Here is a 115,381-nt window from a genome sequence, read left to right as displayed (position 1 = left end):
GCCAAGAACAGTACGGAAGTTACCACCAGTAACTGACAAGGCCGTGAGCCAGGCCTTAAGGAAGACTGTAAAAGTGTATTTGTGACTATAAGACATAAATGTGAGGGTTACAGTCCCCAACAGCAGTAGGCAGAAAAAACGAGTGGGAACCACACACCATTGCATACACCGGTCATTGTCTCGAAAGGGCCAATTCAAAGCCAGCTGAAGCTTGAGGAACTGCTTTAGGACTTAATGGTTTTAGGAATTGCTTCAACCCCAACGAACTTGGAGTTTTTCACGAAGCAGCAGCAAAATTCCACACTGGAGCGTTAAACTCATAGACACCGGGGGCAAATACACTTTTAATGATAACAAGTGTTATCTGGACTAAATGAACCTCTGCCTCTCCAGCTCACTTTCTGACACTCTCCAGATGCGACTCCATGACACCAGGACACCCAGTGAGTCCTTCCTTCGCTGTCCTCAACCTTCCAGGGCAAACACACTCACCGATGCCCACAGCGGCTGAGTGTTTGCCCCAGCAAGGCCGGCTGCTCCTATCAGCTCCACGGCAGACTTCCCCAAAGTTACCTTTGTTCCTTAAAGATCAGTCGGTTGTACGTGCTCCTGGGAATATGCACTTTAATTAAATATTCCAAGATGTTAATGAGATGCGAGTGCAAAAAGAAAACTGTTCTTGGGAAAACGAAGTGAACGCTTTGGAGGGAGACTCGACAAAGGAGAGTCAACGATCGCATGAGGCGGGGACAAAATGCCTGGGAAGAGGTTGTAGGGGAAATCGTGAACATGTGGGGATCGTCTGCCATCACACTGCTCCCGCAGGGATCTTTAAAGTCTCTATCTAATAATAATAAAAAAAATAATAATAAAAACCCGCATGGAAATTCTAGAGGCGGCTGTCTGGGTGCGGTCCATGCAAGAAAGATGGGGAACGCCGGTCGGTGAACGAGGACTCCGAGGGAAGGGCTTGGACCTACATCAAAAGACTGGCTGCTCGGAAAGTTTTCTTTCCAGCGACAAAGGCTGGAAAAAGCGCCGTGGTCGCCACCTACCGAGGAGGAGGGGGTGGGGTGGGGATGGGGGTGGGGGGACGGCCGGCGTGGCCCCCCCCCCCGGTCCCCGCTGGGGACAGGAATCGCGACACCGTTCGGTCTTGTGCTTTTGCAGAACCCCCTAACGACCTCCGGGCTCGAGTTTCGTAAACTTCTGAGTTTCACTTCGGGGAAGAGCCAGGTCTCATCCTTCTCCACATTCTCGAACGCTCATCAAGTTGGAAGAATAACTGGGGGAGTGGAGGGGGGGGGCGGGATGTTCGGTCACATCTCGGCGCGGTTGACCCAACAAAACGAGCAGGCTGCAGGGCAGGTTCTCCGCGCTCGCTCCGTGGCTTCCCCTCAACTTTGCTTCTCCATGACCAGCGAGGGAGCGGGAGGAGAGCCTGGGGGCGGGGGGGGGGTGCGGGTCCATAAAAGCAGGAGCGTCCCCTCCCGTCGCCCGGTCCCAAGTTGGGGCAACCGTCTCCTCCGGCCGCTTTGGGGGCAAGCTTTCAAAACTAACAGAGGAGTTCTTTGTGTCCCGGAGGGTGGTGCAGGGCGGAGGAGGTCCCTTGGCGGAGCACCGAGAGGGGCAGGCCGGCCTGGGGCGCCCCGGCCCTCGCCGCGTCCCGGCCTCGCCATCGGCAGGGAATCTCGGGTGCAAGAGTGAGTGCGAGCCCTGGACGGTGGCTGAGGCCGGCGGCAGCGCCGCACTGAGCAAGCGGGGGCCGCCCCCGGCCTAGAGAGGCGCCCCGCGCCCCGGCTCCCCTCCCCCACCCGGGCGGCCGCGCAGGCCCCAGGTGCAGCCATGTTCTTGCTCCCACCACCCGCGCCTCCATTGACAGTCCTTGCCGGAGAGGGCCGGGCGCTGCGCTCGCCGCGTCCTCGGGTTCGGGGCTCGCCCGCGCGAGGCTTCCTGGGAGTCGTAGTCCGCCGCCCCCGCCGTCGCGTTGGTGGGGACGAACCCGAAACTACAACTCCCGCTGGGCGGCGCTGCGGGTGCGCACGCGCAGCGCGCCTTCGAGGAACAAAAAAAAAAAAAAAAAAAAGAGGAGGAGGAGGAGGGTGAGAGAGAAGCTCGGAGAGCAGAGAAAAGGGGCCACCGATCGCCCCCCCGCTTCCCCGCACGCGCTCTCTAGCTGAGGCCGCCCGCCCGCCGCGGTTACCCCGGCCTCTCCCTCGGTCCCCTGTGATCGGATCTCGGCGCTGAGCGAGGCCCTGCCGGGGCGGCCATGCGGCGGTGACAGGAGCTCGGCCGAGACGCCCGGGCCCCTCGCCCTCTCACCTCCTGCCCGCTCGCCCGCTCGCCTCAGCCCGAAGCTGCTCCGCCGCGGCCGCAGCTCGCGCGCGGCCCACCCTCGCTTCCCTTCGGCTCCCCCAGCCCCGGCGCTGCCTGGAGGCGGCTGCACTCGGGTGAGTCCCTGTCGCCTCAGCCCCCGTCCCCCGCCCCGGTTGCCATCACGAGCAGGGCCTTTATTCGAGACGCGCCCCCTCCGGGGCCTGCCCCGACGGGTGTGGGGGTCGTCGGCGGCCGCTTAGGGGTGGCCGGCACCCCCCCCCCCGCACACACCCCGGACCGCCGGCGTTGGGGGTGGGGCAGGAGCAGCCGCGGTCGCGGGGGACGGCAGTTGCACGCGCGCGCCTGGGTGCGCGTGGGGGAGGGGCGCGCGCGCCGGCGCTGCGTGGGGGGGGCTCACGCGTGAGGCCCGCGCGCGAGCGAGCCTGCGGGCTGCGCATGCCCGGCCGCTGATTGGCCGGCTCGGGCGGTGCGGGTGCGCGCGCGGTGCCAGGCCCGAGCCGTGGGGTCGCGCTCGGCCTGGTGTCTCCGGGGCTCGTGCGCCCGGGCAGCAGACGCGCGCGATTGGCCGGCGGGCGGCCGGGGCGGCGCTGCGGCGCTGCCTGGTAACTGCGGCCGGCGGGCAGGCAGGCGGGCCGGGCCGCGCCGCCCCTCCCAGCCCCCGCTCCTCCCCGCGCCCGCTCCTCCCCGCCCCTGCCCGCGCCCAGGTGGAGCCCGGAGTGGGCTTTGTCCCGGGCCCGGCCGGCGCGCCGTCCCCGCGGGGCCTGTTCTTCGGGGGAAATGGACACAATGACCGGAAGGAAAACCTCGGGCTTCGGGCCCTGGACAGAAGCCGCGCGGATTGCGCCGGCACCCCGACGGGGCTCGGGGAGGGACGAACCTGTCCCCTCCTTCGTGCAAGTTGCGCCCTTCAGTAGAGCGAGTTCTGTGTTCTTTGTCGTGCGGCTCGGCGCTGAGCGGCCGAGGACGTTCCGGTGTCCCGCGCGGCCGGAGCAGTCGCCCGCCGCTGCGGATGCGGGGCTCCGAGCGGACGTCTCCCTTCCTCGCCTTCGGCCGCGCCGCAGACAATGGCTGGACGGGCCCGAGAGCGGAAAAGCCGTGCTCGGGCGCTCGGGAATCCGAAGGGGAAGTTGGTTTGCAAATGAGGGTGCCTCGGGGTACCCTGCGGAGGCCGAGCCTTTCCCCGGGGCTGGGGCCTAGGACGGGGAATAACATTTTATGCGCTACTACGTCTGCATATTTGTTTTGTCAATTTTTTAAGATTTTATTTATTTATTTGACAGAGAGATCATAGGCAGGCAGAGAGAAAAAGGGGGGAAGCAGGCTCTGCGCTGAGCAGAGATCCCGAAGCAGGGCTCGGTCCCAGGACCCTGAGACCATGACCTGAGCGGAAGGCAGAGGCTCAACCCATTGAGTCACCGAGGCGCCCCCTAATCTTTTTTTTTTTTAAGATTTTTGTTTATTTACTTGACAGAGATCACAAGTAGGCAGAGAGGCAGGCAGGGTGGTGGTGGGGGGGAAGCAGGCTCCCTGCCCATCGGTGGAGAGGCTGATGTCAGACTTGATCCCAGGACCCTGAGATCACGACCTAAGCCACCCAGGCGCCCCCGTTTTGTCCATTCTTCAGCCCCAGAGTGGTACCGCCTGGCGCGGAATTTCCCTTTTGCCTCCTTTGGACCTTGGCTCACACCTTTCATCTGGAAGGACTTTTTCTGCAGGCTTTGGGACTCTGTTCTTGCTCGCAGGCAGTCACTGAAAGCCGTCCCTTGCATTGTTGGGTCAGAATTGGTTTCTTCGTGAGGTGTCCCGGTCAGCTTGTGTGCCCCTTCTAGGAGGGTATCTTCAGTTCCCCTGTGTGTTTGGTTCTGCCCCGTGCACTCGCGTCCGCCTAGGTAGTCAGTGGGTAGGAGGGGTAGGGATTAAGCCTTTTCTACCTTTGTCTCCCCTCCCCGTGTACAGATGGTCACAGGGCTTTGCATAGGGGAGTAACAACAGCTAACAGGTGCCCGGCATCCCTCCTGAGCGCTTAACGCGTATTTTCTTATTTAATCCTCAAAACAGCCCCGTGATTCCCCTGTGTCGATGAGGAACAAGTCTAGAGAAGCTGAGTAATTTACTCCTGATTACTCAGCAAGTCAGCCTTACCCCCGGATTTGATCCTAGCGGGTCTGACTCTCAACCCCTAAGCCAGTGAGCACCAGCAACCCCTGGAGGGCTTGTTAAAACACAAGTGCCGGGCCCCACCCGAGTCGTTGGGATTCTGCAGGTCTGGGGTGGCGCCCAGTCATTTGCATGTCTAACTAGTTCACAGGCGGTGCTGCCTGGTTCACTGCAACAAGAGTACTTTGAGAGCCGTTCACCACGGTGCAAAATTCAGTTACGAGTGTAGGAAATTTACTCTAGATTTTCTTTTTTTTTTTTTTAAGATTTTTATTTATTTATTTGACAGAGATCACAAGTAGGCAGGGGTGGGGGGTTGGGTGTGGGAGCAGGCTCCCCACCAGCAGAGAGCTCGATCCCAGGACCCTGGGATCATGACCTGAGCTGAAGGCAGAGGCTTAACCCACTGAGCCACCCGGGTGCCCCTACTCTAGATTTTCATCTCAGGTTTTTGAAGGAGGCATGGATTTAAAAGTACAGGATAAAATTAGAAACCTAAATAATCTTGGCTTTTTTTTCTTTTTTTCTTTTTTTTTTTTAAAGATTTTATTTATTTATTTGACAGATCACAAGTAGGCAGAGAGGCAGGCAGAGAGAGAAGGGAGGAAGCAGGCTCCCTGCTGAGCAGAGAGCCTGATGCGGGCTCGATCCCAGGACCCTGGGTTCATGACCTGAGCTGAAGGCAGAGGCTTTAACCCACTGAGCCACCCAGGCGCCCCTTGGCTTTTTTTTCTACTCTCAATCATTTTGTAATATATTTACAGCACTGGCATTTATTATCTCCTCCCAGAGATGGCTGAAGCATCCTATCGCACCACCGAGTCTAGTCTGGAAATCTGAAAGGCCTGATAGGGCCCGAGCTTGACCCTGAGATGGGGGAGGTGCTGATCTCCTGCAGCCCTGAGTCTCCCTACCCACCTCCTCCTCCCAAGCCCCAGGCACTTCCAGTGGTTTGGTTTATTTAGTTATTTTAATGTAGGTTGTATGCCGAACGGGGGTGGGGGGAGGGGGGGCCCTGAGATCATGAGCGGCGTTCTGCACACTGACTGAGCAGTCAGGCGCCCCCATTTGGTTTACTTTTAAGAATGACTACAAAGGGGTGCCTGGGTGGCTCAGTGGGTTAAGCCTCTGCCTTCGGCTCAGGTCATGATCTCAGGGTCCTGGGATCGAGCCCCACATCAGGCTCTCTGCTCAGTGGGGAGCCTGCTTCCCTCTGTCTCTCTGCCTGCCTCTCTGCCTACCTGAGATCTCTGTCTGTCAAATAAAAGTAAAAAATCTTAAATACTTAAAAAAAAAAAAAGAATGACTACAAAGATGGTCATTAAATTTGTAGGTTCTGAGGTTCTTTTTCTTGGAGCACAAGTCTTGAGAGTTTTGAGTTTATTGTAATGGATTTCTTTCTGGAGAAAGTAACTCAAGTTAGGTAGGAGGAGTGGTCTGTCATTTTTGACGATCCGTGGATGGCTTGTGTGTTCCAAACCAAAGCCTAAAGGACAAGAGCCCTTTCTCCAGGTTGTTATTAAAGGAACCGTAAATACGACACTGAGAAATTACTAAACACTTAACCTTTCCCTTTATTAGTGTTGGCTGGCTTATGCATTGCATTCTACCTGACTCGCTTCTACCATGGTTTCTGCATTGAAAACATGCATTTTTAAATATTGCAGTTCTCTTGGTAACTGTTGTGGTATAATTCACATGAAATTGTTTTGACCGCTGGCTTAAACAGATGCTGATCAAGTGATTTTTATGTATGTCTAAGCGAAAAAAATTTTCTGAAGAGTTGAGAATGCTCTGAGGACGGTATTTCTGCTAGAAATACTGTTTTAGAAATACATTAGAGGCAATTTACCTCAAGAGTAATTGCCAGAAGCTTTATCAGTAGCAATCTACTAATGATCATTGGTAGCATTTTTCTTCAAAAGTTGTATACATTCATTGGGTAAAGCTTATTCATTGTTACTAAGTGCAAGAAAGTTGGAAATGCAGTCAGTCGGTTGGTTATAATTATGAAGTTGAGATTTCTTGTAATCAAGGTGGGTTTTTTTTTTTAAGATTTTATTTATTTATGACAGCGAGAGGGGAAACACAAGCAGGGGGAGCTGGAGAGGGAGAAGCAGGGACCCCGATATGGTGGTCGATCCCAGGACCCTGGGATCCTGACCTGAGCTGAAGGCAGTCGCTTAATGACTGAGCCACCCAGGCGCCCCTCAAGGCAGTTTATTATTATTATTATTTTGAGATTTTACTTATGTATTTGACAGAGAGATCACAGGTAGGCAGAGAGGCAGGCAGAGAGCCTGATGCGGGACTCGATCCCAGAACCCTGGGATCATGACCTGAGCCGAAGGCAGAGGCTTTACCCGCTGAGCCACCCAGGCGCCCCTCAAGGCAGTCTAAGTGGCAACATCCCAGCATGCACAATACTCAGTTGACCAGCGTGTAGCCTGAGGTGACTTGTCTAGGGAATAAAATTGAGAATTAGTATTTAAAGGCTGTAAATACAGTGGAAAAATGATGTGGATAAAACCATCGCAAGTACTGATGGTAGCGTCTTGAAACTCATTTTCCATTTTTTTTTGTCCTTTACCATTCTCCTCTCTCTCGTCTGTGCTTTGCTGGAACTCTCTCACCACGGCAGTTTTCCTGTTTTTGTTTTCTTTTTTTCTCTTTGTTTCTGCAGTCCTTGTCTTTCTACCCTGGCTTGTTCGTGTTTTCTTTCTGGCACTTATTCTTCTGCTTTTTCCACTTTGGCCGAGTGGGAACACAAGAGAAAGTTCGAAAGAGCCAGGGATTTTTCGAGTTGATGGAGAATTGACTCATTGTTCCTTGGTTGTAGCTTGATTGAAAACTGTAGAGGGCTTTTGGGGCACCTGGGGGCTCAATTCATTGAGGGTCTGACTCTTGGTTTCTGCTCAGGTAGTGATCTCAGGGCTCAGGGTTGTGAGATCGAGCCCCACATGGGGCTCAGGATGGAGTCAGCGGAAGGTTTCTCTCTGCTTCTCCCTCCCCCTCTCTCTAAGGAGAGAGAGGTCCTGCTCTCTCTCTAATAAATCTTAAAAAAACAAAAAACCCAAAACTATTGAGGATTTTTAAAGAATTAGTTTATTTAAAATGTAACTTAAGAGGCAAAATGTGTTTATGATTTTGGGAGAAGACTGTGACCTAGACACTGGTTCTGATCCTGCCTCGTGCTCCTTCTGGTCGTTACCTTGAGCAATTCACCTCACCGTTTTGTGCCTCATTTTCCCTGTTAAAAAAAATAGGGATGGTGATGAGAGAACCTTGTTTCTCTTACAGGTTGTTGTGAGGATTGAGTGAAAGACAGTGCTTGGGATGGTATCTGGCCAACAGAAAGCATTCAGTAAAATTGGCCATAAAAGCACTGTGTTGAATACTTTTGAGAAATTGAATTTTCTAAGGAAATAAACATTGTCCCAGTAATACTGACTACAGGGTTCATCTCCCCACACTGAAGAACGTAAGTTCTGGAAAGGCAGGGATTTCTTGGGATTTTTTTCCTTGTAACTGTTGAATTGTTTTGTTTTTGTAGAAGGGCTAAAGGAAATAATGTGGTTCCCTCCCCTCCAAAAAGTTCATGTATGTGATTATATTATAGTACAATTCTACAAACAGAGTAGTGAAGAGTTTGGTTTTATTTAGGGTATCTCCTTCAGATGAGCTGGGAACTTACAAATTTGTGTAATGGAGATGAAACACGTCTACCTTGTGAATAGTGACTTTATCATTGAAAACTAGGCTTCTGGAACTGTTTACTCAACGCGTAAATTCACTGAGTCTACTTTCTGTCTTCAGCCCTCACAGGTTTTAGAGGTAGCAGCCCCTTTCCCTACTGGTGATGTTGGTGATGTATTTGAGATAGAAAGTAGTAAAGGAGTTGAAAGTCGCCATTTCTTGGCTTTTCCAGGGTCATTAAAGAAGGTAAGGAAAGCTTAGCTGTCTTACTTGTGGCCCGGCAGCAAACACATCAGTTACATTATGTCATCGGTAATTTGACAAAGAAGGATGACAGCATGTATTATACCCACGTTATAAGTGAGGAAATAGAAATTGACCCTCGTTCTGGAATGAGTTTGAAAACCGGCTGAACAGTATCAGGAAACCTGTTAGCCTCACTTCTTCCTCCTGTTCCTTCTCGTCCTTTGGGCCACTTGAAGCGTATTTAAGCTTTTTTTTTTTTTTTTTGCTTTTTTTTTTTTAAGCATTTTTTTACTCGGTGACATTAATTACATTCAGAATGTTGTACGATCATCACCACTGTTTCTAAACTCTTTTTGTTTTTCCCCACCCCAAATAGACACTCTGTACCCATTAAGCAATAACTCACCATTTCTCCTCTCCCCCAGCCTCTGGTAACCTCTAATACACTTCCCGTATCCATGAATTTGCCAATTTTATTCTTTATTACTTACTTACTTGTAGATTTATTCATTCGTTTGTTTATTTTTAAGATTTTATTTATTTATTTGACAGAGATCACAAGTAGGCAGAGAGGCAGACAGAGAGAGGAGGAAGCAGGCTCCCCGCTGAGCAGAGAGCCCGATGTGGGACTCGATCCCAGGACCCTGGGATCATGACTTGAGCTGAAGGCAGAGGCCCAACCCACTGAGCCACCCAGGCGCCCCTATTCATTTATTTTTAAGTAGGCTGTGTGTCTAACATGGGCTTGAACTCACAACCCTGAGTTAAGAGTAACAAGTTCCTTCCCCCCCCCCCCAAGATTTTATTTATTTATTTGACACAGAGAGAGAGATCACAAGCAGGCAGAGAGGCAGGCAGAGAGAGAGGGGGAGAAGCAGGCTCCCTGCCAAGCAGAGAGCCCGATGCGGGTCTCGATCCCAGGACCCTGAGACCATGACCTGAGCCGAAGGCAGAGGCTCAACCAACTGAGCCAGCCACGGGCCCCTTGCCTGTCTTTTTTAAAGTGGAATCATGCCATGTTTGTCATTTTGTGTCTGGTTTATTTCACGTAGCACATCGTTTCCAGGCTCATCTGTGTTGTGGCCTGTGTCTGAACTCCACTCCTCTCTACGGCTGAAGAGTGTTGCACCACGAAGTGTCCAGCGTTTTATTGGTGCTTTCATCTGTTGGTGGACACTTACATTGCTTCTGCCTTTGGGCTGCTGTGGACGTTGGTTCACCAGTGTGTTCCGGAGCCTGTTCTCGGATCTTCTGTGTGTATACTCAGGAGTGGGATTGCTGGATCACTGCTTTTCTGTGTAATGCTTTTTTCTGGAGCAGAAGAATTTGGATAGATCTGAACAAAAGTCCCCAAAGTGTAGAAAACCCATGGAAATAGCACTTGTCCCCTTTGTAAAGAATAAATTTGTGTCTGCTATCTCCACCATGAACACTTCTTTCTTTCAAGTGGTTCCTCATTGTGATTAAAAAAAAAGTTTCAAAATATGCATACCACAGAACTGGACCATTTTTCATTTATAGTTTACTTATATTTAGCGTATTGTTAATTATTATGATAGCTACATAATACTTGCAATGAAGATACTACAGAGAAATCATATCAGTAATCATTTTAACCATTTTTATATTTTTAAAACTTTTTTTTTTTTAAGTAGGTTCCATGCCCAATATGGGGCTCAAACTCATGACCGTGAGATCAGGAGTTACTTGCGCTACTGACTGAGGGGACCAGGTGCCCATTTTAATCATTTCTAAGTGCATGGTTCAGGAGGATTAGGTACAATCCCATATGTTGTTGGGACCATCACATCTCACAGGACCTTTTCTTTTCTTTCTTTCTTTCTTTCTTTTTTTTTCCTTTAAGCTTTATTTGAGAGAGAGAGAGCCGGGGGAGGAGTGGAGGGAGGACAAGCAAACGCCCTGCTGAGCGTAAAGCCGGCTCGGTCCCACAACCCTGAGATCATGACCTGAGCCAAAACCAAGAGTCTGCGCCACCCAGGCATCCCTGGGACTTTTTCATCTTCCTAACCTGAAACTGCCTCTTAAAAACAGTCTAGGTTTCCCCTTACCCCAGCCCCTTGCACCCACTGTTCTACTTTCTGCCTGTGATTTGATGATTTCAGGGACTGCATAAGTATAGTATTTGTCCTTCCCTGACTGGTTTGCTTCGCTTAGCATGTCTTCAAGGTTCATCCATGTTACAGGATGTGTCAGAATGTTCTTCCTTTTTAATTTAATTTTTTAAGATTTTATTTATTTATTTGGTAGAGCGTGAACGAGAGCGCATGAGTGGGGGAGAGGGGCAGAGGGAGAGGGAGCTGAGCAGGGAGCCCGATGCGGGGCTTGATCCCAGAACCCTGGGATTATGACCTGAGCCAAAGGCAGATGCTTAACTGACGGAGCCACCCAGGCGCCTCTGTCCTTCCTTTTTAAATTCTTATAGTGGTTTTTGGATTCTTGAAGTTTTTTTATAGTGTGACCAAAGAAATAATTTTTTGAAACTACTGTATCGATTATATTATAGTGTAATTGTAGAAGCAGAGAGGAGTGAAGAGTTCTATCCAGTTTAGGTGTTTGGTTAAAGGGAGCCCTGTTAGGCAGAGCGTGTGAAGGTTGCTGATCCTGTGGGTCTTACCGCTTTGAGGATAGCTGTTGGATTTGAATTCCATTTGCATATGTAGTCTGTAGCTTAGTATTTTTTACAGTAAGTTAATTATTTTCTGGGGCCTGGTTGGCTCAGTCGGTCAGGTGTCCGTCTCTAGATCTCAGCTCAAGTCTTGAACCTCAGGCTCATGAGTTCATGCTCTGCTTTGGGCTCCACACTGGGTATGGAGCCTACTTTAAAAAGTTATTTTTATCATGTCGATTGCTTCTGCAAAGCTTTTAGAATACTTTTTCTAGGGTATGTTGTGAAATAGTGGGGTAGTCACTTGACTAGATACTCACTTTTTGAGTCTCCTTATTTCATAGTTTTCCCTTTATTTATAGCCTTATCTGTAGGAAGAACTTTTTTTTTTAACAATGGTATTTAAGAACCCACTTTTTTTTTTTTAAGATTTTATTTATTTATTTGACAGACAGAGATCACAATTAGGCAGAAAGGCAGGCAGAGAGAGAGGAAGGGAAGCAGGCTCCCCGCTGAGCAGAGAGCCTGATGCGGGGTTCTATCCCAGGACCCTGGATCATGACCTGAGCCGAAGGCAGAGGCTTTAACCCACTGAGCCACCCAGGCGCCCCAAGAACCCACTTTTTAAAATAGTTTTTTAAAGAATTTTTTTTAAAGATGTATTTATTTGAGAGAGAGAGAGCATGAGCATGAGCAAGCAGGGGGAAGGGGCAGAGGGAGAGGGAGAAGCAGGCTCCCCATCTGAGCAGGGAGCCTGACTTTAGGGTTCGATCCCAGCCCTGAGATCATGACCTGAGTCGAAGGCAGATGCTCAACCGACTAAGCCCCCCAAGTGCCCCAGAACAGTTTTCTTACACCAGCAGAATGAGTGGCTGAGCTGTTCACTGTTCGTCTGTATTTATGCTTTGGGGGAGAAGGAGTCCCTTATGCTTCTGGAGCAGTACCTACTCACCCCGCATGTTGAGGGCCGGCTGGGTGTTAGTTCTGCGAAGCCTCGGGACCCAACCTATTTCTTGAAGGATACTGGTCTGGGCAGATTATGTTGTTGAGAGCTTCAGGATAAAGACTCTTCAGTTGAGTGTGTAAGTTTACTCTAGGTTCTTTGTTTTAGATATTTGGGGTAAGGTGACTTTAAAATTAAATCTAAAGCAATTTTTGAGGACCACATTTGATCTAAATACATGCATGGTGTATTTATGTGTTTAAGATTTATTTATTTATTTGAGAGGGACAGTGTTCCCCAATAAAGTTGGGGAAAATAAATGGGGAAAAAAGCAGTGGTTTATTTTGACACTTTTCTCATTAGTTTTCCTGCCCCATCAGATAATAGGTTATTTTATTTAGTGGTAATTAAAGCAACTAGTTGGGAAATCTTCATTTTATCACTGTTAGATTTGGAGAGTTTATATGCAAATAAATAGGTACATATGTGTTTGGAAAGTAACTATTTGAGTGAAATTTAAATTAAAAAAAATTTTTTTTTTTAAGATTTTATTTATTTATTTGACAGACAGAGATCACAAGTAGGCAGAGGCAGGCAGAGAGAGAGGAGAAAGCAGGCTCTCCACGGAGCAGAGAGCCCGATGCGGGGCTCGATCCCAGGACCCTGGGATTGTGACCTGAGCTGAAGGCAGAGGCTTAACTCACTGAGCCACCCAGGCGCCCCTAAAAATTTTTTTTAATAAGTTATTTGACAGAGGTCACAAGTAGGTAGAGAGGCAAGTGGGGGCGGGGAAAGCAGGCTCCCCACTGAGCAGAGTCAGATGCTGGGGCTGGATCCCAGGACCCTGAGATCATGACCCGAGGCTTTAATCCACTGAGCCACTCAGGCGCCCTGAAATTTAAATTTTTAAATGGTTAATTTACTGAATGCTTGTGTGAAACACCGGCAGGTACTTTAACTTACAGTCTGATAACTTTGTGAGGTAAATACACATACTGTTGTCATTTTCCAGAGTAGTAAGTTTGGGGTTCAAGAATCCCAAGGTCAGTCATATCTAGTACTGGAGCTAGAACTTGAATTCAGAACTTTGGTCTGATTCCAAACTTGGTGTTCACGATAGCTTTGCCCTGTGGCCTGCCGTCTGTGAACAGTGCATTGAGCAAAAATAAAGATGGGACTTCGTAGGTCATAGTTACTGATTTTCATTTTCCTCTTCCCATTCATGCAGAGTTAGAAAAAGAACACTGAACCACCTTTCCCAGTCCTAAGTAATTTTTTTTCCTAAATAATTTTTAAATTTGTAATAAGGTCAAAGGGATACATTCTTAGTGTATTGGTAGAGCCAGATCTGGACTGTCAATTTAAAAGGATAATCTGTGCATTTGCAAACATTTTCTCTTAAACTCTAGTGCCAAGAAAAGTTGCCGATCTTCCTGAACAGCTGATAAGGTGCTTTTTTGGTTGTTTTTCAAGGACATTGCTTTGGCCACTTGGGTTCAGGACTGAACGTGGGATCATCAGCGGGGCAGATCCTCTTTCCCTGGCTTCATTTTATTTTGTAATTCTTCCTTTCACCTGTCTTTTTTTAAAAAAGAAAATGTAGCTATTTTTGTTAGGTATCTCAACATGTTTTTTAAAATGTGGTGGAGAAGGGTGTAAAGTTTTAGGCATAAATATAGCCATTACAGGTCATTTCAAATCTTAACCTTCCAAATGTATTTTGTTTCTTCTTGAGAGCGCTTGGGTTTTACTGACATGATTACCAGCTTTATTGCAGCAGGTAGAAATGAAGAATTAAACATCTTAAAATGTAAGCAGAGTCAGCCATCAAAACTTAAAAACCTTGACTTAAAAATCCATCTTGAGGGAACGCCTGGGTGGCTCAGTTGGTTAAGCGGCTGCCTTCGGCTCAGGTCATGATCCCAGGGTCCTGGGATCGAGTCCCACATCGGGCTCCTTGCTCAGCGGGAGCCTGCTTCTCCCTCTGCCTCTGCCTGCCACTGTCTGCCTGTGCTCACTCTGACAAATAAATAAATAAAATCTTTAAAAAAAAAATCCATCTTGAGCAGTGGTTCATCTTAGGGATTTCTGATTTTATTTCTAAAATAAAAGAGAGAGGGAGCACAAGCAGGGGGAGTGGAAGAGGGAGAAGCAGGTTTCCCGGTGAGCAGGGAGCCCAATATGGGGCTCGATCCCATGACCCTCATGACTTGAGCCAAAGGCAGATGCTTATCGACTGAGTGACCCAGACAGTTCCCTGGGATCAAATTATTGATTACACTTTCTGACTTAGGCATTTTAGCCAGCGAGCTACTATCTGAGAGCCTTCATTGTGGCTAGGTTCTAGTATTGAGGGGAAAACATCCGCCAGAAGTTTAGGATTCATTGTTGAGTTCAGCACATGTGTCAAGAGTACTTACTATGTGCCAGGCACTGTGTTAGTGCTGGAGTGGCAGGACTCCTCCTCCCACCCCAGTCTAGTGCAGAGACACATGGTCAGTAACAAATACTGGCCAAATAAAAAGCCCCAGGTTTGGGGCACCTGGGTGGCTCGGTGGGTTAAGCCTCTGCCTTCAGCTCAGGTCATGATCCCAGGGTCCTGGGATCGAGTCCCGCATCGGGCTCTCTGCTCAGTGGGGAGCCTGCTTACTCCTCTCTCTGCCTGCCTCTCTGCCTACTTGTGATCTCTGTCTGTCAAATAAATAAATAAAATCTTAAAAAAAAAAAAAGCCCCCCATTTACCAGTTGTGTGCAGTCTTATAGAGAAGTTTGATAACCCTTCAAGTGTAGTATGTGTGCTTTCACGTCTAGGCTTATTTACCTTCATGAATTTCTAGTCACTCCCTCCTTCAAATGCAGAAAGAAAAATAGCCCATTTCCAGTTTTATTTAGCTAATAGAGACATATTGTAATCAGTAATTTACTGTTTAACCTCCTTTGCCTTTCTCCCCGTTCTGACGTTCTTCCTACCTTCGACAGCAAAAGCAGCAAGACTTCGGGACGCCTGGGTGGCTCAGTGGGTTACACCTCTGCCTTCGGCTCGGGTCATGATCTCGGGGTCCTGGGATCGAGCCCTGCATCGGGCTCCCTGCTTCCCCCTCTCTCTGCCTGCCTCTCTGCCCACTTGTGATCTCTCTCTCTGTGTCGAATGAATAAATAAAATCTTAAAAAAAAAAAAAAAGGCAGCAAGACTTCAACACCCATGAGATAAGGCAAAAGTAGAAAAATTTTGATTAGCTTATATGTACTTAGTGCTTTAAACATTTTGTGGGACGCTCTGCAACTGACAGCAAACAAAAATTTCCCATATATCCTTCACAAAAAAACCTCATTCAGGTTTTGCCAGATGTCACTTTTTTTTTTTTTAAGATTTTATTTATTTATTTGAGAGCGAGAGAGCCTGAGAAGGGGAGGCAGAAGGAGAGGGAGGAGCAGACGCCCCACTGAGCAGGAAGCCCGATGTGGGGCTTGATCCCAGGACCCAGGCTCACAACCTGAACCAGGGCAGCCCTGCCAGATGTCTCTTCAGAGCAAAAGGCTCTGTCTAATCCAGGGATCACGTTTTCACTCAGTTGTCTTGTCCCTCTAATACACCTCACTTTAGAACAGTTCCTTGGCCTTTGATATCGGTGCCCTTGACCTTTTTGAAGATGTAGTCATTTTACAGAATGTCCCTCAGCTTGGGTTTGTCCATGTTTTTAGGCAGGAATATCACAGTGTTCTCGGTACAGTCTGTTGGGTGGGACGTGAGGTCTGTCTGTCCCTGACTAGGTTAACTTTGATCACTTGGTGTGTGCCACACTTTACTTTGTTAATAAGTATTTTGTGTGGTAATACTTTGGAGATAATGAAACTCTCTTTTTTAATTTTTAGTTAATTACTTTTATTAACATATAATGTGTTAACTTGTTTTGGGGGTACGGGTCTGTGAATCATCAGTCTTACACAATTCATAGCACTCACCATAGCACATACCCTCCCCAATGTCCATCACCTGGCCACCCCATCCCTCCCATCCCCAAAACTCTCTTTTTTAGAATTAAGGATTTTTTTTTCTCTTGAGGCTGGTGATTTTTATTTTTTAGAATGAAGGTTAGCGCATGGACCTAAAAATCCCATTATAGTTTTTGTCTAAATCTCAGAAAATGAAATGTTTTTCTGGAATTTAAATATTTTGAATAGTGGAATTTGGGAAACATTAACAACCTGATTAAATTTGGGTGCCTGGGTGGCTCAGGTCACGATCAGAGTCCTGGGATTGATTCCCACATCAGGCTCCTTGCTTGGGGGTGGGGAGGGCCTGCTTCTCTCTCTACCTATGCTCCCCCACTTGTGCTCCCTTTCTCAAATAAATACAGTCTTTTTAAAAAAATAAATTTTACAGTAGATGGTACGGTTTAAAAGAACATGTTATATTCTACTTAATAATTCTGTAATTGTTTTTCCGAGGTAGAAGCTTCTTATGTTAAAAAAAAAGGTTCTGCTCTGTAAAATGTGTCAGGCATATGCCCCACTTTGGTAATAAACAAATCAAGGTAATGTCTTTGGTGTCCTTCAGAAGCCAAATTAATAGGGTCAGTGAATTACCTGAAACAGGTCTTCTGTAGCAGCTACTAAGCAGACATAATTAGAACAGATGGTAGCATGTTGAAGGAGATGTAAGACACAAGCTTTGTGTTTGCGGTCCGAACTGACCGTAGTATATGTACCTGAAATTTAGGGATGGAATGTTTCCTGAGAAACCTATTCTTTAGGTTTTACCACTTAGTGATTATAGGTACAACATGGAGGTGTTAAGTGCCATCAGTTTCAGAGGTAGAAGGATTTCGGCAGCCTAGAAGATTGTGGGAATATGGTATTATATGATGACCCAAATTGATTTTAATGCAACCGAAACTTGTTTAGGATAAAATCAGCCGATTGAACCATTAGATCCTTTCCAGTTATTTTAGGCACCCTGTTAGGACAAAATGTGTGACATCTTAGATGAGGAATTTTAACTTTTCTGTTTGTGCTCATCATGTTGAGGAAACTTCTTTTACAAGATACAATTTATATTTAGAAGTCTGAGGTGCCATTTTACATTTTCCTTAGAATTGAGTGATACTTGAAATTATTTTTACATCTCACTGAAGATGTTTCTGTTGGTTTACGTACTTTAGACTATGATGCTGCCTTTCATTACCAATTTAATCAAAACTTGACTAGGATTTCTTAATAAAATGAGTTGGTAAATTTGAGTTCTACCTCACATAAATAATAACCTGAGACTAGGTCTCATAGAATGCAAAACGACTGGAATTGACTGCAAAAAAACCGAGGACGGGATCTTATATAATGGCCTAGATAAAGACATCCATAATACAGGAAAACCACACTGTGTTTTTAAGTGTATTTTATTTATTTAATTTATTTATTTTTAAAGATTTTATTTATTTGACAGACCCAGCGAGAGAGGAGCACAAGCAGGGGGAGTGGGAGAGGGAGAAGCAGGCTTCTGGCTGAGCAGGGCGCCCCATGCGGGGCTGGATCCCGGTGTCCTGGGATCGTCACCTGAGTAGAAGGCAGATGCTTGAGGACTGAGCCACCTGGGCTCCCCTTTTTAAAAAATTTTAAGTAGAGGGGCGCCTGGGTGGCTCAGTGGGTTGGGCCTCTGCCTTCAGCTCAAGTCATGATCCCAGGGTTCTGGAATCGAGTCCCGCATTGGGCTCTCTGCTCGGCAGGGAGCCTGCTTCCCCCTCTCTCTCTGCCTGCCTCTCTGCCTGCTTGTGATCTCTGTCTGTCAAATAAATAAAATCTTTAAAAAAATAAAAATAAAAATTTTAAGTAGATTGTACCTGCAACATGGGGCTCACACTCATGACCCTAAGATTAAGAGTTACATGTTCTACCTAGTGAGCCAGCCAGATGCCTCCCGCTGCATTTTTGGGGTAGAGGTCAGAAGCCGAAGAAGTTTGGATGAAAGATTGTCTTGGTAGAAATATTACTTTGTTTTTACCTCTGAAACCTGTTGAATAATTACAGAATTGAATAACATTACCTGTCCTAAGTGCTGTCTGTAGTTTTCCATGGGCCGGTACCATCGTGGTCGGTATTTTAGGTGCTGTTGAGTATTTTCTCAGTGTTTATCCATCCAGGTGTCTGGCTGGGATTTAGGGGTTATGGCTCTTGTACAAAACATTGAATCAGGAAAGGTAATGATTTTTGCAGTCTCGAAGTTTATTTCACCATATTTAAGTAGCTATGTGGGTAGATCTTTTTTTTTTTTCCCCAAAGATTTTATTTATTTACTTGACAGAGAGATCACAAGAAGGCAGAGAGTCAGGCAGAGAGAGAGGGGGAAGCGGGCTCTCCGCTCAGCAGGGATGCTGAGGCAGATGCGGGGCTCGATTCCAGGACCCCGAGATCATGACCTGAGCCGAAGGCAGAGGCTTAACCCACTGAGCCACCCAGGCGCCCCTATGTGGGTAGATCTTAATTGTTTACTATAAGTAACAATAACAGAGAGAACCTTAGCAGTTTATAGAAAATTGTGAAAATAAAATTTTTAAAAAATTTTTTAAAAAACTTTATTTTCACAATTTTTTGTGAAATAGAATAAAATAAAACCACAAGATTTTATTTATTTATTTGACAGAGAGCTCACAAGTAGGCAGAGAGGCAGACAGTGGTGGGGGGGAGCAGGCATCCCTCTGAGCAGAGAGCCCGATGTGGAGCTTGATCCCAGGACCCTGAGATCATGACCTGAGCTGAAGGCAGAGGCTTTAACCCACTGAGCCACCCAGGCACCCCAAAAATAAAGTTTTTGAGAATAGAATAGAATAATGGGCCTGTTGCCTCTATCAGTTTAAATCCATTTCCTCCTGGTTGAGGAGTGGGTCCTAGGTCTTGGATTTTGCTAAAATTTTACTAAGTTACACTGTTGTTTAAACTCAACTCTGAGGGCTGTTATTTGCTGTGAAGAGGAGAGGTGACTCCTGATGGTGCCCGTCAGCAGCGTTCTGTGACACAAATTACGTGTTCACAGAGACACTTGGCCTGTAATTCATATTTTTTCTTTGAACCAAATCCTTTGTTTTTTTCATAGACTGTGACTGATGCTGATACGTGAAGTATTCCTCAGTGTCCCTGCAGTCTGTGCTGCACAGAAAGGATACTGTCCTTTGGCTTCAGTTTGTTTCCGGTGGGTGGCCGTGGGTGGCCGTTACTCTAGTGCCTCGTGAAGATTGCCTAGTATTACAGTTTTAATCCCTGTGTAATTATTTATCTTGGGTTCCTCTATTTAACCTTCTTTTCTTTGATTATTATTGTGCATGAAAAAGGTAATTTGGAATTTGGAGATACGGATTCCAGCTGCTTGTTATAAAAGTTAACCATCCGTATGGCCACAGCGAGACAGCTAATCTTTCCAGGTTGGGCTTCTCATTTATAACATAAGGGAGCAAGGAGGTTGCACTAGATTTTTTTTTCCCCCTTGATCTAAGATCACAGGTTGTAGGATTGAAATGGAAGGATGCTTGTTGAAATTAACAAAATATAAATACAAAAAAGAAATAGGGTAAAAATGTAATTAAAAAAAAAACCCACAGGATCAGCGTAATATATAGTACCTTCCCCTTAAAAAAAAAAATTAAAAAAAAAAACCCCAGAATCAGCGTAATATAGTACCTTCCCCACTTACCACTCTGATCCAAAGCTTAAATTTGAAACACAAGTACTGAAAATTTAGTAGTATTTTATGTATTTTATTTTTTTAAAGATTTTATTTATTTATTTGACAGAGATCAAAGGTAGGCAGAGAGAGAGGAGGAAGCAGGCCCCCGGAGGAGCAGAGAGCCCGATGCGGGGGCGGGGGCTCAATCCCAGGACCCTGAGATCATGACCTGAGCTGAAGGCAGAGGCTTAACCGACTGAACCACCCAGGCACCCAGTATTAGTAATATTTTAGAGATCACCATAATAAAAAACACTAAAGACCTCAGTGGGTTTTTTGTTTTGTGTTTTGCTGTTGTTGTTTGACTGATAATGGCATATGTGAAAATCTTCGTGAAGTCTCCGACTCACTATAAAATATTCTTTTTGTTATTTTGCTGTTCAGCATGAACAGCAAGGATCAGTAAATTTTTTTAAAAGATTTTATTCATTTGATAGAGATCACAAGTAGGCAGAGAGGGAGGCAGAGAGAGAGGAAGGGGAGGCAGGCTCCCTGCTGAGCAGAGAGCCCGATGCGGGGCTCGATCCCAGGACCCTGAGATCATGACCTGAGCCGAAGGTAGAGGCTTTAACCCACTGAGCCACCCAGGCGCCCCAAGGATCAGTAAATTAAAAGCAGTATGGTCAAATGAAAATTTATATGGAATCGGGTGTTGGCTTATTTTGAGGTAGAACAGATGAAAACAGTAAGGACCCAGGGACGCCTGGGTGGCTCAGTGGGTTAAAGCCTCTGCCTTCCGCTCAGGTCATGATCCCAGGGTCCTGGGATGGAACCCCACATCGGGCTCTCTGCTCAATGGGGAGCCTGCTTCCCCCTCCCTCTCTGCCTGCTTCTCTGCCTACTTGTGATCTCTGTCAGATAAATAAAATCTTAAAAAAAAACAAAACAAAACCAGTAAGGACCCAGATAAACCTAATCCTTGAAATGGATCTCCAACAAGAAATCCAAGAAGATTGGCAAGACTGGCTGGAGTCTGGTTTCAGACACATCAGAAAGGCATCCTATCCATTAACCAGTAGCTGCCCAGGATGGGAGATGCGGGAAACAGTAGCAGTCCAGTGACGGTCATCTCCGGAAGTTCTAAGGGAGACTTGAAATCCAATCAGGGAAACACAAGATGAGGTCAGAAAATGTTCAGAATGGACGAATTGAGTAAACTGAAAAAACAGGAAAGAAGGTCCAGCAGACTAAGGGTGCTGTGATTTTCTGCGTGCGAGGCACGCTTAGGCTCCCTCTTCCTTCTCCCCTGGTACCAGTGTCCTGCTCTGCTTTCTTTTCAGTAGGCTCCACGCCCAACGTGGGGCTTGAACTCATAGCCCTGGGATCAAGAGTCGCGCGCTGCACGGACTGGCCAGGCGTCCCGCCTGCCTTCCTGTTCCCGTGTGGTCCTCACTAGGATGCCAGGTGCAGGGAACCCCGGATAATTGTGTTCTGCATAGCCCCTGCAGTTACACCAGGCTCGCGACACAAGCCCCCAGAACTCTTGTGCACGTCGTAGTGGGAAGATAATGGTAGTCTGTTGCCTCTAGGGTCACAGTATGGGTGTGCGGTGAGGCTAAAGATGCATGTGACTGTCACCTCTGTCTTAGGAGAGAAACCCATTCGCTCCAGAAGTGAAGACTCTCTGTGGGATAGAGAGAACTTAAATGACGTCTTGTGTTTTTGGATCTAGTTGTGGATCCTTTCAGCTGAATAATTAGACATTAAAAATTCCCTTCTTGGGGTGGTTGGAAATAGGAATTTGTAACCTTACAGTCTAAGATAGTTCTGGCAAATTCATAAATTAGTCTTCAGAATAAAGATAAGATGTGGTTCCCAGGGCGGGTGGAACTAATAAGAAGGTTCTAAAATGACAAAATAAAGCTGGTATAAATAACAAAAAGTTGATGAGATGGGAACTTGGAAGGGCTAATACAGAAAGGCTAATAGGAGAAAGAAAGTGGGAGCTCAGATAATAGAAGTGAAAATCACTTTTGTCCTGAAGGTACCTACCAATTACACCGCCTTATGGGATGAGAGGCTCAGAAATGGAAGCCCTGAGCCTGCACAAAACTAGGGGTCAAATAGACATCCCCCCCCCCCAGTAAGATGAGACCCCAAATTGGATGAGGGATGAGTAAGATAGTCTCCATCCCTGTTTGTGGTCTGGGTTCACATCTGGGTGGCCCAGGCAGCCTGACGCCCTGAACTTGGATTATGGTGATCCCAGGGAGATGGTGTTCCCAGACACCAGAAAGAACCTGCTTTCATCATAGGTCTCACTTGAAAATAAATTTTCTTTTCTCTTTTCTTTCATTCTTGTGTGTGTCTCTCTCTGTGTGTGTGTGTGTTTACTGTCTTACGGAGTACATAATCATTTTGTTCATTTTCCTTTTTGTTCCAAAGAATATCCTTAATGACGTTTAGAGACAGAAATCTGCCCATTAGCCTTCCTTGAGTACAGAGCTAACTGTCCCATTTTAGTTGCTTTCAGTGATGATTTTTTTGTCGTTCATTTCTAGACACACACACACCCTGTTTAAAATAAACCAGAAAAAGAATACAGGGGTTCTGGGCAAGTGTTTTATGAGAACACTGGCTCCTGTGAAGTTCTTTTTTCTAGCCTCTGCGAATACACTTCTGTTTCGCTTCTGTGCTCTTACTCTTTTCTCCCTTACAGGGTTGTTGTGAGTATGAAGTGGATAATAAACCATGATGGGTGTAATGAATAGATCTTTCTTCTTCTTCTTTTTCTTCTTTTTTTTTTGTTTTTTTTGGTCTAACTGCTATTTAAAACGAGGGGGCTTATAAAAGGTCAGAGGTGAAGGGGGACTTGGAAGCAAGTGGTTGATTTAGTGCTGCAGGGTCTGGGGACCCACAGCCTAGTCTGCCAGTGCCTGTCATGCCTCATGCTCCATAAGCTTGTGTCAGCAGCTCGGCCCGGTGTGTGGCCTTGGTGTGCATCATCAGTGCCACTGCGTGATGGCTGTTCCTTTTTGGGAAAGAGAAGAGGAGGGCAGTGGTTACCGGGTGAGGGGTGCAGGGAGAGTGTTCCTTGAAGAGCCTTGGGACGGGCAAAGAACAGTTCAGAGGGTTTCTGTTGTAATGCAAATGCACACGTTCCTGAGAGCAGAAAGCCCCAGACAAAATGCACCCCCCCTTCCCCATCAAGCCCTGCTGGACTCATCACCTCCACGGTTCTTCCCGTTGATAAGTGCTACGGTGCCTACTGAGAAGTTCTGGTAATGAAACAGAACCTCTCATCGCCTGCGGTACCCCTGCAGGGCTGTCAGTGTGGGGTCTGTCTCCCCGTTTCCTAATACTCATTGAGCGTGAATGACCTCGTGGCGGATTTCCGGCAATTTAAGGTGAGAAGCAGAAATCGCAGTAGGCAGAAAATTGTCCCAGTGTTGTGTTCTGACACTAAGAATGGCTATAACCTTTGACACGAAATTGAATTTGTAACATGAGAACATGTGCCCTTTTCACGACTCCTTTTTCCCTTTCTGGAGAACAGAGAAAAGTGAGATGAGTAAGAAATCCTATGAACTTTCAGAAATAATGACCGTATATTCTAAGCGAATGTTGTGATTATGGCAGAATAATATGCTTTTGTAGTTCATTTTGACTGAGCCACATTTTAATATAAATTTACTTAAACTCTTTTCCAGGAGAAAAGAATGGGACCTAGGCTGTTAGGGAAAGTAATTTATATGTTTTAAGCGTTCTCTTGCTCAATACTATTGTTCCTGAGTCTGTCTCTATTCAGGATAGAGATCTTGTTTTGGAAAACAAAATTGCTTCTGTTTGTTCACAGATTCAGGGATAAGTATCAGTTTTTGTTACTGATTTTCTTTCTTTCTTTCTTTCTTTTTTTTTTTTTAAAAGATTTTATTTATTTGACAGAGAGATAGAGCCAGAGAGGGAACACAGGCAGGAGGAGTGGGAGAGGGGGAAGCTGGCTCCCTGCTGAGCAGGGAGCCTGATGCGGGGCTCCATCCCAAGACCTGGGGATCGGGACCCCAGCCGAAGGTAGACACTTAATGACTGAGCCACCCAGGTGCCCCTTGTTACTGTGTTTCATTATAAAGTGTTATTTCCCAAGTATGCACAATTTGTTACTTGTTGATGCCCAAATTTAGCTTAGTAGTTAACCGGCATGGAAACAAAGCTAGGTCACTTTTTTTTTTTTTTTTTGAAAGTAAGGTCAGTGCTCAACGTGGGGGTTGAACTCGCTACCCCAAGATCCAGAATCGCGTGTCCTACCGATTGAATCAGCCAGGTGCCCCTAGAAAAAAGTTTTTTTTAGTATTAGCAGTGTTTTGTTTTGTTTTGTTTTTGAGAGAGAGCCCAGGAGCTGGGGTGAGAGGTGGAGGGGGGGAAGCACAGAGGGAGAGGAGAGAGAGAATCTTAAGTAGGAATGAAGCCCTCCACAGGGCTTGATCTCACTACCCTTAGATCATGATCTGAGCTGAAAAAAAGAGTCAGCTGAACCAGTCGGGTACCCTGGTATTAGTAACTTTGAAATAATGCTTTTGATTTTGGCTTCTTAGAGTCTTTATGTGGTATATTTTTGCTTTTTTTCAATTTTCAATTTCTATAAGATACGCATAACAAAATTACCATTTTAACCATTTTTAAATGTACAGCTCCCTGGCATTAAGTGCATTCATATTGTTCTGTAGCTCTCAGCATCATTTAGTTCCAGAACCTCATCATCCAAATAAAATTCTGTGCACATTAACAGTAAATCTCCACTACCCACTCCTCCTTGTCCCTGGTGGCCACCATTCTACTCTCTGGCTCTGTGAGTTTGCCTGTTATGTAGGTATCTCATGGGAGTGGGGTCATAATATTGGTCTTGTTGTGTCTGGCACATTTCACTTAGAATACTCTTTTTGAGGTTCGTTTATATCATAGCATGTTTCAGAACTTTTTTCTTCTTTTTTTAAGATTTTATTTTTTTTGACAGAGAGAGATCACAGGTAGGCAGAGAGGCAGGCAGAGAGAGAGGGGGAAGCAGGCTCCCCACTGAGCAGAGAGCCCAATGCGGGGCTCGATCCCAGGACCCTGAGATCATGACCCGAGCTGAAGGCAGAGGCTTAACCCACTGAGCCACCCAGGCGCCCCAGAACTTTTTTCTTCTTTAAGGCGGAATTCTATGCCATCGGATGTACGTGTCCCGTTTAGTGCATCATTCAGCTAATGGTGGACACCTGGGTTGTTTCCACCTCTTAGCTGTTGTGAATAATGCTTTTGTGAACATGGTGTAGACGTATCTGAGTGCCTGCTTTCGGTTTGGGGTATACACCCAAAAGTGGGATCTCTGTGTCATGGTAATTCTGTTTAATTTTTTTAGGAACTGCCAAGTTGATTTCACCCTGGATGCACGATTTTACATGCTCGAGTACGGTGCATGAGGACTCCAGTTTGTCCACATCCTTGCCAGCACTTACTGTGTAGCGTTATGTGTTGCATTTTTATGGTGTTGGAGGGTTAGCTGAGGCTCCTTTCTAACACCCAGGTAGCGGAAAATGTTTTCTTTTCTTTTTTTTTTAAGATTTTATTTATTTGACAGACAGAGATCACAGGTAGGCAGAGAGAGAGAGAGAGGAGGAAGCAGGCTCCCTGCTGAGCAGAGAGCCCAATGTGGGGCTCGATCCCCAGACCCTGGGATCATGACCTGAGCCGAAGGCAGAGGCTTAACCCACTGAGCCACCCAGGCACCCCGCGGAAAATGTTTTCTAAAGAGGATAATAATGCTGTATTGTAAAGCATTCTTAGATGTTATTTGTCCTTCTTGGTAAGAACAAAGAAATTCTCTTCACCCAGTCTCTGCCTTACCCACTGCAGGTGTGCCTGGGAGGAAGGGAACTTCGCATCTGTGTCCTGTGATGGACTGTGATGAGTGATCACTGGATGGTGCAGTGCTTCACCTCTAATGCTCACATGGGAGATTTTTTTTTTTTTTTTCCCTGAGAGCACAGGAGCTGGGGGAGAGGGAGAAGCAGGCTCCCCGCTGAGCAGAGAGCCCCACATGGGGCTAGATCCCAGGACCCTGGAGTTTTGACCTGAGCCAAAGGCCGAGGCTTTAACCAACTGAGCCACCCAGTCGTCCCTCACTTGAGACATTTTAACTGGTCGTGGGTGACATCTGAATTTATTTCGGGGATTATGCTGACCTAATTTTATGGAAATTAGTTGGAAATTTAGGGGGTAGATTTTATATCTTAGAGGATGGGAGTTTTTGACAAATTGAATACTCAGCTTCTGAGCTTTTTTTCCTCTTATGCAAGAAAACTGTAAATTAGGCATCTGTGGAGGACTGTCGCAGCTCTGAACATCTGTGTAGAAGGACTTTGTAAATTTCTGCCACTCACTGTCTTATTTCTTTCCTAGGGATCATGGCCCAAGTAGCAATGTCTACCCTGCCCGTTGAAGACGAGGAGTCCTCAGAGAGCAGGATGGTGGTGACGTTCCTTATGTCTGCTCTTGAGTCCATGGTGAGATGGCTTTATAGTTAGAAAATGTTTGTAGTTGGATAGAGGTTGGGCTTGTGGGTGAGATTGAATTTTTTTGGAAACATACGTGTTTTCTGGTTTTATAAGAAGAGTTTTTTGCTTGAATAGTAATTTGGATTTAAGGCTTTCAAATCATTTTATTACCATGTTTCCAAACACTCTGAACTTACCTGAATGTTTAATTTTTTACATTTAATTTCAGTTGTTTACCTATCAATATCTTAGGCAGTTTCTTGTTTCGCAAGCAGTGGCTTTGAATTTATGTGGAACGCTGAAGACACCCCGGACGAGTTGGTATATTCTGGTGTGTGCCGGTGTTCAGTTGTGTCTGTGAAGAGCACTTGTAGAATTCTGAGCCCTAAGAGCACACTTACTGTTTACATTCTGTATTGTGCCTGCGCTCCCCGCTACCTCTTACTAAATATGTAGTGTTAGCTCTTCATTTTTTTTCTTTCTTTTTTTTTTTTTAAGATTTTATTTCTTTATTTGACAGACAGAGATCACAACTAGGCAGAGAGGCAGGCAGAGAGAGAGAGGAGGGAAGCAGGCTCCCCGCCGAGCAGAGAGCCCGAAGCAGGGCTTGATCCCAGGACCCTGAGATATGACCCAAGCCGAAGGCAGAGGCCTTAACCCACTGAGCCACCCAGGTGCCCCTAGCTCTTCATTTTTAAGAAACCTGTATTGTATACATAATTATAGTAAGCTGTTAAGTATCCTTTTGCTGTATTTTTGTATTACTGTGGTGGTAGTAATACTAGTTTGCTTAATCATGTTTTTATAGATCTATAGCTGGAAACCTGGTATTTCAGCTCAGAGACTTATAAGTGTCAGACTTAGGTATTTTCTGACACATTGAAATTAAACATGTCCTAGCTAGGAGAGGGCTATGTATTTCCGGTCCTAAGCGTGACTTGTATTAGATGGTGTTGAACCTCACAGGTGTCCGTATGACAGAGTTTGCAGGTTGGTTACCTTTCCCCCGTCAGGCATTTTTTCCTTCTTTGTACTACTTGAGAAGTTTGAAATATTCTTTCCTTAAAGAAAGTTAGTGGCTATATATTGTTAACTTTTTTTTTTTTAAGATTTTATTTATTTATTTGAGAGAGAGCACATGCAGGGGGAGGGTCAGAAGGAGAAAGAGAGACTCTTTTTTTTTTTTTTGAAAGAGAGACTTAAGCAGACTCCCTGCTGAACAGGGGGCTAGATCCCAGGACCCCAGGACCCCAGGATCATGACCTGAGCTGAAGGTAGACATTTAACTGACTGAGCCATCCAGGCTCCTCTGAATTATAGTTTAAAGGTTAAATCCTACTGTTTTGTTTTGTTTTTTAAGATTTTTATTTTATTTGTCAGAGAGAGAGAGAGAGAGTGTGCCCATGCGCACAAACATGGGGAGTGGCAGGCAGAGGGAGAAGCTGGCTACCACTGAGCAGGGAGCTGGATCTGGGACACCGTCCCACCACCCTCGGATCAGGACCTGAGCCGGAGGCAGATGCCGAACCACCTGAGCCACCCAGGAGTCCCTGCTCTGGGTTTTTTGTTTGTTTTTGTTGTTGTTTTTAAGATTTTACTCATTAATTTCAGACAGAGAGAGAGCAGGAGCAGGGGGTGGGGACACAGGGATTGGGAGAAGGAGACTCCCCGCTGAGCAGGGAGCTGGACACAGGGCTCGATCCCAGGACCCTGGGATCATAACCAAAGCCGAATGTTTAACTGAGCCCCCCGGGTGGCCCCCTACTGTTTATTAAAATGGTTTTCCTTAATACTATTCTATACATAGAATAATTCGGTCAGATGGAACCCATTCTCTTCCTTAGACTGTCTTTTTAATTTTCTTATCTTTGGCAAAGTCACTTCTTTATTCTTAACGTTTTATGTCTTCCTCACCAGCAGAAAGAGTATCTCTCCTCATGTTCCTTGTTGTAAATTATGAAGTATAATAATAAGTGTGTAGGTCAGTTTCATCATTTTCCTTGGTGCATAGATTTCTTTGATCGAATCTTTGGGCAGTACATGAGTCTGGCTCTGCTGTTTCATTAATGCTGCCTTTGGTGACAGAGGTGTCCAACTAAGTGTGGATAGTGATGCGTAGGCATGTACCCTCACACCCTGGCCTGCAACGGAGAGGAAATAACAGTTCCTTCCAGGTGAGCAGCCACAGTGTATCTCATGTAAATGTCAGGTTACGGAATGGTAGGGCAGCATTAGTCCCACTGGCACAATTGTTGGCTCCACCTGTAGGTCAGAAGTTTTGTATTAGGGTTTTGCTATATTTAAAAAGATTCCCAATCATCTCAGTAGGCGTAAACTTACTTATTCACGATAACATTTTAGAGCAATATTATGCAAATAATTTCTATTTAAGGTGGTTTATTGTGTAAATAAAAACCGATTAGAGGAAAGCTGTAGTTTGCAACAGATGATAGTGAGCATGTGGGGTATTTGCCCCACCCCAAAGTCAACAACAAAAAGCAAAAGAAAACTGCCCAAACTTCCAAGCCTTTATAATGTGTTAAGTTAAAATTCTAGATGAGTAGAAAAAGTAATAGCACAAACTTAGAAAAAAGAAGGAAAAATACAAAATTATATATTTAATTCCATAAATAGCTTTTCAATGCCTAAAGTAAGTGAGGTACTTTTATGTATCAATAGGGAAACATATCACTAAGATAGTAGAAGAATAAGTAAACGGTATGTTACTTTACAGAAACGATATTGTACTAAGGTACAATACTCTTTATTTTTAATACCAACCAGTCAGTGGATTATTATCACTACTATTTTTAAGGATTTTATTATTATTATTATTAAACATTTATTTATTTGAGAGAGAGACAGAGAGAGAGAGCGTGAGCGAGGAGAAGGTCAGAGGGAGAAGCAGCCTCCCCGTGGAGCTGGGAGCCCGATGCGGGACTCGATCCGGGGACTCCAGGATCATGAGCTGCAGGCAGTCGCTTAACCAACTGAGCCACCCAGGCACCGCCCAAGGATTTTATTATTTTAAGTAATCTCTACACCCAAAGTGGGCTCAAACTCAGCAACCCCAAGATCAAGAGTTGCCATGCTCTACCAGCTGAGCCAGCCAGGTGTCCCGGAGTGGATTATTGATTAAACTAAGATGCCCTTTTAGAATGTTCCTGGAAAAGTTACAAGGTATCATTTGTTAAGAATATTTTGATTTAGGGGCGCCTGGGTGGCTCAGTGGGTTAAAGCCTCTGCCTTCGGCTCAGGTCATGATCCCAGGGTCCTGGGATGGAGCCCCACGTCAGGCTCTCTGCTCAGCAGGGAGCCTGCTTCGCCTCCTTCTCTCTCTGCCTGCCTCTCTGCCTGCTTGTGATCTCTGTCTGTCAAATAAATAAATAAAAATCTTAAAAAAAATAAAAAAAAGTTTAAAAAAAATATTTTGATTTAGCTCCACTAGAAGGTCAGATGGGAGTGTGAGCTGATAGACTCTTCTTAGAAAGCAGTTTGCAGTAGGTTCTGAGAACCTTGGAAGTATTTGCTTTCAGAGTCAAAAGTTTTTTGACTCGTTTCCTATCTTTGACACTCTGCACACAAATATTTTGTCACCAGATTATTTCGGTGTTATTTTGAGGAGTGATCATTAGAATCACCAACACTGCCAGTAACGTTAGTACCAAATAAAAGAAAATGGAATGTTATATAAGAGTTAAGATTTTTAAGAACTTTTCATTTCATAAGAATATACTTAGTAGAAGCCATACTTACTTAAAAAAAAAAAAAATCACCCCAGCGTGATTCCCATGGTGCGTTCAGACAGAGGTACTCTGGAGGTGGGATGATGTAGTGGATGTTGTGAGTCGGCTTCAGACTTCCCTTTAGCCATGATGGCCCTGATCCTTCCTACTGCTGTGAGTGTTCGAGGCTCCCTGGCCCAAGGTCTCCCCTTTCTTTGGGAGGGCCCTACCCGCTCCACAGCTCCCCAGACGCAGCCACACCAGCGATCAACTCTCTGTCTGCGTATCCAGCGCCCCTCGCGTCTCTTGGGTGTTGCTGTGGAACGTGCTCTCCAGTAAGCCTTGGGTGGAAGTCTTGAGTCTGTTTCATGGGGATTTGACCTGTAACGGATTAGAAGGGATTTCTGCCTTTTTTTCTTACAAATTCTGTTTTTTCCTGTTTAACATTGGGATTGAAAACTGTATAAAAGAGCGGTACCTTTAAAAAATGGTGACTCTTTTTCTATGATAATCTAAGGCCAGAAACTAGGAACTTCATCTGATTCCAGATACTGTAAGACCATTGAAATGATAAGGTTTTTTTTTATTGTTGTTGTTTTTTTTGGACAGAGAGAGATCACAAGTAGGCAGAGAGGCAGGCAGAAAGAGAGGGTGAAGCAGGCTCCCCGCTAAGCAGAGAGCCCGATGTGGGGCTCGATCCCAGGACCCTGGGATCACGACCTGAGCCAAAGGCAGCAGCTTTAACCCACTGAGCCACCCAGGTGCCCCTGAAGTGATAAGATTTTTTATTCATTCATCATACATAGTACTTTAAGACATCTGTATGTGATGCCACATTTGCTCTTTGTATTTTAGTGTAAAGAACTGGCCAAATCCAAGGCAGAAGTGGCCTGCATTGCGGTGTATGAAACAGACGTGTTTGTCGTTGGAACTGAGAGAGGACGTGCTTTTGTTAACACCAGAAAGGATTTTCAGAAAGATTTTGTAAAATACTGTAAGTATTGTATCTATGCCTTTTGTATTTTGTAAATACTGGACCTAAATAGTTATGGATAACAAATGTCTTATTTTCTAAAGCAGAATGGGATTTATACTAAAAGGATTTTCTAAAATGTCTAGAGACACATTTCAGAACCTCAAGATGTCCCTGACATTGTAATATATAATGGTAAAAGCTGAAGAGTTTAAGAAAAATGGTAAATGTTTATCCTGTTCCTTGTTTGGTGTTACTTTGGATTAGTGGCACACCTGGGAGAGGAGGTAGAGAAATCTTGAATTGATTAAAGGTTCTTTTTTTTTTTTAAAGATTTTATTTATTTATTTGACAGAGACAGCGAGAGAGGGAACACAAGCAGGGGGAGTGGGAGAGGAAGAAGTGGGCTTCCTGCTGAGCAGGGAGCCCCAAGTGGGGCCTGATCCAGGACCCTGGGATCATGCCCTGAGCGGAAGGCAGAGGCTTAACGACTGAGCCACCCAGGTGCCCCTAAAGGTTCTTACTTAAATGAACCGTTAATTTCTTGACAGGTATTTGGCATGTTCAGAGCAAGTCTTTCTCTGCACGAAATTTGTGTAAGCACGCTGCAGAGTTAAACCAGTCTCTGATTCCTTCCATAGAACCAAGTTGTCAGAGTTCTTAGTTCATTTTGTGGTCCTCCGATTGGGAGGTCATCCAACTGATGAAAAATTTTCTTAAAAGATTTATTTATTTATTTATTTGACAGAGATCACAAGAGAGGCAGGCAGAGAGAGAGAGGGGGAAGCAGGCTCCCCACTAGGCAGAGAGCCCAATGTGGGGCTCGATCCCAGGACCCCGCCACCATGACCTGAGCCAAAGGCAGAGGCTTTAACCCGCTGAACCACCCAGGCGCCCCTAACTGATGAAAATTTAACTCGATACGGAACTGATGAAGTAGAGACATTTGCTGTAGGCTGTTACTGCCTATGGTCGTACACAGTCGGACTGGTTATCTGTGTTTAAGCTTACACTCCCTGCTGGTTTCATACTGTCTCAGTGATACAGCCCTTTCTTGAACATGGAAAGAGAACAAAATGGTGGGGATGACTGTAGGCATGTTTTTTTTTTTTTTTTTTAAAGATTTTATTTATTTGACAGAGATCACAAGTAGGCAGAGAGGCAGGCAGAGAGAGAGGAAGGGAAGCAGGCTCCCTGCTGAGCAGGGAACCCGACGTGGGTCTCCATCCCAGGACCCTGAGATCATGACCTGAGTGGAAGGCAGAGGCTTTAACCCACTGAGCTACCCAGGCACCCCTGTAGGGATGTGTGTGTGTGTGTGTGTGTGTCTTTAAGTGCCAAATTTAAATTTCCATTATCAACTTAGATCTATTTAAATTTCCATTATCGAGTTAGATCCAATTCATGATAAATTGAGCAGATCGTGGGTAAATAAAATATTTTTCTTAATTCGTTAATTTAAATTCTCAATCATATTTTTAGCCCTTTTTATAAAAGCGTATCTTCTCTGCACTGCAGGCCCCCCTCCACGCCCCACTATAATCTTTTAAGCTTTATGATAGTATAATCTATTTAAATATTTTCATTATTTCTGATCGTTTTGAGAATTTTTAAGTCTTTGATCATGTTTGTGTATTTAAGTTTATAGTAATAATGTTGTTTTGATTATGTGTATATCAGCTGCCATCTGTCCCATGAATACTATAATCCCACTGGCAGCTGTGTTTATATTCCCGTTCCCTATACTGTCTTGCTTGTGTGGTTCTCCAGTGGTTAGAACTAAGCATTAGGGGAATTGTCCTCAGTTGCAAATTGTAGTCCCTGCCTATTAGTATTCGTACTTTCTTTTTGTTACCAATAATTTAAGGCCCTAGGGAATAATCTTTGGATGTAATTCTCAAGTATGTAATATTTGTTTATATAAAGTATTTTGCAGATGAGGATCAATAGTGGTCTTCTGAAACCTGATCAGTAGGTATATGAATCAGTTTTATGATTTTTTTTTCTTTTAAAATTTTGTTTATTTGAGAGGGAGAGAGAAAGAGAATGAGAAAAGAGAGGTCAGCGGGAGAAGCGGATTCCCCACTGACCAGGGAGCCCGATGCGGGACTTGATCCCAGGATTCCAGGATCATGACCCCAGCCAAAGGCAGTCACTTAACCAACTGAGCCACCCAGGAGCCCCAGTTTTACAGTTTCTTGGAGAGAATTTTCTTTCCCATGGTTTGGAGCAATGAGATGATAATCATTCATAATTTAAAATGTTTGTGTTAAGACAATAAGAGAAACAAGTGAAATTTATTTCAGTGGTTATAGTTTAACCCAGTATTTTTTTTTAATTTTTTACTTTTTAAAGATTTTATTTGTTCATTTGACAGAGAGAGATCACATGTAGGCAAAGAGGCAGGCAGAGACAGAGGGGAGGGAGGTTCCCTGCTAGGCAGAGAGCCTGATGCGGGGCTCAATCCCAGGACCCTGAGATTATGACCTGAGCTGAAGGCAGAGGCTTTAACCCGCTGAGCCACCCAGGCGCCCCTAACCCAGTATATTTAAAACAGCATGTGGTCAACATAAAAATGATCAGTGGGGGGTGCCTGGTTGGCTCAGTGGGTTAAAGCCTCTGCCTTTGGCTCAGATCCTGGGATCGAGCCCCGCTTCAGGCTCTCTGCTCCTCGGGGAGCCTGCTTTCTCCTCTCTGTCTCTGCCTGCCTCTCTGCCTACTTGTGATCTCTGCCTGTCAAATAAATAAATAAATAAATAATCTTAAAAAAAAAAAAAGATCAGTGGGGTATTTTGCATGCTCTTTTGTGCTAAGTTTTCAAAATCCGGTATATGTGGCAGATGTACCGCACATCATCATTTGGACTGGGACATCAGGTGCTCAGCAGCCACAGGTGTCTCGTGGCTGTGTGTTGGACGTTTTGAACCTGGAATGTGTTCTGTGACATTGCTAATCTCATATTTAAGTTTGTAGGTGACAAATTACTGTAAAGATACCTTTTCTTTAATTTTTTTTTTAAGATATCTTTTCTTAAAAAAAAAAAAAAACCAGTACAAGTAGCTGATTTTTACTTTATAGAATTTTTTGTTAAAGCTGCAGTTATTTCAGAGGTGATCGTTTATGGTTTTTATTGAAGTCACTTATTGTAGGTTTTTATTTTTAAATGCCCCCCTGTTCCCCCCGCCTTTTTTTAAGATTTTATTTATTAGAGAGAAAGGGCTCAGGTGTGGGTGTGGTGAGGTGGGGGAGGGGCAGAGGTCAAGGTTGAAGCCAAGGAGCCTGACGCCGAGCTCATTCCCGGGACCCTACCTGAGATCGTGACCTGAGCTGAAAGCTGCCGCTTACCCAACTGAGCCACTCATTTATAACAAATGATAAATATTATAGTATTATAAGAAAATTATTCTTATGGAAAGGCAAATATTAAGATAATGGATATGAGCGTCTTATATCATTACTTATTTTGCAGGTGTTGAGGAAGAGGAAAAGGCTGCAGAGATGCACAAGATGAAATCTACGGCCCCGGCGAATCGCATGAGTGTGGACGCTGTGGAGATTGAGACGCTCAGAAAAACGGTTGAGGACTATTTTTGCTTTTGCTATGGTAAGGTTATACGCTTGCGTTTTTTTGTTTGTTTTTTTAAAGATTTTATTTATTTATTTGACTCAGAGAGATCACAAGTAGGCAGAGAGGCAGGCAGAGAGAGAGGGGGAAGCAGGCTCCCTGCTGAGCAGAGAGCCCGATGCGGGGCTCAATCCCAGGACCCCAAGACCATGACCTGCGCTGAAGGCAGAGGCTTTAACCCACTGAGCCACCCAGGCGCCCCTACACTTGCATTTTCTAAAAGAGACATTATATAATTGAGTTTGCTAAAGGGTGAATTGTGTAACTGGTTTCAAGGTCAAACCGCATTTTTGACAAACTGAATGATCGATTTCCAAACATGGGGTTAACATCAGGAGTGACCATACTTTCCATTTCTTGTTTGAAGAGACCCAGAAACAAACAAATGTACCTATTAGAGCTGTGGGGTAGGTTTTTTTTTCCCTTTTCTATTTACAAGCTGTTTTAGGTTTGTAAGAGAAGTAGATTTCCCAAGTATTCCCTGGCTCAGTACCTACATAGATCCCTCCCACTATCAACTGCCTCTTTCCCTGGAGAACCTGCATTAATACATAATATTCACCCAAAGAGAACTGTTTATTTTTGCCCTGTGTGCTGATCCCACTAGTTTCCTGTAAACACCATCTTTTGTTAGTCTAAACACATGGCAAACAAAGCGGTTAAAAAAACCCCCAAAACTGTGGGAGGGAGAAGTTACTGGTTACACTGTGAGATTGTAGGTAAAATTCATCTCACGGGGGCGGGGCACGGGGAATAGGGTTTCTAGCCGGTGTGGGCTCCTGCCTGATACACACAGATGGGGTGGTAGAACACAGTTATGCATGCCCGTTGTATTTATGTAGTAAGTTTTCAGTGAGAATATTGGCCAAAAATTGCTGGATACTTTATGGTAACAGTAGGACCTGTTAGGTTTCCATGTTCTAAGGCTGAACGGTATATGAGAAGATTGTATTATACCAGGGTGAGGCCATCGTAAAGAAAAATGATGGTGGAAGACAGCAGGCATTGTTTCTTTTGTGTAGATTTTATATAGTATTTTATATACTTTTCATTTTGGCCTTTTGGATCTGTTTCAGGCTTAGAACTTCTAACATGGGAATAGGGCCCTCTGGTATTTTGAATTTGTTTGGAAATAGGATATTACAAAACAGCATGAATGCCGTTTGTTAAGCCATGATAAACTAATGATGATTTTTTTAAATCTTCACATTTAATGATGTTTATCCTCTTCCTACCTCAATTCTGTCCCTCACCCCCAGGGAAAGCTTTAGGCAAATCAACAGTGGTACCTGTTCCGTATGAGAAGATGCTACGTGATCAGTCTGCTGTGGTCGTGCAGGGGCTTCCGGAAGGAGTTGCCTTTAAACACCCCGAGAACTATGATCTTGCCACCCTGAAATGGATTTTAGAGAACAAAGCAGGGATTTCATTTATCATTAAGAGGTGAAGTACTTTATCCCTTTTCTGTCAACAGTTTAGTATATAAAATTGAATATTCAGTTTATTATATTTTAAAAATTCTTATTTACTTTAGAAGTCAATTAAATTTTTGCTTTACTGTAGTTTTGTTTTGTATATTCATGTGTAGTTTTTCATTTTGTTTTAATGCAGACCTTTCCTAGAGCCAAAGAAGCACCTAGGTAAGTGATTACTTTGTTTCCAGATAGTTCCTAAACCTGTTTGGCCAAATTAAACATATTTTACTGATTTCTCTTATTTTGAGAATATGATGTAAGACATCTTAGGAGTAGGGTGTTACATACAACCAGTGAAAAGTCGCTGAACTGAAAAAGTAGAGACTTCTTTTTTTGTCTTTAGTTCTGTTACTTTCCTTATGATGTAGTCAAGGTTTTACCCTGGCAACGTGTTCGATCATACACTGGCTCTGCCCTCATTTCCCAGAATTAAGAGGATGACTTCATTACCTAGTGGTCATTGAGCAGGTGCAGAATTTTTGGGCACAAGATTGGGTGGGGAGGGTGGATGCACAGCTGTGCCTCAAGCATTCAGGCTTTGGCGTGCTGGTAGTTTAATGGAAGAGACAAAAAACTCAGAAAATCCCCACAGCGAGAGCATAGCCTACATACTGTACAAATGGTTAGAGAAAATGCTGTGGGAGTTTATTGGAGGAAGCATTCGTTTATAACCCAGGAAGGCTTTGAAGTTGAAGAGGGCAAGTTCGACTCTTGAAGACTGAGGAGGATTTCAACAGGACTTCCTTTTGGGAAGTTTGAGCCATTGCATTTGAAGGGAAAAGTGATTTTTAGAAGACTAGTGCCCTTTGGAGGCAGGTTTATTTGAGACTTTGAAAATAAATGACCATTATCATTAGCAGTCTCTTAACCAGTGTAAGGAAGAAAGGAAAAATAATATATACACACCCATATTTTATTTTTTGTTCAATAACCTTTGTTTTCTTCTCATCACGTTGTATACTTGGCATGACATAAAATTCGCCTGTATTAAGTATAGAATTCCTTGGGCTTTAGTAACTTCACAGTGACAGAGTTCACAAAGTTTTACTGTCCTTGCCATCTAATTTCAGAATATTTTCATCATCTCTATTGTTTTCATGAATGTTCTATAAATTAGATATATAGTGTGGATGCTTTTGAGATCGTCTTCTTTCACTCTGCATAATTCAGTTGAGGCTCATCTAGGTTTTTTTTTTAAGATTTTATTTATTAATTTGACAGAGAGATCACAAGTAGGCAGAGCAGCAGGCAGAGAGAGGGGGAAGCAGGCTCCCCGCCAAGTAGGGAGCCCGATACGGGGCTCGATTCCAGGACCCTGGAATCATGACCTCAGCCGAAGGCAGAGGCTTTAAGCCACTGAGCCACCCAGGTGCCCCAAGGCTCATCTAGATTGTTAGGTGTATGAGTTATTTCCTGGGGCGCCTGGGTGGCTCAGTTCTTAAGCATCTACCTTCAGCTCAGGTCCTGATCCAAGGGTCTTAGGATCGAGCAGGGAGCATCGGGCTCCCTGTGCGGCGGGGAGCCACCTTCTCCGTCTCCCACTCCCTCTGCTTGCATTCCCTCTCTCTCATTGTGTTTCTCTCTGTCAAATAAAATTTAAAAATCTTAAAAAATATATTAGTTATTGCCTTTTTCTTGCTGAATGGTAAGTATTCCTACATTTGTATATACCTCTCACGTCCATTCATGGGTTGATAGGCCTTTAGATGGTTTCAGTGGGCTGTTAGGAATAACACTGCCATAGACCTACTTGAGTCAAGTTTTTGTCTGGACATACGCTTTAATTTCGCTTCAGTATACATGCCTAGGGTAGACTTGCTAAGTCATAGACTCATTTTACATTTAGCTTTAGAAACACTGCCAAGCTGCCCTCTAGGTGCCTGTACCGTGTTATGTCCCTGCCGGCATCGTCTGAGGCTTCTGGTTTCTCCACAGCCCCGTCAGCACTTGCTGCTGTCATTTTGGTTTTAACCATCCTAATGGGTGTGAAGTGGTGTGTCACTGTGGTTTGGAAAGTTGAGTATCTTTTCATGTGCTTAGCGACCACATGTGTATCCTTTGGAGTAAGGTCTGTTCAGGTCTTTTCCACGTGTTTTTATTGGGTTATTTGTAGTTTTGTTACTGAGTTGTAAGAGTTCTTTTTATATTTTTGATACAGATTTAATACATTTTCTCCAGTTTTACAAGTTGTCTTTTAACCATGTTCTGTAAGGAACAGAAGTTTTTAATTTCTATAGAGTTTGGTCTATTTTATCACTTGTGCTTTTGATCTTGTATCCAAGGTTGTTGCCTAACACAAGGTCATGAGGATGTATCATGTTTTCTTCCATAAGTTTTATAGCCTGAGTTGTTACATTTGGATCTATGGTCAGTTTTGAGTTAATTTTTGTACATGGCACATAGTAAGGCTGTAAATTGCGTTTTTTGCATGTGGCTTTTCAGTTGTTCCAGCACAATCTGTTTAAAAGACCATCTTTTCTCCCTGGAAGTGCTTCGGCATTTTTGTTGAAAGTCAGTGGACCCTGCCTGTTTGTTTCTGGACTTTCTACACAGTGGATCACGTTGTATGTGAATCGGGACGGTTTACCTCTTTGCAGGCCGGATGCTTTTTATTTCTTAATCTTGTTTTTCTAGCCAGAATGTCCAATACAATACCGAATGGAAGTGGTGATAGCAGACCTCACCTTCTCAGTATTAGGAGGAAGACATTTGAGCTCTTGTCACTATGTTCGCTATTATTTTTTTGTAGATGTTCTCTATAAGATTGAGAAAGTAAAGATTTATTGTTTTGTTTTATTAAAATTCCAAATTTTCTATTTATTTATTTTAAAGATTTTATTTATTTATTTGACAGAGAGAGATCACAAGTAGAGAGGCAGGCGGGGGCGGGGAGGGTGTAAGCAGACTTCCTGCTGAGCAGAGAGCCCCATGCGGGGCTCAGTCCCAGGACCCTGGGATCATGACCTGAGCCAAAGGCAGAGGCTCAACCCACGGAGCCACCCAGCGTGCCCCAATTTCAGAACATTTTCATCACGCCCAAATAGAAGTCCCGTTGCTGTCAGGCAGTCACTGTTCGCCAACTCCAAGCCAGACGTACCTCTGCCGGCAATCTTTGTTCCTGTGCCCCTGGAGGCGTTCCTGGATTGCTGGAGTCATAGTACATTGCTGTGTTCGTTTCACCGATCAAAATGTGAGCTTTTTCCTTAAGGGGAGAGCGTGCTGGTGGCTGAGGGGGTGAAAGCTGCTTGTTGGCCGGTCCGCTCCTTCACTTCCTTCCCTCCGGGGAGAGAGTGAAGGCCGCTGTTGTGCGCGGATTCACACGGCACTCAGTCCAGCGCGACCCAGAGCTGCAGGCGCTCCTGCCCTCGCCCATTCTCTGTTTAAGAACGTTGGAAATAGGAGTCCTGTTGAAAGTGTTGGCGAAACCTAAATCTTACGTTTTTTTTGTACATAGGTGGTCGCGTGATGGTGACAGACGCTGAAAGGTCCATGCTGTCTCCCGGTGGAAGGTAATGTGCAGTTGATCGGTCCGAGTAAACCTCCACACCCCAGCGCCTTTAGTTTTTAGAATCTTGAGGTATTAGAATATTAAAAAGGCCAGTATCACACGTCTTGAAGGTTAATATTCAGCTGATTCATTTGGGCTCCTGTGAGAATGCAGTTTTTGACTAAGTAGTTATTGGGGGAAGCGAAAGGGAGGGGTTGATGGCCACACTGGGAGGAGGAGTAAAGTGGAATTTGCAGGTCACTGTGCTGCTCCACGTTGTTAACACTTTCTTCCCAAAAGACTGATGGGAATTAAAGTACTAAATTCAGTGGACAAGTTACATTTACGCAAGAAATAAATACTTAAATTTAACGTTGAGTCAGGTTTGCGTTAAGCTCGGTCAGGTGAGTGATTTTGTGTATTGGCGAGTGGATGGCGCGTGGACGGCCGGTACCAGCGCACACCTTCATCCCGCCTTCTCTTCCTTTCAGCTGTGGCCCTGTCAAAGTGAAAACTGAGCCCACAGAAGATTCTGGTATGTACTAGCACCTTTAGAATCTACTATGAAGTAAGAGAGCCTTTTCCTTAATTTAGAAGGTTGGATTTTGACTCATTATTTACTGTGATTTTTTCTTCTTCTATAACGTTTTGACGAGAAGCAGACCGAACCAAGGTATTCCAACGGTGACTTTTTAAATTAAAAAAAAAATTTCCCAAGAGATTTTATTTATTTATTTATTTGACAGAGTTGGGGGGGAGAGCACAAGCAGGGTGAATGGGAGAGGGAGAAGTAAACTCCCCACTGAGCAGGGAGCCTGATGCGGGCCTCAACCCCAGGATCCTGGGCTCAGGACCTGTGCTAAAGACTGAGCTTAATCAACTGAGCCACCTGGGCGCCCAGACATTATTTCTTAGTGTTACCAAATATTTTACTAAAACCTGGATAGTTTTTTTTACTGAATGTTAGCCAGAAGTTTTTAGCTAATTACCTGTTGGTTAACAAAATTTGTTGCTAGGTTTCCCCCCAGTTAGATAGGATTAATAGTGTAAAATGTCAGCTCTTTCTGAAGTGCTTTTTACACAAGCTGAGCAAATGTCTCCTTACCCTCTCCGCCCCCTTTGCCCGTTTCTGCTCTCCAAAGAGATTGCTTTTAACTCTACAGTGTTTTTGGTGTTCGGTTTCTTATTTTTAAATGTCATGCTTGTACATACAGATTTTTTGGGTAAGTTTATTGAGGTACAGTCTTGTGTGCTGCCAAATTTACCTGCCCCAAGTATAAATTCGGTGATTTTGGGGACATGCTGAGTTTTGCAGAGATCACCATCATGTATTGTTGGCACATGTCTGTCATCCCAAATGGAAACCTGGTGCCCAAATAGAAAGCCTTTTCCCACCATTAATCTAATTTTGGGTTTTGTAGGTGACTTGGACATTGCAAATGAGTGCAGTCCTACAATAGGGAGTTTCATATGTTGGGAGGCTCGTCTTCAGAGATCGTCATAGTGTGCAGAAGTAATTCATACCTGAATATTACTCCGTTGTACAGATACACTACCTTTTCTTTTTTTTTTTTTTTTAAAGATTTTATTTATTTATTTGACAGACAGAGATCACAAGCAGGCAGAGAGGCAGGCAGAGAGAAAGGGGGAAGCAGGCTCCCCGCTGAGCAGAGAGCCCGATGCGGGGCTCGATCCCAGGACCCTGAGATCATGACCCGAGCCGAAGGCAAGAGGCTTAACCCACTGAGCCACCCAGGCGCCCCGATACACTACCTTTTCTTTGTCCAATCCATTTATCATTTGGTGGAGACTGGAGTTGTTGCCACTTTTTGGCTGTTCTGAATAACATGGCTGTGAACATTCACATCATTGTCTTTTTTTTTTTTTTTTTTTTAAGATTTTGTTTATTTACTTGACAGAGAGAGAGATCACAAGTAGGCAGAGAGGCAGAGAGAGGAAGCAGGTTCCCTGCTGAGCAGAGAGCCCGATGTGGGGCTCGATCCCAGGACCCTGAGATCATGACCTGAGCCGAAGGCAGAGGCTTTAACCCACTGAGTCACCTAGGCGCCCCTAACAACTTTGTCTTTTGTGTGGAAATACGTCTGTCTTCATTTCTCTTGGGTAGATAGATACCCCGGAGTGAATTGCTGGTTCTTTGGTAACTCTGTGCTCAACTTACAAGCAACTGACAAATTGTTTTCTAGAGTGGCTGTAGGTTCTTAGTAGCTGTGTACGGGGGCTTCATTTCTCCATATCTTGGCCAACATGTGGTATTGTCTGTTGTTTTTTTTATTATAACAATTCTAGTGAGTATGACGTGGTATCTCATTGTGTGGGGTTTTGTTTTTTTTATGCTTTTAAATAGACGCTTTATTTTTAGAGCAGTTTTAGGTTCACAACAAAATTGAACAAAAAATACGGAGGGTGTTTTCATGTATCTTGTACCCTACACATGAAAACCCTCCCTCCCAAGATTAGCATCCCACATTAGGGTATTAAAAATGGTGAACCATTATCACCCAGAGCCCTAGCTTACATTAGGGATCAGTCTTGTGCATCCTGTGGGTTTTGATAAGTGTATAGTGACGTGCATCTATGATTGTAGTAGCACACAGAATAGTTCTACTGCCCTAAAAGTCCTCTGTCCTCTCCCTTTTCATCTGCCTCTCTTCTCTAACACCTGGCTATCCGTCACTGACCTTTTTACTGCCGCCATCGTTTTGCCTTTTTTAGAATGTCCTAGAATTGTGATTTTAATTGCATTTTCTTAATGATGTTGAACATCATTTTTCATGTACTTTTTAGCTACTCCTGTATTAGTTTGATGAAACATCTTTTTAAATCTTTTGCTCATTCTTTAATTGTTGTTTTCTTTCTTTTTTTGTTATTTATTATTGAAGTTGAGTTGACATACAATGTTACGTTTCAGGTGTACAATGTAACGGCTCAACAATTCTCTCTGAAAATGTAACGGCTCAACAATTCTCTCTGTTACTCGGTGTTCAACCATGCTAAGTGTGGCCACCACCTGTCACCGTGCAACATTATTACAGCACTGACTATATTTCCTATGCTGCACTTTTTATCGCTATGACTTACTTTTCGTATAACTGAAAGTTTGTACCTTTTAATCTTTTTTCCCTGTTTTGCCCATCCCCCCACACACCTCCCCTCTGACAACCACCCGTTCTCTGTATTTAAGAGTCTTGTTTGTTCCTTTGTTTTGTTTCTTACATTCCACATATAAGTGAAATCATATTGTTTTAGTCTTGTCTGACTTATTACTTATTTCACTCAGCATAATGGCCTGTGGGTCTGTCTGTGTTGTCACAGGTGGTAAGATTTCCTTCTTCTTTGTTTCTCCCTTTTTTCCCCCATTTTCTTTTGATTGAAATTTTTAAAATTATAAAAGTTATTTATATATTCTGGATATAGTTTTTTTTGTTGTTTTTTTTGTTTTTTTAATCAGAAACCATCTTTTGCAAATGTAGTTTTCTACTCTGTGGCTTGTGTTTTTTTCATTTTCTTAATGGTGTCCCTTTAAGCCTAAAAGTGTTTTCATTTTGTTGCAATTCAGTTTTACAAATTTTTCTTTCATCACCAGGGGCTTTGGTGTTACATCTGAGAAAACCCAGACTCTTTGCCTCACCTGAGGTCATGAGGAATTTTACCCTGCTGTGTTTTCTTTTGAATTATACAGTTTTAACTCTTATGTCTAAGCCTCAGGCCCGTTTGAGTTCATTGTTGCGTGGGTTGCCAGGGAACGGTCTGATTTCATCCTTCTGTGTGTGGATGCCCCACTGCCCCAGCGTCCTTTGGGTGTCCTTTATTGAAAAGTTATCTAGTCCCCATCAGATCGCCTCAGCACCTCTCTTAAACAGCAGGTGACCAGGTATATTTCTGTTCCCTTAAACTTGAATCCCAGTCTTAGACCAGCAGCACACTGTAGCTCGTGTTATTTCAAGGTTTGGTTTTGTTACTTGTTAACATACGAAACAATAAGGATATGATTATTTCACTGTCTCTTAATACTTCCCCTTTCCCACTTCGACTGTCTAGTTAAATTGATTTTTACCGTTCAGGTTCTTTGAGAACTGATCATGATCTTAGACATTGTACTTAATGTTTCCTTTCTTGTCATGTCCATTTCTAGGACGCAGGTGGTTTGGCTTATTTATAAAACATACAGCTCTTCCTGACTGGATTACAATTTCTTTGTTAAGATGTTTTTCTTTTTTCTTTTTTTAAAAGATTTTATTTATTTGGCAGAGGAAGAGAGACAAAGCACAGACAGGGGGAGAAGCAGGCTTCTTACTGAGCAGGGAGCCCAACGTGGGACTTGATCCCGTACACCGGGATCATGACCTGAGCCAAAGTAATAATCATTGTATTATTCCTGGGAATATAAATTATAATGAGCTTTGGTGATTGACAGTGAGAAATGGGACATTTACTGCATTTTCTTTTTTTTTAAAGATTTTATTTATTTATTTGTCAGAGAGAGTGAGCACAGGCAGACAGAGAGGCAGGCAGACGCAGAGGGAGAAGCGGGCTCCCTGCGGAGCAAGGAGCCCGATGTGGGACTCGATCCCAGGACCCTGGGATCATGACCTGAGCCGAAGGCAGCCGCTTAACCAACTGAGCCACCCAGGCGTCCCATTTTACTGCATTTTCTTAATGAAGGCATATATGCACTGTAAAACCTGAGCAGAGGCTATAGCTACGGTACAGAAATTTTAATTGGGTCAGATGCAGTTTTATATCACTAAAATAGTGACGTTTTCCGTTTGACCTCTTAGAGGGGACGGAAGCCAACTGTAATTTCGTTATATCCGAGTTTACGCTGTTGCAGAGCCTGCTCTCTGCTCTCACTTTATTTGTCTTATTAAAGATTTTATTATTTGACAGAGAGACACAGCAAGAGAGGGAGCACAGGAGGGCGACTGGGAGAGAGAAGCAGGCTCCCCGCTGAGCAGGGAGCCTGAAGTGGGGCTCGATCCCAAAACCCTGGGATCATGACTCGAGCTGAAGGCAGATGCTTAACGACTGAGCCACCCAGGCGCCCTACTCTGCTCTCACTTTAGTTAAATCGTTATCTTGGGGTGCCTGACTGACTCCGTCGGTAGAGCATGGCACTGCTCTGGATCTCAGGGCAGTTAAGTTTGAGCCCTGTGTTGGGTGTAGAGATTACTTAAATAATAAATAAAGTCTTTTTTTTTTTAAATAAATAAAATCTTTAAAAGAAATCACCTTATACAGTGAACTTCAGACTTGAGGTTCATCTAGGAACACAAGGATATTATTAGAAAACCTCTACACTCACGTTCTCATGTTACTAAAAAAATTAGAAATAATGTATCCTCTGAGTAGATGACAAGAAGGCTGCAGAGATCCGTAACCTGATGGCTCAGCTACCGTACAGACCTGCAAATGCCAGCCCTTCGTTGTGTTAAATAGAAAACCTTGGGAGCACCCTTCGTAGTACAAAGAGGCACCTTTTCACCAGTTTCTTACCAGTTTCTAGTACAAACCAGTACAGATGAGGCGTAAGTAGTTAGGAAGTGGAGGTACCGTTAACTTGTAGACGGTTGGATTATGTGTGTAGAACACCAGAGAATCAGCGAGAGAACCGCACACAAGATACCGAGAGTCTGACTTGACCTTGTGAAGTGTGAAAGATTCCAGATACTGTAAGAGTTTAGATTAAAAGCATTATGGAAGAAAAAGTTAGTAATCCTTTGAATAATTGCTAAGTACTACATTTGGCTAAGAAAGAATTAAAAATGTGAAGGATGGCAACGTCGGCCAAAATGTGCCAGAGGACATGTGAGACACAGGGAATTGCTACTTGCAAGACAGACAGCGAAGGGTTGTTGTATTGGACTTAATGATCAGAGATTCAAGAAGCAAGAGAAGATGTTTAGTCTGGTGAAAGAAAGGGGGATAAAAATCCAACAAAGATGAAGTTGTGCCGGCAGACGGGCGACACTCTGCTCATACTCAGTGAAGGGGAGCTAGCATCAGCGGCTGGAGGGATTCTTAACAATTGCCGAATTGTTGCTTTTCTACAGGTGATGCTTTGGTAATTCTTACCATTTTAGTTTGTTTATTTTTATTTTTATTTTTTTAAAGATTTTATTTATTTACTTGACAGAGGGAGAGAGATCACAAGTAGGCAGAGAGGCAGGTGGGGCGGGGGGAGCAGGCTCCCCGCTGAGCAGAGGAGCCTGATGCGGGGCTGGATCCTAGGACCGTGGGAACATGACCTGAGCCGAAGGCAGAGGCTTTAACCCACTGAGCCACCCAGGTGCCCCTTTATTTGGTTATTTTTACACGTTTCTAAGGAATCTCGATACTCCACATGGGGCTTGAACTCACAACCCCGAGATTCAGAGTCGGGAGTTCCAACCAGCTGAGCCAGCCAGGCGCCCCTTTCTTACATTTTGAGGTACGCGTGCTCCTTGACCCTTTGCTGCCTTAATAAAATGGCAGTTGACTGGCAGTTCCCATCAGTGGAGTTCCTGGTTGCCATTCAGCCTGGGAGCGCGATGGCTGTGATTCTGCTGCTGTCTACAAGGCAGTGCTCGTTCGCTGCAGAAATCCTACCGTGGGAAATAGATGAAGAATACGTTTTTTATTATTTTTAAAATTTTTTATTTTAGTGTCACATTTTTTTAAGTTGTTTTTTTATTTTAATTTACTTGACAGCAAGAATGGGAGAAGCAGACTCCCCATTGAGCAGGGTGCACAATGTGGGGCTCCATCTCCGCACCCCAGGACCATGACCTGAGCCGAGAGGCACACACTTAACCAACTGAGCCACCCAGGAGCCCCAAGAACTTTTTACTTTGTTGCAGTAAAAGGTGGTCAAGGTTCATCTCGCTCTTTCTGTAGTCCGGCTCTAGTGTCTGCCATGCTGAGAAGCCCTGGTTCCGTTTTGAATGGTGTTAGGACAACAGGGTCTTGGTGCTGGACGTGCTCACTGCAGTTGGGATGTCGCTGCTTCTGAAGCGATGAAGCTTGGGAACCGGTGTGTGTGCCTGGGGGTGTTTCCATGCACATACGTACATACATGCGTTCATTTACATTTTATATTTTTCCATGCCCAGATCTTCGACATCCCAAGGGTTTCCCCCCTCCTTTTCTTGTATGATTCCCTTCTGTTAGAATGAGAATCCTGCCAGTTCAGACATTCTTAGTATATTGATTTCATGTGACCCCTGTCTTGTTGTCTAACCCATGGCTCCTCACCACCCTCCTTACCTCACTGCCGCTCTGACCCTCCCCACTGGGCTGTCACCACTCCTGCTTGCCCCCTCATCTAGCGCAGTCTCCTAAAGCCCGCCCTTGGTGTCCCTGCCCCTCCTGTTAGTCCCCTTCTTGTTCTGCCAGCCTTCTTTGCTTCCCGGGGCCTCCGTGATGCGGCTGCCTGCCTTGCTCGGGGGCAGCTACTGGCATTGGGGGTAGGTAGTTCGGGAAAGGGAAAGCTGTATTTATTTATTTAAGGATTTAATTTATTTGAGCACAAGAGAGGAGAGGGACAAGCAGATTACGTGCTGAGCATAGAGCCCGACGGGGGGCTCCGTCCCACGACCCTAAGATCCTGACCTGCGCCGGCCAAGCCACCTGGGGGCCCCAGGGCGAGGCTGTATTAATTGTGCTTGTGTGAGAGAGGGGTGTTGAGGAGAGAGAACGGGAACTTCTGTGTATGTTACATGTAGGCCAAGTCCTGGTTTTTTGGGAGATGTGCAAGAAGGGTAGCATTGAATATCTTTATTGGGAGGAAGTATTTGAATCTATTACACTGTTTTACAGAAGGTTTTTCCCTTTCTTTTTCATGCCACAGGAGATCTCAGTTTTCTGTTTAGCTTTTAGTTGATTGCAACTAAATCACCGTTTTGTGCATCGTTTTCTCTTTTATTCACATAGTCATTTCCTGAATAGTTTTTATCTAAACATGAACATGCTGAATTGAGAAAAGTCCTGTTTTATTGAATTCTTTAACCATCTTTATGTATGGATATAATAGCATTGCTCTCACAGAGGTTTCTTTTTTCTTAAGGATTTTATTTATTGATGCGTCACAGAGAGAGAGAGAGGGAGACAGACAGCGAGAGATAGAACACAAGCAGGGGGAGAGGGAGAGGGAGAAGCAGGCTTCCTGCTGAGCAGGGAGCCTGATGTGGGGCTTGATCCCAGGACCCTGAGATCATACCCGAGCTGAAGGCAGATGCTTAATGACTGGGCCACCCGGGCACTCCAAGGTTTCTTTGTTCTCCCTTATGTTGTATATCTTTATATTCTCAATTTATCCTGCAATTTCTTTTGATATTTCCATTTTACTTTTTTTTTTTTTTTTAAATATGTCTTGGGTATAACAGTCATGGTCCAGTCAGGAGAAAGAAGCCGTAGAGAAAAATCCACCATAAAGATGAGCTGGTTGTCGTCACTAGCTTGGTAACGAGGAGTATGATAAAGTATCAGATGCGGAACGACCCCGGGAATTGGCTGCCACCCCTAGAACTTAGATTTTGACTTCTGAGGTGGCAGACTGTTGGGTGGTGCTGGTGTCTGAAGGGACGGGGACGTGTTAGAACTGGTTCTGGTGGTGGTGGAAAAATTTCCACTGGGTCTTGCTGTTTGCTCTTTGCTATGGGAAGGGTCTGCTTTCACCAGGTTGACGGAGGGTCTGTGACCCTGATGGGGACAAGATGCAGACAAGAAGCCAAAAGGACGTTGCTGGTTCATGGTCTCTGCTCTGGCCTTGTAGCCTCCTCCCTGTTGTGCTCCCTTGGGAGTTCTTGCAAGGAGCCAGACTGGTTTGCAGTCCAGGCTCCAGCAGGGTCTGGGGGTGTGTCTGGAACTGGGACAACAGCGTCGTGACCGCACTGGCTACTCCCTCTGGCTGCTCCGTCCGCACCCTCCTCCACACACTTGGGCTTTCCGAGAACAGAACAGCTGTTCTGCGGGCAGGATGCAGCTCTCTGTCGCACAGAGTCGTCGTTTCTGGCCTCTCCCCAGAATGAGGGCTTCCAGGGTCCCGACAGTCTTCGTGCCTGTCTCTGGGAGACGTGGTAGTGTCCAGTCATGTCCATTCGTGGGCTGTGTTATTTGTGTCTCAGATTCACACTCAGCCCATTTGAATATTCTTTTTTCTAGAGGATACATGGTAACGGAAGCTGAGCAAAACTAGTAAAATAATAATGCACAGTAGAACGGAGAGCAGTTTATATCCCCAAATACGTTGCATTTGCAGAAAGACACACTCCTAACACGAAAGAAAATATGCACATGTTCACATTTCTACAGCTTGTCACAAAAATTAATACCTTCTTTAATTAATTGCCCGTTATGTTGCATTTCCTTTGCCTTCGGTCAGGACGTTAGCTGGTGAGGTCGTTCGCCTGTTTGGGGCCGCGCGAACCTTCAGTCCTCAAGCGTCTAAATCCCCGGTGGATTTGCGTTTTTTTGTTTGCTTTCATTTTTCTCTTAACTTTACTGATGAGCACCGTTGTGGTAAAGGGACAGCCCGCAGAATCTCAGGGGTTCCAGACTATTCTCAGCCACCGTCGTGGGGAGCACACCCGTCTCCTGTTGGTAATTGCTTGTTGCTTTAGGGATAAGTGTCCCTTGGTATGGAAAGCTCGCTCTGCCTGGCTGTTTCCAGTTGATGATACTCTCTCCATGCTGCTCACGTCGCATTGCGCCGGCACAGGGTCAGGCCGCTGGAGAGCCGCACACTGAGCCTTCACGCGTGTGCAGTTGGACGGTGTGTGCTTTTGTTCTAGCCTCAGAGGCCCATGTTCAATTATCTGTCCTAACCGTAGGCACAGCGTTAGGCAGAAAGGTATATTTTGTCCCCTTGTTAATAAAGGGATTTATTAGGAAGGAAGAAAAATCAGTGTATCTTCCGAAAATGGTTTACAGTTATGCCATCTTGACTGCGGAGTGTTGAGTCATTACAACTGAGGTTTACAAGTCATTCCCTTCCACCTTGCAGAGGGGGGCAGAGGGAGAGGGAGAGAGACAATTTTAAGCAGGTTCTGTGCCCAGCATGGAGCCTGATGCGGGGCTCCAAGTCTGATTCTGAGACCATGACCTGAGCCCAAGACAGAAGCATAACCGACTGAGTCACCCAGGTGCCCCTACACGTGATTTTCAACAGTTTGTAAAAGTCTTTCTAACTCCTGTAGTAATTTCTGCACACAGTGTGGGGCTTGAACTCATGCCATGAGATTAGGAGTCGTGTGCTCTACCGACTGAGCCAGCCAGGTGACCCTATAAAAGCATTTTAATGTTGCGCGAAAAGAGAAGTATGACTAATTTTCTTCAAATCCAGAGATAAGAACGTCCGAGAAAAAAGTTAGCAGCAAATAATCCCAGAAAATTAGTAACAGTTAGAATTTTGTTTAAACAGTTTGGATTTTAGATGATTTTTGCCCCTTTGCTATACCTGGCAAACTTTTGTCCTTTCGAGTCTTTATGTATGCATTGCTCTGCGTTATTAGGGCAGGAGAGATTTTCCTGCTTCATCTACCTGCTTGCCCTAAAGTGTAATTAGGTACGTTCACTTCCTTTTGCAGGTATTTCCCTGGAAATGGCAGCTGTGACAGTAAAGGAAGAATCAGAGGACCCTGATTACTATCAATACAACATTCAAGGTAATACTGTGTATACCGTTTCTCTTTCCAGAAGTTGTTGGCGTTTAGAATTCAAATTTATCAGTTGCCTGAATTCATTTAATACTGCTTTATGGATTGTTCCTTGATTGGCATGCATGCTTATAATTTATCACTGGAATAAGATAGATTTCCAAAATGTGGCGGTGAAATAAGTCATCTGTCTACAGGGGAAATGTAAAAGAGCCATTAATGTTCTTGCGAGGCAAGCAAAAGTTGTGGCACAATTTAGAATTCAGTTCTAGTTTCTAGTGTTATTTGCAAGACACAAGAGGTCTTCTGAACCTCGAATATTCTGTCTCTGCAATAAAAAATACCTGTGTAAGCGTTATCATTATCTTAAAAATCTACAAAAGGTAAGACTTTCATAAGTTTTGGGGTATTATTTCTCACCTCGTTCCACATCTTTTCTGCTCGCTTGTTAAAGGTTGTGGCTTAATGATGCAGTTTGCCCATACCCATCATTGGGTTTTAGTTGAGAAGAATGTTTTCTATATTTATAGTCCGTTTTATTTTTAGAGGTGCATAAAATACTTGAAAATATTTAAAGTATAAAAGCTGATTAGTGTCGTTGTCTGTATATACCCATAATCTGTCTTTACCGCAGTCAGGATAATGACATCTCCATAGCCCTCAAGTTCCTTTGTGTTCTGTTGCAATTCACTGCCCTCCCCAGCCAACCACTGATCTGTTTCCTGTCATTTGACATGAGTTTCCATTTTTTTAGAAATTTCTGTAGGTGGAATCATTATAAAGTATGTACTGTTTTCTTGGGGTGGGATGTGGCTTCTTTCATTCCACGTAATTGTTTTGAAATTCATCCACCGTGTTACATATATCCGTAACTAATGCCATTTTATTGCTGAGGATTATTCCATTGCTTGTCTACCACAGTTTGTTTATCTCTTTGTATATTGATATTTTGGTTGTTTCTGCTTTGGGGGGGGCTCTTAAAAACAACGTTGCTTTGAATTTTTGTGTGCAAATTGTTGTATGGAAATATGCCTTCATTTCTCTTGAGTAGATTCCTAGAAATGGCATAGCTGGGACATATGGTAGGTATTTAATTTTGTAAGAAACCACCAAAGTGTTTTGCACAGTGCTTGTACTATTTTACATTTCCACCGGCAATGTATGAGTAGTCCCGAGTTGTTCCGCATCCTTGCCCACACTTGTCCTGTCAGTCGTCTTCTTTTTAGCCATTTTAGTGAGTGTCCTAGAGACCTCGTTTTACTTGTGATTTGTGATTTGCCTGCTAATTGTAGCTCACTTAAAAAGATAAACTCTTAGGAATTCTGGAGCATTGTGAAAGTTTTATGAATGCATTTATTCTGATTTGCAGTCATGTGAATACCTATGTACATATATTAAACTTTCAAAGTGAATTTTATTATTTTTTTCGTCAGTTTTGTACATTTTATTCTTGTGATGTTAGTAATCACATGGCTAAGAGGTTGAGACAGTTCTGTGGAGTTTTAATTAAACAGTTAAAATTTTGGAAAAAATTTAGCCTTTATAAAAGTAGCCGTTAGTACCTTCTTAATACATGGACATAAATTTAATAAATACTATTGAATGAAATAGTGTTTTTTTCAACACAGATTATTTTTACAATAAAAAGGTCTGCTTTCATCTTTGGTACTGTTCAGAGTTGTGTTATTCTCAGCCACAAGTATAGAAGCTTTCCTGTCCCCTTTTGAGACTGTAGGTTGGGTGATTTAAGGTGAGGACTGGAAAATGAGGGTTGGAAATCTGATGTTTGTAGAGGGAGAGATTGCTTGAAATGTAGTACTTTAGGTACAGTTGAAGGCAAGAGCTAGAAAATGCGTATCTTCTATGTTTTATAAAAATTGTGTAGTTTTACGTTTAGGTCTTCGATCAATTTAGGCCTAACTTTTGTATGGTGTGGAGGATGTTTGGTTCCAACTTGAGTGTATGGCTATCCAGATTTTCCAGTAGCGTTTGTTGAGAGACGGTTCTTTTCCATTGCATTACTTTTAGGGCTCTGAATATTCTGTTCCATTGATCTCTGTGTCTCCTTTCACCAACTTTTACATGTGTTGAGTATTACAGCATATAGTAAGTCTTGAAGTCAGAGTGTGGGAGTCCTACAGAATTGTTGTTCTTTCTCAAAATTATTTGGTCTATTTTAGCTCCTTTATCTTTTCATATGAATTGTAAAAATCAGCTTGGTGATTTGTTCAGAAAACTGCGGGGATACCGATAGATACTGTGGTCAGTCCGTGCAGCTGATTCAGGCTCATTCCCTTCATGCCCCTTCTTCTGGTTCATGAACATGCTTTCTATAGCTTTTCCTAGATTCCTTTTTTCAGAGGTTTTTGGCAGAGAGATCCTGTAGTGCACATTTTGTAAGATTTACATCTAAATATTTAATGTTTTTTGTTGTTACTGAAAATAGGACTGTTCTTGTACATTTCAGCTTCCAACTATGGCCAGTCCAGAGAACTCCAGTTTTTAGGTACTGATCTTGTATCTTGTGACTCAGTTAAAATTCACTTACTAGTTCTAGCAACTTGTGGGTAAAGTCTTTGTGACTTTCTAAGTAGACAGTGTCATTCCTTCCTTTTCCTTCTGTTAATTGCGCTCTCTGGGACCCTCGGGTGTTGTGTCGGACAGGAATAGTGAGAGTAGACGTCCAGATCTTTCAGTAGATTGGCTGTGGGGTTTTCGTAGATGCCTTTCATCTGTTGGAGGAAGTTCTCTTGTGTCTGTGCTTGTAGTGATTGGATGTTGAATTTGTAGAAGGTCTTTTCTAGGGGCACCTGGGTGGCTCAGTTGGTTAAGTGTCTGCCTTCAACTCAGGTCGTGATCTCAGAGTCCTGGGATCTTGTCCCGCACTGTCCTCGCTGGGCGGGGAGCCTGCTTCTCCCTCTGCCTGCTGCTCCCCCTGCTTGTGCGCCTGCGCGCGCGCTCTCTCTCTCTCTGATAAATAAATAAATAAAATCTTTTTAAAGAAAAAGGTCTTCTTTAAAAAAAAAAAGAAAGAAAGAAAAAGGTCCACTTGGGCGCCTGGGTGGCTCAGTGCATTAAACCTCTGCCTTCAGCTCAGGTCGTGATCTCAGGGTCCTGGGATCAAGCCCCGCATCGGGCTCTCTGCTCAGTGTGGAGCCTGCTTCCCGCCCCACCGCCTGCCTCTCTGCCTACTTGTGATATCTCTCTGTCAAATAAATAAATAAAATCTTTAAAAGAAAAAAAAAGATCTTTTATATCTCTAGAGATGATTATATGGGTTTTTCTTGTTTACTCTGTTAAAATGGTGATTGATATTAATTTTCAAATGTTAAACCAGCCATGCATTACTGGGATAATAAACCCTATTTGGTTATAATGTATTCTTTCTATATATTATTGATTTTAAGCTATATGAGTCAGAAGGCTTCTTTTCTTGTAAATGTCTTTGTATTTGGTTTTGGTTAATACTGGCCTCAATAGAATGAATTCGGAAGTGATGTAATGGAGCAGTGTTTTTGTAGATTTGGTACTATTCTGTTCTTTAGTGTTTCGTGAAATTTGCCAGTGAAGCCACCTAGACCTTTTGGTTTCCATAATGGAAAGTTTTTAAACTCAGTCTATTTTTTGATTTTTAAATTTCTTTTAATAGTTGTGGGCTGTTCAGGTTATGTATTTCTTCTTCCTTTTTAAAAAAAATTTTTTTAAAAAAGATTTTATTTATTTGACAGAGAGATCACAAATAGGCAGAGACAGAGGGTGGGGGGGGAGAGCAGGCCCCCTGCTAAGCAGAGAGCCTGATGCGAGGCTCAATCCCAGGACCGTGGGATCACGACCTGAGCTAAAGGCAGAGGCTTTAAGCCACTGAGCCACCCAGGCGCCCCTACGTATTTCTTCTTGATTGAGCTTAAGCAGTTTGTGTCTTTTAGGAAATCTGTCTACTTTGCCTTAAGCGTGTTTTTTTTTTTTTTTTAAATTTCAATATTATCAAGGTCTATAGTGATGCCCCTCTCATTTTCAGTCTTTTTAAATTTGTGTCTATTTTTCTTGGTTGCTCTGGCTCAGGGTTTCTCAAGCTTGTCGATATTGACATTTTGATCAAACAGTTCACTGTTGTGGGTATCTCTGTTATGCTATGAGTTGTAGAAGGTGTAGTAGCTTTCCTGGCCTTTACCCACGAGATACCAGTAGTATCTCCCTAACTGTGACCATCAAAACTGCCATAATTCCAGGGTGCCTGGGTGGCTCAGTGGGTTAAGCCTCTGCCTTCGGCTCAGGTTATGATCCCCAGGGTCCTGGGATCGAGCCCCGCATCGGGCTCTCTGCTCAGCGGGGAGCCTGCTTCCCCCTCTCTCTCTACCTGCTTCTCTGACTACTTGTGATCTCTCTCTCTCTGTCAAATTAATAAATAAAATCTTAAATAAAAACGGGAATAATTCTGTGATGTAATCAGTCCCCGTGGAGTGGGGACACAGTCACTAGCAGTGGAGAACCATTGGTCAAGCTCTAGAGCTTTTTTTTTTTTTTTTTTTTGCTTTCTCTCAGAGATCCAGCTTGTACTTTTAGCGACTTTTACTCTTAACTTTCTTTCTTTTTTCTTGTGTTAATTTTAATTTGTTTTTATTTTGTGTTTCTTAAGACAGAAGATTAAATCCTTGATTTGTGATCTTTTCTAATAGAAACATTTAATCCCGTAAATTTCCCTCTTAAGCGTCAGTTCAGCTGTAGCCCACAAAGTTTGATTTGTATTTATTTCCATTCAATTCAAAACATTTTTTGATTTTCCTTGTGATTTCTTCTTTGTCCTGTGCTTTTGTAGAGATGTACAGTTTAAGTGAGTTGTTAATTTTAATTCTAGTGTAGTTAACATACAGCGTTGTATTAGTTTCAGGTTTACAGTATATGATTCAGCACTATCATATAACACCCAGTGCTCGTCGCTGACGAGTGTGCTCCAAATCCCTGTCGCCTGTTCCTCCTATCCCCCTGCCACCTCCCTCTGGTAACCATCTTTGTGTTTCTGTAGTTAAGAGTCTGTTTCTCCCTTTGTCTTTCTGTTATTTTTTCCCCTTTACTTGTTTGTTTTGATTCTCAAGTTCCATGTACGAGTGAAACCATAGGGTATTTGTCTCACTCTGACTGACTTATTTTGCTTAGCACAATATTCTAGCTCCGCCCATGTCATTGCAAGTGGTGAGATTTCATTCTTTTTATAGCTGAATAGTATTCCATTCTCTCTATATTCCACATTTTCTTTTTCCATTCATCTATCTATAGACACTTGGGATGCTTCCATAATTTGGCTAATGTAAGTGATGCTACAGTAAACATAGGGGTGCATAGATCCCTTTGAATTTTGTTTTTGTATGTTTTGGGGAGATACCAGTATTGTGATTCCTGGGTCATAGCAGAAGTGTGTAGTTTTAATTTCCACATACTTGTGGACTGTCTCGGTATCTTTCTGTTACTGATTCTCATTTTTTTCTGTTGTGGTTGGATAATTTGTATTTGTATAATTTCAGTTATTTTAACTCTGTTAAGGTTGGTTGATAGTCCTTTCAGTCTGCTGTCCCTACTGCTACTTCTGTCTCCTTGTTCTAGCCGTTCTAAACAGTATTGACATCTCCGGCTGACCCTAGGTCCGTGTTTCCTCATGCTTTCAGAAGGGCTGTCGTTAGGTGCCAATGTCCTTAGAAGCTCCTTCCCTTGGGCTCCTTTCTAGGCAGCCACTTCCAGTGGTGACCCTTCTCCTGACCTGTAGCAACCTACCTTAGTTTTGTCTGGTTTTGTGTTTCACTTAAGTGGAATCCTTTTGCATGTACTGTTGTTTTAGGCTTTGGTTTTTCAAAAAATATTTTTATTTATTTGGTTTATTTTTTTTAAGTAATCTTTACATCTAGTTTGGGGTTTGAACTCACAACCCCAGAATCAACTCATTCCACCGAATGATCCAGCTGGACACCCCTGGGCTTCAAACAAATTTTGTGAGACATATTGTTAGGTGTGCTTGCAGATCATTTATTTGCATTGCTCTATGTATTTCTAAAATACTTTATTTTAAAGTGAAATATTGAAACCTAAAGACATAACGTACATCTTCTCAGGTTTTTGGAATCTTAGTCTTTTGACACCCGTGTCCACCCCCCCCCCCCCGCCAACCATAATTGACACTCTTCTTTGGGCTCTCCCAAATTTCTACTTTTCTGTTCCTCCAAGTTAACCATTTTCTTGAAATTGAGGGTCACCCTTATCAGTAAAGGTTTGTTTGGGTTTCATTGGGGGTGCTGGAAGGGCAAAGGGGAAAGAGAGAGAGAGAATTGATACTAAGCAGGTTCCATGTGCGGTCTAGTCCTGCGCCAGATCTCAGGACTCTGAGATCCTGACCTGAGCTGAAATAAAGAGTCAGATGCTTAATTGACTCAGCCAGCAGGGTGCCCCCTTAGCCATAAGGATTTTACCCCTTTACTGTGTATCTGTTCCCACAGACGTGTCTGTGTATTTCCATGCACATGCATTTTATATTTAGTATTTTGTTAGTTTTTAAGCTTGACACAAATGGTATCATAATATATATGTTAGTATGCACATACCAACTTGTATGTCCCTCATTCAGTGTGAGTTTTTGAGATGTACTTGTTTTATCACTTGTATATTTAATAGTATTGTTGTACAGTATACATAGTTCATTTGTTCATTCTTCTGCATTGGACATTTACGTTTTCCTCCAAAACTTTCAGCATTTTAAAATAGCCTCCGACATACCTCTGTGCACTTGTCAGTGCTTCCCTAGGGTAGTGGTCCTCAGATGGGAGCATTAGGACTGTTTGATTTTCATGACTGCGTAGACACCACTTGCATTTTGAGTGTCCTTAGAATGAATAAAATGTATGTATGTGTGTTAAAACATACATAGCTAAAATTAAACATAGGTAGTTTGAGAGAATAGTGATCTGTGAAGGTATCCTGGGCAAATATAACTACTAGGAGTCAAGTTTAACAATATTAATTTGAGGCCAAAGAAGAAAAAAGTAATAGGTATAAAAAGTTAAACTCCATGGGTTGTTATAGTGGTTGATATAGTGGTTATTAATCTATACTATATATTATATATATACACAGACACACAAACATACACCTTTGTATATACCTTACAATGTAGTCTCAAGATTAAAATAGAAATAAAGACTTGACACAGTTGTTAACATTTGTAGATCTCAGTCATGTGGGAGATAATTTTTTTAAGGTTTTCAAGCATTTTTTTAAAGGTTTTAAGATTTATTTATTTGGCAGAGAGTGCACGCAGAAGCTGGGGAAGTGGCAGGCAGAGGGAGAAGCAGGCTCCCTGGTGAGCCAGAGGCCCGATGCGGGGCTCAGTCCTGGGACCCTGGGATCATGACCTGAGCCAAAGGCAGTTAACGACTGAGCCACCCAGGTGCCCCAGTCATGCGGGAGATTCTAACGAGTGACTGTCAGTAACTAAAACATCACACTGATGAACACCTGCAGATTATAAGTAGGAAATTCGCATTCTCCGGTTTCGAAACATAAGCTAATTGATGGCACAGGTAGACCTCAGCGCCAAGCGCATCAATTTACAAAGCATGACTCTTTTACAAAAATGGACTTTATCCTTGTTCACGGATAATCTTAAATTCTCTGAACATAATGTAATTAGTGTAATTAGAATTCAGAAGTTAACAGACTATTTAAAATAGAAATCCTATACATTGAACATCGTACAGAAATGTACTTTGTGTTAAGGAGGACCTTCTTTTTAAAAGACGAGACCAGAGCAATGCTGAGAATACTACGGAGCCAGACTTCAGAAAAAGCAGCTAACGCCGAACTTAGAGGTCAAGTAATACCCTTAGCTCTCACTTCATTGTTTTCTGTGTATTGTTTACCCAGGAGCATAGGACTAGGAAGCAGTGAATCTGGCATTTGAATTCATGTCTCTTTCATTCAGTGTCTTGCTCTTAATTGAAATTTCCAATACAGTTTGTGCATTTTCTCTGAAACTGTTTTCTTTTGCAATGTGTTCTTAGAATATGTAGTTCGGGTCTTTGTGAAATTTCTCATGAGTTAGTGGTACTTTTCAAAAGTCTTAAAATACGGTCCTGGATTCAGAGATAGTGAAGTGTCTTGTATTCATTTTAGTACAAGAACATTGTTTCTTTTTTTTTTTTCTTTCTTCCCTGTAGTTATCATAGGACTTGAGGTCACAGCCTCAAGAACATTGTTTCTTTTAAGTAGCCATTAGATTTGTCTGTTTCAGATTGATTACTCTCATCACTAGCAAGCTTGATACTGCATGTAAAGGGTTGTCAGAATCTTTATAGCCTTCTATGAAGGTTTAGTTGACTCAAAATGCTTTATGTATTAGTAACTAGGAAGGACAGTGTGAGGTTGTTAAGGAGTCCTGTGGATTTGCAGGAAAGGGGAAATTACGAATTAATAACTGTTAGTTTGTCTTGTTTTCTGTTTCAGTGGAGATTCAGGCTTACTGGTAGTTTAATTACATGAATTTAGAGATTCTGAGGAAGGTATAACAATTTGATTCGGCAGTTTTCTTCAGCATGACAAAAAAATTTTTAAATATTTGTAAAGGAGGGAAGAAATACACCTCGTGTGATAGATCTGCAGTTACAATCTGTGTGAAGTGGAAAGTTACAGTTTGCTGTTAGAAACCAGCCATCTACTGGGTAGAAAGACCCATGTCCACCGTTTTAGACATGTCATTCCCATTCAACCCATATATGTCTGGTCATTTTCAGAATTTCGTTGGACTGTCTATAAACGAATTTATCTGAGTACACCTTTTCCATTCACTAAGACCATGAATCGACACCATTCATTTTGTCATATATTTTTTTCATTTTGCCTTTTTTTTTTGGTTCATGAAAAGGCTGTATATTCCATATCTCTCACCCAAATCTGTTTACTAAAGTGACCCAAAATATATTTTTGGGATTACTTTTGAAGTATTATCTTTGTATTCCAAAGCAGGCCCTTCCGAAACTGATGATGTTGATGACAAACTCCCCCTTTCGAAGTCTTTGCAAGGTATAACCTTTTTGCTTCCGTTTTCCCACATAACTGTTCTGATGTGATGTTCTTTATATTGCACAGACTGTGTTTTAGTATTAATATCTGTATTGTTACTTTTCTAAATGGAAAAGGAAAAAGAAAATGTATTGGCCTTTTTTTTAAACATAAATGAACTTCACAAGCAACAATTTTTCAAAACCAATTTTCCCTTTTGTGAATCTAGTAATGAATCTCGAAATGGGTACATGACACACTTTCATATTTAAGGTAAAGTACACATTTATACCTTATATCAGAATAGCCAGAAATATGGTGTTGATTGTCTAGCTAGGACTGTAAATTTTGATAAGGTCATGTTGATATTTAGTTTTTAGAAAGATCTGTGAAATACCACTTTGTAAATAAATCCCTACGTTTATTAATTGAATCCTTTTCTGGGAATTTTTGGATGGTGTGCCCGAACTTGAGGATGGTAGGCTGTTTGTGATGGCTTTTACTTCTGTCTATTCTGGCTGTGGTCGAGTAGGATCTTTTTTTTTTTTTTTTTTTTTTTTTTAAGTTTACTTTGACTGTAAATGCAATTGCTTATTTCAGATTTAAAAAAAGAACAGAAAGGACACAATCCTTGTTGACAGGCACTCTTTGTGGTATCAGCACCCTTTCCTCTGCCTCATTATCTTGCATTCCTCCGGCCTCACATTTTTTGTTTTCTTTGACTTTACAGTCAAAAGTCTCGAAGCTCCATGCATTCAGATGTTAACATTAAAGGTGTTGGGGGGGTCCACTGTGTGTTGAGAAAGCATAGTTTAAAAGTTAATTAAAGAATAAATGGTGGCTCTAGATTTATTAGCATTTTGAGCTCAGGTGAGTTTTTATAATATGGAGTAAGCGGAAGAGAACCCCAAGATAATTAGGGCCTCATAAAGCCAGACATTCAGAAACCCCAAGTATTTGACCTTAGTGTGGCTTTTTAAGTTAAAAGGTACTAGGTATTGAATGGGAGTTTTTGAAACTGTAATTGATGCTCTTTCAAAAATTAAAATAAAATGTACTTCAAACCTATGTCCGAGGGGGTCACACACCTTTAGTACAGCTTCTGAGTTCACGCACGGGGATGGCGGGGCAGATTGGATTTTGCTTCCCCTGTGTGACTTACGCTTACTCTTAGGGAATATGTTCATTGATCCACGAAGGCAGTGATTTTCAGCTTTTTCCATGTTTGCAGCTCAGACACTTAAGGACAGAGGATGGATATTCTGGGGCAGTTTGGGCAATTAATCCTAAGTGGCTCTCTGTTGTAGGTTCCTTCTTTCCTATTTATGAGTAAGCGTCTGCTCTGGTAGGATGAGCCTGTTTACCTTGTGACTGCCTAACCTGATACATTGCTTTATGTTCCAGTTTTTAGAAGCAGGCAGATTATATTACCTGAATTAAAATGCTTTTGAGACTAAAGGTAGTATCTTAAATTTAACTTACGAGTTTCCTTTTAGTACAACTTTGATTAAATAATGGGGATTGAGTTTCCATAGCTTCCGCCATTGTAAAAATGGAAAGCAGGAAACATTTCACAGCAAAACCTGAACTTGTTTGTGTAGACTTTTAATAGTCTGTGAGCAAAGATAGCATTTACTCTGATTGTGTTTCTGTGTGTGCGTCATTGACAGATGAGCATGGTACCTTGAACCATAATTGTTCTGTATCTCAAATTCCAACATCTATTAGTAATTTTATTGTGTAGTTACAGTAAATACTATTAAATCCCCAAACCTACTTAGGTTTACTTTATCTATTTACATTTTAAAATAATTTTTTGTGCTTTCAAATAGAAGTGTTACATGTCTTTTCTGAATTAGATCACATTGTTGGAATTAACTACGAAAGAATTAATCAGTTTGTATATGTCGTATGGTTAAGTGTTAAATGATTTGCACTGTTGCCTAGTTTCTCTTCTCTCAATGTAAGTTTTTACTGGTTTAGTATATGTGGTTTATTTTCTCTTTAGGAAGCCATCATTCTTCAGAAGGCAATGAAGGAACAGAAATGGAAGTACCAGCAGAAGGTTAGATATAAAGGGTTTTTTAATTTGCAGTATCTGTATTATGTTTGTTCTTTATTAAATATTACCCTTAAAACACCTTATTTGGAGCCAAAAAGGTGATTGTTACGGTATGCCTTTTTAGCCAACAGGTTTATTTTTTTTTAGTCCTAAGGTGTAATACACATATTTTACTCTACTGAGTAATAAAGCACGTGGGGATGCAAATGAAAGTGGTAAGTAAAACTCTCACGACGCAGAATGCTGCCCTTTTATCCTGATCGTCTTGTGCCATGTTAAGGATCCCTTGAGAAAGAGTGGCTTCAGTATTGCAGACCTAAAAATATGATTGGCCTCTGTTCATACTTCATTCTCAAACATATTATTTAATGGTATCATTTTTTAGAATAGAGTAGTATTTCTGTATCAGATAAATAAAGGAGGGGTTTTCTCTCTGCTTATTTTCATCCCCACACCTACCCTGCGTGGAACTCATCGTCTGTTTCCCAGCCAGTCCTCCCCGGATTGTGGCATTGAGGAAATATTTAATTGTGGTGTGGCTCTTGAAATTCTCTCAGTCCTAAGTGAAACTGTTTTCTTGCCAAATGGCTTCCTTTTTCTCAGCAGTTTATGTAGCTCCAAGATGACTGGCCTAAGGTACCTGACTCTTGTTTTAGAATTATGATTTCTCTCATAAACTGGTCATGTTGTACCTTTTTTCCCTCCTGGAATAAAACGGGAGTCTATACGATAAATTTTTATTCCTTATATGTGCTTTTTATTTAACTTTTTTAAATAAATAATTTGATTTCTACCCTCTTTTGAGGAGAGAGAGGTCTTAAGGACCCTGGAATGTTGACTAAGCTTTCCAAATTCAGTTTACGTTTCTTTTTGAGATCTTTTTACAGAAAAACCTGTGGATGATTTTTTTCTTTTTGATGTCTTACTGTGTACAGGTAATTAGATGTTTCCTCCATAACATCTGTAACAACATCTCTGTTTTAGGTAGGCGGTCCGCGTGCAACAGGGAGCTCCCTGTGTGCAGGCCACGCCGTGCCCAGGCAGTCCTCAGGCAGTCTGCGTTGCTCCGTAGTCCACAATGCTGTCATCAGATACTAGGCTTTGAAATACTTGATGTTTGAGATTTTTATGGACACAGTGTATTATGAACAGAGTTGAGTCGAACCTGGGTTCTGGTCTTTATTCCTTTACTAACAAGTGGACATGATCTTTGGCAAATCAATCAATCTCTCAACCTTTGCAAAATGAAAAGAGAGTCGATGAGAATACTCTTTAGCTGAGCTTTCTAGCACTAACATTCTGATGTACACTTGTTTTGTGTAGTAACACAGATAGAAATAAAATATCTAAGTCCCACATCAAGTTCGGGGATAGAATCCTGTGTGCCTCCGTCCCGGTCACTGTCTTGATATGAAGGTCCCCGAAGCGAAACATGGATTGTGGTTTTATTTAATGATGTAAACCACTCCTAGGATTTCTGAAAAGAGAGGGGAAATAGTAAACAAGAGAGAAAGCCTTTGTGTCTGTCCTGGCATTTTTTAGTTACAGCAGGAAAACAATAGTGACAGCATTATAATCTCCTTCTTCTAAAATCTGAGGGTTTTGAGTCCATTAATGCTCAGTGCCAGTAATTTGGTATATTATCAAATAGGTGCCCAGAGTTTCTCCTTTTTGTTTTCTCTCGTCCCTGTTTGCAATGAAAAGGGTCAGATACTGTAACCTAACAACTGTGAGCTGAATTCAAATGCCAGTAAAAATTTTCTTGTAGGCTGCTTTTGGCGTAACAAATCAGTGAAATGTTGGAACATACAGAAAGTGCTTTATAATGAATGTCATTTTAGAATTTTATTTTTTTCAAGATTCTACTCAGCATGTCCCTTCAGAAACAAGTGAGGACCCCGAAGTTGAGGTGACTATTGAAGGTTAGTTACCTAAAAGCCTTGATTCCACAAGTGTACTTCCGGTCCGAAAAGTCCTTGTCACACTCACATCGCTAAGTCTGCATCTCGTTCATTCTCAGTGGGAACGTGGGGAAAGAACCGAAGCTTATACGTGTCTCTGTGACCGACGCAGCGCAGGTCCGGGCCGCGCAGCCCGGGCCGTGGGGGTTCGAGACAGCAGCGCGGGCCGTGAGCACGAGCCGCGGCCCGCGGGTGGACGGAGCTGTCCTTCCCCGTCCCCGGGAACCAGCCATAAATGCGAGCTTAGGAGTGGTCGAGATGCACGCGAGACCAGATGTTAGAACCTGTGGTGGGGTCGTGGTGGAGGACAGCTCGCTGCCGCCTCCGTGATGGGGAAGGGCAGGTGGCGGGTTAGTTCGTCGTCCTTCACGCTTGCCCCTGGGAAGGTACGAGAGGCTCGTGCGGACTCTGGCTCTCCAAACCACTCTGGAAGCAGTAGTGACGAGTAGATTCTTAAGTAATATCTTTAGCTAAAGTGGCTTCGAACCCAGTTTCATCTTCCAAGGTTCTGCAGGAATGCAGATGAGCCAGAAGCGCGCACACCGCCAGCGGCCAGGGTCATCAGCAGGATCGCTCCCCACAGTTGCTAAGCGCTGAGCGTGCTGCTGTCTGTCCATTTCAATCACTGTCTCACGCGACTCCTCTGAGGCTCCCCCCCCCCTTACTTCTCTCCTGAGGTAAAACACTGAAGCACTGCAGTAAATTGCACTGCGTGAAGTTTCATTTACCACCACCCCCTCCCCGCCCTGTTGGAAGGTCCCTAAACTCAGGGCTGGACATCCGTTCATTGTGTCTACACGTAAAAGTAATTTTTTATATAATAAATGCACACGTATGTATATAGTGCCAAATTAGACGTTTTCAGCATCCAGCATTATGATGGGCATTTAAAATGCACGAATATCCCATTTCCAGAGGTTCCCCCCCCACGCCCCAAATAACCACATACCTTGGTACTTGCGGATTAGGGGGAGTGTTGTGTTTTTGTTTCGTTTTGTTCTTTTTTGTTTTTTTCCCTGCAACCTCACATTTCTTAATTTTCTCTCTCTCTCCTTTAATAACCTGTCTCCTCTGTCATTTAGTTATTTATCATGTTTGGCTATTTCATACTACTCAAAATGTTTGTCTTCATTGCTTCTGAAATAGAAGTTGATGGTTCTCATAATTTATTTCATACTTCATGTGTTAGTATCTCAGTATCACTTACGTAGTTCTTGTATCGTTAGTATAATTTTACTAACCTAAAAGCAATTTTGAATTGTTTGTAGTCAGCATTAAATGCTCAAATTTAATTGCTTTTTAGTTACACACCTCAGGTATCAGAGAAGGACATCTTAAGAGCACGTAAATATTATACACACTCAGAACTTTGTCCTTTATGTAGGGATAGGAAGAATAGATGATTATTAAAATAATTAGAAGTTTTTTTAAAAGATCTTTTATTTATTTATTTGACACAGAGAGATCACAAGGAGGCAGAGAGGCAGGCAGAGAGACAGAGGGAAGCAGGCTCCCCACTGAGCAGAGAGCCTGATGTGGGGCTTGATCCCAGGACCCCGAGATCGTGACCTGAGCCAAAGGCAGAGGCTTAACCCACTGAGCCACCCAGGCGCCCAAATAGAACTTTTTAATGAGAGAGCAGGAGAGCAGGGGTTGGGGAGGCACTAGAGGGGGAGAGAGAGAGAGTCTTAAGCAGGCTCCCCACGCAGCACCAGCCCGATGTGGGACTCAGTCTCATGACCTGAGGCGAATCCAAGAGGGGCGCTAAACCCACTCTGCCACCCAGGCGCCCCTAGAAGACGACTTTTCAATAGGACTGGTAACCTGGTGGATTTATGAATGCTTAAAGCAGATGAAGGCTGTTAAAATTGCTTTGAAAATAAATACTTGCTTTTATAGCCCAGCACCTTTAAAGATAATCATGAAAGAAATGGATCATGAGCCTGAAGTGTGTCAATCTTTTTGGTTTTGACACTGCGGAGGAGAGCGATGAGTGCTGTTCCCTTGAATCTCAAGACAGTGCCAGAAGTTTACTTTACCCAGCTGAATTTATCAGCAAGTAGGAGAATGTCTTCTGCTCAGCAGAGCAGGGAAATGCCAGGATTGTTTGAAGGAAGGTCAGCTGTGAGCATAACCAGGAAAGGTCAAATGAGAACCAGCATGCACGTCTGTTGGACAAGTATGTTGTGTATTTTCTCTGGAAAGATGATTGCAAAATGGTGGAAACTAGTTAAATATCAATAGTGAGAAAAATAAAATGCGGTATATCCTCATAATAGAAAAAAAGTACACAGGCATTGAAATAGGGGGGTGGTTTTTTGTTCACTTTGGTTTTAAGTAAGTGGCCTGAAAAAAAGAAATTTTTGAGATTTCTAGATTGAAAAATCCCCGCCTTTCATGAACAAAGCAGGTTTAAAAGGAGTAGTGTATCTAGAGAATGATGTTAGTTTTGTTTAGGAAAATGCTGTGCTTAAAAGAAGATAGGGACGCCTGGATGAGGCGTCTGCCTGTGGCTCAGGTCGCAGTCCCAGGGTCCTAGGACCGAGTCCCCTGTAGGGCTCCCCAACAGGGAGTCTGCTTCTCTCTCTCCCTCTGCTGCTCTCCTTGCTTGTGCTTTCTCTCTCTCACACACAAATAAATAAAATCTGCAAAGAAAAAAAGGTAAATGAAGATGATCTTACTGGCTTGGGATGACTTTTAATTTCTCCCTGTCTTTCTGGGTCTCCCAAATAGTTTATAGAAAAGAAAAAAAAAAAAGAACTTGTCATCAAATAAGTTTGTTAGTGTTTCGCACAGCACTTTTTCATCGATCTCTGTGTCTGGAATCGTGGAGACGCAAAGGGGCTCATTTGGCATTGATGCAGACGAATCATCTAGGATCATAGTCCTTAAGGCAGCTGGTGGCGTGCTTGGAGTTGTGCTGTCCCATTCGTGGGGATTCACTTGTCCTTGAAGTCAGTGGTACACATTCCCCCCTTGTGTGACTTAGGTTTGGGAAATTGCCTTAGGAATAAGGGGACCACGCCTGCCTGAATTCAGTGAACACCGTGCCCACATTTGGGGGTAAAATCAGACAGCTGCCCGGTGTTTGATGCATGCAGAGAAAATCTTCTGTCAGAATTGTTGGCACTGTCACGGGCATGGTAATACAGCGATCTTCTCTGCTTCAGTAGAGGTTCCCTGATCAGGACTTTTTTAGGGCCTCGGTCCCCCAGCCTGAGCCATTCACACATGCCCGTTGTGCTGGGGCCTGACCTCTTGTTTGTTTCTTCACCCCGGTTTTTCTTTACATTGATAGTGAAGAGATTAATCATTTAGAATTTAATCCCTCATCTTTTTAAGTAAAACTGTGTTTGAAGTAGATTTTCTCTCCTGTCCATGGAAACACGTAAAAACTTCAACACAGGGGTGCGGTTCTGCACACAGTTGGCACGTGGACGGGCAGCGGAGAACACTGTGTTAGAGCCTCAGTGGCCAGGCTGCTCGTCATCCTCTGTTGGAATCCTTTTCCGTGACTTTCATGCATAGGAGCCTCGTAAATGTCTGGCTGCTGATTGTACTCAAGGACTGCGGTTTGCAAGTACCCATTTAATCACTGCGAATACCCAGCAGTGTGTTATGTGCCTTGGGCCTGTGCGAGGTAGTGAGGGTTCAGGCGCGAACAAGGTAGGCAGGTCTACTGAGGGTTTTGATCAAGGGGAGCACCAGGTTCTGTCCTTCCCTTTGAGGAAACAGGGCTGCTTTCCGGAAGACCGAGAGCAGACCGGAGTGGAGCAAGACCACCAGCGCAGAAGGCTGCTGCTGCGTTGGGCTCCCCGGGGCAGAAAGCTGGGGCTTCTAGAACCGGGTGGAGGCTGTGGAGATAAAAGTGGTGAAGTCTGGGTATGTTCTGAAAAGAGAGTTAGTCAGTAGGCTTTGCTGTTCGTCATTGTTCAATTATTGTGCTTGGCTTAGAAATGTTACCGGCCTGTTCACAGGCTCTGGATGATTGAGTACATTTGTATTTGAGATTTTTGTGTTCTGAATATTATAGCTGCTGAAGAGTCACGTACTGAATTTCCAATTTGTTCATGTAGAAATCAGAGTTTTAGAGGAGTTGGGACCTGGATCCGTGGATGAAAACTACTGTCCATTAATTTGACATGTGGACGGTAATTCTGTGTACTTTTCGAAAGGGATAGTACCTAGTTTATTTTGATTTTTAAATGATAGGTGTCAGATTGTATGATGAAAATATTACTATTGGATTGTGTTGCAAATAAAAGTATCAGAAAATTTGTTGCATATTTTGTCAATGCATTCAGCATTCAGGATGCCATAATAAATTTTAGCTCTGAAGCCTGTGGTGTCCTGTAGGTATATTTGTAAATATGTTGCAGGGAGGAGAATGGGCTTTTAAAAATACGGATTTTGAGTAGGGACAGTAGCTGCCTTTTTTCAGGCTGCGATAGGAGCTTTGGTTAGTCCTGGTAGCGTAATACTTACTTGTTCCCACATAACAGCTTCCCCACATTAAAATATTTTGAACTTTATCTTAAAAGCTTTTAGCCTTGATGATGTAAACATTTTTAGTTTGGGCTTGAATTTGAAGCTTCCTGAAATGTGTGTCTTTTTACACAGAAGTGGTTGCTTCTAGTGTGGAAATGCCCTGATTGTTAGGATGACTGGTCGGTCTGCCAGACCTGACTTTCAGAAGAGGCCGATGCTTAGCGCTTTGTTTGATGTTTTTGCTACAGAGCAGTAAGTAATTTTTTGGCCCCTTGGGGCAAGGCTTTTGAGGTCAAGAATAACATTTTCTCATACTTGGTCACAAAAGAAGTTGCAGTTTTTTGCAGCAAAGAGTGGAAGAGACTATGGAAGTTCATAGCTGTTGCTGTGGTTTAAAACACCCAAAGATTGATGAGTAAATACATGAAGTGGGTTAGTCTTTTACTCGCTTGTGTGGTGTGATATTTTATTATCACAGATAATTAAATTCATCTCTGTTCACATGTATAGATTAAACTTACTTGTCGCTGGAGAGAAATGGGAAACCACTTTTTTTGGGGGGGGGGACCACTTTTTAATAATACCCAGTCTGCTCCGTAGCTTGTCTTGTTTGCACACACTCTCCTAGGTTTGTTTTTCTTTTCTTTCTGTTTATGGTCAGTGAGGTTACTTTTGTAAAATATGTTTATCCCACTAAATCCTTTACGTTGTAAAATAAAGCCGGACTGATTGAAGCCGACTTGACACTGAAGACAAGCTCTGGTGCCCTTTCCCCGGGCCTGGGTTTTCGAGTTTATAGTTGAGGTCAGTCTAACAGAATTGTTGGGATTCTTCGTTACTACCCTCCGGCTCTTTTGTCTTCTTAATTTTATGCTCTTTTGGTTTTCGTTTTATGTAATTTCAGTTAACGGTTTAAATGATGACCTATAGAAATAGGCTACATTAGCCCACAGGGAAAGTACTTTTGTTTTCAATGTCATTGCTTAACGTTTGTAAAGAAATTTTAACATTAAGCATTTTAAAAGGCTTTGACGCGGGGCTCCCGGGCGTTCTCCTCTTGATCTCGGGGTCATGAGTTTCAGCCGGTTCCAGCTGGGGGTAGAGATTAGTTGAAATAGAACAAAATGGTTCGACACTGTTCATAGGTGAAGTGAGTGTCTTTCATTTCACTTTATGCAGACCAGCATAAAAATGCTTGTAGGCTTCTAAAAATCTGGAATTGGAGAAAGACATTTTGGTTTTCAGTACATTTTCAGAAGGGAAGGGCAAGCGTATTAATGATACCGCGTATGTTTCCACAACTGTGTCTTTTTAGGTTGAATTTAATTACTTGATAATCTTTTATAGTGTTTGGACCATTTTTGTAACCATTTGGCCGCTAATACTTGTAGTAATTTAATAAGCCCAGAGGACATGGTCAACTTTTATTTTACAAGTAGTTTCTAATTTTAAGATCTTTTATGATAGCTTTCTTTTTTTCTGGGTTGGAGGAAGGGTTTGTGCAGTGACAGTCAACACATGAAAGCTGGAGTGTTATAAGTTGGTCATATGATACCGTTTCCCGGGATCCCCTAAATGTGGCATCATGGTCTTTCCCAGCTCATAAGTGGGTTCTAATGTGACTTAATCCAGTATTGGTGGCATTGGTGACTTTTTCTCCTGTTGGTTAGAATAACGAGCAGATGATTTCAGGCTACTAGAGTATCTGTTGGCATTAGGGGAAGAACCCAAAGTCATGAGCCACGTCGACAGCGTCCGATTGTGTTCTCTGATACCTTGAGAGAATGGCAGACAGGTGTTTCAGGCTTTGGTCTGATTCTCCCTCGATTAACATACGAAGTGCGCAGAAGTCATGTATGGTTGTTCCAGGCAGCGTCACGTATTTGGGTGGATTTGAATTTCTTGTTATCTCTTGGAGATACCGTGTTAGTTCGGTCCTAAGAGTTACACTGAGTCTGATCTCAGCTGCACTGTCAAGCGGGGTGACAAGGTCAAGTCACACAGCGTTCGTGGAGCCGGTTTCTTGAGCTGTTGAGAGGATAGTGAAGGTTATCTCAAGGAGTAACCTGTAGTATTTGAATGGCATTTTTTGGTGATTCTATAACACAGTGATTGTTTTTTTTCTATCCCCACATTGAGTTTTCAAGTAGAGATTTCTTAAAGTGATATTTTTAGTAAATTACGGATGATGTTTGAGCAGCAAAGTTACGATTGTGCCATGTGACATTTTCAGGGTTCTAGAAAAAGATGACCTTGATTGCTTTTCTCATTTTATCCAGATGTCCTTAATTCTGGCCTTAGATGAAGTTTCCTAGCAGGGTTGAGCTACAGGACATATCCATGAAGACGGTAGCATGAACTCACACTAGAGACGGCTAAAGTCTGTGTTCTGTACTTCAGTATCTGCTTGCTCATTTCTCCTGGGTTTTTTGTTGACTCTAGCATTATCTGTTTCACAAATAACGTAGCCCTGTTCCATTAATTCTGTAAGTTTTGTGTGTGTTAAAAGTGGTCGACATCCAGTTACCCCGTCCTTTGTTTATGCATGCTTGGATTTTGTATGAGCTGAAATGTTTCTCTGTTTGAGCTATATTTCCTTCCCCGTTTTGTATATATTTGTATAATTTTAGGTATCTGTCTCTCTTAAAACCTTTCTCTTGAAAGACTTGAAAGAAACTGTAGTCTTAGGACCCGAGAGGGGATGGGGGAGAAGGGACATATAGGAGGATGTAACTCAAATTAAACAAACTAAAGAAGAGGGTGTCAGGCAGAGGAAAATGAGGACTATTCAGCTGAGCACGTCCCCCGAGAGTAGGAGGACTGCAGGTGTCACTGGGAAGGCGTAGGCCAGAAATGACCGCAGAGAAGTGCTGACTGCGGCCGCCAGCGGGCGTAAAGGCCCCCGTCCTCTGAATGTTGAGAATCGAACAGACAGTAGCCGGAGCTCACTCAGACTGTTCCTCCAGTGATGACAATTCTCTTTTTCAAGATGATGATTATTCTCCACCTACCAAGAGACCAAAGAGCAGCGAGCCCCCCCAGCCGCCCGTCGCGGAGCCTGCCAATGCCGGGAAGCGGAAAGTGCGGGAGTTCAACTTCGGTAGGTTCCGCCGCAGAGACACACCCCTTTCCTTTCTTGCCTTCCAGACTTTGTCTGTTTCCCCTAAGACTTAGAGCCGCTCGCCCGCGAGTGTGTCTGTGTGTCTGTGTGTGTCTGGGGGCGAGACGGGGGAGATGCTTTAAAACCGTTACTGCCTTTGATTCATTCTAACGTGAGGAGGACCAGGGCAGGTTGAAGCGCGCCCACGGATGCTCTCGAAGCGGAGGGTGCGCTGCCCAAAGCACCAGCCGGCCCGTCTTCCGATGTTAAGTACAGTGAATAGACTTCGAATCAGTGTTTTGATGACTCTGTAATTAAGTCGTTTTTCTTAGCTTTAAAACCTTCCTAATTTAAGATCTATTTTACGCTTCGATTTTTCTTGTTCTGTGTAACTGCCAGCAGTTACTCTAACCCAAGCCCCAGTGGATGGTGTATCTTTTTGAATGGACTAAATAGAATGTCAGTGGAGCAGATTATGTGCAATCCATATTTTGGATAGGTAGAACATTTAACGTCTACACTTTCTAAATAGCTTTTTGGTATTTTAATTTGTTGTAGTCGTAAATATTGGATATAAGTTGGATTTTTTTATAGATAGTAGTACGTTTACATGTATTTCTTTCTTTTCTTTTTTTTTTTAATTTTATTTATTTATTTGACAGACAGAGATCACAAGTAGGCAGAGAGGCAGGCAGAGAGAGAGAGGAGGAAGCAGGCGCCCCACTGAGCAGAGAGCCCAATGCGGGGCTCGATCCCAGGACCCTGGGATCATGACCCGAGCCGAAGGCAGAGGCTTTAACCCACTGAGCCACCCTACATGTATTTCTATTCCTTAGCACTCAATGATATGTAAATACTGATTTCCACAACTTGGGTTTTAGACGGTTTCCTGGATGACCTTGGACAACACCTCTTTTTGCCTCCATTTTATACTGTTCAGTTAGACTAGTCTTTTCTGACCTTCTTAGACATTCTCAGGCTAAAAAGAAGGTACTCAGTGTTTTGAAAATAAACTTTATTTTTCTCAAATTTTTATACTTATTGAGGTAATCTATACCTCTGTGTGGGGCTTGAACTCACAACCCCAAGATCAAGAGTTGGACATTCTTCTGATTGAACCACCAGGTGTACCTTGAAAATAAACTTTAAAAACATCTCTTAAGGGGCACCTGGGTGGCTCAGTGGGTTAAAGCCTCTGCCTTCGGCTCAGGTCATGATCCCAGGGTCCTGGGATCGAGCCCCACATTGGGCTCTCTGCTCGGCAGGGAGCCTGCTTCCCCCTCCCTCTCTGCCTGCCCCTCTGCCTACTTGTGATCTCTCTCTGTCAAATAAATAAATAAAATCTTTTAAACAAAAACAAAAAAAAATCTCTTATAATCTCTCATTGGACCAATTCTGAGCAGGACAATTCTTAAGAAATGCTTAAGAAAGCAGTGAAATAACATATTATTTGGATTATTAAAAATTAGAATGTGCGGCTTTTGCTCTTGGTTGGGGTCATGAGTTCAAGACTCATTTTGGGCGTAAAGATTACTTGTAGAAGAACAATTAGGATGTATTACGTGGAAAAGAAGCCACTAGACGGTGGGTCACTGTAATGTCATCGTGCCCCCAAACAGGGGTTTAGTGTTCAGATGTAACTGGAGCTCTCTCTGTTTCAGAGAAGTGGAACGCTCGGATTACCGATCTGCGGAAACAAGTGGAAGAGCTGTTTGAAAGAAAATACGGTAGGTCTAAGCTCAGAAATTCTTGCACTCGTTTGTCGATGAGCCTTTCAGCAGTGGGGTTGCTGTTCACCCAGAGTAAGAGAGTTCACTTCTCTCAGTGACGTTACCGGTCCCTCAGGCTCGGGGAGAGCGCCCGTTCGGGTATTAGAAACCTTGTCTCCTAGATCACGTGAAGCTCCGGGAAAGTTTTCTTCTCGGATGACCAGTTAGCGTTTCTTTCAACCCTTCACCGTGCTCCTCTGGGAGTTTATTTACAAGTGTTTTTGAAAAGTCCCAGAACTTGGAGATCGGATTGAAGATGAGCTTCTTCATAATAGTCTTTTTTTCATCTGCTCAGTTGAGTCCAGTATTCGTCTTGTGTCCTTATTTTCTGGACCACTGATCGAACTGAATTCTCGTCTCCTTTTATTATTCTATCCTACATCTGCCTTTAGATAGTGATCAAAAAGACAAGTACCATGTTACTACCAGTTGGTATGTATTACCTAAAGTAGGTAACACCTAAAAATAGCAACCTTCTTTGAACTGTGTTTTTATTTGGAGGATTCTTTTTTTTTTTTTAAAGATTTTATTTATTTATTTGACAGACACAGCGAGAGAGGGAACACAAGCAGAGGGAGTGAGAGAGGGAGCGGGATGCGGGGCTCGATCCCAGGATCCTGGGACTATGCCCTGAGGCGAAGGCAGACGCCTAATGACTGACCCACGCAGGCACCCCATTATTTGGAGGATTCTTAACTTTGCAGTGGACTAACAGTCTAGAAAATGGGCTGATGACACTGAATTTTCACTTGAAAACCATATTTTTGGAGTGCTCTCCCACATCACTGAGTTTCTGTGGGTGAAGTTCTTCTAATTTTTTTTACTTTTTTATTTTTTTAATTTTTTTAAAGATTTTATTTATTTATTTGACAGACAGAGATCACAAGTAGGCAGAGAGAAGAGGAAGCAGGCTCCCCGCTGAGCAGAGAGCCCGATGCGGAGCTCGATCCCAGGACCCCGGGATCATACCCTGAGCCAAAGGCAGAGGCTTTAACCCACTGAGCCACCCAGGTGCCCCTGTGGGTGAAGTTCTTAAATGATAGACAACACTGGCATTATTTACTCAGCTTGAAGAGGCGGCTCCTATACCATTTTTCACGGATGACAGCCGACCCCTTCGTGAACATTTGGAAGGAGAGTAAATTCAGTAACAAATTCAGTAACTTCTCCTTAAGGCTCTCCTAGTAGCCTTCCTCTTTGGTAGCCGTAGCGTTTTCCCTGTGATCTTACTTGGTCCACTTTAACGCAGAAACTTCCAGAACTTGTTCTGTATTCGGCACTGTTCCGTTGCTGGTAAGGCTGCAGGCCCTGGGGACAGAATGCGGGGCCCTTTGTCTTCGTGCTCTCTGAGGCTGTGTTAGGGAGATTTGATAACATAGACAGTGTAGTGTCTGTAATAGGTGGCCCCTTAAGTACATGGTGCTTGTTGTTTATACTTTCCTTACTATATACTTACTGTAGTACTGTTTAGAGTAAAAGTAATTTACTGTTAGAACAGTTTTTACAGATCTCAGTGCTTCTCATAAAGGAAAACAAAATTTATGTTTTTGCTTTTGTTTTGATGGTGGTTTATCTCATTGTTTTGCATATAAGATAACAGTGTTTTCCCAACTATTGTGAGAGTATAAGAACAGTACTCACCTTTCACAAATGGAAACAATTTTGGGGCGTCTGGGTGGCTCAGTGGGTTAAAGCCTCTGCCTTCGGCTCAGGTCATGAAATCGGGGTCCTGGGATCGAGCCCCTCATCGGGCTCTCTGTCCAGCGGGGAGCCTGCTTCCCCCTCTCTCTCTCTCTCTGCCTGCCTCTCTGCCTATTTGTTCTCTCTCTCTCTCTCTCTGTCAAATAAATAAATAAATCTTAAAAACAAAAAAAACCAAATGGAAACAATTTTAATAGTGATAGCCTTGGGGGAAGATGTCTTTGTTACATGACTCGGATTTTCAGCAGCAGCGTGTCAACAAAGGATATTAATGTAACCGGTACTAATGTGTACGCGGTCCCCCGAAACGTCAGTACCCGCACTCCTGGTTCACCAACAGACGTAGACATAAAGTACTAGGGAGAAAGGGTGGCTGTTCTGAGGGAGGGCGATTCCTGGGGGAGAAGGAGGGAGCACGGGGAGGCCGCCGGAGTCCGTCCTGCTCTGGGTCTTTGGGGCCCTGGCCAGGTCCGTAGCTCACCTGCTGTCCTTGCGGCGCACCCGCTGGAAGGCTGCTTCCGTGGCGCGGCTGTGCTGGGGAAGGAGAAGTCTGGAAGGATGTGGGCGTCTGCCCTGTGGTGCTGGAACGTCTGCTGTCGTTGCCTCCGCCGCAGAAGGTTTAACTGCGGAATTTTGATGGTGTCTGCGAATGTGCCTCTGTTGGGGACGAAGTTAACCGATGCTTTTTCTAAAAACCTTTTTGTGATGAAAATTTCCAAACAGAAGTAAACGGTGTGGAGACCCTCCGAGGATCCGTCACACCATTTTCCTTCCTGCGCGCTCTCTCCTGTCCCGCCTCTCTTTGATGCAAGCGTGATTTAAAACTGCCGTGTCCCAGCCGTCCTGTCACTTCAGCTCTGAGAAGTCCGCATTTCAGAAGGGGGAGCTGAAGGGGCCTGGCTGGCTCAGGCAGGAGAGCCGGCGACTCGTGCTCTGGGGGTCGTGGGTTCAGACCCCCCGTCAGGTTGAAGGCTTACTTGAAAACAATGCAAAATCGGGAGCTGGGTGGTGGGAGAGAATCATCTTGATGTCAGTTCCATCATCACACCTGAAAACACGGCGTGTAGTGCCCGTGATTCACATGGTGCCCTGTTGTTTAGAGAGTCTGACCCTTTGTAAGTTGTTTGATAAAATCGCTCAGGTCTTCTCGTTATATGGGAATCTGGAGACTCCCCGTGCTTTTGACCTTTTGCAGCTACTGCCTTATTTTACCTTTGGACAGATAAATTGTAGCAGAATCTTTACAATTCAGGAAAATCCTCTGCTTCTGTTATTTCATTAAAAAAATCCCTTTTTACACCAGTGTTTATCATTGAAAAACACTACTTGTCTTCCTGTCTAGCTGCTGTGAACTGGTATGTTTTTCTGTATTGTACATTCTTTAAATTTCAGTAGAACGTCTGGCTGCATCTGCATTACCCCCCAATAATGCATTATTTGATTGCGGATTCGGTTGGAGTACCTGCATCGTTGGTGGTCTTTTTCTTTTAGTTCCTTTGTATTGCTTTTCTTATGATTCAGTTAAAGTAAACAGAAGCAAAAATAGAGTTAAAAAAGTTACAGAGCAGTACGTATTCAATTACTCTGTTGTACATACTGTGTGGTTAATCCCTGTCTCAATTAATGATTTTTCCTTTCTCTTTTTTTCCTTAAAGCTCAAGCTATAAAAGCCAAAGGTCCTGTGACGATCCCATACCCTCTTTTCCAGTCACACGTTGAAGATCTTTATGTAGAAGGACTTCCAGAAGGAATTCCTTTTAGAAGGCCATCTACTTACGGAATTCCTCGCCTTGAGAGGATATTACTGGCCAAGGAAAGGATTCGTTTTGTGATAAAGAAGTAAGACACTCTTTGTCTTTGTTCTTTTTTGGTGCACCTTTTTATACTGTTGTCAAATGTTCATTAATCTCCAGGGCTGTATTTTAATTAAATTTTGAGTTATATATTATTTTATTTACCACATTTCAGTGTGTTTCTGTGGACAGGATTTTCTTAGTCATGTCCAGACTTGGCTTCTGGAACGTGAATATTTGCCCACGTGTGATTGACGTAAAGCTGTTAGTCTTGTTCTCCAGTTCTCTGCTGAGTCTCCGGAAGAAAGGAATAGAGGATTAATGTATCAGTAAAATATTTTTAAAAAGCAGTACCAATCGATCCCAATAAACAGTGTCTTGTTTTTAGGTCTGCATTTTTTTTTTTAAGATGTATTTATTTATTTGGGGGCGGGGATCTCAAGCAGACTCTGCGCCGAGCAGGGAGCCTGACCTGGGGCTCAAGTCTCACGACCCTGAGGTCATGACCTGAGCCAAAACCAAGAGTTGGGCCCTCAACCGCCTGAGCCACCCCGATGCCCCAGATAGAGACTTTCTGACATGGAAAGGGTGGGGGAGCAGTTAGGATCTGCGGCAGTAAGGGACAAAAGCCCTCATCAGTGGACTTCACGCAGTAGAGTGCTTACCTCACGAGGGGGTCAGAGGTGGGACACTTCAAACTGGTGTGTGGGGCTCTCCTTCGCTCCTCCAGATCCTTCCTTCCTTGTGCTCCTGGTTTCCTTAGACCAGTAGCGTGCCGCATGCTGCCATTACAGTGCTCATTCCTCAGCCAGGCACAGGCTTGAGAATGATAAGCCATTAGGGGTTTAGACCAAGCAGTACTCAGGCCCCAAGGAGCGGCAATAGGTTTGCTTCTGCTGAAAGACAGGGCTTTTTTCTTTTCTTTTCTTTTTTTTCTTTTCTTTTCTTTTCTTTTTTTTTTTTTAGGATTTTATTTGTTTATTTGACAGAGCAAGACACAGCGAGAGAAGGAACACAAGCTGGGAGAGTGGGAGAGGGGGAAGCAGGCTCCCTGCTGAGCAGAGAGCCCAATGCGGGGCCCGATCCCAGCATCCTGGGATCATGACCTGAGCCGAAGGCAGAGGCTTTAACCCACTGAGCCACCCAGGCGCCCCATGGCTTTCATTTTAAGTCCTTCTGTTGTGAATGAGTCTTTCTGAACTGTGTGTATATTATAACTGATTTTTAAACTTTTTTCCTGAGATCTCTTGAACTATAAATTAAGGGAAATGAAAGTCGTGGAATTAGGGACTCCTGGGTGGTGGAGTCGGTTAAGTTTCTGACTCTTGGTTTCTGCTCAGTCCTCCCTTGGCTCTGCACAGTCTGCTTAAGAGTCTCTTTCTCCCCCTCTCTCTGCCCCCTGCCCCTGCGCGCATTCGCTTGCTGTCAAATAAAATAAAGCTTAAAAAAAAAAAGTGAAATAACAGTATTTATCATTTGCTGAAGTATTCAACTTCCTTACTTTGGGAACACTCTGGACCTGCTAAAAAAAATGGGAATCTAACAACCACTTTGGTCAAAGATTACAGCCAAGCGTGCTTGCATCTGTGTTGGTATTCAGTAAGGGGATGACAGCTTTTAAGATTTAACTAAGCATGAAAAAGACCCAAGAGGTACCTGAGGATAACGAGTGAGCTGTCCTCCCCAGAGAGGAACTTGTTGCAAATAAATTTTTAGTTGCGAGATCTAATGGACTCTCGAAATTGAATTGTCAGCTAAATGGGCTTGCTCTAAAACTCTGACGCTCGCCAAGGACCATGAGTAAGGATTCCCCTCCCCCTACACATTGCTACACGAATAAGTTTGTTTTAAGAAAACTCTTGTGCGCTGTCATTTTATTCAATTGTGCTTTTAATATTAGAGGCTTGAAATTCATTTTTTAAATAGCAAAATAAAATACAGAATTAATTTTATAGTTTTATATAGAGAGAGAATTTTTATATAGGGAGTTTATTATATATATTTTTTAACATATATATTATTGCTAGTATTTGCTAACCTTAAAGTGTATAAAACTGTTTGGATGTTGAAGTGTTAATGCAAGCCTGCCGTGGGATACTTCATGCCGCACATCCTGTTTCAAGTTCTTCCAGTGCACTTAGTTATAGTTGCGGCAAACCCTCTTTTTCATTGAGAGAGACTTTTTTTTTTAAGATTATTTATGTATTGGAGAGGGTGAGGAAGCACAAAGTGGGGGCGGGGCGGGGGGACAGCAGAGGGAGAGGGAGAAGCGGGCTCCCTACAGGGAGGCGCCATCCCAGGACTCTGTGATCATGGCCCGAGCCGCAGGCAGACCCTTAACTGACTAAAGCACCCAGGCACCCCTTGAGAGGGACTTGTAAGCCCTTCTTTAATGGTTAAGGTGTTTCATCTTGATGGATGTATTTTGTTTTAGAAGGGTAATTCTACAGAGTTTAGCAGATGTTTTATTTATCGCTCATTAATACTATTTAAACACTCTCTGTAACCATTGATTCAGTCCTGTGCTAGTTTCCAGCTTTTCTGAGATGGCTGTTAACAGGGTCATTCTTGTCTCTGACCCAGTCTCCACCCCTACCAACATCCTCTCACTTCAGTTCAATACACCAAAAAGGAGTGATGGGCTATATAAGTTAGATGGTGAAAATTCTGTGATCTAGAAATTATGTTTTCTGGGCAGTTTTATAGCATGAAATAAAAAAACATGTAGTCTGTCTCACAGATGTGTTAGTATTGAAATATAGTTAGGACTTTTTTAACCGATTTATAGATGTGTTGAAGTGAGGTAGTCTTGAGTATAAAGTAAAATTAAAGGATGTTATTACAGAGTCTCGTGGTCCCTTCTTTGGCTGTTATCAGGTATCTTTTGGTTGGTTGCAAAGGGAACTCTTTCTGTGACGGATACATGCTCCAAGATGCACCCTATGAAGCAATTTGCAGTTACCGTTTGGTTTGATGACTCTCTAGAGATCTCCGGAGATGGGGGTTTAATTGCACCCAGCAGTTCAGGTGGTCTCTTCTTTTTAAAGCCGGCCCTCGCGACTGAGGTCCCATAAGTACTAGTAGTTGCTACTTTTGCTGGATCTTACCTGGTAAACACTTGGTACTTTTTCTCACCTTGCAGACACGAACTTCTGAATTCAACACGGGAGGACTTACAGCTTGATAAACCAGCGTCCGGAGGTAGGTCTCCAGTCTTGTTTCAGGCTGTGAGTCATAGTAGGGTCCCTGGCCGGCTCAGTCGGTAGAGCGCGCAGCCCTTGATCTCGGGGTCGGCAGTTCAAGCCCCTCGTTGGCCGTAGAAGTTACTTAAAAAAGTATGTCAAATCACAACATCATATACAAGAAATACACAATATTGAAATAATACCCTCTGTTCTCTAGAAGGATGAACTCGGGTTCTTCCTACTAATCCATTTTAAGTAAGTACAGACGTCATGCTGCTGGGCAGACAGAGAGAGCTAAGCTCGTCCACTTCTGAGACACAAAGTCTGTTACTTGGCATGGTGGATCAGTGTATCACCCACGTCTGCGTGAGTCACCTGAGTCCTCCCTCGTCATTGTCCACAGGACATAAGAGGGCTGACTTCTTAGAACATAGAGCCGTGGGTATCATCACTTGTCTGGGAGACGCATTTTGGAGAAACACACTTGCGACTTGTTCTCTTACTTCTGTCGGCTCTGGAGGCCTAGTGATGTAGGTGGAAAACGGGAAGCCTGTCACTGAGGGTTGGCGTGATGGAGAGCTTGCCAGCGTCATCCCGTCCCTCCGTTTACCATCGCGGAGCTCGCCCGCCGGCTGCCGCTCAGGGGCCGGAGCTCTGCTCTCTCCCAGCTGTGGTCCTGACGCTTGAGCTGTGAAATCACGCCTCATTCCTAATTTCCATTTTGCCATCCTTTCATCTGTTGTTGTTCTTTCTAGTCGGTGTCAGCACTGTTTTTAAGAAACACATTCTGAAATCTTAAAAAGAACAGGAGAGCCTGGCTGGCTCAGGCAGTGGAGGGGCGACTCCTGCTCACTCAGGGTCGCGAGTTCAAGCCCCACGTTGGGTGTAGAGATTGCTTAAATAAATAAACTTTGAAAAAAATCATACTGCTTAATTGACCTGGTTTAGTAATGCGACCAGTTTGAGAACGTTTGTGTGTTTGTTCTTCTTGCAGTGAAGGAAGAATGGTATGCCAGAATCACTAAATTGCGAAAAATGGTAGATCAGCTCTTCTGCAAAAAATTTGGTAAGTCTGATTTCCCCCACGACTGAAGTATATTACAGAGTGAGTTTTCCAAATTTTGCTTTTAAGAAAGTAAATACAGTGAAATGATACACCTTGTTTCCTTTTTTCCCCTCTTTAAAAAAAATCCGTTAACATATAATGTATTTATTAGTTTCAGAAGAAGAGGTCAGTGATTGATCGGTCTTACACAACACCCAGGGCTCATTGCATCACGTGCCTGCCTTCGTGCCCGTCGCACAGTTACCCGTCCCCCCGCCCCTGTACTCCAGCAGCCCTCAGTTTGTTTCCCGTGATTAAGACTCTTTTATGGTTTGTCTGACTCTGATTCCGCCCTCCCTTCCCCCATGATCCTATTTTGTTTCTTAAATCCCACATATGAGTGAGATCCTACGAGAGTTGTCTTTCTTTGGTTGATTTATTTCACTTAGCGTAATACCCTCTAGTTCATCCACATCGTTGCAAACGGCAAGATTTCAATTTTTTGATGGCTTGAGTAGTATTCCATTTTGTGTGTGTGTGTGTGTGTGTGTGTGTGTGTGTGTGTGTACACACACCACTTCTTTATCCACTCATCTGTCGATGGACACCTGGGTTCTTTCCACAGTTTGGCTGTTGTGGATGTTGCTGCCATAAACATTGGGGTGCACGTGCCCCTTTGGATTCCTACATTTGTATTTTTGGGGTAAATCCCTAGTAGTGAAATTACTGGGTCATAGGGTAGCTCTTAAGGAACCTCCATACTGTTGTCCACAGTGGCTGTACCTGTTTCCATTCCCAGCAGCAGCGTAGGAGGGCTCTCCCCTTTCCCCGCAGCCTTGCCAGCATCTGTCTTTCTGGATTGTTTCTTTTCAGCCATTCTGACTTTTCTTTCATTGGTGAATATTCATATGTTAATCATGCAGAGTTGTGGGCCCCTACCGAGGGGAGGGGGCCGTACGGTGGAAGCACGAGCTCTTTTCCTGAGTGACTCTGACCCAGTGTTGCTGGGACAGCGCCAGGCCCCTTGCAGCCCAGGAGTCCCTTGTCTTTGGCCCTTTCCGTAGCGCTTGGTGTGGCTTTCTGTAGCGCTTGGTGTGGCTTTCTGTAGCAGCAGGCCTGGGTCCCAGCCTGTCCCTGAGGGCTGGTAATCCAAAAACGGGGTGTGCCCCCCCCCCCCGTTCTCTTGTTCCCTGGCCTTGCCGGCTCGCGTCCCCAAACACGTCACCGTACTTCGGTTTGGCTTGTCGCTGCGGAATCTCTTGTTACCCTGGGCCACTCCGCCCGGCTATGTCGTGCTTCTCAACAGCCTTCAACTGGGCTGTGTTTCTTCTTTTTCTTGTTTTCACGGTTACAAACCATTTATACGGACAGTTTCGAGCTTGGCTGGCTCTTGGTTTCTTCCCATGTCACTGGTTGTCTTTTTCGTTCTTGATGGCACCTCCCTCTAGTTCAGTCTGCGCTGGAGTGCTGCCTGGCGGCTCCGTCCTGAGTCCGATGCCTCCTTCCCTGCTGGGCTCTCTCGGCAGCCAGTCCGTCCCATCTCATGTCGCAAACATAGTACCGTGATTCACTATTTCCTGATGGCTTTTGCATTTAAGCTGCTAGCCCTGGACATTCTCATTTGACATTCTCATTTGGCCTGTTTGGTACCTCTGCCAACTTCATGTGTCCGAATTAGCATCTTTGTCCCCCTCTGTAACAATGTTCCTTTCCCCAACCATCCAGGGAAACCACCCTCTCCCCTGCTGTCCTAGCCAGAGCCCTGGGAGTCACCCTGGGTTTCTTGATTCTCACAAGGCCTCCTGCTGACCGGACTTACAGCTCAGCCCAGATCCTACCCTTTTCTTCTTTGCTGCAGTCTCTCACCCTGTCAGAGCTGGTGCTACAAAGCCGATAGGTTTTAATATCATTAGAAACACAAGTTCCTTTTCTGTTTTCTACTCCACGGCCTCCGTTTGTTCTTGGAATGAACCCCACAGTCCCTGCTCGCGGCCACCCTGCTTCTAATGTCACCTCGTGGACTGTCCCCCGGCTCACTCCGGACCGACTCTAGTGACTGTCTCCTTGTCCTTTAATTTTCAAAGGTCCAGCCCTCGTGGGGAGTGTTGCCTTGCTGGGGCCTCATGTTTTTGTGCCTCTCCTTTTCGTCTATATCTCAGTTCCAGTGCGGCCGCATTGGCCAGGTCCTCACTGGAAGGCCCATCTGCCGCACGCCACGGAGCACATCCTGTCTCATCCCATTTTCATTCCTCAGAGCACGGATGGGGGTCTTCTGCCTCCCCCTACAACGCCAGCCAAGATCTTGGCGTCTTGCTGCTGCTAGAATTGTGCTTAGTGCTGGAGCAGGTGCTGTCCTGATACTTGGGGAACAGGCTTGTGTCACGGGCGTGTGTGCGGGCGGCCTCGTTCCATTATGTCATGGAGAAGACCAGAGGCTGTCCTGAGCGCCCCAGCTGCCCCACGCGAGGCAGGCTGCGTGGAGGGCAGTGTGGCTGGCCGGCACGGACAGTCCCAAGGACCGCAGCGTTTCTTCCTGCTCTGCGGGAGAAGCCATTTGAGTTTTACCGCCAAAAAAGCCAAGTCTCCTGGCCGATGATTCTGACTTGCCCCGTGGTTGCCGAGAGAGGTGTGTGACACTGGGTGTTAGACGAAATAAACCAGCTGTTGGGGACCTCTCGGATGGCAGCTGCGAGCTTAGGTCATTGGTGATCTGTTGTCTGCAGAATCCGTGCACTTGCTGTTGACTGTGCGCTGGACCTGGCAGTGGAGGCATTGGGGAGAAGTCTGAGTTTTAAGTATTTTCTCCTCGTCCCTGTCCTCGACTACCCAGTATGAATGCAGGGCCTTACTGACAAGTTCTGTCCTCCTAGCATGTCTGGTCAAAGATCAGCTAATGAGCAGGAAACCAAACTGTCTTCCCCACTTTAAAGGTCACTGTATTTCCGAGGCATTTAGTGAAATGAGTCAGATGGAGGAGGCCGCCATAGCGTCATCAGAGCCCAAGGGTGTCTGCACGAACAGGTTTAAACTTTTCCCTCCCGTGTGGTTCTGAAAGTTGAACTTAGGAAGAGAGTCGGCCAAACCTGTTGGCACCACTGATGCTTGCCATGCAAGCAGACGTTGGCCTTGTGGAAAGAAGAGGCTGTGTGAATGTTCTCATTCACAGAAGAGGGAGCCAGTGGAAAATGTTCTGGCCTCGTGTCGGAGCTAAGAAAATAGGTAAGAGCTTACCTGTCACTACATTAGAAACAGTAAAAGTCTGGTTCTTTGTTTTTGCTCATGGCCTTGGGTGAGTCTAGGACTGTAAGTACCGTAGAGAGGGTTGCTGCTTCCTCTAAGGTTCCTAAAAGGGAAAGGGGAAAGCTTACATTTTTGTAAGTGTCAAACATCATAAGTCTAGAAGGTTCCACTGGTTCACCAAAATAGTTGTAGGCCTTCTGCACCTGGGCGCCAGGTGCTGAGAACGCGGCAGAGCAGAAGGCAGTGGGGCGCCCCCAGACACCAGGGGGAAGGTACAGGGCAGAGCCGCAGAGCCTCGGTGAGTATGAAGTATCCAAGGGTGGCGTGGGGTCTGGGGACAGGAGGGGACGGGGGAGCGAGGGGGCTTGTTTTCTCTAGAGGAAGCCTCCCTGGCGATCAGCTTTCGCAGCTGACCTTCCATTTCCCCGAAACTTCTGCTCTTCGCCTCTCCACTCCAGCACTTGACTCCTTTTTATTTCATGGGAATTCCATTCGAATCATGACTGTGGTCTTTCTGGCCATATTTCCCCGGTAATCATTAATCTGTTATGTGTCCAGTTGTTTTGTGGATTTCTCCCAGGTGTGAAAGGCTCTGCCGTATTTCTTGAGGGAGTGTTTAACAGTCATGATCTTCATCACACTGTGTGCGGTTCCAAATACACAGTCTTTACTTGGAGCAGAGAGGTCCTGGGCGCCCGGGTGGCTCAGCGGTTCAGCATCTGCCTTCGGCTCAGGTCGTCATCTCAGGGTCCTGAAATTGAGCCCCTGCGTCGGGCTCCTTGCTCCATGGGGAGCCTGCTTCCCTCTCTGCCTGCTGCTCCCCCTGCTTGTGCACTCTTTCTCTCTCTGACAAGTAAATAAATAAAATCTTTTTAAAAAAGCAAACGAGCAAGAGGGGGATCTTATATTTGGGCCCTTCGGATTCAGTGCGCATGACACAAGGCGGAAGCTAATGGAAGACCTTGACCTTTCTTGCTAGCGCTCTGTTTCGGAGTCGCTTCAGAGCGCGGGTTGCAGATGCCGTGTTTACACTTTGAAATTTTAATTCTCTACCTGTTCAAAACTGGAAAGGGAGTGCAATGCGTTCCCATATACCGATTTTTTTAAAAAATATTTTATTTATTTATTTGACAGACAGATCATAGGTAGGCAGAGAGGCAGGCAGAGAGAGGGGGAAGGGAAGCAGGCTCCCTGCTGAGCAGAGAGCCCGATGCAGGGCTCGATCCCAGGACCCTGGGATCATGACCTGAGCCGAAGGCAGAGGCTTTAACCCACTGAGCCACCCAGGCGCCCCATCCCATGTACCCATTTTTCAGAATCAGTGATCATGAAGATTGTCCACACTGTTCATCTTTTCTTGTTTTTTTTTCCCTTGGTAGGAACATGAAGCACATCACAGGCATTGCATCATTTATGTTGTGTTCATGCGCCTCTGAATAGAGCTTTCATTTCTTATACAAGCACCGTGTTGTTGTCACACCTGACACAATTAACCGTTCCTTTGTACCCGCTCTTAGACACTCTGTCTGCGAGTTTCCTTGTTCATCTGAAAAGTCCCTTTAAAAGTTTTGCTTTGAGGGGTGCCTGGGTTGCTCAGTGGGTTGAGCCTCTGCCTTCGGCTCAGATCATGATCTTAGGGTCCTGGGATCAAGCTCCGCCTCGGGCTCTCTACTCAGCGGGGAGCCTGCTTCCCTCTCTCTCTCTCTCTCTACCTGCCTCTGCCTGCTTGTGATCTCTGCCTATCAAAAAAAAAAAAAGAAAAAATCTTAAAAAAAAAAAGATAAAGGTTTTGCTTTGAATCTGGGTCTAAACAAAACTCAAGCGGTAGCTTTGGTTGATAGCAGCTTTTAATCTAAACCAGTCTCTGCCTGCTGTTTTTATTTCCATTCCACGCCTTCTCTGCAGAAGCTACTTTTAAAATGCCACACTCATGTAGGCGGGGTAAAGAACATTCATCTCATGGTTGCAGTATAAGTAAAAAGTAGTAACTGTGTCTAGGAGCCACTAATAGAATTCTCACACTCAGAGCACAGATGATTTGACAAAGTAGTATTTAAGTTACGTTCTTTATTCTGTATGGTAGTTCTCTTATCCTGTTGATTTCTTCCCAAAGATACTGAAAAAGCTCTTACAGGATCATAGAGCTATTAAGATGGAATCTAGAAGCTTCCCTCTACCAGAAGTTACCTCTTGATCACGGGCCATTCATACTTGCCTTTGCTGTTTCCGTAGTTAGTATGTATGTTTCCAGAATTTACTTTGCTTTCCAAAAAGTTGACTGCTACTTTGCTTTGGATTATACTAAACTGTGATTTCGGCAGGAGCTTAATCTCCTGAATTGTGTTTCCTTTGTAAAGCCGAAGCCTTGGGGAGCGCGGAGGCCAAGGCTGTTCCTTACCAGAAGTTTGAGGCGCATCCTAATGACCTCTACGTGGAAGGACTACCTGAAAACATTCCTTTTAGAAGTCCCTCCTGGTATGGCATCCCAAGGCTGGAGAAGATCATACAAGTGGGCAATCGAATTAAATTTGTTATTAAAAGGTAAGATGATAATCTCCAGAAACAATTGTAATGCTATCCTTAAGAAAAGATTAATTTCGGGGCGCCTGGGTGGCCCAGTCGGTTAAGCGCCTGCTTTCAGCTCAGGTCATGATCCCAGGGATCGAGCCCCGAGTCGGGCTCCGTGCTTGGTGGGGGAGCCTGCTTCTCCCTCATCCCCTGTCTCTCTGTGTGCTCTCTCTAGCTCTCACTCTCTCGCAATTAAATAAATCTTAAAAAAAAAAGATTAATTTCATGCAAGTGGGGTCTTTTGTTCCCCTCCTGCTGGACTTACTGTCCATATTTAAAATAAAGTTGTATTACAGTTAGATTCGTTTCTCGAGGGAATGTTTATTTAGTATCAGGTACCAGATGGACAAAGCTGGGTCCAACAGGAACCCTGTCTTGGGAGGCTTGTTACAGGGTGCTTTGGGGAAGAAGGTGAGGGTGGCCAGTAGATGGGTCAGCGGTGCATAGCGTAGTGGAAAAGGGCTTCGAGTACAGGAAATAGTAAAAGTAGAGGAGAGAGGGCGGGTCACATGACTGCAGCATTCGGTGTGGAGGGAGCGATGCCCTGTGGATGTGGGAAGCCAGGCAGATGCAGGCCCGCGGAGGAAGGCCTTCGGTCCTGTACTGTCAGTAGAGTAATGAAAAGGTTTTAAAGCCAGTTCTTCTTAAAAGAAGTTGGTGGGGGATGCCTGGGTGGCTCAGTCGGTTAAACCGGTCGTGATCCCAGGATCATAGGATTGAGTCCCCCATCGGGCTCCTTGTTCAGCGGGAATCCTGCTTCTCTCTCTGCCTCTGCCTGCCTCACTGCCTGCTTGTGTGCTCGCTCGCTCACTCTCTCTGACAAATAAATAAACAAACAAACAAATCAATAAGTAAAAGAAGTTGGTGGGACCCCTGACTGGCTCAGTTGGTATGGTGTGCGACTCTTGATTTTGGATTTGCTAGTTAAAGCTCCACATTGGGCGAAGAACTTACTTTAAAAATAAAAATAATAATAATTTGGATTTGCATTTTATTTGATGGAGAGAAAGATCACAAGCAGGCAGAGAGGCAGGCGGAGAGAGAGAGAGAGGGAAGCAAGCTTCCTGCTGAGCAGAGAGCCTGATGCGGGGCTCGATCCCAGGACCCTGAGACCATGACCTGAGCTGAAGGCAGAGGCTTAACCCACTGAGCCATCCAGGCGCCCCTGGATTTGTGTTTTAAAAGGATTCTTCTGGCTTGAGTTTGAAAGGTAGAGGAATGGGTGATTTGTGGGGAGGGAGAGGGTGCCGAAGGCCTGTCTTGAATACAGAAGGCTGCTGTGCCAGTAGAATGCATAGCTCTGGCTTATTCGTTGGGGCTTGTGTGTTTGTATGGTCACTGGGTCTCATCTTGTAAGGGAGAGGGCTCTTCAGTTTGGCACAGTTAGATGCTTTGGACTGTATTGTGGTGGAGCTCGTGCGGTTTCAGAAGCAGTTGAACAGTTTTGGGGAGACGGCGCCTGGTTTCGCACCGTTGGGCTTCACGTGCCTTTGAGGACATTCGGTCGGAACCTGAATCTGTGAAAATTGCTGTTTTCAAAATAATCGAGTCCTCCAGCTGATTTCTCCCCCACTGGAAGTGAAGTGGGACTGAAGCGTGGTGACGTCACGGACAGCGCCCGGCTGTGTGGGGCGGCCCGTGGGGCGCTCCTGCGCGCCCTGTTACTCATCTCGCCCGTGTTTTTGCAGACCAGAGCTTCTGACCCACAGCACTACTGAAGTCACTCAGCCAAGAACGAACACACCAGGTAAGGTAGCTGTGAGTTCCTTTTGAAAAGCTCAGATCGGTGTTTTTCACGGTCTTTTAAATTGACGGGACTCATCTTCTCTCCCTTTCGCCCAGAAATCGCATGTGGAGGCTCAGCACAGGCCCCTTCATGTATCAGTGCACACCCAGGTAGTTCTGGGAAAGCTCAGGCTTTGAGTTTAGATCCGTGGTGTTCGGTGGAAATACAACGTGTGTCACGAATGCATGCCACGTGTGTCATTGTTAATATTCCGGGAGCCAGATCTGTGTTTCATGTTGTAATCAAAATCAGCAAACACGGTAGATACAACTTCAGTGCGTCTTTTTACACTCGGAGTACATCTCACGCCAGGGAAGCACATTCCGAGTCTTGGGTTGCTGCACGTAGCTGGTGTGGCAGAGGCTGCACACTCAGACCTGAATCTGTAGTCACTCGGCCCCTGTTGTCTCCATGACAAACAGCGTGGTTCCTGCAGCTGCACTGACCTCATAGCCCAGTGGAACTGGGAGGTCTCGGTCTCCGTTGTGTGAATGAATGGTTTTATTTTCTCCATCTGAACTATAAGTGTGCCTTTATTCCTTTGCCATCTTTTTGTTGCGCGTGCGTAGTGTCAGGAAACGCGACCGCAGCTTGTGTGCCTTCTACAGCCTTACAGACTTCTGCTAAGAGCTAGGGGGCGTTTCTGAATTCACGCAGTTAATTGTTCTTACAAAATGGCATGCAAGAGGGACGACTTCGTGGCTCCTCGCTGAGTGTCTGCCTTCGGCTCAGGTCATGATCCCAGGATCCTGGGATCAGAGTCCCGCATCGGGCTCCCTGCTCGGCGGGAGGCCTGCTTCTCTTTCTCCCTCTCCCACTCCCCCTGCTTGTGTTCCCTCTCTCGCTGTCTCGCTCTCTCTCTCTCTGTCACTTAAAAAAAAAAAAAAAACAGATACCCAAGAGGTCTGTACTAGGCCCTGCGGGTGCCTGCACGCAGCCAGCGAAGGCGAGCCAGGATACCAGAGAGATGGCAAAGCCATTTGTGTTTATGGCGGCCTGCGAAATGGTTGAGAAGTACCGTGTGCAGGGGAAGCCGAATTCTCCTGTGCCAGGAGCCCTGCTGGGGAGCCGCTGTGATCAGTGAGCGGCAGAATCCGCCTAGCGGCCTCCTCGGCCTGCTTTTGATTTAGACAAAGCAAGTATTGGCGACAGACGGAAGATCGGGGATGAGCCAGGCTCTGTTGACAGAAGGGACGGGAGGAGAAGCCCCTGGAAGGCGCAGCTGGGCTCACGGGGGGGGCGGTGTGGCCGGGGCAGGAGGCTCTGGCCGAGTCTTCGTTTCTCAAGAGAAGCAGCAAATTCAGGGTCATGGTTATGGGATCGCTGGTTGATCATTCTGGTAGCGACTGCAAATGTGACAATAGATTGAGGGAGCCCGGGGTCGGCTGGACTTGCCTGTCGTCCTCTGGCTGAGATCCTTGAAAAACCTGTCATCTGAGAAGAGTCTCGATGCTCTGAATCGTTAATGGTACTCGGCCTCCCACCTTTCTCAGGAGACCGTGGCAGGAGTTAAAGTTGTCGTTCTTGGTTCTAGCAGGACCAGGCATCAGGTCTGCCGATAAACCAGGCATCCGTTTTCTGCTGGGCTAATTCAAGTCAGACTGCGTAACACAAGTTAGTTACCCCATTAGGAAGGTCTGCGTAATTGTTGGCATGACATGAGATTTCATAAAACTTGTATGCTTAAACGCATGGGGGCACTTTGCCCTCAGTTCTGTAACAGAGACACATGTGTCACGTGGGAGAGAGTCCTGGAGTTGTAACCAGGCGGTTGAGCTTTGAAGGGGCAGAGCAGGAAGGGTCACCCGCTTCCCAGGAGGAGTCGGGCAGAGACCTTTACCAGCAGAGGAGGTGTTGGGTGAGGCAGAAAGTGGACGAGTGAACAGAGCCCTTGACCTTGGAGAAGTGGAGTGCTGATGTTTTGTCCGACTCGTTTTTGGTTTGTACCAGACTTCCTTCCTCTGGCTGAACAGTTGAGCCACACCACACAAAACACTTGAGATGGTAGGTTTTCTTTTAAAAGTAAGAGTTTTTAAGGTACTTCCCCAAAGTAAAAGTGTATTACAAGATTTTCCCAAGCCGCTGACCTTTAGCAGTATTTCCAGAACTTTCCCAGCATTTCCATACTGCCTCTGTCCACAGGCACAGATGACTTCCGCCCTGAATGGGATCCTTGTGCTCTGCCCTCCTTCCCTTCCTACTCTTTCTCTCGCTCGCTCTCTCCTCTGTCCATCCCCTCCCCCCGCCCCCGCTTCTCTCTATCCGAAGCTCCAGCAAACAAGCCTCGAGTGTCTTTTAAGTAAGTGACATCCTATGTGTCTTCTGAGGTGGCTCATTTTACCTTTATTTATGAGGGGATTGTTGTCTTGTGCATAGGAGGAGGGAAAGAAGCCCGGCTATAGACGTGAGTAGTGGCAGGTCAGATCTCTGTAATCCCCTTCACGTGCACCTCTCCCATGTATTTCTGTGATTTTCTGTGATGAGTGAAGTTTCCCTTTCTGTGGATTTCTAGCCACATGCTGGTTTGATAAGGCAAGGAACGGCTGACAGAAAGTACATACAGTCGAAACTGTTCCGTGAACCTCACACGGCCGCTCCTCCCTGCCCTGGCAGGGTCCTGTGGCGCTCCCCCAAGGAGGAACCCTCGAAAAACACTGTTTAGAGCCTCTGTACACACTCGTTCTTTATTTACAGCGTGGGCTGAAATTTGATTTCTGTCCTTCTGAAGCTCCGGTGTTTGCCAGGTGCAGGGAGTCTCCTCTAGGCCCAGAGGTTTTGTTTCTAAACAAAACCAAGTCCAGAGCATCACTGGACTTAACACCGAAAACTAACAGAGTGTTGTATGTCAGGTAGAGCGGAACGTTCTGAACAGGAACATCACGGGGAGAACCGCATCCAGCCTCCTCCTGTGTCCGCACCAAGAAGGAACGTTGTTAATCGCGTTTACTTGTGCTTTCTAGTCAAAGAAGACTGGAATGTCAGAATCACCAAGCTACGGAAGCAAGTGGAAGAGATTTTTAATTTGAAATTCGGTAAGTGAAACCCAGCGATCATGTCTGAGTTCAGAAAGCTGAATGGAAGGCCGTGTTCTGCGCGACTCGCAGCGGTGGGGCTGTGCGGAAGGAAGGCCCCAGAAGCGGGGTTTTCGTCGATCCCGGCTGCGGAGTCCGCTGCCGAACCTGAGCGCGGGGCTGTGTGTCTCCCAGGCGCGGCGCTCTGGCGCGTCCGGACGGCAGCGAAGGGCGGAGTTGGGGGAAGGCCGGGTTCCGCCGCGTGCGCTTCGCGGCGGGCTGACCCCGCACGTGCAGCAGACACGACTCTGCGCTTGTCCCGGCGCCGACGTGTTGGCCGCGGGTTCCGGGAGCGCGGACTTGAGGGGGCTTCTGAGGGGACCCAGCGGGCGTGTTTCCGTTGATGGCGTGTGTCCGTCCTGGAGAAGGAGGGAAGGAGTGGGCGTGACAGCCGTCCCTGCGGGGCCTTCCCGTCTGCCCTTCCTGAAAGGTGTTCCTGTGCTGTGTCCCGGAGAACCTCCTGCCTCTGCCTCTGCTCTCTCCAGATGAGCTGCGCTCAGGTGCACCACGTGCAGCTCGTAGCTGTCATCGGCAAACCGCGCTTTCGGTGTGCCGTGGCCCGTAGTTACCGATCCTGCCCAGAGCGCAGAGATCGTTCTAACAATGGCACTTCCCTCGCGATTCGCTGAAGCGTTGAAATGTTCTTTTTCAAAATACTATTTTTTAGGCCCCTTCTTGAGTTTTGCGCAATATACTATGCAAAATGCTTCCAATAATCGAGTGGGGACTCCCCTTAAGAAAAGAAAAACACTGAGTGTAGATCGCTAGATGGTGGGGAATCTTTGCATAACGCATTTGAGAATGTCCAGGTGTTAGCTCGACTTACGTGGTGATCACTTTGCAATCTGTACAAATACCACATCATTATGCCTGAAACCAGTGTAATGTTACACGCCAGCTATACCTTGATAAAAGGAAACATTTTTCAAAAGAATACAGACAAAAAAATAAAAGATTGCCCGTAACATTTTACCTTCTATATGTTACGTTCTCTTAACTTGCAGCTCAAGCTCTGGGACTCACAGAGGCGGTCAAGGTTCCATACCCCGTGTTTGAATCAAACCCCGAGTTCCTCTACGTAGAAGGCTTGCCAGAAGGAATTCCCTTCCGAAGCCCTACCTGGTTCGGGATCCCGCGACTTGAAAGGATTGTCCGTGGGAGTAATAAAATCAAGTTTGTTGTTAAAAAGTAAGTTCAATTTGCCCATATAGTCATTTCTGGCGTCAAAACAGTAAAGTTCTGTTTCTGTCTGAAGTGTTTCCTGGCTGCGGGTGGCCACTGTGGCTTTGTCGCCGTGATGGGAGAGCTCAGCGCCGAGCTGCCGCCTTGGCACAGGCCCTTGCCTTGGCTCGTCCTTGAACTCGCCTAGATTTTCTTCTTCCATACAAGGAGAAGGGTGACACCTGCCTCTCAGGGGTGGTGTTCGGCTGGGTCAAAGACCCGGGGCTGCTGCTTCGCCTTCCTCAGTACGTGAATGGAGGATGAGGACGGATTTGTCGCTGCCCCAGTGCTCCTGAGGCCGCCTGGGCTTCTGGGCTTGTGTTTCTTACTTGCCTGTCTGCAGGGTTTCCATACTTGCCCAGACTGAACTAGTGTCTGTTAATTTTCACTTCACAGAAGAAGTCATTTACTCATCACAAAATCCTGTAGCAGGTCGCGGTGGGAGGGAAAAGTGAGGGTTGTTCTTGTCCATAGTGACAGAATGTGTTGTCACGTTACAGCACGATGGTCTTTAGAAAAGAAAATCACTGGTCGTGGTAACATTTACTAGCTGTGAAGACCAGTGGTATGCTGGGTGTTCTAATATTTCTTGGTTTTCTCTCTAGACCTGAACTGGTTATTTCCTACCTGCCTCCTGGAATGGCTAGTAAAATAAACACTAAAGGTAAGAGACCACATACACCGTGTTCCCGTCTGTGCAGTGAAACATTCCTTACTGATACTACCTGAATCGCACCGAGTCACGCGCCTAGTGTCTTTTCGGCGCTTTTGGTTTGTTTCTTTGCTTTTAAAGGTACTTAATGTGGTGGGCGCCCCCCCCCAAACCATTTCATTGAAAATTCCTGCTTGCCATTCTCTTTCATTCATGTTTCCACAGTTTTGTTGAGACTCTGGTGGAGGATTACCACTTTAATTCTTTAGGTTTCTTTGAAAAGATCCAAACTGTATGAATATTCTGCTTTAGTAAAGCATCCCCTTCTGGGTGGGTTTTTTTTTCCCTCCAATATGCAAAAGTGATCGTGTGCTTATTTTATAGCCTTGCAGTCGCCGAAAAGACCACGGAGCCCTGGGAGCAATTCAAAAGTTCCTGAAATTGAGGTCACTGTGGAAGGTAAGGCCACTCAGGGGCAGGTTTCTGGTGATTCTCCAGTTCACTAATTCTATCCATTAATTCTTCAGTTTACTGTTCGCTTTTATGCATTTGAATTTTTACAAAACTGGGTTTACACATAGAGCGTAAAAAACAACACAAATTATGAGACTGGCTTCTGGGTTTCCTCTTGTCCTGTTTTCATGGATACAAGAAGACTGAGCTCGGGGTTCAGGTGTACATACATACAGGGCAAGACATACAGGAGATGGGGTACTAGACCGGCCTGGACCCACTGTGCAAACACAGTGTATGTGTTAGGTCTCTTGGTTGGACAGGGAGAATTTGAAACAAAGTGGCGCACAGGCTCGGGGGCTAAGAGGTTTGGATTTTTAAGTCTGGACTCCGTCATTTAGGCAAAGTACTTAAAATCTCTGCTTCAGTTAATACATCTGTAAAATGGTAATAAGAATGGTACTTAACTCATATGCTGTTTTTTTAATTTTTAAATCTTTTTTAAAGATTTTATTTATCTGTTCTACAGAGAGAGACACAGCGAGAAAGGGAACGGAAGCAGGGTTAGTGGGAGAGGGAGAAGCAGGCTTCCCGCCAAGCAGGGAGCCCGATGTGAGGCTCAATCCCAGGACCCTGGGATCACAACCTGAGCCAAAGGCAGACATTTAATGACCGAGCCACCCAGGCACCGATCATGTGATGTTTTTAAAATTGAGATATAATTCACATATAAAATTCACCATTTTTTTTCTTAATTCACTGCTTAAAATACACAATTCAGCGTATTCATAAGGTTGTGCAACTGTCAGACCAATCCAACTCCAGAATGTTTTCATCACCCAGAAGACGACCCCGCCCGTACCTAACATCTCCCCATCCCTGCAGCCCCTGGGCACCACCTACTTTTTCGTCTCTGGATAAGCCTGTTCTCGACATCTCACGGAAGCGGAATGGCAGTGGGTGATCCTTCGTGACTGGTTTCTTTGATTTGGTGGAATGTTTTCCAGGTTCCCCTGTGTTGTAGCCTGACCCGGTGCTGCAGTCCTTCCCCTCCGTCCGCTTTTTAAGATTTGTGCTTAAATACACGTGACAAGGATAAGAGATTGGCCCTTCCTATTCCCCTGTCCAAACTCCAGTCAGCACTGAATCCCCTTCGTTCGAGTACCTGCCGTGCCGTTCCCCACCACAGCTGCACGACATTCCCGTCAGCAGCACCCGAGTGTTCGCCACCACTTTTTGTTTTCTGTTTCTTATTTTTTAAAGATTTTGTCTATTAGAGAGAAAGAGCGCGAGTGCGCATGAGCAGAGGAGGGGGAGGGGCAAAGAAAGACATACAAGCAGACTCCCCGCTGATGCAGGGACTCGATCCCAGAACCTCAAAGTCATGACCTGAGCCGAAGTGAGATGCTTAATTGACTGAGCCACCCCGGCGCCCCTTCTGTTTCTGACTTTTTGTGTGCTATCCATCCTAATATGTGTGCATTTCTTTTTCTTGGTAACTAGTATCACATCGGGTGGATACGCCACATTTTGTTTATCCATCCATCAGATGGACATTGGGAATGGTTCTGGCTTGGGGTATTCAGAATTATGTTACTAGGAACATTGGTATGGAAGTTTTTGTATGGATATAACTTTTCTTGTTTTTTGGGGTTTTTTTAAAGATTTTATTTATTTGACAGATCACAAGTAGGCAGAGAGGCAGGCAGAGAGAGGGGGAAGCAGGCTCCCCGCTGAGCAGAGAGCCCGATGTGGGGCTTGATCCCAGGACCCTGAGATCATGACCTGAGCTGAAGGCAGAGGCTCAACCCACTGAGCCCCCCCTGGTGCCCCTGGACATAAGTTTTTAATCTCCATTTATATTTTGAGGGTCTGATTATTAAATACAAATAAATCTATTAACTAGAATGATCTCGTGTAAATGGTGGTAGCTTTTCTTGCTTTGCAGTAGAATTAGGGAGACAAGATAGGAATGGGATGCTGTTTAGGTTGGTAATAAACCCATTTATTATGCATACCAGCTTAGAAACCCATTTTTGGGGGGGTTACCTGGGTGGCTCAGTTGGTTAAGTGTCTGCCTTCAGCTCAGGTTATGATCTTGGGGTCCTGGGATCAAGCTGCGCATTGGGCTCCCTGCTCAGCGGGGATCCGTCTTCTCCCTCTGCCTGCTGCTCCCCCTGCTTGTATGTGTGTCTGTCTGTCTGACAAATAAATAAATAACATCTTTTTTTTTTTTTTAAGATTTTATTTATTTATTTGACAGACAGATCACAAGTAGGCAGAGAGGCAGGCAGAGAGAGAAGGGAGGAAGCAGGCTCCCCACTGAGCAGAGAGCCCGATGTGGGGCTCGATCCCTGGACCCTGGGATCATGACCTGAGCCGAAGGAAGCGGCTTTAACCCACTGAGACACCCAGGTGCCCCAAATAAATAACATCTTAAAAAAAAAAAACACCACCACCAAACCATTGTTTCTAAATTGAAAGAAATGCCATTTAAGTGTTAGACCCTCAGTTCGCATCCTTTATATATTTGGTTTCTAATTGAAAAGGAGTGGACTAAGGTCGGTGATGGGTTGGTGAAAAATGGTTTTGAGCTGCCTTCAGATTAACAGAGAATGGCTTTACATTATGTTCCCCATGCCGTAGATTTCCTGTGCCACGGTAGCTTTTGGTTCCTTCACCAGGTCTGTAAATGGACTCTGAATTTAAGTACTGTTTGTTAAAATACCATAAAGTAGTTGCTAGTACTTTCAATCGATATATGTAGAAAAAGCTGTGTCCGTGTCTGGGAACTTCTTGGCAGTTTAGCGGTGGGGGGAGAGGTATTTTGCCTGCACCGCACCAATACTGTTTTACATCATACATCATGCTTGTTTGGAATTGTTCTACTTTAAAAGATAAATGTATTAACATACAATTTGTACACAGTAAAATGTACCCATTGCGGTCGTACGGTCTGAGTTTTGGGAAATGTTGGTGCTAGCGTTGGAGTCGGGTTTTGGGTCGTCGCCAGCACCCTGTCCCGCTCCCCGGCGCCTCAGGAGTCAGTTCTCCCGGCTGGGCCCAGGCACTGCCTCGCCCCGTCTGCTTTCGTCCCCCGGAATGCTTTGGCCTGTCCCGGAATGTCGTGTGAGTGGAGTCCCGTCGGCTCTGCTCTTCGCGGCTGGCTGCTTTTTCGCAGCATGGGGCTTTTCGATCTACACTCGGGGCATAGCTCCGTGTCCCCTTCTCACGGCGAGCACCCCTCCGTGGTGTGGCTTCCCCACGTTTGTTTCCGCATTCGTCAGCGGACATCAGGTCTGTCTCCAGCCTTGGCTGAGAACGAGACTGAACGCCGCTGAGCGAAGCGAAGCGCGGCGCGTGGTCTCCTCTCGAGGAGCTGTTCAGGGACCGCCGTGCCGCCGGCCCTTCCCGGCGCGGTCTGGTCGTTTCACTCCCCCGCCGGGAGCCGACCGTTCCAGTTGCCACGGGTCCTCCCGGTCCTCCGCTCTGTCGTCGTCTTAAAGTTAGCTTCCCCAGTGGGTGTGTGGTGCTTTTTCACTTCACTGTAAACCTGAATCCTGCCTTACTAATGTAGAATAGGACCTGGATGTTTCGGTCAAGTCCATTCTGTCTGCCTTCCTGTGTCACCGTGGGGTTACAAAGGCTCGCTTCACCAGCGCGGAGCCTAGGCAGAGGGGTGAGCTGGCTGGGCTTGGTAGCCTGTTGAAGGGCTGCGGGCATGGGCGCACTGATGGCCTCTTCGTGGTTGTCCCTCCTGGCGAGCCCAGGCCGCTAGAGACAGCTAGCCCTTGCACACTTGGCTTTCGTATTTGTTTTAGAGAGAAAGCGCGCGCGTGTGAGTGGGGGGAGGTGTAGAGGAAGGAGGAGCCCCGTGAGGGCCTGATCTCAGAACACTGCGATCGTGACCTGAGCTGAAATCAAGAGGCGGGTGCTTCACCGGCAGAGCCGCCCAGGCGCCCCTTGTCGTTTTATAGAGCATGACAGGTACATTTCATCTTGAGTCCCCCACTGCCGTCATCCCCTCTAACGCTCCCCAGGATTCCGAGGCCATATCCAGGCTGAGTTCAGAAGATGGAAGGTGGCCGTGCGCACGCCAAGGGCTTACGTTGCTTGAGTCAGGTTCGGTCCGCGGGCACATCAGAGGCTAGTGGTGAAGGCCGAGGAGCCAGACCCCGCTAGTTGGGATCCCAGCCCCACCACGCGCTCTGTGCTTGGCTGCAGGCTGCATAGCCCCCGGGCTCAGGGTCCCCACGGGTACGGTGGGCACGAGTGTCCTGTGAAAACACGCGGTCCACTCGGGGCAGTGACCAAGCCGTAGCTGTTGGTCGTGTCGCCGCAGACGTTGTTCTCCACGGAGGGCAGCACAGGAAGTAGGTAACTCAGTAGAAAAAGGTAGTTTAGGTGACAGCCCAGAGGGTATTTTTTATTTTTTTTAAAGATTTTATTTCGTTTGAGAGAGAGCATGCTGTGTCGGGCGGGGGAGGGGGAGAACCTCCAGCGGTCCCCGCCGAGCTCAGGGCCCGACGCAGGGCTCCATCCCGGGACCCTGAGATCATGACCTGAGCTGAAATCGAGACTCAGAGGCTTAACCCACTGAGGCACCCTGAAAGCCCAGAGTCTATACAGGTATTCTGCAAAGTGGGAAATTTGGAGTTGGAAGAGCTCTCTTTAGAATGTTGGTTATTTTCTTAAGAAATTTGAAGAAACTTAATTTCTTATTTTCCTATTATTTTGGGTATTATGTTTTTAAAAATTCTTCAGATTAAAATAAACTTACTATTTAAGCATTAAGTGACCTCTACATAAAGAGGAGTCAGGGCTTGGAATTTATAAGAATACCTTCGACTAATAGTTCTTTTCATTCAGTGGAAAAACAACCGGTTTCCTATAACACTGTTTCTAATTTGAACTAAGAATTCAGAGAGAGGATGTGTGCAGAGTCGGCTGCAGAATCCAGAGGAGGGCTTCGTAGTGGAGACAGCACACCCGTACCCGAAGCTGTGATTGTGTGCAAGGGTTGAGAGGAAAACACACAAGCAAACATAGCTACCCCAAAATTAGATGGCTCTAGAAGGGCTTGTCGGAGCATTAAGTGAATTGAAAATTCGTCACATCTTCCAGGAAGCTAATTCTGTTTGGGGCGAAAATGGCTGAATGCAGGGACGGAAGTGGAACAGTGGACGGAGGCTGTGGTGGGGGCCTCGGTGCCCGCTGCACTCACAGTGTTTGCGTGCGGTCTGAACGTAACGTGGTTTTTCAGGGAAACACGAGCGATACTTACACATGATGAAGTACGTGTATTGATTATGATTTTTTCCTTCTAATTTTTCTTTAGGCCCTAATAACAACAACCCTCAAACCTCCACGGTTCGAACCCCTACCCAGACTAATGGTTCTAATGTTCCCTTCAAGCCTCGAGGGAGAGAGTTTTCCTTTGGTAAATAAGAATTTTATTTTTCTTAATTTCATCATTTTATGTAAAAGGAACCAATACAAACGCTGTATTTTTCTAGGTGAATTGTTCTTTCTTTGGTTAGTTAGTGTATATGAGCTATGAAAGGTACTATAATAGCTGTTCAGCCCCTCTGTGCCTCAGTTTCTGGATTGGTGAAATGGGGATACTATTACTTCCTGCCTCGTGGGGTTATTATGAGGATTGTAAGTACTAAGTTATTTCAAGGGTAGAACCATACCTGGCACAGTGAGGGGGCTGTCATTGTTTTTTGGGAGGTTTCTTGGTTTTCATTTGTTTTTGATTTTAGCTTATGTCATTTATTTGTTGCCAGTGTTTTAGTAATACAGTGAAACGGTTTAATAATGTAGGATTAGAGTAGTCGCCAAGACACGACTGTGTTCAAAACCTATGTCTCTTTTCTTAAAGATGCACAGTGACATAAACTGTTGAGCAGAGAGGTATTTTGCCAAATATTGCTAGTAACTGCCGTGTTTTTCACCTGCAGAGGCCTGGAATGCCAAAATCACGGACCTAAAACAGAAAGTTGAAAATCTTTTTAATGAAAAATGTGGTAAGTTTATTTTGAAATATTAGTGCTAAAATAAATGGTAACCTTTTCCCAGTAGGAGAATGTATGCAGAATACAATGTTGAGGGTTGACATGTTACTGTCAGGGGAGGTGCCCACATTCTGCGGGTGTGGATGCCACCTTTTCTCCCACTTTCCTGAGCACTGCAACATTGAACACATTTTTCTAAAATTGAAAGTAATACAATTTTTCCCAAAAAGGGGGGGGTATAATTTTAGTAGCTACAAAATGTAACTTTAAAATAACTTTTTTAAAAAGGTTGAGTTTTGAAACGTGACTGTGAGAAAGAAGGGAACGTCTGTGTGTGTTACAGGCGAAGCTCTCGGCCTCAAGCAAGCTGTGAAGGTGCCCTTTGCGTTATTTGAGTCTTTCCCAGAAGACTTCTATGTGGAGGGCCTGCCCGAGGGTGTGCCCTTCCGGCGGCCATCGACTTTCGGCATTCCGAGGCTGGAGAAGATCCTCAGAAACAAGGCCAAGATTAAGTTCATCATCAAAAAGTAAGCGCAGTGAGCTGAAAGGAGCCTGGCTGGGAGGTGGTGGCGCCGTGACGGCACATTGGGTCTGGGCTTCCCCTTTGTGCCAAGACCTGATTAGCTCTAGGAGTCAAAAAAGAAAGCTCTGGGCGCCTGGGTGGCTCACTTGGTTAAGTGACTGCCTTCGGCTCAGGTCATGATCCTGGAGTCCTGGGATCAAGTCCCGCATCAGGCTCCCTGCTCTGCGGGGAGTCTGATTCTCCCTCTGACCCTGCCCCTCTCTCATGCCGTCTCTCTCTCTCATTCTGTCTCTTAAGTAATAAATAAAATATTTTTAAAAGGAAGAAAGAAAGCTCTTTCAGCTGTGCTTCTGTAGATCTTTTAATTATTTCATGATGGGTTATACGAGGGAAGGAGGGCTGTAGCTTGTCAGAGGGATAACCCCTTGACCTTGCTGAGTATACCGCTGTCTTACCGTTAACGGTGCTGCTGGGGTCTAACCAGTCGTTCAGTTTTGTAAAGCCCTGTGATTTCTCCAGAATTCTCCAGATTTCTCCAGAATATTTTCTCTTTCTTTCTTTAAGTTTATTTATTTTTTTAGTAATCTCTACACCCAATCTGGGACTTGAACTCACGACCGCGAGATCAAGAGTCGGAAGCTCTTCCAACTGAGCCCAGCAGGCATCCCCAGAATATTTTAAATTTCAGTTGGCTTTGGAGGTCTATGAATTAAGCGAACACAATTGAAATGGATGGGAATAATCAGAAATTAAAAATATATGTCGATGCTCAAGAATTATATGAAGTTAATGGAAGTGAATTTTAGGCTATTCACGATTGCTTTTGAGTCACACAGCAGAATTGTCAGATGCTCAGAGCTGACACTGCCAATCAGGATGGCCACCTCTCGTACTTCTGAGCAGGTCTGGAGAGGTCTGGAGAGGTCTGGCAGCAGCTAAGCCCTCTGCTTCTGTGTCTTCCTAGAGAAAGCCTTGTGCTCGAGTTTTCACAAGTTTGTTTCTGTTTCCATGCTGCCCCTGTGCAGCGTGTTCCCTGTTTCCATCCTCAAGTCTAGCGCTGCATCCTTCCAGGACACAGTGGAAACCATGGGCAAGGGAAGCTCGTTGAAGCTGGTGGAGCTCGTTGGTGCTGGGACCATGAGCAGAGCGGGGTTTTTCCTAGATGTTTCTTTAGATGAGGGACATGTTCTTTCTGTTCTTAAGTTACTGAGAATTGAACGTACATGTACAGAAAGTAAATGGTTTTGTAAAATCTTTGACTTTTAATGTTTTACTCCGGGATCATTAGCACACGTGTTTTTTCTCCTTCCGTTTTTCAGGCCTGAGATGTTCGAGACCGCAATCAAGGAGAGCACGTCCTCCTCGAAGAGCCCTCCGAGTGAGTGTCCTTGCTGCAGAAAGTGTGTTGCGGGAAATGGATGTTGCAGCAATGATTTTTTTAAAAATCATTGAACAGCTACTGAGTTGAAACCAGGAAAGCTCATTAAAAGTTGTGGTTTTGACTGCTTTACAATTTTGAGTTTATTTATGAGAATGTTTACGTGTCTGCCGCTATACTGAGCACAGCGACAAAGAGAAAAGAGTGGGAGGGGGCAGTCTTTCGGGAAGCTTCATTCCTCAGACTGACAAAATATACCATCAGAAGGAACAACCCTGGGGCGCCTGGGTGGCTCAGTCATTGGGCATCTGCCTTCGGCTCAGATCATGATCCCAGCGTCCCTGCTCGGCGGGAAGCTGCTCCCCCTGCTTGTGTTCCCTCTCTCGCTGCGTCTCTCTCTGGCAAACAAATAAATAAAATTTTCAAAAAAAAAAAAAAAGGAACAACCTCTCACAAAATTGGGTTAAATACTATCTTGTGTCGCCTGAATTTTAAGTGCATCAGTAGAGCTGGTTTAATTCCATTTAATGTGTGTTCTAATCCGAACTTTCTCTTTTAAGGAAAAATAAATTCATCCCCGAACGTTAATACCACTGCATCGGGTGTGGAAGATCTTAACATCATTCAGGTGACAATTCCAGGTGTGGCTTCTCTGCCTTTTCTCTTGTTCGTGGAGTTTTCCGAGTTTGGGTTTTCACTCGCCTGACTCGGGTTCCTGGGGCTCACTCCGTGCCGTGTGGTACCCCTGCCCGCTCTGCCGGGAGCACTCATCGAACACATCATCTGACCCGTTCCTTTCCAGAGAGCTCTACGCAGTTACCAGACACAGCATGAGCTAGTACTTAGTGTCTTGTTTAGGAAATCTGGGCAGGAGGGCAGGCAAAGCTCCTTATAACAGGAACAAAGGCATAGCATTTACGGTTTGTTAGAGTCAAATCAGATACGCCATTTCAATCTTAATTAGTGTAAGATATTTAAATTGTCCCAAAACATGAAACGAGTTCACTCAGAGCACCAAAAAAGGGACTTGGAATTAAAATTGCATTATTGAGCTCCAGCCATCTTCTTGCCTTTTCCAGATGATGATAACGAAAGGCTGTCAAAAGTTGAGAAAGCGAGACAGCTCAGAGAGCAAGTGAATGACCTCTTCAGTCGGAAATTTGGTGAGTTTGGCATTTGCGGTAAGCTCGGACGTTTCCTCCCAGCAAGCGCTGGACAGTAGATCGCACTGTCGTCTTCCTGTGTAAAAGGAAGTGAAGTTGAAATGCAAGTGTTCGGGTTTTTCTAAAGTTTTTTCCTAAGGAGACCTTAGCTGTGTTAGACTCTTAGTGTTGGTCACCGTCCAGGTGAGTAGAAGTGAGGTTCGGAGGTAAGGTCGTGTGGCGGGTACCACAACTGTCATTAACTGCGGGGACTGTCCTTAATGCTGCTCGCGTGTTCTCCTCACTCCGGAGGTGATAGAAGCTGATCTGTGCTTTTACGCTGTTTGTCTTGTCCTAGGTGAAGCTATTGGTATGGGTTTCCCTGTGAAAGTTCCCTACAGGAAAATCACCATTAACCCTGGCTGTGTGGTGGTTGACGGCATGCCCCCCGGAGTGTCATTCAAAGCCCCCAGTTACCTGGAAATCAGCTCCATGAGAAGGATCTTAGATTCGGCTGAGTTCATTAAATTCACAGTCATTAGGTGAGTGAGTCTTCCCTGCTTGTTTGTAAGAACGAATCTGTCGATCGTGAGGCTAAGTCTTCTTCCAGAATGTAGTCCTGGGTAATAAGGGAACCAAGTTTTCCATGTAGTGAAAGGAACACTTAAAACCCTTGAGTTCTTCCACCGTGAGATTCTCTTTTCCCTGGGCTGACTCCTAGTTGTCCGGTTTTGAAGGCAAGGGGTTAGCGAACCTTTGCCCGTGGACCAGAGCCAGGCCGCTGCCTGTTTCTATAAAGCCTTATTAAAACACGGCAGTACAGTTGGCGGTACACAGCGTCTGCCGCTGCTTTCAGCTCACAGGGGTGCAGCGGAGCAGCTGGGGCAGAGACAGGATGGTCCGCAAAGCCGAAAATACTTACTGGCTCAGCCAGGACAGAAAGCGGTTGGCTAGCCCATGCCTCCGAGTGTCATCCCAGCCTCAGGTCAGATAGGGATCGGATCCCAAGTCAGCCAGGTCGTTCTGTCTCCTTGCCTGTACCGTAGAGCTGTGTTCCTCACCCTTGAGAACGGGCTCCTGATCACGGAACAGGAGTGATGATTTTTCCCGTACTCTTGCCGGCATCGCGAGGTTACGTTCGTTGATACCGTTCGTCCCAGGAGGCGTCCGGCGGGCGTCCTCTTTTCCATCCGCCGGAGCAAGAGTCCTTGTAGTCTTCACCCCTGCCGCTCCCCAGAACATCCCTGTCGCTCAGTCTTCCCAGTCCGTCCACTGTTAAGTTCCCCCTGTTTCTAGTACAGAGCGGACCGGCTCTGGGAACAGCTCATGCGGTAACCTCCCGGGGCTTTCCGTCCTCCGCTTACCTTCTCCCAGTGCGCTTTCCCTAAAAATCCCGTTTCTGTCCCACTTAGCCCACGCCCGGGGTCCGTGCTCTTCTCCAGGGGTCTGGGTGAAAGCGCGCTGCCGTTAGACCATGTCACTGAAGTTGCGGTGTTCTTTTTCCTTGGCTCCTGTCGTATTCACCGTCTTTAGTGTGGCCTTTTCTGATGATGGTCTGTGGTAGTTATTCATATGTCTATCTGTTCATAGATTAAAAAGTGTAAGATTGAAACGTAGTTGGATAACATTGCTCATTCTAACACGTAAGTGACGTGAGTTAAATATTAGTTCAATAAACCGAATATACGTGTAAATTCTTGTAGGGCAAAAATTAACTGTTGCATAATTTGTTTCTCTCTTTAGACCATTTCCAGGACTTGTGATTAATAACCGTGAGTAGATTTCATGAAATCTTTTCCTTTCTTCTTTTCTGGGGGGTGAGAGACTGTGCACGGGCTCTTCGCTCACAGAATGTGGTGTTTTACGTCACATTACGTTTTGGTGTTTTAGCCCCACTGCCAACGCACCAGGCGCTTTTCTACATGTAAAATGAGGTGAGGTGCTTGGCCGTTTAAATCCCAGGTTACTCGTTCATAAGATGCTGATACTAGTCCCCCTTTTGAGAGTCTCCGAGCAGCTTAAATGACTCATTTGGCGCCAGACATCGTACACAGGGATCCTCGAGTTCCTGCTTGTTGGTAAATAAAGTTTTATTAGAACATTCCTGGCTTCCTTGCTTCGGGCGGGGCCGGCAGGCCGTGAGAGACCGCTGGGACCTGCAGAGCCTGCAAGCCGCGCTGACTAGCGCTTCGTGAGAGCGTGCTGAGCCCTCACCTGGAGCCTGCTCGGCGCGCTCCGGAAGGACAGTCTGGATTCGGTGTGACTGCCGTGTGACTGCCGCTCGCTGCTCTTGGTCTGAGCCGGTGTCCGGCGCAGGTTGGGCCCCTGTGTGTTGTTGCCCCGACAGAGGCACGTGGTTTTCCAGTTCCCTGGCGTTCATAACATTTAAAATCATATTTTCACCAAGGACCTTGTCAAAGTTTTTCAAAAGTGAGAATTCTCTTTCCCCCGGTCCCGACAGAGCTTCCGTCTCTTTTGCGGTTGGTGTTAGGACTCTGACACCCGTCTGCACCGAGTCCTCGGTTCTGTGTGTGCCCTGGGAGAGCGGAAGCCTCTCCAGTGTCGTGTTCTGGAGTTTCCGGGGCCCCTGGAGCAGCGGAGGGCCTCCCCCGGGCAGTCCGGCCGTCCCCGTAGGTGCCCCCGCCCTCCTGCTCCGCTTCACGCTGGCGGCTCTGTTCGGGGCCTTCGGGCCTCGGAGCCGTAGGTTTTGTTCTTTCTCTTCTGCTTCCGAAGGTTGGGGTTTCACGTCGTCATGAAACGTACTCATTAGGTTGACCCCTAAGCCGTGCGCTCTCTTTTTAAAGGTTCTGGTTTTATTATCGGCTCTGCCCTGGCCAGTGTGTTAGTCGCCGGCGGTGTCGGTGATGAAAGAGAACCCAGACCTTGCCTCGCAGATCTTCCCGGCACTTTGTGACGGGCCGCGCTCGTCACACCGGGGAGCCGCGTGGCAGCGGGTGACAGAACTTCCTGAATTAGTTCCTCTGACGGGATGCACCAGCGCTCTCCGTGCGTGTCCCCTTCTCGTCATCAGGAAAATCGTGCCTTTGTGGCAAGGTCGAAGCATCCAAATAGAGAACGTCTGTAAACGTGCTTTTCCGTTGTGACAGCCTGTCGTTGTGTTAATGTTAAAATGAATCTGCTTTCGTTTTCAGAGTTGGTTGATCAGACTGAGTCAGAAGGCCCAGTGATACAAGGTAAGTCAAGCGGGGGAAACGGAAACACTCCTACTTCTGCGATGCAGTGGGGGCCTCACTTGCTTACAGGCGCTGACCTCGGGGGAAGTCATTTACGCACTCAGACGTCGTGCTTTTGACTCCTGTGTTCGGAGGCCTGTACACGCTCGAGCCCTGGGTCCTAAACCGAGAGCTGTGGGCCACCTGTCATTTGACCCCACCCTCCCAGTCAGGCAGAAACGAGGTCAGGAACCCTAGGAGGCCAGTGTTGTAGAGTGTAATTTTTTTAGCAACGAGTGTGTCGTTCTCAACTTTACCCCTTTACGCCATTCATGTCTGAGGCTTGTTATCAGCCCAGGTGTATCGGATGGAAATTGTGACTTTAAACATTCCTTAGAAACCAGCCTGGAGGCCGGCCACTGTGATCCAGTTGAAAGCAATGAAAGGCTTTTATTTTATCAAAAAGGAATCCACGGGACGCCTGGGTGGCTCAGTTGGTTAAGCAGCTGCCTTCAGCTCAGGTCATGATCCCAGCGTCCTGGGATCGAGTCCCTCATCGGGCTCCTTGCTTGGCAGGGAGCCTGCTTCTCCCTCTGCCTATGCTCGCTCACTCTCTCTCCCACTCTCTCTCTCTCTCTCTCTGACAAATAAATAAATAAATAAAATTTTTTAAAAAAAGGAATCCACAGGATTGGGGGAGAGACCTAAAAAGGGACTTCTTTCTTGTTAGAGCTGTGTTAATTACGGTCGTTATTTAAGACTTGGGGTGCGCAAGGTAACTTAACATGTGTCCGTAAGGAGATTTGGGGGAGTCTGGTGGATCATCACGTTTAAGTGCAAGACGCTGTAGCGGCTGTTGGATATGGGACTTGTACTTTGTGTACACTGTCTGGAGAGCTTTCTCCTTGCTTCCTCTGGGCCCTTTAAGTAAGTGAGAGCGACTTTAGGACAGTGTTAGAGTAAATCTTCCTGTGTTTTTCTTCAGAATCAGCTGAGCCCAGCCAGCTGGAGGTTCCTGCGACAGAAGGTAAAACGGTTTAGTCCAGCTGCCAGACACTGAAATCCCTTAAGAATGTCCTCAGGACGAAGGATCGAGTGTGGTTTTCACACCGTTTCCCCAAGTCCCTGTGGTTGCGTTTTCTTTTGTCTCGCGGGGAATCGGATCTGTCGTTCGCATCCAGAAGCGGTCGTGTCTGTCGTTCTCATCCAGAAGCGGTCGTGTTAGCAGTGACTTGTGGTTCTTCTGCTCTGTTTTCCCCACGTGACTCTTAATGAATCCTGAACCAGTACAATGACTACTTTCTAACCTAGATTTTTAAATAGATGAGTAATAAGGTGCTTGTTACCTTGAGATTTTTCAGTAACACAATTTAGAACTGATGGCTGGAGGACCGTTGTCTCTGAAAATGTTATACCTTCAGTGTCTTAACGGTTCCTATTAAATCATCTCAGTGCGGAGTTTGGTAGGAGTGGGGTTATAATTCTACAGATTTGCATTCATAGTGCAATTTACCGGTTCCCTTTTGTTTCTCTTGATAGAAATAAAGGAGACTGATGGAAACTCTCAGATCAAGCAAGAACCAGACCCTACGTGGTAGACCTCTTCCCCTCCTAGGGTAAATCAGCTTCTGTGTCCGGGATGGCATCTCGTGTTCGTCTGAACCCGCCCGCGCGCTCAGAAGCTAGTGTGTTTTCCCTGCTTCGGCCATAAATGGTGTCCCCACCTTCAGGTCATAGGAGGTCAAGCGTAAGCCCTACTGGGTGCTTTGAGTTAGAGGATCAAGCACAGAGATGTCCCTTAGATCAGTATTTGTGAGTCAAAGATGTAAGAGCTCTTTTGTCCTAAAAGGAAAATGTTTTGTTTCTAATCTATAGGGTAAATCTCACCCCCTCCATTGGAATACACTCCGTATCACTACACTGACAAAAATAGCATTGCAGAGTCTGGCTGAGATGCACAGTCCATTGGGCATCTTGCATAATGAACCTGCAACCTTGAACTTGGCCAGGTTGTTAACAGGAGAGGCAGCTCTACACCAGGAGTCCGCCCGCTCGGTTCTTTGGTCCCGTGGAACCTCGCTAAGGCCGAGCTGTTGAGTAGTGACAGTGGCTGTAGGGGCAGGGACTTGCTTCACAGTAGGTGCTCCGATCTGCACCTGACGGCGCGCTTCTTTATCCGGCGACCTTTTCTTGTCTGGGAATTTGCCATTCACCGTCCGTTCATGGACTTAGTGCTGATTGAGTTTTGCTGTTTGCCAATGTTAATGTCCCGTATCCGCAATAACCTGGTTTCTCGCTTGTCTGTTTTGTCTCCTATTGTAGCCTAAAGAGTCAGTGGGTGAGAAGAGCTTTTCGGACCTGTTACTGCCCCAAGCCGTGTAATATACTTGTATAACAGAAATACCTTCTATACAAACCTTTTTTTCTACTTTTAGATAGAAATGTCTACTTTTTCAGCAGTTCTGTGAATTGAATTAAAGAGCAGAGTGACTGTAGATTTGGAATGGCTGGTTTACTTCGGAATGTATTATAAGGATTTTACAGCGATGCTGGAAAACGACAGGGAAAATGACAGGGATGAATCTCATCAGATTTTTTACGTATCAGCAGAGCCTTCAGCTAACGGTGTTTATTTTCCAATCAAGCGAAGATCTCTCCTCCTGGAACATCTCAGCTCCTGCAGTGAAGAAACACCTGTGATCGTTCAGTCCTTTCAGTTTTTCTATTTGAAAAATCATTTAAGTGACCCTTTTGTTCACGGCTCTCCTTGACGACGGAGTGAACAGTTAGTATCTGTATATTTGACTAAACCTTTCCCTAAGCGATCTATCATGGTTCCTATGCTTTTCTTTTTTTTTTTTTTTATCATAATTAAAAAACCACCATCTGGATCCCTGACAAGCCGGTGAGAGTTTAGTGTGTCAGCGTGTGGCCTAGAGAGGCGGTGCCGGGAGTCTCTTCCACGGTGACGTCGCATCCAAGTGACACGCGGGGCGGCCCAGCAGCGTCGGGTCGGGTGCGAGGGTTGGGCCCGGCCCCGGGGACAGACGCTCAAGCCTCGCTCTCACGTAACCCGTCGTGCTGTGGGTTTCTGGAACGCTGCCAGCTCGGATCAGCCTGCAGGGGTTTTCATCGCCTTCGCCGTTGTAGAACTCGGGTGCGGGGAGTGGGGGCCGCGAGCTCGGGACACGCGCGCTCTGGTGCTCCGCGCCACTAGTGGGAGAATCTTCCGCGGGTTGGATTTCACAGACAGTGAGAGTTGTAAAATACCAGCTATGAGAAGCTAGAGTACGTGATGGCATAGAGTTGTCATTAGCTTTATCACAATATTCACGACGGAGAATTATATTACATGGTAGCAGAAATAGGCATTTTTATGTGTTGCTTATATTTTACCTCAAATTAAATTGTAGATATAGGGTAATAAATAAAATCCACCCATGCCTTTCACACACTAATTCCTTTCTTTCGAAGGTGTTTTCGTGGTCGCGTGCGGGGACGGCGGGGGGCTGGGCGGTAGCCGGAGGGCGCGGCGCAGGCCAGGCGGGCCGAGCCCCCACCGCGCCGGCTCCGTCCCCGGGCGAGCGCGCGCACACGCGCGCGCACACACACGCGCACATCACGGGCGGTCCGCGCGGTTTTTTTCTGTCCTCCCAGCGTGGCCTCTGCCCGCCAGCCGCCGGGGGTGGCGGCCGCTGCGGCCGGTCTCCTGCTTCGTTTAAGGCCTCCCCGAGGCGGCCGCGGCCCGAGCTCGGCCTTGCCGCCCTTGTCCCCAGCTTCCCGTCCCCGCCGCTTCCGAAAGCTCCGTCCACGCCGCGTTCAAAAGGAGCCGAGCACCCGCGTGGAACGCTGAACGGCCCCGCGGGATACCGACGCGGCGCGGAGCTGTGTGGTCCTGTCGGGCCTGCGCGCCCGGCCGGCAGCTGCTGAACGCACACGCGCCCTTCCTCGCGTCGCCAGCCTCTGCTCTGTCCCTGTTTGATGTCCCACCTGCCGAGCGCAAGTTCGTGTACGCTGGACAGACCAGAGTCAGCGCGACGGCCACCACTTCGGAAAGGTCTAGGCAACGCTCTCCGGGCGGTTGCGCCTTCCCTCCTGACTCAACCAGCCTAGTTTCAGGAAACGCGCCTCTCCCGCCGCGGGGCCGCTGTGCCCGCCCGTCCCGCAGGAGCAGCGAAACGCACGGCTCTTACCGGCTCCCCGTGGGTCTCCAGGACCTTCCCGCTCCAGGCCCTTGCGAGGGTTCCGCCTCTCCAGGTGGCCTCCCTGCCCTGAGGGCTGCCCTGGCTTTGTCGGGGGCGGTGGGGGGAATCCCAGCCCCGGTGGCCCAAAGGCTGAAGCCCTCGGCTCCCGGGGGGTCCACAAGCGGGCAGCGGGCACGGAAGGGGGACCACAGACAGCGCGGGAGCCTCGCCGGCAGTGGGGGACCCGGCTTCCCGCCGAGATCTTGGTCAGGTCACCGAGGACTGCAGGAAACGGCACAAATAGGTCTCGTCAGTAATTCCCGCAGACGTAGTGTTTCTGAAACGGCCTCCTTATTCCATAAGTTTCTGTTAAACGGATTTTATCAGGGACCGTAGTGATGAGGAACAGTTTGTTAACCACGTCCAAGCTCTGCTTCGGGACAGCTGTTAACCTTGAGGAAATTTCCATGAGAAAAACAGTACAGGCACGTGGACCCCCCGGGGACTGGGACTCAGGACCCCCACGCAGAGTCCGGCCAAGCGCTGACCCCCCCCCCCGCCCCCCCACCTTCCCAGCTCCCCACCCTCTGGTTCCTGGAGTCTTTGGGAGGGAGGACCTGGGAAAGGGCCGGCGCTGGAGCTGGGTGGGGGGGGGTCTGTCCTGAGCGACCCTGGCGTGGGCCTGCCCTACCTAGACGTGAGCCTCAGCGCACGCCCGCCTGCCCTTTCTGGCGCGGAGCACATGCGACCGGAGCTCCCGTCGGTTCCCGCCCTCCGATGTGTGAAGCGAGGGGTGTTGTGCTCTCGTCCCAGGCCGGCGTCCCTCGAGACTCCATAGATGAGGAAGTAGAGGCTGAGTGGTAGTCACACCCCCCTCCCCCGTCTGCCGGAGACCGGCCAGGGGCAGCGGTCTGAAGCCCTCAGTGTACACTCAATAAGTTCAGGGTTGTTGGCTGGTTTAACCGACAGTGGGAGTGGGTAGACAGTTGTCACACACTGAAGGGGTCCCTTCCAAGTGGAAGCCCCAGTTTCTGGACATGGATGTGTTTGAAAGGTAACGTTCTCCCACGGATGACTCAGTTTCCCCGTGGTGTGGACCAAGAGGAGGACAGGGTTCCAGAGATCGAAAGGGCCTGTAGCTGCTTTCTGGGCTTCTCCGACCTGGGGGTCCGGTGGGGGGAGCACAGACAGGGCTGTCCCCTCTTCCGCTCAGCCGCCCCAGGCCCCGCAGCCGGACCCGTGCTCCCACCTGTGAGCGGTGGGTGGCCTCCCGGGCCTCACCTCACGGCCGCCAGCCTTCTTGGCTCAAGGATCAGATTTGGAAGCTTGCAGCTGGTTGTAGAAAACCCGGGTCCCTAGGGGTCTGGCGGCCTGGTGACAAGTACGGTGGGTGGGCCTAGCTTGGCCTCTCCAGTGGGGTTTCTCACTCCAGGTCCTGGGTTAAAAGCAAAGCAAGGGCGATTGGACTGGCCCACGGTTTTCCCCAGCCCCAGGAACTCCGATCGGGTCAGCGGTGGTCAGTGTGTCGCCCGACCTCCGTGTTCTGCCCCACCCCACCCCCGAGACACACACACCTTGTGGTTTTACTTTAGGGAAGTGTCTCTCAAGTTGAAATGACCTCCCCCTTCTGCCCCACCCCACCCCCAAGGCACGCACACCTTGTGGTTTTATTTTAAGGAAGTGTCTGTCAAGTTGAGTCCAGTTACGCTACCACACCGGTTAGCAAAGGTGCTTCCTGCCGGATTTCCTTCTCAGAAGCAAGGTCAGGGGGCTGAGAAGCGTTTTGCAGCATGAGCCTCACGCCCCGTCTCTGCTCGGCTAAGATCTCAAGTTCCCTAAGGCAGTAACGGCTCCCATCAAGGACCTTGCCTTTGGCAGGGGGCCGGGCGGGCCCGCGGGGGACATCCCCCCCTCATTTCCATAAAAGCTTTCGGGTAGATCCAGCCGGAGGCGGAGAAAGCAGGACCACACCCCAGAAGCCGAGCTGCTTCCTGGAAGGATCTGTTGAGTTCAGACCAAAATTGTCCTCTCCCTTATGGGGACCGGTCTAGGACCTTTTTGGGAAAATCCTTCATGAAACACGGCAGGCAAGGGTTTCCAAAAGTGCGGGGTCGGAGTGAGGAGCCTAGGGGGGTGCGGCCATAGGAGGCAGAGCGAGTGTTGGCCTGTTGGCCCTGGGAAGGGACCAGCGGGCCCCGAGCTTGATGCGAGACGGGATGCAGCAAGGGGGCACAGGAGCCGCGTCACACCTCCGCCCGCTGCCTGTCCGCAGGTGACCCGTCCCCTCGCTGCACGCCTGTGCCTTCCGCGTCCTGTATCCCCTTGGACGCGCCAGAGGAACCGAGTCCTTAACGAGTCACCGGCTCCACCACCCCTCCGGCCATCCTGGGGCTGGGCAGATCCGTGGGTGGCAGCCCAGCCCTGGCGACTCCCATCTGGGGCACGATTTCCTTCATTACTGAAGTTAGCTTCAAGTTCAAAGATCACCACAAAATCCCCCGCGGTGGCAGCTCGCTGCTGGATTCATCCTCTGTGGTTAGCCGATGAGCTTCAAATAGCTTTCGTTGCATGACACATCTGGGCCCAGCCAGCAAGGAAGCGTCCGCCTGGCTGTGGGTTTGGAGGGCCGGGCACAGGCCAGGCCCTGAGGGCTCCCAGGCAGCCCGCCAGGGAGGAGGTGGGCTTGCAAAATTCCACCCCTCCGCCGGGCATCTGCCAGCCACGCTGCAGCGCCTTGAGGAAAGCCCTGGGCTGCGCCCATGACCTTGGTCTCTGTCCTCTGCCTGACCTTATCAGGAAAGCCTCTGTCCCAGCTGCAGGTGACTTACGCTGGGAGCCTGGAAGGCCTGCCGCCATAAATGTGGCATTTCCCTCGCTCAAGGCCCAGGTTCAACAACAACAAAGCGCCCTGACTGGGGCTGGCAGAGCGGACCTGTGTCCCCTCCGTTCTGCTGTCCTCGGGCTGTCCCGTGCACAGTCTGCCGCTGGTGAGGGCTCCCCGCCCCGCTCGCAAGAGCCCGTGAACGGATCAGCGCTCCCGGCCGTCTTGCAGGTGAAAACACGTAAGGCTCCGAGTTAACTTGCCAAGGGGCTCCCAACTAGAAATGGAGGAGTCCCAAGTCCAAAGCGGGTGTGTGTGTGTCCAGTGGATGGCGTGGACATGTCCTCCCCCGGGGCCAGGGGAGAAGAAATTCCCAAGGGTGGGACTCTGGTGTGCCCCGAGCCCTCTCCCGAGTTCAGGCACCCGGTTCCCTTCTGAGGAGGCCTCAGGGTTCATTCCCGACCCGCCCGGAGCCCGTTTCTGGTCCAGTTTTCTGAGAACCAAGTTATGCGGTCCCTTGGGACGCAGATCTCCGGCACCCCGCGTTTCTGCGTGCAGACCCCCCCGCTCGCAGTCAAGAGCCTTGGCCCTTCACGGCCGGCGTCCCCTCCACGTGGTTCGGCTGCCTGCCAGCCTGTGGCAACTCGGGGGCCCCAGTCCCGCCAGCGTGGGCACCGGGAGAGAACCGGTGCTGAGGCCTGGCCCGGGGCGCCCTCCGGCTGCTGACCCCACCCAAGGAGGGACGGCAGTTGGGAAAGGACACAGAACAGCCTCAGAACAGCGGCTGATCTGTCCCATCCTGGAAAGCCCTAGACTGGCTCTCTTGACACAAGCTCCCAGGGGGCCGTGCCCGGACCTCAGGCTCCGTCGTCAAACCCCTCTCCACGCGGCCTGTCTGCGTGGCCCAGCCCCGGGGATTTCCTGGTTGAGGAACTGGCCAGCCCGGCCCCTGTGGGGAAGGCCTGGCGCTGGAGACGGTGGCATCTGGAAAGTCGCGAAGCACCACGGGGCCAGAAGGGAAAGCCCTGCCTCCTTCCCAGCCGGGCCCGGTTTGAGAAGCTCCTTCTTTGGGGTGTTGGCGCCGGCGGACTCCTCCCTCGTGAATCCCCAGTCCTGCTCATCATCCATTCACATGACCAGGGGCAGAGCAGAGGAGCCCAGTGGTTGACAGCCTGGGCCTGGGTTCAAATCCCAGCTCTTCCCGTACAAGCTGTTTACCGCTCTGTGCCTCAGTTTCCGCATCTGTAAAGTGGGGGGAAGTAAGCGGCACGTCCCTGAGAGCGTCCTCGTGAGGACGAGGTGTTCATAAATACAAAGCTCTCCCGACCCAGGGCCAGTCCCTCCAGTGGGCCGTCAACGTCAAGGGGCAGTGGGGGGACCCTGGGCGGCTGTCCCCGTACGCAGCCGACCGGGCCCCAGATAGCAACTTCCTCATCACTATCTGATAATCACCTAACTGTACGTTTTTCTGCAGTTTTCTGTATGCTTCACAATAAAGTCTTAAAACGTTTTTAAAAGTTTAAGTCGCCCCCCCAAAAAGAACCTGATATCTGTTCGTTATCTCACTCCTTCACTTAGCTCGTTCCCCCCCTCCTTTTTTTAAACCTTTGATCCCTTGCTTGTCTCACGCACGCATTCAAGTCGGTCCTGTCCCAGCCACACAAAGGCTTTGAGCCTGCTCAGCGACAGAGGTCACTGCCAGCCACAACGGGACTTCGCTTTGTCTCGCGCCACGGATGCCCCGGCTGCTGGTGCCACGCGATGAGGTACGGGAAGGCCACGGGAGGGAAGTGGCAAGGTGGCAGCTGACAGCTGGTGCCTGCAAGGGACCCTGGCTGCCCTGGCCCAGGACCTGTTACACAAGAGTGGAAAGACCACGGGAGAAAGGGAAGGAAGTGCCAAGACCCGGCGCCTAGGAGGTCCCGCTGGCCACCAGCCCCGCTGACTTCCCCTGCCCGCTGACGTCCCCCTGTGCCCAGGTGAGCCAGGCTGGGGGCCGGGCAGGGACCTCAGGGCAGCTCCGTGTGGGACCAGGGCACAACCGGAGAGCAGCCATCGAAGCACAAACATACCCCCAGAAAAGGGCCTTGGTGACCCTGCGTGCTGGGGCCGGGCAGATTTCCCAAGAGCGAGCACGCTTGCAGAAGCAGCAGCCTCATTAGGAAAGGACACGCCAGCTGCCACCCACCTGCTCCCTTCCGTCACCGCTGTCCCCACCCCGGAGGTCACCCTGCCTGCCAACAGTGTAGACGGGCGATGGGGGTTTCTCAGCTTGGTCTACATGGCGTCCTGCCAAAGGTGTGCTCTCTTGTCTGCCTTCTGTCCCTCCGCCTTGTTTCTAGAAGTTTCCCCTATGTTGTGTGTTGCTGAGCACTGTATCCTCCTGCACGGGAAGATTTTATTTTTTGAGGATTTTATTTCTTATTTGAGAGAGAGCACGAGTGGGATGGGGGGAGGGACAGAGGGAGAAGCTGATGCCCCCCTGAGAAGGAAGCGGGACTCGATCCCAGGACCCTGGGATCCTGACCTGAGCTAAAGGCAGACGCTTAACTGAGCCAGCCAGGCTCCCTGTGGGAAGATTCTAGATGCGTAACGGAGATGACCAGAGAAGGGCCTTGCAAGGCTGGCCACACCCAGGGCTGGTGACCTCCCAGTGACCACAAGGGATGGGCCAAGCAAATCTCTCAGCATAGCGGACGTGCCCCCTGCCCTTAGAAGCAGGAACAGCCACCCACTTTACTGGTCATGCTAACAGTCACAAATCGGCATGCTTTGGCCACCTCACCCGCAGGAGTCCAGGGGGACTCGTGGCTCTCAGAGTGCTGGTGGCCTTTGCCATGGCCTCTGGGTCTTGGAATCTGTGCATCTGGGCCACCAACG

At 46.0% G+C, this 115,381-nt stretch overlaps 1 protein-coding gene across 4 annotated transcripts; it reads left to right on the top strand.

Moving 5' to 3' along the window:
- The first annotated feature begins 2,082 nt into the window (after positions 1–2,082).
- On the top strand, positions 2,083–108,952 carry GTF2I (general transcription factor IIi). 4 transcript variants are annotated; one of them, XM_080829786.1, is made up of 35 exons: positions 2,083–2,450; positions 26,098–26,201; positions 30,773–30,911; positions 34,360–34,494; positions 35,775–35,958; positions 36,127–36,155; positions 39,445–39,499; positions 39,969–40,012; positions 50,061–50,138; positions 59,133–59,189; positions 61,177–61,233; positions 63,090–63,152; positions 70,669–70,779; positions 72,441–72,506; positions 75,905–76,088; positions 79,185–79,243; positions 80,222–80,293; positions 85,870–86,053; positions 87,769–87,827; positions 90,827–90,898; positions 91,942–92,125; positions 92,764–92,822; positions 93,195–93,269; positions 98,602–98,703; positions 99,227–99,292; positions 99,624–99,807; positions 101,123–101,181; positions 101,742–101,822; positions 102,261–102,344; positions 102,682–102,865; positions 104,067–104,095; positions 105,476–105,517; positions 106,482–106,523; positions 107,036–107,112; positions 107,819–108,952. In XM_080829786.1, exons 2-34 carry the CDS (start codon positions 26,103–26,105, stop codon positions 107,092–107,094), a joined length of 2,997 nt encoding a protein of 998 aa, XP_080685912.1. In that variant the 5' UTR covers positions 2,083–2,450; positions 26,098–26,102; the 3' UTR covers positions 107,095–107,112; positions 107,819–108,952. The 4 variants fall into 4 exon arrangements, with proteins under 4 accessions (XP_080685912.1, XP_080685911.1, XP_080685913.1 ...); XM_080829785.1 differs by having other exon boundaries at positions 59,130–59,189; XM_080829787.1 differs by lacking the exon at positions 59,133–59,189.
- Positions 108,953–115,381: the final 6,429 nt, after the last annotated feature.

Source organism: Martes martes (genome assembly GCF_963455335.1).
Source record: "Martes martes genome assembly, chromosome: 18".
In the NCBI taxonomy this organism is placed as follows: domain Eukaryota; kingdom Metazoa; phylum Chordata; class Mammalia; order Carnivora; family Mustelidae; genus Martes; species Martes martes.
This window is presented reverse-complemented; position numbering and strand designations above follow the sequence as displayed.

Bases quoted from the DNA above. Each gene is read 5' to 3' on its own strand.
- GTF2I (XM_080829785.1), top strand. From the start codon at position 26,103: ATGGCCCAAGTAGCAATGTCTACCCTGCCCGTTGAAGACGAGGAGTCC. The intron at 40,013-50,060 runs GTATGTACTAGC...TTCCTTTTGCAG, and splicing joins TGAGCCCACAGAAGATTCTG to GTATTTCCCTGGAAATGGCA. The intron at 92,823-93,194 runs GTAAGAGACCAC...CTTATTTTATAG, and splicing joins TAGTAAAATAAACACTAAAG to CCTTGCAGTCGCCGAAAAGA.